Source organism: Malurus melanocephalus, unplaced genomic scaffold, assembly GCF_030028575.1.
Source record: "Malurus melanocephalus ecotype Western Australia unplaced genomic scaffold, MMel_1.1 scaffold_159, whole genome shotgun sequence".
Lineage (NCBI taxonomy): Eukaryota > Metazoa > Chordata > Aves > Passeriformes > Maluridae > Malurus > Malurus melanocephalus.
Window position 1 is genome coordinate 188151 of NW_026623391.1, and position 120043 is coordinate 308193.

The following is a 120043-nucleotide window of genomic DNA, read 5'->3' on the forward strand; positions in this document are numbered from 1 at the left end:
AAAAAAAAAAAAAAAACAACCCAAAAAAACCAAACAAACCCAGCAACAAAAAAACAAACCAAAAACCTTCTGTTCTAGCCATTGTATTGGCACCTCATAATCCAGCTCATATTATGGCAATGCTTCTGAGGGAAGTATTTACATAATTAAATATGTCACAGCACAAAAAGAAGACTTGTGCTTTTAAAAAAGACTTCAAGAGCCATGTATATTTCTTACAAAACACACTATGATTTTGTAAAATGTGAATCTCTTTTTGAGACCCGAGCAGAAACGTTTTTTAATTGCAGTGAGAAGCCATAAAGAGATCTCCAAAACAAAAGGTAGAGAATGAAACTGAATGCATAGGAGCCTGAAAAAAATTCTCAGTACTTGGAAGGTGCAGGTCTGTTCCCTACAAGTCCCTTCATTGACCTTCACAGTGGCAGGCAGCACATCTGAGCAGGAGCTCTCCCAAGGGATCCTATGGGCTCACCTGGAGCTGTGACCACACTGCCCCTTGTCAACAACTGCTCCAGGGACACTCAGCACCCAAAATCTCTCGGTAACAAAGAGCCCAGGAGAGTTAGGAGCTGCAGTGCCACAGCCCCAGCAGTGCCTGCTGATGCTGAGCCCTTGTAGAGACWCTCCCTTAAAGCAAAATCTCCCTCAGAGATCACTTCAGGTCAACACCGGGTGTTTTTCATCTCACCTTCTCTCTCCTCAGAGAGAGGTGAACCTTTCCCTGCACTTCCTTTGTGCACTCCAGCAACCAAATCCCCCTGGATGCAGCTCAAGCTTTTCAATGGCAAAACCTTCTCCAGGTGCTACTTGAGTGGAAAGGGAAGCCATGCTCATAGAATCATTTAGACTGTAAATGAGCCTTATATTCAGGCTGACCCTTTTACTGAGTCTGACCATTATCCATATTCCAAAATACACTTCTGAGGCTGAGGAATCTAAGAAATACTGCTTTGATTCAATACCACTGGCAGAACTGTTGTGGCAGATCAGGGGTAAAGATGTTTTTAAGGATGACAGGAGTTGAGGAACATTCCTGGCATGTGCACAGTCCCTTGACATCTCACTTGCACCTTCCAAATTGCTACCTGAATTATTGATTCTTCCTTCTTGAATCAAATGGATTATTTTAATTCTTTTCGAAAATGAATGTTGCCATGGTATCCCAGCACTTTAAAGCCAGGCCTGAATTTATGTGACTTTTCCTGAAGATAAGGAAGGATTTTTGTCCCCTTTTACCAAAAGCCAAACTAACAAAGCCCACGTCCAGTGCCCAGCAGCCCTGGAGTGCTAGGGCATATCCATGGGTGCAAGCACTCCACCAAACACATTTGGGAACCTGGTAAAAAAACAACCCTTGGGATGTGGGCTGGAAGGTGCTGGAAGCAGCAGAGTTCCCCTTGCATTTACATTATGTGTGGGAGCTAATACAAAGAAACTCAGAATGAAGTGTTGACTCACAATGACACTAATGCAAAACCTGCTGCTGAAAACAATCCCTGTTCATTTTTGCTGGCCTTTCTGTGACTTGACAAGTAATGAGAGAAACAGAACATTTAGTTGATTTCTGTGCAAACGAAAAGTTTTCATCCACCCCACGTCTTTAAAGACAAGATGACAATGCATTCCCTTTCTTAAAATTCAGTTTGGAGCTACCCAGCAGTGATGCCTGAAGACTTTTGCTTGTATATATTTTTCATGTACTCATAACTTCATAGAGTTAATATGTTAATATTAATTAATACATAGTTATATAGCTTCTAGTACTTTYCCTGTCCTTTCTCTCACATTTTAGAACAATAAGCTAACCCTTTCTAACACAYCCCTAAACTTCTGTTTARTCTTATTCTCAAGAAGAGGAATTCTAACAAGGACACACTGTTTTGCACTAGAACTTAGATGACATGACAAGAAATAGGGCAAATAAGCCCCTGGAACAACTCCAAGGAGAAGATCCAAGGGTGGGTTACAGGGGAAASTGGTCTTTTATTGGATGTACCTGTTTGATATGCTAATTAATTAACCTTATAAAATCCATAGTAAATCAATTGYAGGCATGTGCAGAGCCATATTTGTGCACCTGAAAGCTTTCAACAAAGATCTGTCATTTACAGTATCACTCTTAGTGTCTTTTGGGTAGCTTTTGCCTTTGACTCCAGACAGCAGCAGTGACCAGTCCACCTCAGCCAAGTGCCCCAAAGCCACAAACCTGGGGCTGCTCCTTCCTTTAGCTCTGCCTGTCCCCTCTCCAGCTGGGCCCTGCAGAGCTCAGGGCAGTGCAGAGCTCTCCCCTGCCCTTCTGGACATCAATTCCTCTCAAACTGGACATAAACACTGAAGCTGCCACATGATCTGCAGAGCTCTGACTCACTGGACCGTAGGATTTGCTTCTGCCCAGTAACAGGGTAACATTTCTACCAAAGCGAGCCCTTTAACAGAGATTTCATTAGGGAGAAAGGTCACCTCTCTAATTTCCCCTAAATGCAATAGGACCACAGACAAATCTATTTCTACATTCTTCACTTGAATGTCACAGGAGCACACACTGTGTGGTAGTACAAACACTGCAGGTGAAAGCAGAAAAATTTCCTTCCATCCAATGCTGTGATTTTCCCTCTCGGTAACAGTTAATACTGCTTTTTGTCCCCCTCTACCATTTTATCTCATGGTTTTGTTCTGCTCAGCCTTAGTCATTGAACTGTGGTGGTTTTATTTTGAAGATTCATATAGGCAGAACAATTTCAGCAAAGTTAAAATAGATACATTGATTTGTCAGGGTGGGAAGTAGTGGCTGCCTCTGAATGTTTTCCTGCCAGTGGCTTGTGCTGCCTTCTTGCCTGCCTCTTCTGCAGGACAGCAGGCCCCACAGAAGGAAAAAAAAAGTTTGTTTCCAGTCAAGAAACAAACTGAGCCCAAAACTCATGCCGATAAAATTGTGTTACTCTGTTTGGTGACAGCCTTAAATTTAGGGTGTTGCAGATTGATTGTTTTCTTTGGTAGCTCAYGCATGCATTAAAAATATCAGCTTTTATGTTTCTTTTAAAGTTGATCAAAGACAAAACAATTGTAGGAAGGTCTGTGTTCACAGCTTTGTCTGCAGCCTTGGTAACCCCTCTCTCCCTGCTCAGGACCTACCTTGGCAGTCACAGAACAGGYGTAGAGTAAATGGCTGAATTTCTTTCCTCTCAAGGCTCTCACTTCCCTTCTCAAAGTATTTAAAGCTTATTTCTATTTATGGGCTTATTTTTATTTATGCTGTTAATGTCTGAGCTGTTCAAACCATCACTGTCAGTGTTGGCTCTCCTGTTGGAGGAATGGAGGCAGCAAATCCAAACAATGCTGCCAGAGACAAATGCAATCAATCTACAGACATAGAAATGAAACTCTTCTGTCCTGAATCCTTATCCTTGCTCTCTGGGGCCTCTGTTTTGACCCAAGAAGTCAGTAAAAGAAGACAGCTTGGTCTGAAGGCATTGTGGCCTGTTAAAGCCCTCACAGACCACTCCCAGGTGAAAGGGACAGGGCTGCTGGTGCCCGCTGCTGCCATAAGCACCTTCCTTCTCCTCTCATCCCTGCTGAGTGTGGGGGATGCTCTTTAGCAGACACATCTTAGAAAGYGATGCTGCAGGCTAATTTACTGGAGAGCGAAGCGTCTTCATGCTGTTCACCCTCATTAGTTTTTATTTTAAACACATCTTGTTATGTCAGCCTGACAGGCCTCAAACTGCAGCTTAATTGAACTGGCTGAACTAAATACWGATTTTCTGTTCACTGTATTTGCTTTCTGCTCTTCTTATACATGGAGATAAACTTGGATCCCACACTCATATGCAGCTCTTCCTCCCTCACGCAGCTGCTGAGCATCCTTTCAGAAGGCCATTAGATACCAACTTAATGTAAAAAAAGAACTTACTGAGCAATTGCCCTGGATGAGGTCACAGTCTCAAAACCTCTATAAAGGCAGATAAATGTAATTTACTTGTCTGCAAGTATGGCAAACTGTTTAAGGTATTTCTGGTCCAGCCTGCTATGATCAGGCTTTCTCTGGTACAGCTGTTGAAGGGGGATGATATTATGATATTTAAAGCACTTTATCACCAAAACTATTCTATTCTATTCTATTCTATTCTATTCTATTCTATTCTATTCTATTCTATTCTATTCTATTCTATTCTATTCTATTCTATTCTATTCTATTCTATTCTATTCTATGTGAGATAGCTCATCAAGTTACAGCCAGGCTTCAAACAGGATTATAGGCAGCATGTGGGGAATCTTGTCTTAGCTCGTCCTTGCTGTCAAACTGAATCCAAAGCCTTCAGTGAGCTGCTGTTCATCATCTGCAGAGGAAACCCTCCCTAAGCATCACAGCTAGGAGAGAAAACACAAAAACCCCTCCTCCCCAGCACACACTATACACAGTGTTCAGATCTCCTGTATGTCTTCATTCTAATGTATATCAGGGCTTTTAAGTACCAACAATACAGAAGGTTGTCACAGAAATTAATTCGCCTTCTGGGAGATCTGCATAAGTGCTTTTGATGCAGTAGAAGCAAATTTACAAAGGCTTATTGTTAATATGAGAGAAGTGGTGATGTTTTCTGCTAACTTGGTTACAAGCATGGTACTGTATTAAGTTACTTTCTAGCTTAAGATGTTTGTAAACTCAGTAGTAAGGATATTTTAATGGAAGAATTACAGTAGGCCAGAGCACATTATCGTTTAACTAACAGTAACATTAATATCTASCTATCATATGGGGATATGAAAGGATAAAAGTAACTCACAGAATAAAGTATACTTTGCAGCCTCGACCGCCAGATATGAACAGCTAGATTAGTTTGATGGATTAAGCTAATGAAAGGATATGTTATGTTCTTGGGGATGGGTTACCAAAAATAAGATCCTGGGGAATCAGTATTTTTGGCTGTGTTCCCACACCAACCAGGTCCTGTGTCTGCAGCTACATTATATAGATTTTCTTTCCTGGAGCATTGGTTTTTTCTAATACAGTTTTTTTTTGTTTGTTTTTGTTTTTGTTTTTGTTTTTTTTGGTGTGCAAGCACACAATGTTTTCTGTAACTTCGGTGAGGCTGTTAGCATCCAGACTAGAGAAAACAACATACCCTGGGAACTCAATTGTAACTCAGCACTTAAAAATGCTGTTTTTCTGGAGGACATCCAGAATGTGATCCTGCAGCCAGAGGGGAGGCCCAGGTCACAAAGCTCAGGATGGATCCTGCAGACTGTGGGGCAGAGGGTCATGTTGGGAACTCTCAGACCTCTTACCTACCTGTGAGGTAGTTCTTCCAGCTCCTCCCATCCAGCCTTTCTGCCTGCTGTGGCCATGGCWTTCTCGTTTCTCTTAGAGGAAGGTCACTGCTGTGCACATTCACCAAGGTGACATTGCTGGTGGCAGGCATTTGTCTTGCCATCAGCCCGGATTTCTTTAATCAGCTTATTTGTTTTTTAGTTAGAAAACCTGCTTTTCTCTTCATGCTACACCTAATGCCACATCGGGGGGGGAGGTTCTGTGCTGTGCTTTATGCTGAGGTGCTGCCCTAGCACAGCTGAAAGGTGAGTTCCCCTACCTGAGAGGCACCATCTGGGGTGGTGATGTGCTCCTCTGCAGGATTCATTCACCAAAGTAACAGAACAACAGCTCTGAGCAGGAGAAAGCACAAACCCTGTGGCTGACAGTGGAGGAGCCAAGGTGCCATGGCAGGTGAAAGAGGAGGCATAAGAGGGGCCAGAACCTTTTCAGTGGCAGCTACTACAGATCCACTCAGCCCCAAAGATGTAACATGACCTTCATATCACTTTCTCTGCAGTGCTTGGCTGAAGTGGGGAGATACTATTCTCTTCCCCTGATAGGGAAGATAGAGATTCCCATGAGCTGAAGGATTCATCCCTTCAGTTTACTCAGTGGTAGAAATTTTTGAAGCCACGTGAACCTGTGTGTGGCTGGCCCCAGGGCTACTTAATAAACAACTAGCTATCAGCATGTGTCACTGGGTTCAAAGGCAGACAGAAATCACTACTATACATGTATACAGGCACTCAGAGAGCTGTCAGAACAGATTAATCTTCATTTTTTACTTGCCTAGGTATTACGTTTTCAGGCCTTCTTGGAAGACTGTCATGAATTAAAAGGAAAAAAAAACAACCAAAAAGCCCACAGAGTTCAATTATCATGTTTCTCTTGCTTGTGGGGAAGAAATGAATGGGTTTTGTGARTGAAGCCAGCAGAGACAGTCAAAAGCAAGGAGACCCCGCAGAGATAATGGTGTGCACCCCTCGCGTGTGTGTGGGGCACAGCCCTGGGCCAGCTCTGCTGGCTGGCATGTCCTGTGCTCAGAGGATGCTCCAGTGAGCTTCGGTGACCAGGTGACWGTGACAGCCACTGCTTCCACTGCCACTCCAGCAAACTGTGCCCAAATGAACCACCAGCCACACTTACAGCCCTTCATAGGTGAGCASAGCAGATTATTTGAATTTGAATTGTGGGTGTTTTTCAGGTGAGAAGTATTCCGCTACTTTTGTTCTATTTCTTGTTTTGCATTTAAAACACACCTTGTTTTGTGCTTTGCTTGGTATCAACCATCACAAGGTGAAGCCTGTTCTCACCTCTGTGTGACAGACTGTTCTTCCACAGTGGGCAATTCCCCGAGTTTGGAGACTCAGCTGCTGCTGGGGTGCACTGAGTCTGGGACGGAGCCTGTAGGGAGCTGTGCTTTGGTATGGGGGTTAAAGAAGTTGATAACATAACACACCACACACTGCTAAACTGCCTGCACAGGGCCAGGGTCTCCTCTCTTGCTCATTCTGTCCCCACAGTGGGCAAGAAGCTGGGAGTGGCACAGCTGGGACAGCTGACCCTACCTGGCCAAAAGGATGTCCAATGGATATTCTGTCATGGCCAGGGAAAACCCTCAGGGAAGAGGAGGAAGAGAATAACTGTGGTTACAAGTAATCATCATGTATGCTGAGGCCATGCTTTCCAGGAAGTGGAATGTCTGCCTGCCAATGGGAAATAATGAATTCATTCCTTATTTTGCTTTGTTTTCACACACAGCTTTTGCTTTCCCTATAAAATTGATTTTAGCTTGATCCACAAGTGTGTGGGCTGCAGATGATCCAGCACACTGGGTCAAGAAAAATCTGAGCTGAATTGGCTGGGACCACATGAATCAGACTCAATGGAAAATAAATCTCTTTARGAAAATATTTTGGGTGTGCCTTTAGTCAAACACTAAATTGAACATGCAACACAGACTGTAAACACTTTACCAGGGAGTCACTCAGAGAGGGCTCTGGGTTAGAGATAAGACAGATTGACTGGAAATATTTAACTCCTCTGCACTGTACCATGTGGTTGCCGGTTTCATTGGCTTTTACCTCCTTTAAATAATGAGTCTTTGAGGTGTCTTTAATTCGTCTTTATTCTTAAGTCAAACAATATCATCACTGAATTGAAGAACGAGGTTACTGGTTGAAATACAAGTGCTGTGTGAGACAAATATGGAAGATAACATTTTGCAAATAAATTAATACAGAATAATTGTCTTTGCATAGTTCAGAAGTGAAAAGTAGGAGGCAGCAGTGCGCACGTGCTGTGAACTGACACACACCACCACAAAAACCCCAGTTCCTAGACAAACTTGCAGCTGCAAAGAAAACAAACCAAACCAAAAATACCCCAAATCTTAGAGAGCACTAACTATTAAAAACCAGGCAGAAAGGGAACTAATAAGCTTTTTTTTTTTTGCTTTTTTTTTTTCCTTAACAGACCATGCTGCAGAAAGAGTGTTTTCTCCACAGACAGAGATGCTCTTAGATAATCTGCCTTGGCATCCCATAGCCTGTCATACCCGACTGTGATGCTCCTTTGTTGCTGCCCATCTGAAGGCCTATTACGTTCTGTCCCTGCCGAAGCTGCTCTTCTGAAAATCCTCGCCGATTCTGCTGTGCTTTCCTGTGCAGATACACACACAAAAAAAAGCAACGTACATACATGACATTGCTCTATGCATGACAGAGGACCACAAAAAGCAATCTGAAATCGTCTCATGTCCCTTGTGATGCAATATGTCATTTGCCCCACCCCATGTGGCTGAACAACACTGGCTGGGCTAATTGCTTTCCTGCATGCTCTAGTCAAACCTACAATACTCAGTGCTTCAGACTTTCACTGTACCTGTTAYTTCAGAACCCCAAGGGACTTCCCCAGCAGCTGTGACAGGTAAAATATTTATGTAGTGCTGTATGTAACATTCAAAATAGGGTTAATTGGTGTTGAGCTCCATAGCTCTTCCCAGCTGCAGTTCAGGGGATCTGATCAGAGACACTTACCTGTGCTGTGCTAGGAGTTGATACCATCCAGAGCAACAGGACAAATTGGTACAATTTAACTCAGTTGAGTAAATAAAGCTGAGTGCACCCAGAGCAAAGTGGATCAGAGAAGGGACTTCCTCACTTTTGCAGAGCAGACATGGGCTGTCTGCAGGACAGAACATTTGCTTTGTGCCRTTTCCAGATCTCTCACCTCCTAAGCAATAGGCTTTGCCCTTTGCACCTGTATCTTAACTGTATGACAGTTCTTTATCTTCTGTCAAAACATACTGACCACTTTTGTTCAGTGTCCCTGGTCYCAAAAGCCCTTTGGATCAATAAACCTTTGTTGAAGAATAAAAGGAGCCTTTTTCTCCCTGAAAATAGCACTGAAGGCYGAAGTGGCAGCTAAGAAGGACAAAAGTTTGCACTCTTCTGCCTTGTAAAAAACTGTTCATCTTGGATTCATCTTTGATTTGTATAAGGTGGGGAAAACAAGCGATTTACAGTGGAGAAGAAGGATCAGTCTGTTGCTCTCAGATGAGCCACATGAATCATCAGAGCCCCAGACTGAGGGAGGCTTTCCATCTAGCAGACCCTGCTCCCACACAGGTACAATCTATGGCCATGTCTGATTGTCCTGTGATCAGGTTACAGGTTATGCTGCAATGTGGCATCRAGTTACAGTTCCCCTTTTCTTCCCYACCCCACCACTAGATGAGAATACTAGATTAGGCACCTGCTGTGATTGAAAACCATCAACATGATCCTGTCTGTGAGGGACAGATCCTGTGCTGTGCTGAGAACCCTGGCCCAAGTCCAGAAAAGCACTTAAACTCTCTGCCAGGCTCAGGGTGTTCAGGACATTGCAGGAGATGCACCCATGTCCACATGAAAGCCCAGCAAAGCAGAACGGTGAGAATGATCCACAGGACACCAGGACTGACCAGTCMTTTTGCAGAAAGAGCCTTCAAGTGATGAAGCAGAGACCAGTGAGAGGGCTTACAGGGCCCATCACAGGCTCTCAGACTCCACARCTCTTGCCAGAAAGTTCGCTTTTTTGGGGGAGGCACACAAAACCGCCATGCCTCAGAAAGCAGGCCCCTCTCACCACTGCTTGATTTATTTTCCAGAACACTTACACAGGCACCAAACTAYTGCCAGGATCTCCACAAGAGGATGTTTTTTTTTTTAGAACTACTCCTATTACCTAATTGAATCTCAGGTTCATTGTGTTTGCCTCTATTTTAATTAAAAAAACAGGAAAGCATTCTGCTGTTCTTTTCTCTTTCCTCCTAGAGATTTTAGCTATGTTGATGAGTACTTCCATAGRGAGTCAAAAAGTAATTAAACAGGAAATAAACAAGGAACTGCAAAAAATAAGTAAAAGGAAAGACTAAAGGGAAGCCTGGATATGCTAATAAAAGTTGATTGCATACACAGCTTGGACCATACAGTGTTGTTTGGACCATCATAAACCCCACAGTTAGTATATGATGGTCTTACAGATAACATGTACAAGATTTGGTTTTAAGTATGTGGAAATGGCCTTAAGAGAGTAAGAAAAGAGTTGAAGRCAAGTCTACCCACCCTCTGTGCCTCACACTATGTCAAGTTCTGTTAGGCCTGTCTGGCATCACTCTTACCCAAAACTGAGCCCACCAGCTCTGCCAGCTTTACACCAGTGCTTGTGTTTGCCAAGCCCCAGGGGAACAAACAGCTAGAGATCCTTGAACTTTGCTGGGGGGAATCAGTCTGATGGGCCTGGGTATGTCAGACACTGGCAATGGAAAGTTAAATGGCTTAGCTCAAGYGTGGTATTATTCTAATCACTGCAGATCCCTGCACGGATACTCTTATGCCATTTGATATTGGTCTCTCAATTTAATTTAAGGCAATTAAGAATCAGCCTTAAAGCCCTGAATTATGAGCAGCATTGGGTGGCAGTGAGGGGGCTTTGTCTGCCTGAAAGGATAGGGAAGCTACTCAAAAAACAGCTCCTGACTGGCAACATGCAGTAACACCAGCTTTCCTTAGAGCARTGGCTCTAACGTGGTATTTTACAGAGATTACAACAGATAGGGATTGGCTGTCCCAGCAGTATGGGCAGGACAGACAGCTAGAGGAGAAGGAAGCTGATCACATCTTCATCCATGCCAATGAAAACCATTCCCACCCACAATTAAGAGTCCAGATGAAAATTAATTTTACCATGTGGGACTTTGTTTTAGTTACATAAAACAAATAAACCTGTCTGGGTCATAATGATTTCATGTCTGGTTTATGTTAAAGCATGTAACTGGATTTGAAATCAATTTTAAACCTAATTATATTCCACAAATATAAAACTATTTCTGCAGTGTATTAAGTTAATGTAACCTGATTTCATATAAACAATGCATAGGAGTTTGCATTAATTCATCTAATCAATCAAATCTCAGAATTCATCTAATGAATCAAATCTCAGATTCAGTTTAACCAGCTCAGGGTTTAAGACAAACAAAGTGAAGTTTGCTGTATTTTCACTGAGCCTCACCTAGACATCAGAAAATTCAAGGAAAGAAAAGACAGAGTCAGCAGTCCTTTTGCTAAACATGCCTTTGACATTTCTGTGTAAGAAATACTCTTGGATGGCAGAAACCCATGTCAATAATATTCCTGTGGGGCAGGAGASCTAACTGTGGGAGGATTTCCTTTTCTTCCTGTCCCTGCTTTTCAGCCTCCCTAGCCAAAACAAATAGAACTTCAGAACAAATAAACAGCTTTGCCAGGACAGAGAAAATTCTTYGCAGATAAGTGGTGCTCCCCAAGAAAAAAAGACTAAGAAATGAAATAATTTTTGGTTTGATGAAAAAAGGAGAGACACTTCATGCTTTCTCTTTGCTCAGTAAAGAGAATGGGGGTTCACAGACATCCAAACAGCTTTGTCTTCATTAGTCTTTCTGTCGATCTGCTGTGAGAGAGCCAATCTGATGACAAATGTACACTTCTGCTTCCCTTCTCTAGCCTTCAGGGAGAAAAAACTCCCCATAACATGGAAACTTGGGAAGGATTCTTCCCTTCCTTTCCCAAAGTATTTCCTGAAAGCCTAAAGGCAGATGTCATTACCAGCTTCCCAGGGAAGCCAGCTCTGAGCAGCTCTCTGGAGTTTACCTGTGGAACCAGGATGGATCTCCTTTGTAGCAGCCATCATCCTTGGTGACCGCCAAACTGCCCAAAGCCATTAAGGTTCTCTGCACTGCTGCCATGTCCTTCCCTAGAAAGCCAGACAGGGACATTAACACAGAAAATCCTTGCACAACAAACAGCTTGGAATGCTGAAAAGCAGTTTTATCCAATGTATTAACTAACTCCCTCAGGTGCCCTGAAGATGTGCATTAATAGAATTATAAAWGCTGTTTTACTGTTGCTGAAATGAAAGCACCGACATGCAAGAGCTTATTAGAAATCAACAAAGGGATAGAGTTAAGGGAGAATTTAATTTCTCAGACATTTCTAGGTTTCCAAGCCTTTGATTATTTTAATGCCTTCCCCCATACCATTTTAAGTCGATATAATCCCTTTGACAAAATTTTCTCCTAAGGAGAGATTACTTTGGTATACAAATAATGGTAATAACACTCAGTAAAATGTGGCTGAAGGAAAATAGTATGATAAATAACAGTGCTGTGTCTCAGAGTAAGTTCAGATTAAGTTTGATCCCTGTGCTAGCAGAACTCACAGCAGTCCTGGAGGTCTCCTGTGCAGATAACTTATCAGTCCTTCCCAGTTTAACCATCAAATCACTTTCTTAATCCTTCCTACTCCCTATGATGCTTTTCAGTTTCATRCTTTCASTTTCTGCCATTCAATCCACTATTTTTCCATGTGAACCCTATGTTACTTTATTTCAGTTCAAAAAGTCAGAGCTTGTCTCATCTTTAGCCAAATAAAAGTTATGTAACTTATTACCCAATCCAGACATGCTACCTTTTAGAAAACTTTCYAGCAAAAACAAGTTGCAGCAGGTATTTGCAATCATGTGAGGTGGTAAGTTATTGGAAATCTGCCTTTTGCTGCTCTCTTATGAAACCCTTCTGGAAGTATTTCTGTATTATATCTCCCCTCTTTCACTCCAGTTCTTTGTCTTTGTTAGAGTAATGTATCTAGCTAACAGATCTGGTTCTGGTTCTTCACATGGGAGAACAAACGGAGACAGCAGAGACACGATGATAACAGAGTTGAGCAATACCTCCAGTGGACCGGTATTAATGAACACACACTGAAGCCGAGAGGGAAGGGAGCAGTGCACACTCTGTGTTTATGTGCTGCCTCACCCCGATCACAGGCAGAGGCACTCCAGGGCTCGGTGACACACTGGCTGAGGTGAGGACAGCACCCCAAAGCTGAAAACATCCATCAGCTTCCAACTGTGGCTGTCATACAGGCCAACAAAGTTTATGAGAATCCTATCTGCAGGGGACCATTTGCTCAGAAAATAAATTGTCAGCCATCCAGAACTGATGTGTTTTGCTGTATTTAAGGCAAACTGTATGAGACGGGGTCCTGGCTTGTCCGCAGGAGCCCCCGGAGGAGCGGGGCAGGGACCCTCCGAGTGCCCCCAGCAGCAGATGCACCATATGCTGTGACAGATGCCACAGGCAACGTCCTTGGGATGCCTCCCATAGAACAGCAGTGCAGTGCCTGCCCGGGATGAAAAGGGCTGTGGAGAAGGATTTAAAAGTGAATCAGCTGAATAATGACGGCAAGYGAAGAAAAAAGCGAAAGGAACAAAAGGCAGGCAGTGAAACATGATGATGAGCCTGGCAGAGCCATCTGGCAGCCCCCCCACGCTCTGGGCTCAGCTCTGCTTTATTTGTCAGTGATGAGTGGGAGATGCTGCAGGGGAAAAACGGAGCGAGTGGGAGCTGAATGACACGTGCCAAAACAAAGCCACGGCCACGGCTCTGCCCTGCAGACTCTTCCTGTGGGTGAGGGAAGACCTGAATCCAAGTGGTTTTGGGTCACTTGCCCTCTTCCAGCAAGGATACAAGGGACTCCATGGTCAGCATRAGAAAAACCATGAGGAAAAATTCTAAATTTTCTACGCAGTCACCTGACAGAAGGGACCATTCACGTTCTCTGAAGCCACATTTGACTCAGGTATTGCAGCAAATTGTGGTCAGTGCTTTACCTCAGCTCCAGTTCTTGTTTATTGGCAGCCATGTGGGCTGCCCACCTGGCCCACAGCCTCAGCCTCTCTGCAGGGACCACAGCGATGACACTTCTGCTCTCAGTGTCCCCTGCAGTGTGCTTTGAATAGCAYAGCCTTGTTGAGGAACTTGGCACTGTTGTTAAAACCAGCAGGAAGGGGTCTCTGCTCACTTCTTGTGCTAAGCCTTTCTCTTCAGGAGAAAGCTGTCTGGAAGGACTTCTTCCCCTTCTCCCCTCTTCCCCAGGTCCAGAAAGGAAGGGTTCAAACGAAAACATGTAGAACTGCTCTGCACAGTATTCCTGAAATGCTTTTTTTGTAAAGGTTGGACAGATACCCAGTGGTGCAGCTGCCTCTTGCCTGCCTGGAAATACACCAAGAATGTATTTCAAAAAGGCAGTGAACATATCTTGGGCATGAATCAGGGAAAACTGCTCAGCACAGTATGCCTATGTAAGAAAGGGCCAAAARAGAGGCAATGCTTCCCCTGGATCAAGAAGCCACAGAGATGAAGAAAAATATACCAGATTGACTGAGTGAGTTTGAAACAGCCAACAGCAGATCATATCCCAAAACATTTTCATTAATCATTGCTAAGAATTTCAAAGCAAAAGCTCCTGGAAAACAATTAGTGCCAGGGAAAAGCTGTTTTTCAGTCACACTCTTTTCTTTYTCTGTAAATATACGTTGACATCTCTCTTTCTAAAGAGGTTATGGTGTGAAGTGTAGGAGTGCTGCAATTATGAAACAATGAAAAAGGGACTGTCCTTTCTGCCTAGCTAATGCATCCCAGCTCAGGCAATTCAGCCCTGAAGCAGCACAGATGCCAGAGGTCAGAGCCACACAGAGACACAAAGAGCTTGCAGTGCCTCACTGCTGGAGAGACACACTGTTTCATCCCAGCATCAAAATGAGCAGCAGGGAGGATGAAAAGGGAGTGGGAAAGTGAGGAGACATGGATTAGCTTTGGGAAGTCTTAAAATAGCAGCAAAAAAAAGTCTTGTATGTCTTCCTTCTAAGCTGCAAGTCGTGTTTTGATTTCCTGTCCTCTGGAAGTTACTGCCTTTTTACCTTACATCTGTAGAGAAAACATGATGAGTGAAAGGATGAGAATTAGGAGACCACCACCATCATTAGGAGCATTTTGTCTTCAAATCAAGTCCTTTTCCTAGTAAGGACCAATGCACTTTGATATGCATGGTGGGAAGCCATCACGAGTTGCAAAAGACTGCAAAGAAAATGCAGTCTGAAATGAGTCATTGTCATCCCTCAYAAGATAGATGGAGCTTCTCTCCCAACAGCCTGCTGGACTGAGAGGTGGGAAGGTGCTACTTCAGGGAAGTGAAAATCCCTTCATTTAAGAAATTTAAAGGTGGATTGGATGAAACACTACAGACTGAACTGTAAGAAGCAATCCTGCCCTTGTGCCCAAAGGTAAGTATTTTTCAAGCAAATCTGGCACTCTGAGGCCATTAGAGATCCCAGTAAATCCAGCTGTCAGTACATCCTTTCCCTCTAACCATTCACAAAGAGCTCCCTAGTCTTTCATTCCTCCAGCTGTCCTTCAGAGGAGTGATCTCTTCCAAAAATCCCAACTGCCTGTGAGAACAGACCCCACTTTTCATCTCGATGTGTACTCCTACACAAACTATGCTGACCAGCTTGCTCAGTGGATTGTTTTCTTCTTTCCACTGTTTGATTCTCAAAATATTGATGGAATATTTTGGATCCTTTCATGTGTGCCTTGCACTACTCTGCAGCTGTCCTTGCTCTGAGSGCTCAGCCAAAGCACTGCATTGCCTTGTCCAGGGAGATGCAGGATACAGAGTGTGTTTGGTGAGCAGCAGGAAGGGATTCACCACCACAGAAGTGGGCAAAACCAGCCCCACAAATGCACAAATGACTCAGCTCTTCAGCAACTGGAACAAGCATTTTCCATTTTGAGCATGGGATGGAGACAGACTTCACCTGTCTTACTGTGAAACCACAAGAGCACCCTGAATTTTTTTTGCTGTTGCCATAGAGACCTCTCTTAAAAGACTGTCTCCTTAGAGAGAGAAGCTCAGCTAACATGGTATTAAGCAATGAGYTGTGTTTCTCACTAGTCATAAAAGAGCCCTCAAGCTTCACAGAGGCATATATGCTCCTGGGAATGGATTTCCTAGCTCCATTTTAAGCTTTGCTTATAATTTGAAAACTGCAATAAAATTTTGTCATGAGAAAAACAGGGTTTCCCCTATTTCTTATTAGGAGCTATGTACTTTGAAATAATTAGCAGAGAGAGCAGTTGTTTTATTAGGTCTGAGGATTTCTAACAGAATGATGGGGTTTTGGGTAACATACGAGTTTGGAAAGGTTCTGTTGTGTCCTCAGGGTAATATAAATCCCTCAGAGGAGATAATGCAGCACTGGAAGAACATGGTAATGAGGTAAGGCAAACAGAAACAAAAGATAATTACATTAGAGAATATGCCTTAGACAAAATACACATCAAAGCAAAGTAAAATGAAGACTGTAAATGACTTTCAGTTTATTATTTTTACCTTCCCATAAATCCACTGTCTGGAAAATATCTGTTGTTCTTACTCCGTAGATTTCAGCAGCTTTTAAGAACTGAGATATTTGTTCCATCTGCTTGAAAGCCATTTTTGATTCAGAGATCTTTGCAATAGGCTCGTTTCCCTTYGGATGCAAACTGTTTATTAACTTGCATAACAGCTGAGAGATAAAGACAGAAACAAAATTAGAAAGCAGTCACCAAACTAGAGGGCAACTTGTGCACATGAAATGGTACTGCAAAATGCTTTTGACCTGGCCAGTTTCTGTCAGGGACATAATTTCTTTAGTTAAAAACAAAGAAGTGAATTTATAATAATCAAAGTATATTAGAAAAGCATTAAAGCTTTCATTAACTGAGGCAATAGCCTAGCCATATAAATCCTAATCTGCTAGAAAGAACAAAGCAATCACTGGTAGAGGTTATATAACAACTGACAGAGAAGAAGCCTCATGCCCAAGCCAGAAAAGAAGCAATGTCAATTGAAATGTTGTTAAAGTCACTTTGGCAGAGATTCAATGATTAGCATAGTCTTACAGCCACTGCAAACAGCAGCATCTGCCTGTTGTTCAATAAACCCAATGGAATACAATGTTTTAGCTACAGAATTATTCCCAAGAAGACAGTTATGATACAATCCTATCCTTCAAATTTGCTATATCTCTTCACCTTTCCTTGTCAACACTGATTACTTCTTAAAGAGAAAATATACCCCATTTAAAACTGATCTCATTTTACTGTATGAGAAAAGATGCTGAAGGAATGAGTCATATTTATATATAACATCCATGACTCATAAGAATCATAAATATTGTACTTATCCCAGTGCACTAGTAGAATAATTCATCTTCTGAGATTAACACTCTTGATCAAAAGGAAATAAATTAGATACTAAGATACATATTTCTGCACTGACCATGAGCTCTGACCAATTTATCTGAATGAAATCAGAAAACAAGGGCACTGTGCATATAAACACATTTAAGTGTTGTAATTGGACAAAACACTTACCGTTCCATCCATCAGCCAGGTCTGAAAATGTTGYCTTCCAGGAGGAGGGTGCTCTATCTGTTCTCCACACTGTACAATAATCCAGTTCACCAGCCTAGACTCTAATTCYGGGTCGTATTTCTGTTCAATCTTTTCCTGAACTTCTCGGCTTAAGCCATAGCTCGGTCCCCTGTTAGCCATCTCTGGAAACAAGGAAGAACTTACTTAGCGCACAGAGTCCCACTCTGCACCTTTGAAGTGTGCACAGATAAATAAAAGAATAAAAGAATGAGCAGCCTGCCCTAAATGTTAGACAGTTGAACAGATGTTCATCAACACTGAAAGTAACTGTATGGCACCGGTTATAGCTGTTCCACAGAACAGGGGAGGGATCAGCGAGGGAATATCCTTTTCCAAAAGCACAAATCAGCTACAACATCTTTTTTAAAAGGAAGGAAAAAACAACAGTCCCCCCTGCCCAACCACAAAAACAGRAGAAAAGCAAGATTTAAAACATAGTCGGTTTTAAAGAGAGGCTCCTGCTATGTTTACAGAGAATACAATAGGGTTGTCAGATCAACGTTACAGCTGCCTGCAAATCCAAAAGCACTTTAAAATTGCCTACCTAATACTTGCTAATAAGAAAAAGGCTGTGCATGGGAGCTCAAGCAATCCGATTAAAGATGCAGAGTCTTCCTCAGCAGAGATGCAAGGATGGATATCCAGAGATCAGCACACTGAAAAAGCGATGACGACTTTAAGAGACGAAGGCTGCCACAATGCCCTGCTGCTGCTGCAGCATCGTGGTTTGAAGAACAGTGTATTGATTTGATTTTCCTCACATATGAGGAGGGTCAGAGCAGGGGCGTTGCTAAGAGCCATTAAAGAGACCTGCCTCCTCAGTCACAGCCCAGGGATCCTGTTTATCTCGCCCATCTTTGGTCTGTTTTCATGCATCTTTGCTCAGCCTCACGCTGCTCACCCCACCGGCTCAGATTTACTCCACCTAGTCTGCATCAACCCAAACTGCATCCCCGTGACAGATAGGCAGAAAAACAGAGGCACTCTCTCAAACGAAGGCAACAGAAAGTACCATACATCTGGTTTATTTTTAATCATAAGCCAGAAAGAAACCCTTTTCCTCCTAAATCTTGTTCTGAATCTTGATTATAACAGGCTGAGAGGATGAAAAATAATTTCTCCTCTTCCCTGTTCAAGTGCTGATCAAAAGTTTGAACAAGGGTACAATAGAATGAAAAGTGAAGGAAGAGAAGGCAGGTAGTAGAATATTATTACCACCCTATCACCAGTATATATTAGGCTATCAAATAATGGAGCAGCATCCTGAAAAACAACTCAAACCATTAAAACAAAGGGGAAATCACTGAAAACTAGCAAACCTACTACAAARCACAAGGATTTCACTTTCTGCTGGAATGAGTCAGCTAACTTCCAGTGATAGGAAGGGAGCTATACCCATGCACAGTCATTTAAATTTTGATTATACCACTTGTACAATGTGAAAGGGGAGAGAAGAAGAGTTAAGACAAGACGTTTCCTGTGGTCTGATTTAATCTGATTTCATCTGATTTAATTAAATAAAATCCATTTGCTTCTCTCTGAGCTACACACAAGACTTTGCCAAATGTCTTACATTCATGCTATATTATCCACTCTGGTATGAAATAGTTTCCTTTTGGCAAATGATTATTATTCAGCTTGATATACAAGGAAGTTGATAAACCCAAGGTGGGGACACAATCAGTTTTGCCAACAAAAGTCCTTCTGCTGCATTCCGAAAGGAAAAAAAAAGGAGGGAAAAGGAATACAGTTCCTTGTACATCTGTTTCATAAGTCTCTTTATCCATTACTTCCTCATTTTAAGACTCTGAATTCTCAGATTTATACTGCTTCTGGTGCTGCTGGGTTTGAACAGACTCAAGARATGAAAAATTTAATAGATGACCTAATTCATTGTTGTGCTCCACAGGCATTTCATTTAGTGCTTTCTCTTCCCTGCACTGGTAGTTTTAAACCCCTATGAAACACTTGATTACATAACTCAAAGCATGCTACGTGACAGGGCCACCACTTGAGCACTTTGTGTCTCTGAGCACGCTGTTCAAGGCACAGAGGATGCGCAGGAACCAAGGCTGCAAGCCCAGCCTGGAGAGCAGGGAAGGAGCAGGCTGCAGCTGCAATGAGAAGAGGCACAACATGAATCTGACATCCTTTCCCTTCAAGCAACTCTTCACACTCTTTGGCCAGTCCCACAAAGAATAAGCTTTATTTTGCACTTTCAGATATTTCTGTGTTTTTCTGTTTAGAAGGGAGCTAYTTAGGGTGCCTGGATGTTTCTGGTCATACCAGGATGCTCTGTGCTCACCGGCAATAAGATTTCATGAAAGTCACTCACCTTGGCATCAGCCTGTTTTTCCTAACTTGGGGGCAGGGATGAGTAATTTAMCTCTCCTAAGCTGCAGAGCAGAGGTTTCCCCCGTCACAGATGCTGGCTATGCAACCTGCTCTCAAGGGACTGCTCCACTGACTGTGAAAGCTGAAAAGCTTGTCCATCAATATCAATTTTTAATAATCCTTTGAAAAACTGGAAAATTGCAGAGGATTGGAAAAATGCCAGCTCCCCACCAATATTTTCCAAAGTACCACTAACCAAATAATAAGCCTGCTTTCTGTGCCATCAATCCTGGGGAAAACAATGGAATGATATTTTTATTTTATGTGATAATGTTGATGCAATTTACTAAAAGCTCTGTAATTCATTAGAGTTGGCTACTCCATGACATGTTGATTAGGGAACTAAACCAATTCTGAAACAACATGACATATTAGAGAGATTAAAGCTGGCTAACTAGTAGGTTCTGTGATATTACTGTAAATGAAAAATCACTAATGATGGTGTATATTTTATTCAGTCTGTGCAAGAATATAYTTCCAGGCCTGAATTATTTAATGTTATTAGAAGTCACAAAAAATCACCCCCAGCTTGTAAGAAAATCCCAGCTTATGTGAGTAAGCAAAAAATATAAAGAAACCTCCTTGAAAGCAGTCTATTTGGAAGCAGACAAAAAAACTGTCAAATCCAGCCATCATAAAAAAAAATATTTTTAAGAACGCAGCACTCTGTCCTGTGGCAAAATAGATGTTAAAAAACATGCAGTGGATGATAAGATGATGTGTAAGACAGTGTGATTGAAGGGCTTGGCTGAATAAAACATGGGAGGTGCAGCAACAGCAATGGGAATGTCATATCCAGTTCTGACAATCACTCTTCATAAAAAGGGGTGGAAGAGTGAAGGAAATTCAAACAGTGATTCCAGTAACTTGGGGATAGAAAATTAGAGCTTTTACAGGAATCCCTTCAGAAGGATTATCAGCTTTACTCACACAAACCAGAAGTTAAGAAATGGCAAGCACACGTGCCTACAGGTTAAAGAAAAACGGAAGGAACTCAAGTTCCTTCTGTCAGACACAGGTAGACATCAAAGCCTGATGGTTACAAATGTGATATGGAAGAAAGGGGCAGGTTGCAGTACACAGCTACTACTATTAGAATACTTCACCTACTGCTTCTAATGGATTTTGTCATCTTATTTTTCTTGGCAACACAAGACTGGAATTTATGACTGAAAAATAGAGATGAAGCTTGCATAATTAAAGTAGCATTCCATGCCTGTAAGCACTATGGCTCACCTTATGCTCTCAGATAATCACAATATTACCCTATAAATTTAAAAAATCTTTGTAAGCTCATAAACAAATGCTGCCAAAACCAATAACAAAACTGACATTAACTAGCTCACTACTCCTGTGTAGATCCAGGGTAACTGGATAGCTTTCAGTGTCTTCCAACTGGAACACAGAAGGAAAAGTAAAACATCCTACCATCGAGGGACCTTTAACCTTTGTCAGATTCACTGCCAGGCAATTAATTCCTTAGAAAGAGYCTGGTATTTCAGCTATCCCAGGCATGATCTTACAAATTGTGGTGGGTTGATCTCCATCAGGCAAAGCTATCCAGCAACAACTGGGAAGTCCAGGCTCCATTTCTCTTGTATGCCACTGTACAATAATGGACTTTTCAAAAATGAGTTAAAAAAATCCTCAAACCCAACCAAAACAAAAAGAGGGAGTTTTCCAAAACTTTAAGTTTACACTATCTCCCTTCACAATGAAGCATCTGAAGAGCTGCTCAAAGATCCTCCCTGCATGCAGGTCTTTGTATGATGTCAGGTTTTCTAGAGTTGCAGAGAGGATGCTCAGGTCCACTACAAGCTCAGTGTAAGCACAGGGCCTTTTTCAGGGAGCTGCAGGGCAGGAAAGTGCTCTGCAGACCCCTGGTTTTATGCATGGCTTCGTTGTAAGACACCTGGAGATGTTCTGCACAAGAGAACTGGTCAGACTAGGGGAAAAACATAGTATTGGAATAYTGACCTCTTTTTAACTGTGCAAAAACAGGTGGCAGAGTTATCAGAACTGGGGATAACATTATTTTAGAAATTCTAACTTCCCAGTTACTTTGAAATCTACAAGACAGAGATCCTTGGAGACAAAAAGAGCTAACTTAGGCAAGTATCTCCCTTCCACCTGCAAAAAGGTTTCTTTGCCAGCTGTGAAGATGGTACGCCCCAAGCAAGTGCATACTTTCAACACCCCAAATTTGGGATTAAAAGAAAAGTAGTTCAGGAAAGAAGGACATTCCTAATTTGGTGACAGAAGAGACTGCACCATTACTCCAACCTGCAGAACAAGGCAGCTCCTAAGGCTGCCATGAACAGGAATGTTTCTGGAACTTGCATATCACTGACCACCTTCCAGGCAGCTTGCACTGGAAACCAATTCTCAAAATGATCTTGGAGGTAAATTGTGCATTTGAATTCTCAGGACCTCTTAAGTTTTGTGCTGGATTGACAGATTCCTTTGAAAGAAACCCAAAATGTTTCATATCAGTTGCTTACCTGTGCCCAACTAAAACAGTAGCTCCCGAGAACAACGTTGGTTTGAAAATTATACACTGCAATACACATTTACCAGTAGAATAGAAAGGAAGTAAAATCTTTATTTCACTGAAACATAGGTCAAAACAGACGGCCAAATTGACAAACAAAAGCCCCCAAAAGAACAAATCCCCTAACTACATAAATGGTGCCTCTTATGGTTAGGGATTTAGCTTTGCTGTAAGCAACTTTTTCAAGAGCTACTGTYCTAAGGACTAGTACACTCTGGGGCACACTTTCTGCCAGCAAGCCAGAAGCAATTAAACCCCAAAACTGAGGATTCTTGTAAGGACAAGATCTGATCCTAGGCAGCCTTCAGGGACTACTTTTCCCAGGCTAAAGTCTGGGCAGGCCACTCGCTTCCCTCTACCCTCTAAGAGTGCTACTGTTCAGCAGACCTTTGCCACTGACACGAGCACCTGCTCCCACCCCAGAAAGCAGCAGTGACCTTCTCGTGTTGCCACGTGGGAGGTGAGTGGACAGCATGGAGCACATCAGAAGGCCCAAAAAGAACACAGCCTTTCACGTGCTAGCCTAGAAACATTTCAAATACGTATTTTAATTTCGGAACCAAATGACTGAAAGTTTTAGGAGCTGTCATTTGCTATTCCTTCCAAATATAAATGCAGAGCTGCCTGAAGCGCCTTCAGACACAAATCAAGATACTGTAGCAGGTTGGGAATGTGTCTATCCATCATCTTTGAGCTGCAATTACTRCATCATATGCAGGATGCCCTCTTCTCTTTAATGGAAAAGAAGCACTGGACCACATAACATACATATGCAGGACTTGAAAGAGAAATACAAGGTCAAGCCTACCACCAGACTGCAGTAAGTCCTGCAATTTATATTTATGCATTACATGATCAAGGCTGTAACATTTTTCTGTTCTAGGCATATAAATATATTGAAGAGAGATGAGGTGCTATAGTCACTAAGTAAATCTGAGCTATAAAAACTGACCAAGCAGTAAATCTGTGAGCAGTGCATTTGTGTCCTTTATCTCTGCCTCTCTTTACCAACAGTAATCTCTTCCTTTAGAAAACACCTGCCAGGAGGAAAGTGCCAGGGACAGTGGCATTAAAACCTCATGCACAGCGAGTTGGCTGCTATTTAACATAAAGGCCAAGCTCCCTCTGCCTTTCCTGTCCCTGCTGGGCTTGAGAACAAACTCAGAAGGGTGAAGTGCACATTGATGTTAGGTATTTCTGTCTGCATTCCTTACACAGCTGGTGAATTTTCACCAAGCCTTGGTGAAATTTTACATTCATACACATCTTAATGAATTTGGTCATCAGCACAAAGCAGAGATTGCTGATCTCAGAGGCAGGTCATACACAGAACCCTCTTCAATTTTGGGGAAGCCTTTAGCTTTAATGTAGCTTTTCAGCACTAAAAAACTGAAAAAATGTAAAAGGGTAAGGTGGGTCTCTTCGTAGCAGCACAACAGAGTAACTTAGAAAACAAGGAAGTTGAAATCTCATTRTTCCCCAGAACATGATTTTTCCTCCCACTTGCTTGGGTTTCTTTCCGCCACAGAGGAGACAAATGACAGAAATGACAAGTACAAACCTAATGCAGAAACTCTGACCACAGCACTGGCTCAGAAGATGTTGCAACTCTGTATTGCAGCATGACTGGAGCATTGAAAACAGTGGAGCAGCTGCAGACTAATCACTGGTTGAATGTTTCTCTCTAAGCATGTTTTAATTTGATACTAAAAGTATGGTACCATAAATCTTTTAGCCCCATTGAATAACAGCATGTCCAAGAAATTAACATAAAAATGAAACAGCAGGAGGTGGTTCTTCTAAGGCCTACCCAGCTAGGGTTTTTGTGAACACTGCTTTGTTTGAATCTAGCGTTGATGCAAGAGAAAAYAGCTTAGCTAAACTGAAACTACATGGAACACTTAACACCAATTAAGATAAAAACCCCCAAAACCCAAAAAACTCAAACCAGCTCGTGTGTAATACAAAGCCAAACAACAGGAGAGACAAAACAAGTAGAATACTTAACAAGATAAAAACCATGTTTCTAAAACTGAGCTGTAAGTACAGCTTAATATAAGCAGAATAAGAGCACTTGTTTATTAGGAAACAAGTTGAATATGCTTTAGAAACTATTTCATGTGAATCAAGCTTATTGTTGAGGAAATGTACATTATATAGCCACAAAATATACTTTGCATTTGTCAACAAATCAAAGTCTGTTGAAAAAAAAATCCCAAAACAGAAATAAGAATTCATCACAAAGTATTTTAAAAATCTGTGCCATGCAGAGCTTTCCAAGTGTGTAATACCCTATTTTAATCCAGTATCTCTACASAGGAGTGAAATACTAGTTTTTAAACATGACTAATACTGAAAATAATTACTATGTAGGCATCTACTGGCAAAGAAGAAAGCAATGCCCCAGGCATTAACTCAGGGTACAAAAAAGCTCCAATATGGAATGACACCATAATATGGGAATAACACATTATTCCAGACGACAAAACTTCCTGGTAGGTCAACAGTTACTCAGAGGTGGGATGCAAAGGTCTCTAGTTATCACTATCCCTTCTTGCAGGCATCTGAACACGCCAAGTTGTCAACAGCCAAAACTCTGGCAATTTCCACCATGAACGTGGGGAAAATGCTTATGCTTGCAAAGATAAATACCAATGGAACAACCATGGCAGAGAAAAAGATCTGTCTGCATAAAGCTACTTTAGAGCCTACTTTTTCTATTTAAGCAAACCAGATTTACAAAAATCAAAAGTGAGCACAGAGAGGATACTAGTACTCACTGAATTTCAAAACACTACCTGGAATACTGTCTCTATGAAGAAGGATCACCTCTGTCTTTGCATTTAGGCCATAGATAACAAACTTTGGGTGTACCTGGAATGTAAATGCTACCACTCATCTCCATTTAGGCAGCAGAGAAGGAAAACAGAACTACAAAGCAAGGTGCAGCAAAAACCCCTCCCMTGGGATTAAATTTTCAGTAATGCTGTGGTTTGAGCAACTGATCCTGCAGTTTTTATTCTCAACAACTGTGCCAACCCTGTTATACTGAATTCTCCCACCTCATGCTACTACTGCAGAAAAAGGGGGGGGGGGGGCAACAACACAAAACACCACCAGTAAACAAGAAAAAAACCCTCCTGAGAACTATTTACACAACTGCACCATTTCACATTTGCTTTAAACTATCTTACTCTAAGGCATTGCAACAGACACCTTACCAGTAAAATATCAATTATTTAATAATGACTAAGGTGAAGCACAAATGCAACAACACTTTCAAGAGAAATACATAGCTACAGTTTATGCAGGCACACAAAGCCTCTATCTGTGTGTTTACAGGTATAACTCCCCAACTAAAAAAGGCTCAAAACTTTCCATCACCGAAGTAACTTTAATATGTGTGTAGAAAAAGTACATCTACTACAACTTGTAACTCTGGGCATTAATTAATTACTTTGGAATTACTGCAGTTCACTTTTTAAATCTTTTTCTTCCACTACGAGCCAAACCAATCTAAGAGGTGACAAAACTGGGKATTTAAAAAACTCGATCATCTCTTAGGGCAGAAAGTTTTGAAATAATTTTGACTGCATCTTTAAAACTTGGAAAATCTATTTTTTAGGTCTTATCAGACACAAGTGATACAAACACATGAGATGACAACTGTTTAACAGTACATAAACATGAACACAGCTCCAACTCCAGGAATGCAATTTTCATTAACTTTCTCAAAAAATAAAAACACATTCCAGAGGTTTTAAAGCTTAAGTGAATTGCATAGTGATACAGACAGAAGAACAGTCCATGCSAGAAATACTTGGGAACAAGATTTCATGAAATGTTCTAATTCCTCAAGCAATTACCCCAATCTAGATTATCCTGAACTGGATAGAGACTATTTCTAAGATCATGTAGTGACAGAACAAGGGGGAGAATCTGTTCAAACTGAAGAGAATGTTTAGATTAGATAGAGAGGGAAAAATTCTTTACTGTGAGGCACTGGAACWGGTTGCCCAATAGAAGATTGGGCATTCCAGGGTRGATGCCCCATCCCTGGAAGTGTTGGATGGGGCTCTGAACAACCKGGTCTAGTGGCCCATGGTAGGCGGGTTGGAACTAGATGATCTCTAAYRTCTCTTCTAAAGCAAACCATTCTATGATTCTATGATTAACTGAGTTAGGGAACTGGTAYACTTGAATTGAAAAATTTGCATCTATACAAGAGTCAACTTTTTTAACTCTTATATCAAAATTGAAATTTTTTACATCACAGCTTCTCAGTTTTTGCAGTACTGAAGCCTAAATAAAACTGTACTTCACAGAACTCTACTGAAATTTAGGTTTTGTTGTTGCTGGTTTTTTTTTTTTTTAGTTCAATTGTTTGTACTTTTTTTTACATGAAACCCACTACTTCAACAAAACCCTATTCAGCACACTTCTACTGACAAAGCTAAAACTGAAAATGATGAACTCCCTAGAAATACCTTACCCACAGCAGCTTTAGTCTTTTAAGGTAACAATAGTGTTGCCATTTACTACTTAAAATAATAAAASCAGACACAACTATATGCTTTTCACTGATGTTACACAATAAGGCCAAAATAAACTARTTAAAGCCTCTCACCTAAGTTCCTCTCTCTCAGGTGGATGAATGGTACTGTATTTCTGTAGAAAAGCCAGGTTATAGTCATATTTGCAATTAAATCAATTTCTTATTAAATTATATGGCTTTACATTGTAAGAATTATCCAACTAACAAGTTCCACTTCTCATGGCTGCACACACGCARCTCAAGAACTGTACCCAGTAAACTAAAGCTCTCAAATTATGGCAGAGGCAGCAGTGCCCTATGGCACTGCACTGCCCACTCAGAAGAAGTTACTAAGAAAGTCACCTTACTAATCCACTTTCAATACACACCAATATATTGATCCCTTAACATTAGGCCCACAAATGAACAATGACAGRCAGCCTGGAGAAGATGACACACACYCTCCTGATAAGCACAGATAAAGAGTTCTTAACRCCTTGAGGCCCTGCATTCTTAGAAGTCAAATTCTTCCCTATGTAGTACCCCAAGCACACCATCAGGGTGTGCCTTCCACTTTTTAATTTTAACAGCACTTCAGAGCAAAATAACCATTTATCTGAAATGTGTTTATTGTGCTTCACGGTACTCACTATCTCTAATAATTAACTTCAGTAAACAGTCAAGTTGTATTTTGCCTTGCACAGGTGGTTTCAGACATAAGATACAATGATACAGCACAAGGACAATAATAGGTGTCAAAGATGTGAAAATAAAACTTTACTGTACAGGCCAATAGTAACAAAAATCAACATTTCAGTATAAAATTGTAGGCAATTTTTGAAAAAAATGGTGAAAGTGGTGAAGGAGAGGTTCTGAACACAATAGCAGCACTCCTTCACACTTTGGACTGTGTGCAAATGCAGCAATAATACAATACCTGTATTTATGAAACAGAGGTAAGGAAACAGCAGATAAAGCTCAGTTCCTACTGTGACAGTCACAGGCCTGCCACCATCTGGGTAAGAACAAGGCTTCTGTTACTCAAGGAAAAGAGTCAGGTGTAAAGTTCATGCACTAATGCTACTCTGCAGCTTATGCTACTGTTGACAGCTTGTCAATTAAATCATCAACAGTATTCACAAGGAGTTTTGTATCCTCCTTGTCACTCATGCGATGCTGGCCGATTTTGCGGAGGATAACATCCACRTCCTTGCTCAAAACACGATCAGCAACTTGCATAGAGATCTGCCAAGGGACATCACCATCCTTCATGCCATGGATAAGTCGCACRGGACACGTTACAGGAATAGGACTATTCAGCACACAATGATTTTCTGCTTCTCTGATAAAGTCGTATGTCAAGGAGTAAAATCCTTCCTCATTTTGCTTTGTYTGATACTTCCATTCACCCTTTTCTTCTATTTCTTTTTGTGCCTATAAAAAAAAAGAGTAAAAAATAGACAAAACAGATATTAGGAGTATGTAAGAGTGCCTCAACTTATTTCTGTTCTAAAGGCAGTAGAACTCCCCCATGTATAAAATTTTACCATCTTCATTTTTACTAGCAGAAGTGTATTCCTGTTCTCCTCACAGATCTGAGAAGAAAACCCCCTACTATGTCATAAAATCTGCTCTCCAAACCTCTCCTGAAAATTATTCTAGTTAAAATTCACCAATGAAATTAAGTTACTCAGCCAGAATCTATCAGAAAAAAAAAAAAGATGCATAGATGCCATGAACTGCAAGTCTCCTTGGCTTCAATCAGTTCAAGGAGAAATCCTGGGGGAAAGACATTTTCCAGTGATCAGTTTTTGCCACAATAGCTGTCTCTAAATGCTTTATTTCCAGATCCTTACCTTAGTCCTAAATAGTAATTCTGACACTAAAGTGTCTTAGAAAAAACCCAAACAAATCAAGAAAACACTTTTTATTCTAAAGCATACATTATTTATTGCAATGTAACACCTCATTTATTTTTCTGAAGACCAGACATTATGATCATCAAGGAATAACCTCAGAAGGGCAGTTCCCACTACCTAAACCTTATAATCTTTACAAACATATTTATTTGAATAATTTCCTTTCTATCTACACAACCTATGTCATATCATCCAGTGCCACCTCAACTACTTTAGCAGCTATTTCTCCATCCCTGAAAGCACAACCAATTCCAATGCAAATAGAAGATACTCAAAACTGAGATCTAATGGACTGCTAACAGCAGGGATCTGACTTCACATCCTCTGTACCACAGCAATATAAGCACACTCTGGCTAGTGYTCACACTAACCTCATACTGTAAGCTTACATTATTCAAACACAGAAAGCTTACCTGAAAATTTGCAAGGAAAGTACAGTTTAAATAACATAATTTCTCAAATTCTTTGTAAGATTCTTTTAGAGTGCCCAAAAGCCAACCACCAACATTTACCTCAATGGGTAGCCTCTTAAAAGCTGTTACAACATGATCTGCTGCTACAGCTACTCCAACCAGAGCAGCTACTTTATCTGGGCGTGCTATTGCAGCATGAAGCATTAGCCATCCACCCATACTGGAGCCCACCAGAATCTGGAAAAGAAAGTAAAAAAGAGAAAAAAAWATAGTGTTTTACAGAAAGTGGCTAATAGGTTTTTTTCTTCTTGCACAAAGTATCAATTTTCACTTGGTTTAACTATTTAAACCTTGGGCATAATCCTGCTGTCCTTACCCAGGCAGAACTGCTATYACTTCCAGTGGAAATTTTGCCTGAGTAAGCACCACAAGATCTGGTATTTATTATTCTGTTTGGCATGGCTGGTTATTGCTGTCTGAGACTGAAACACTGTAAACAAAATGAGAGTTGAAACAATTCAGTATCATATGCACACTTTTATGTTTCCTTCTTAAGGTAAATGCACAYAGTAAAGGCTCAGTGCAGCAAAAGAAGCAAACAAAAGCAATTCGTAATACAAAATTGTTTTGAACACAATACTAGGTATTTCTAGATTGTAAGAAATTCCAAGTTTCCCACAGTAATTTCTAAATTAACTGAAGAARACAAATCCTGTGTCTCCTGACTTTTTTTTAAAAAGCTATTTAACCACATGGAGTATCTTGTAATCTTCCTGCAAATCCTTCAATTAATTCCAGCATGGGATGATGACACACTTCTTCATTAAGAGGGCCACACTGCACTGGAACAATTCCCCGTCCTTTGTCAGGTGGCATCGCCATCATGAGGCTTTCTCAGTCTCTCTGGGACAACAGCCCTGCTCTGAGGCAGGAAATTCTAATAAACACTCCAGGAGCTCCTGCCAACTCATGTTTCCATGATTTTGTGACCYACCTGTTTGCAAAAGGGCTCCTATGAATATGACCTCTCAAAATGATTCATCTCGAGAGTGAGCAGGTGTCAACTATTCAGCAGAAACTATAGTTGACCAGAGCTATTATGGCATATTTTTGATCAATGTTCTACCCCGAGGGAACAATAGCATTCTGTATTTAAAAACAAAATATAACCTGTGGTCCTTCTGTAAGTTCATCCAGTATAGATAGAACATCTTTTCTCCACTTCCCAATTGTACACTCTTCAAATTTACCATCTGAACTTCCACATCCTGTATAATCAAATCTGAAAAAGTAACCATCAACATGAAAGTCGTGGTACTGTCTACAGCAACACAGACACAAACTAAATRCTACTGCAAAATCAGCAGGGGACAAGATACCACACTGAGAATTTTCTTACTTGGCCCTGTTTATCACTAAGACCACAAATCACATAAAAGGGGTTTAATTTTAAATACAACATACACAACTAAGTTACACCGTGTTCTCTTATCATTTGATATAACATCATAACTTACAACAACAGATAAAAAAATTTCCCTTGCAGACAAAAATACCCCTCAGAGACTTCAGTTTTAAAGATATTTTTAAAATGTACTCTTTGAAACACTGAACCCAAATAGGAAGGCTTATGACACTCCTCATTCAATCTAGTGTATCAAAGGACAGTATCACCAAGCAGAGGCATGCTCTTCTAAACCCACAGAAGACGTGGGGCAACTTAATCACACTTGGCAGGTAAGGACAGTGCTTATACTGGTAACTTAAAAAACAAGATTTCCAGGTCCTTCCTTCTTAATTTTTCTGCCTACAGCCTGACTGCAACATGTAGAACTGGCTAGCCTATAGAAAGTGAGAATTTTCTGAATTACACTTAGAATACTTTTTCCTGATTTACCTCAGTCTCTCTACTGRCAGAAATGCTACATTTGGAATGGAAGAAAGACTTCCCAGCTTGTACACAAGCTCCCTTAGCACAGGGAGCATCCCAATCCAAATGCCAAAGTGTACATGTTTGAGTTAAAACCCCTTCCCCCAACCCATGAGATCACTTTCACTTTCTCAAGAAAATGCAATGTACCTGATGTAGGCATGACCTAACGATTTGCAGAAATCTTCAAGGGCAGTTGCTTTTTGACCATTCATATTTGAGTTGAAGCCTGGAAGGAAAATAACCCCTGGATTCCTGCCTTTTAGTTTCTGATAAGCAATATTTGGTCGATCTGGTCGAGTAAGAAAGCTGACTGATGACTTCAGCCTGCAAACTAATGAAAGGACGTATTTAGTACAATCATCATGACAACCTTGGCAGAAGTATTTTATTCCTAATATTTGATAAACCCAAGGTTCAGCAAATATGGACATATTACGTGAAAATAAGGTATTTTGGCTCAAGAGCAGAAAAAAACATCTCCTATATTCTTTAAAGACTGACAAGTACTGATAAACCTGAAATTTTATTGTGATTCAGTCTCAAATCATTAAATGCCAACCAGATAGGGAGTTCACTCAGCAATCAGCAAAGTGGTTGACTGAAAATAAACACGAAGGACTGTCATCAGCCCTCCTGTTTTATACCATCTTGAATACATTTACTCATTTCACAAAAACATCTTCCCATTTAATATCTGTTTAGTTCAACTTTTTATTTTCAAAAAGCACAATTTTGAGACTAGAGTACTCTGTGCAATGGAAGTTTACAAGTACATGAAGTGACAAATTTTTCATTACAACTGAAGGATAAATGGCACCTTTATCAAAACCCTGGATCCACATAATATATGAAGATATAGGACGAAGCTCACAATCAAGAACTGGGAAGTAATCTTGTGACTTTTTCATCATGATGAGCATAAAACAACATGAGCAGTGTTTAAAACCAAATGACACAAGTAACATCAAAYGAGGAAATAAGATTAACAGAGAAAATGCTAACTAATTAATAGCTATGCTGAATCTCAACAGCTGCTACAGGATTTAATCTAACTTTAGCAGTCAGTTGTACCTCTACTACAGGTGAGGGCAAGTAATTCACAGAGAGCTGTTAAGGAGGCTTAATCCACCCTATAATCCAACCCAGCAAGGTGATATATTAAACTGRAAGCTTGGTCAAATCTTCTAAGACTTTGACACTCTCAATTTGTAGATTAGAAGATGACTGGTTCTTCAACAGTGTGGCAGGATGTAATCCCCCTCTCCCTTTCTCAAATCCGGCTGGCATATGCAAGAGATAACCCAGGCTGGACCAAAGGGCCCAGMAGGGAGTTATCTGTGMWSSMMRRWWKKWKMASCWMMYMASSARKMAWCAWWWTSYTRYKAWGGRKRGTWRTKRWRRRARKWGWWRRAARAWRATRAYAAYRAYSAMMAAWMWYMKYWKTKYTSYWYWRWARAWGMWSMAMAWWWYTWMWARRMRGMAGMMKCYYMTMMWMMMYRSWRGMRKSKKRWGRSSKCYYCTCMWMRWMKKSWSKWYKYWGSMKKYKTWGYWACTWCTTCTTTGCWGGCTTTGTAGCTACTTCTTCGTAGCTACACACACACACACTTGTAAACTGTTCAGTGTAAGTTTACATTGAGGGAAAGAACTTCAATGTATGCTCCCACCACTGACTGGATTGKTAAGATATACACAGAATCCTAAGTTGTACTATTTCTTTGCTAGCTGAACTCATAGGTACCTTTATTGCAYGCTGCAYTTTAAGATTTATTTTAAGSTACATTTTAAACTGCTGTACTTAGTCTACTAGTGGTTTATTTCTGTAYAGTATRTAAYTTGCCMCAAACCCCTTAYTCTGTTATTTTCYTGTGTCTAATWAACAAAAATTCATTTTGTATTAGASYTAATCAGCTATTATWAAAGAACTAGCGAACAAGACTGARTCCTGGGGTGCTGRTTGCCAAAGGCCTAGACAAGAGGCAGAAATCTATCGAAGCTCCCATCTCCATTYRTAACCAAGAGTAGGGCACAGAAACTATATAACCCAAAATAAAGCATCAGAGCTTCCTAGGGGTTCCTAGAGCTTCCTAATAATTAGATAAATAGTGAAAAAAAAAAAAAAAAAAAGCCCCAACAGTACCACACCCCTTAAATGTCCGGCAGCCTAAAAATTCTGTTTTGTCACCATCAGTGAGATTACATTCAGTGGGGTTTTGGGGAGTTGGATTGTTGTTAAACTTGCATGTCCATGAGTAAGTGTGGATACATAACAGACCCAGGATGCAGYTAGCATTCAGCACTTTCCTACAGTCTGACAGAAATTGTATYATTTGAACTACAGATTAAAMCCATTAAATTCCTCCTCAAATAATSAGRTAGTTCTTTWTCCTGCTGATGCCTGAGTTGTTTATAGAGGTGARTGAATGCCACAGCAAAGGTATTCAGAYACATCYACACTGTGGCTTTGRACTTTGTGTGTCTCTCACTAAGCCACTCACTTCTTCACGTGCCAATAAGAGGAGATACATGAAGAAGTGCTAAATTTAATGGAAAAATAATTAGGAGTATTTCTCTCCCCMTTAAGCCCTAATAACCATCTCTGAAGCCACTGGTCTTCCATGCTGGAACACCCTGGAAGCATCCTCAAATTACTTGGACACTGGGCAGGGTTCCAACTGCAGCTACAAGACACAACCACTGTCTAAGCTATTTCACGAACCACTCTTCCATTTAACAAATTAATGGAAGTGTGCCAGCAGCAATCACAACCTGAATAACGCAAACCCCTAAAGCAACCACCCCAGCAACCCAAAAGCAAAATTCTCTGCAGTCACCCTCTCAAATTTCCCTTCAGACAAATCCATCAGCAGCTACCCAGTAATCTCTCCTCATGATCTTATGAATGACCTTGGTAAGACGTGGGAATAMTTTCTGAAGGGTGCAAGGGGAGTTTAAATATTCATAAAATCAAGTTACAGACAGCGGGTGATTGCTACAGGAGGACTGGAGGACCCTTGCCTGATGGTATTCTATGGAATTCTCTCCATATTGGAATCACTKTGTACTTTTATGAACACCAGAAACTGTGACTGAGACCCTTGTTACATGTTTAAGCCAAAGTCTTCCAAACAGCTTTGGGAATGTTCCTGCACTGTGATCTCCAGGATCTGTCCTCTCCAGGACYCAGGCAGGACCAGTCCTGCCAGCAGGAAACGCTGCTTGATCCGGTCCCAGAGCACCTAAAGACACGCTCAAATGAACGGATACTCTGATCATGTTATTAACACGATCAGGAGAAAGGGAGAAAACCACGAAGGGAGAAAACCACGGCAACAAAATCCCACTGTATTCGAGCTTTTATGCAGATACAACATGTACAACCTTAGTGGCAAGTTAAGTTTTCCTCACTGAGCAGCCTTAGATGAGATTAATCTGTCCAATTTAAAGCAACGAATAAACTCAACAAGTCAGACAAACACAGGGTCTGGCGCAGCCCAAAAGGGCACTGCGTATTTGGACAGAGGCCGATCTCAGACGTGGATTCCAGCAAATCTTTTCAGTGCCTGGCGAAGCTTTACGGGCAGGCACGCTTCACAGCCCATCAAGCGAACTGGGGCACCGATTCCCGACACCTCAAAAAGCAGCGGGGCAAGAGCTTAGAGCCAGCAAAACACACGTGAGAAAGCAGCTGCCCTGCTCTCTGCACGGACACCRAGAGCAAACCCTAACCGCGGAGGTGGCAGGGAAGAGAAGCCTGTCAGGAGCCCCATCGGAAGCAAAGCGAGTTTAACATCCCCATCCCCACCAGGAGGGACGCGCCCCGGCCGCTCCCCATGGAGACGGCGCTGAAGGGTAGGAAAGGGTGTCRCCCGCAAAGCCGCCCGGCGGCGTCACAGCCAGCACCGCCACAACATTCTCTCCTGTCCGACGGGCACCCCTTGTGCTCCGAGCTCCCCGGGGCCCTTCCCTTACCCGGGAGCGCCCGGGCTGCCCTCAGCGGTGACAGCGATCCCCGCACGGCCGCGGTACGAGCGGCCCGCAGCAGCACTCCCGCCATGGCCGCCATGGCCGCCGCCCGCGCACGCGCCGCGCACCCCCCGCCCCCCCAGGCTGTGGGCGGGCCGTGTGTGCGGTGAGTGCCCAGAGCCCGCCCGGGAAACGGGAAACAAAGTTTTGTCAATTAAAAATCCCACAAAGAACACTGAGCGTGCATTTTCCAGTGTGGCTGTTTCCCCTGAGCCAGCAGTGCCTCGCAGCCAAGAAGGCCAAAGGTATCTTGGTGTGTCCTGGGAAGAGCATTGAGCAGGCCGAGGGAGGCGATCCCGCCCCGCTGCTTAGCCCTGTGAGGCTCCTCTGGTGTGCTGTGTCCAGTTCTGGGCTCCTCAGGACAAGACAGACATGGAGCTCCTGGAGCAGGTCCAGTGGAAGGCAGCGAGGGTGACTGGAGCATCTCTCCTAGGAGGAAAGGCCGAGGGAACTGGAYCTGTTCAGCATCATGAAGAGATGGCTGAGAAGGRACCTCATTAACAGGCTCACACCTCCKTGCCTTCTCTCCTCTGCCTTAGGCATGAGCACAGAAGCCAAAACTATGTCTTTATGCACTGTACCTTTTATATACAGGCCATGGCAGCCAGAAAGAAAAGGATCATAGACTCACTAAATTATTTTGATTGGAAAAGATCTCTAATAGAGTCCAAGCTTTGACCAAATGCCACCATTGTCAATYATACCATAGCACTAAATGCCATRYCCAGTCATTTCTGGAACACCWCCAGRGATTCCCCTCCACCCTCTCCSTGGGCAGCCCATTCCAATGCTTGACAACCCTTYCTGTGAAGAAATTCYTCCTGATGTCCAACCTCTCCTGACAYACAACAATGAATGCTGAGAAAGGTCAGTTCCTGCCCAGATAAGGGTGTTCTCCCATCCAAGCACCAGGCCAGCACCTGAAGGTCATGGGACAGAGCAGATGAAGTTTTTAAGATKCAGCCTATGTGGTTTACAATTGCCCAAGATCTTTCAGGGTAAGCAGGGTAAGACCACCCTGCTCTATTTATGTTGTCTTGATGTCCACGAGCACAGTACCCACCCCACTTCATGACAATGGTAGCAAACTTAGTGAAATCAATCATAAAACCACACTAGTTTTCATTTCCACAGTGAGTTAATACTTCCATCCAAGACATCTCTGAGTAAAGTATTGGGAGAACTGTGAAATCTGACATTCAAGCAATTTCTGGTTTGCAATTAAACAAAAAAATTGTCAGTCTCCAAGGCTGGCAATAAATTTTTCAAACAGGTTCATAAAAAATAAAAATGGTATTATATTATGTACATTATGTATTATATTATGTATATTATAATGGTATTATATATGCACTACACAGGTGATACTCCTACTTTCACTGCCCTCCAAAAGATGATTTTCCATAGCTCTTTAGTGGAAGAACACATGGAATAATTCAATGAAGTGTTACTGAGAAATACAATATTACTTGCATGACTGTATACAACTATTTAGAAGACAAGCAGAAATATCTCAAAATATTGCAGGAARAAAATATTTGAAACGAGCATATTTTTAAAAATGTTTATTGAAATGCCTTCATTGCATCATGCAGGATACAAAAATCATGATTAGAAAACCTTTATAACTATACTTAGGAGTAAAATCAAGATACATCAGGGAAAAATAATAACTGTATAAACAAAAGCAATTTATTTGATAGTGTTATAAATTATAGATTACAGACTGTGATCTGCACAGATGATAACAATTATCTTGCAACAACAGTCTCTTCTTCTRTGATTCAAGTTGAAACTGATGTTTGTCATGCTAGAACAACCACATCACCTGTGTGTACCACAAACCTGTTCATTACAGTTACAGGTTTCAAAAGGCATAACAAAAATATTCTCCCAGCATACTTCTATTCTGTTTTCAGTTTATTTGTTCCATCAAAAGTGATTAACTTTTCATCAAGAAAAAAAAAAAGGCTAATGTGCTTTTTTCTAGTACACAAACCACAGAGTGTGTAAGTTTTGATTACTGAAATAGAACCTCTTTAAAGTCATAATACAAGAGACTTTCTTGAAGTTCATTTCAATTAAATAATTTATATTTTTGCAATATTACTCAAGGACTTGGAAGCAATTTTAAAATGGGAGACCACTGCACCCTCAGTATTTTTGCTGTTTTAGGTGTCTCAATCCCTACTACTTCAAACTTTCAGGGGTTTTTATTCATACACTGCTTAGTGTAAACTCTTAAAACTCACCTCTCTTTTTATTGTATTGGACAGCATTATTCTGTGCAGGTATACATTAAACAACAAAATAACTCTCTGGGGCTGAAAACTTGGCTCCAAAGAATTCAGACAGGTAGAGATTTTGGTGCTGGCTTCAAGGCAGGCAATGTTTGAGAGATTTCAGTAGAGCGTTCACTTGGCACAGATTAAGATTAGAACCACGCTGGGACCTTACTACATRAAATTGCTGTAGGGTCCAGAATCAGCTTATGCTATTCAACAGGGAAGAATAAAAAAAATCCCTCTTCATGAGGAAGTTAATACATGTGTTTCCATTTCTCATCCTTCTGGAGAAAGATTGCATCTTTATAAAGCTATCCTTCTCTTTTTCTTTTTTGTTGAGCTCCATAGATGCAAATTTTAAACATACAGTTGTTGCCACAAAGTGTTTGAACACAGCACATCACAACAATTCATTACATTAAAAGTCATTAAGAGTTTTGGCACTGTCCCCTTACATAAAGTTAGGTACAACTAACAATATGAAAACATAAGGGAATCGTGTAACTCTTTGGCTCTGTTGTTAACACTTAACTACTAAGGCAAGAACTGTGTGTWCCTTAGGGCTGCTTTTTTGTTTGTATTTTTATAAAACACTTGACTAAAAGTTTTGAAAAGTCACCTAATCATCTATAAATGTCAAATGCTGCATATTAAAATATATGCTTATTACACCCTTTTGTTTCACTACTAGAATTTTTGCATACCAATGAGAATACACACACACTTGTAAACTGTTCAGTAAGTTTATGAAGACATTCTCTGTATAAGAGAATTTGTAGAAACATGTAATTCAATAAAGATGCTGTAATTTAAATTGCCTGATTATCCGTTTTGGAGCACTACGATTTCCTCAACACCTTTAGCTCGTTCATTCCTATAAAGATCAACTAAAACAGGTAACAATCCCCCTTTTCAATGCATTTGTAACCCCCTGAGTCTGAGGTTTTGGGTGCACATCATAAGGAGGACATTTCAGGGTATTCACTGGCTTTTCAKCTGTCTCTAAGTATGGCTAACTTCATGAGTTACATTATTGCAGGATGCCCTATTGCTGCCCTTTTATTACAACATGAAGTGGGTGTAGCCTTCTGCACCTGTAACAATGACATCCATCCATATCCTCATGGCTTCTGGAGAAGGAGCAACCATATAGTAGATGCGGTCATGAGTCTTRACACTGAAAGTCAGCAAGGGGTTGGGACTCTGGAATAAAACACAAAGTATYGAAAGAGTGAAATCAAAGCCATTTATTGGTAGCAGAAGTGGAATTGCTTACYGGGATATTTATGGATAGGGTTAAGAAGAAAGATAAAGTGCTGTACCACTGCATCTTATAATTGCAGCAGAGATGCATTTAAAGTGTTTGTAGCCACCATAAACACCTTTTACAGCATTTTTCCTATAGACTATTATACAGTACTACAGGCTCCAAGCTGTTACTTCATGCCCAAATAACTAASTCCCCCACTCTGTCCAGTGGCTTTCACAAGTTGTTCACAGCTTATTTAAATTACAGATGAGAGGCAGGGGGTGCCATGAGCTGCTGGCACAGTTCACTCCCTCCCTGGGACAGAGGCACACAGCCAGCCCTCRATTTGTCCAAGCCCCTGATTTCAGTGGTCTCGCCACTGCACTAATGAACTCTTTGCAGCAAATCCCACTTGGCAGGTAGACATAATTATCTCTGCTTCCATCAGTATTAAAAAAAAACCAACCCAAACCAGTTCTAATCACTGATTAGCTTCCTTTTCCTTTTCCTCCAGTCCAGGTGTTTTTCTAGTATTTGTTTTGTTCCTTTCTCCCCTCCAATATTTTTGCTCTCCCTTTAATTTTACAGCAGTGACCATGCTTTGGGTACTCCTCTATGGGATATGTAGTTAAAACAGCAATAACAAAGTTTACCTTATATGCATTCTTTAGATGATCATAATAGACTTCTTCAATAGCTTGAAAATATATTACACCTTTTAATTTAGTTTCGTGTTTGTCTAGAATGGAAAAGAGAGAAAGACTTCAGAATGGAAATGAACAGTAAGAAGCAAAAGCTTAATTTGCATTTCCTYATATGTTCAGCTGATAAGTGACTCAATAGTTCTGTTTCTGAAATCCCACCGAAACCTTCAAACTTTCTTACTGGTTTGTTGGTTTTGAGAGATGCATTTGTTATTGTATTTCTCTTTCACATGGTTTCCAAAGATGAAAGCTTTGGTAATTTCCTCATCTATCTGCAGGTTGCTCCCTTCACTGAAGTTTCTAAATGTTATAGTGTTAGCCCACAAAAGGACAGATGTCTCTCAAATATATCCACTCTTCAAATTCCATGAAAACCAGCCAGAACTGTGGYTCAGAAACTCACACAGTTCACAGGCTAAGACCTCTAGTTTCCCTTCAATGGGAATGATATTTCYCTTCAAACTATAATGATAATCACATTTTCAACACAATCTGATAGCAAAACCTTTATATTAGAACATAATTTGTGCTTGTACTTTTTTAAAAAAATGCTTCACGTGTGAACTTAACAATCACCACTATAATGTTTCACAAGAAAAAGGAGCTGGGCAGGCAGCATCACCCCGTTTTCCTGCAGTGGGAAGAAAAATTGTTAAGAAGCCTCACAGCTTGCACATGGACACTGAAGGGCAAACTTCCTTTTACTCTCAGCACTTTTGTATTAGGAAAATATATTGCTTTCTGACCCCAAGYTATAGTATGATCTCAACACTGCACAGTCATGCAGAACATCCTAATCAGTTCCATGGGCGATTCTGCTGTCATTTTAAACACTTGGGGAACTCAGCTTATATCCTATGATTAGCTGCAGGCAGTTCCAAAAGCTTCATATGATAGCAAAATGAAATCCCAGAGAGCAAACAAGACAGCTTTGGGAATCTTCCTGCCAGCCCTCGGAGGAGCAGTACTGAAGCACTGAGGTGTAGGATTACAGGATCACAGCACACATGATATGAGATCAATGCAGCCCTACACAAAGCATACTGTCTGTGCAGTACAGGTAGGCAGGGCATCCACTCTCCTTTCAASAGAGGGCCCTTGCTTACAAGAGTATTTCAGGCACCCACAGGCTCCCATCGCAGGAGTCTTTGCAGAGTTCCCTGAATGCTTCACTTCASAAAGTACAGATGCTTCAGTCACCACACTGAGCCATCAGACTTTAGGATAAGTTCTTTGTTCAGTGCACTGGCCAAACCAAACCAATATATCAGTACATTCACTTGGAGTTTAATTACTCTGAATTTAGAATAACCAATATTTATTTTGGAAGTCTACTATATATTTAAAGATCTAGATGGATCCTCATACAAGCAGTGGCATTTTAGTGCAGCTGGTACAGACTGCTCATAAAACTATGACTGTTGGCTGGAGTCCTTGTGACATTAGGGAAATTTTTCTTTGGTAATTGAAATTTCTTTATGGCAACTGTACTGCACTCAAAACTGAAACTGTTAAATGTTAACATAACTGCTACTAAAAAAAAAAAAATGATCAGTACCAGATGGGAACACCACTATGTGCTAAAGGCCTTCCTCACCAATAAACCAGATGTTAAGAACAAAATTAAAAATGTTTGACACATTTTTCATCGTAKTACTGCAAACTAGTAAGAAATATTCAGTGGGCATGTAACGAATGAATGTAATGAATTCAAGTACATGTTTTAAAAAAGACAGAGAGCAAYGCATAACTCTACCATCAGTTTCAAGTTCCTTATAAGTTGTTGGAAAGCAATAATGTCATTAAAGTAAATGAAACTGTTCAGGTGGTTATATACTCAAGTACTCAAAAAGTGTTTTCTTCTGCTTCTTAGCAATGACCATCCTACATATGCCTCTTTCTGGACTCTCCTAACAAATATTCAGAGCACAATGTTACTTTTCTGGCTTCCTCTGAAACTTCAAAATGAGACCACATGTATATTTGCACAGCATTTGGAGAAATATGTATGTTCCTAAATTCTACATTTCTGCCTTTACCCCAAGATAATGAAGTAGTGTAATGTTTTTAATGGCTCTAGATACGGTATAACACAACTTAGTGTACAGAAACCTCTTTGGAGTATTGCATATTCTTCATCTGAAATTCCTTAGACTTTCAAATAAGGCAAACTCAAAAAATCTATCCCTGTATGTTTAATTTCCTGAAAGCCTGTTCTGCACATCAAGCAACAGGACTGCAGAAGCATTCAACTGAATTTTCCTGGCAAGTATAATAAATGATACTTTTGTATGGAAGGATACAAGAAATCATTTGGCCATTGGGGGAAGTGTATAATATTTAAAAAATAAAATATGCGGACCCATTATTCTGTGTGCTTGTAACCTGATCAYCTTCCATTTTTGATCTTGCCTTTCCCCATCTCTTCTTTGTTTTGTTTTGTATGCTTGACTCTGCCTCACTGGACATGAGGATTGAACTCTACTGGGAAGGGTTTGCATGACCTCTAAGTGAATATGTAAAACACCGAATGAAATGGAAACCTCAGTTTTATCTGGACTCCCTACTTGTTCATAACTCAGCCGAGTTTGATTAAAAAAAGAGGGACAGACGCACCCTAGTAGCAATCCTGCAACCTACCTGCATAATAAGTAAAAGTTCTCTTGTTTCTGTCAAAAACAAACCACCGTTTTTTCCAYGTTTTAATTTTTCCTCCCATTTTAATCAGAAAGCCTCGGCAGGTCTTCTCTGTGAGGGAGATGTGGTAACAGGTCTCTATGTTGTGTCCAGCTGTTTCAATGTGACTCCGTAGGTCAAAGTCTTCCTTTCTAACAGGCAAATAGCGAGTCAAGGGACGGGCCTACAGGAAAGAAAAGAAAATCATATTATTTTTARGAGAAGCCTTAACATCTCCTACTCTTTCTGCTGCAAGGACACAACTGAAAACTGCTCACAGATTGTAAGAATGAATGTAAGAAAAATTAGGAGCTCTTACTGCGGCTCTACTTTTGTTGAAAAGAAAAATCCTTTAAACTTCTAACTTTACGGTGTTGGATAACTTGATAAAAGCAAGATAGAAGCTTCTTGAAATCAACAGCTGATAAACTGGTAAATCAGGGGCTACAGCACAGCAAGGTTGTCTTAGAATTAAGACATTGATTAAATGAAAGGGTTTGTTTTTGCTGTAAATGAAATCCAAGAACTTCATATGTAGGATGTTAAGAAAAAGCTTTTTTTTCTCTGGGCTAAATACTCACTGCACACAGGTCACTCTTTAATTCTACTGCTACAGCTATTTTCATGCAGTGTAATATATATATATTATTATATAAATTATATATTATTATTATTATATATAAATAATAAGAACATGCTATTGCAGAAAACATTAATAATGGGAGTGAACTGTAATCACCAGTTAGTTTCACAGAGATTGCAATGACAAAACAGAATGATTTTCTGCTGAACTGTGATATCTAGTTCACAATATGGTGCAGAGAGCTGAAYTGCATCCCTCTGCAAGAAACAGCAAAGCAGTGCAGGACACAGTGCCTCATTCTTGATTGCAGCTCAAGACTCTACAGCAAGCCTGGATAGTGTCAACTGGGAGAAAAAGCAGGAGGAGATAGTGATTTGGGACCTCTGCCAACTGAGGGAATATTCTTGTTTTCTGTGTCTGGAGAGTGTATGCACAAGCACCACCCCCTCATTTTAAACACAGAAGACAGGTCTCCCAAGGCTCCTGCTGCAGCTGAGGCAGAGAGAGGCTATTTTGATTTTGGGTGCTTTGAAAGATGTGTGAAAGGAGCATCTCCCTCTCTCTCTCCTGCACTCCAGAGAAGTCRGTGACCTGGAAAAGCTAATCTGCCTCTGCTCCATTCCTAAAGTTAGCCTTTSAAATCCCACTGTGAGTCTCAAATCAAAGGGAGTTTCCCACAYTGCCTTCTTAAGGGCCTCGGTGCAACAGGAGCTGTTGCTCACAAGAACTGTTAGCACCCTTCTAAAATTATGCAGTCCTGATTGATACAAGCTGGCACCAGCTCTGCCAAGTGCAAAGGTGGAGCTCCATCCTCTCCTTTACATTTCTGAAGTGTCAAAAAGTGCTGGGGGRAAAAAATGGGCTCACTGTACAAAGGAAAGAAAAAAATTACCAAAAAAAATCATAGTAATTTTTGACAGATATGTTTTTGTCTTCCTGTCAAAACTCAGTCTTCAGCCTCCCTGCCAAGTCTGCCAATTAGCAGTAACTGATAGGACATTCTATTACAACACATACATAATCTAATCTAGGATAAAGTTATCAGTGCTGCATTGTTGTTTATGCCATACTTGAGTTGTTAAMAAAATTTCATAGAAAAGAAGAAGGCAATCAAGCAAGTAAAAATTTGCATTCATAATCACATTTTATATAAAAACAAAGGAGTGGATATATTTATTTTAGCTGAGAAATAGCTGGTTAAATACCAGCAAAGGTAGCACAGATAAAACCAGAAAGATTTTCCAATATAACACAGAATCTTCTGCATTTAAATACCTCTTAAGATGGAGACAAGGTCTTGCTCTGGTATACTGGCAGTGACTGCCTAGTCTATTTGCTGTACCTTATAGATATTACTGGTTTTGGAGGAATAAACAAATGGCTAAGACCCTAAGCCTAAAGAAAAAGAAAGCTCAAGGTACCTCTAAGCTCTATGGAGAAGCAAAAATGTAGGAGGTGACACTTTTTGTACAGTCCCACTATAGAAAAAAAAATTTACTCTCTACTGTAGATGTGGAGCTGAAAAAACTTCCTTATCTGTCTTTTTCTTCAGCCAAATATTTGGCAGTAATAATTCACAATCCAAGGCATTTTATGTATTAAAATAAAAAGAAAAACAAAACAAAAAGCCCCATAAACTCCAAACCAATGGTTTGTAAAATCAACACACTCACAAATTTCTGGTGTTGGGCCAAAAAATTCTGCTCTGCCTATATTCAGAAACAAACTTTATAGGATTAATATTGATACTTTATATATAAAATGCTAAATAGATACCTATGCTGTAATCTAACTTTAAACAAATACTTGGCTCCAATAGCCCAAATATACTTTTATCAGAACAACTGCACCTCAGAAATATTAAATYCATCTGTTCAGCTGAAAGCAGTTCTGTTTACCATTGGCAGAAATACACTTAGTGCTTTCTGTATAGGAAGGGGAAGTCTTGCACTTAAAAACAGTTTCACATCAACATATCTGACCTGTGCTCTTTGTTTCTCACGTATTTTGACTTCCTTTTCAATTAATTTTTGCCTCTGGCTTGTTTCTTCCTCCAATCTTTTCTCCAGTTGCTCTCTGCGGCGTTTTTCTTCTTCCAGAGCTCGTTTCTTTGCTTCCATCTCCCGTTCCTAAATACCACAGCAAACACAGAATTTCARTTATATGTGAAACTATAGTTGGTAATGTCATTTCTAAGCTAGGGCTAAATACCTTATGCCCCTTAAATTGGCAGAAACAAATATCCAGCTGAACTGAAATTTGTAACAAGAATTGCAAAKAGAAATGAAGGTTCTTCTTAAGCAGCTCCCCTAGCAGGTGTCAAACCAATGCTGGCCAAGCTTCTGATGGGATTTTGCCATCAACTCGCCCTTTGAGATAGCAGATATTGCATATGGGCTCTGGGCTGTAGTGTGAAGTGAAATCAAGGAGAAGAAGTAATTTTGAAGTGTCTTAGGTATAAACTGGATAGGGTTCTATGTTACATTTAGAAGAATATTATCCAAGGTAACATGCTTACTCCTAGTTATTCAAAATTACACTTACCCTGGTTTCAAGCAGCCGAGTCTTTTCAGCATGTGCTTGTTTGAGAAGTCTCTCCATCTCTTCTATTCTTGCAACATTTGAAGTGCTAGCACTGCAAAAAAACCCACCCAGGATTATTTCAAAGAATAGTTGGTATTTAAAGAAATATTTTGCAGTCCAATGTAAGTTTAGGAATGGAGCTGACGGAGTTCTGATCCAGTTCAGTGCAGTAGCCACTAATAAAAAGGAGGTACTACATGTGGTGAGTTGATGAATGAAAATAACGGTTCTGTTTCTTCACAAATTTTATGCATTTCTTGAAAAGAAGTGTTTCTTTCACGTTAAAGATGACAAAATATAACTTACACATTTTAAATAGGTCAGAACAAAGCATCATAAATTGTTTTTCTTTAAAGTCTGATAGGGCTAGAAAATATTCTCAAACACCATCTGAAAWAGTCTGAATTTTCCTTTAGGGGAATTTTTTAAGGAAAATTAACTGCCTATTTTCTGGATTTTATTAACAAAATCAGCTCACGCTCTTTTCTTCTTTCACAAAGTTTGCCTTGAGAGAAACTGAAAGATCTGTTGTAAAGGATCCTTTTCTGGTTTTGGTATTGATTTGGGCTATTTGTTTGTGTAGCTTTCTTTTGTTTTCCTTCTGGCATTGGCTGCAAGAGTCAGAGGRAAGCAGAAGAGCAAACAGCACCAGTGAAACTCAACGGGTATTGGGCTGTTCCTCAGTCCTGGGCTGGAGACTGGACATATGAGATGGCCCCGAGGCAGCTCAGGCACACACCATCCTCATTCAAAATGGTCAGAGCAGCAACTTAGAGAGAGAAAGGTTCCCTGTCATTGCCACATCAGATCAGTGCACAGACAGCATTAATTGCCAGTCTGTCTCCAGCTATCAGAAACTTGGAGACTGTCCATTTAAAACAGAAATCCTCAAAAACCTGAGTCCTAATGTTTTTACTTAAAAAAACCCCAAACCAACACCAACCAACGCAAAAAATCCCAAACAAACCAGCCAGCAGAATGACTGCCACTGATATTTTCTGAAATCCTTTACACTGCAGTGATAACAACTAAAAGGGAAAATCAGGGGGCTTCCCTGTCTCAGCAAACAGATGCTAAGTAAAACACAAAGTGCTAGCCAAAAAAGCAGTCCTTGTGTTCACTRGGATTCAGAATGCTGTGACAAAGCTGTACTTAATTATCAGCCTCAGTTTATGCTTGTGAAACTGCTGGGGCAGAACTGTGAGCAGGAGTGAAAGCACCACCATAATGTCAGAAATAAAAAGCATACTGTCAGGAGAAAATTCTTTGCGCACAATTTTGAGACTCATCTGGACTTTTAACACAGRTCRTGGAAATTCCTTTCATCTGAGGAACGGCGTCTGAGCTGACAGCCTCCGAGGATGTAAAGAGCAAGCCTTTCAGTGTCATCTCTTCATTTTTACTGACCCAGAMAGGGAGAGGAAAAAGACTGTTGGAGGAAGCCTAAGTATTTCAGTTTAAGAATCTCGTTGGTTAACATGCTGGACTTGTAGAACAAGTGTTTGTCACCAATGGCAGAATGTCCTTGACAAATTTTTCATCAGAGAAAATTTCTTCCCTGTTGTGTCCAGGGGAGGAAGCACTGACTGCTCTCTAGACTTCAGCATTATCACTTGAATTTTCCATATTTTTATTTTCCATCTTTCAGCAAACAGGTGAGATGCAGTTAAACCTGATTATGAGGAGAGCTGCACAAATATGATGCCTGTCTAATGATCTTGTATTTTCTTCCCAATCAGCAACATTTGTGCTATCATAGTGTCAACATGTACTTAGTCTCTTTTTTCATTATGACCCCATGACCACTGCAGGATGAGAAGTAAGGAAGATTTACCTGGAGATGTTATCTGGTGAGCATGCTGATATGCTCGTCTCCATGCTGTCAGAACTGTCTAAGCTTAACGTGTCAAAGGCATGGTCCTTGTAGCTACGATCTGGGTAATGGAAACTGTTCAAATACACATTGGATTCTGATGCTGTTCTGCTGTAGAATTCCGGAGATTTCTGCCTTTGGTTTTCACAGATGCGCTGATGGTTATACCCTATAAAAAACAGAGGAAACACTTATTTTACACAAAAATTATGTGACAGGAATGTAACTTGTTAGCAGCACAGGCACTCTGAACTTCACCTCAGTCTTTATGGCACTGTGACCTAGGTACTACTATATTACAGTTAATTTTAGAAGTTAATCACACTGAAATAAAAGCTTTAAATACCTGTTTTGTCTATGATGGATTCAAATATACATACATTAGTATAGCTGACTTTTCAATATATGTTCTTACATGCATATTATGAAAATCTAATTCGAACAAGTGAAAATTACATTTTAAAATGAAAATTAGGCCTACTCTGGAAAGTAATGCAGTTAAATCCAGAGATTTATAAGAAATGACACTGACTAAATTAAGAAGGAAAAAAAAAGTCCTGATATTCAATATTCTTGAGTACTTTTCTGGTTGATTTTTCTGAATATGGATTATTTTTTCTCTGCTTGGAAACTTTGCCTTCTGGTAACTCTAATTGGATTCCTAGTTTCAGCTGAAATAGTACAAACTGCTTGTTACAGGATTATAGTTACTAGTGTAGAGGTACTTCACTGGAGTTTTGAAACTGCAGTTCACCCTATAGGATTGAAGCAGATCCTTATAGGTCAATGATTTTGAAGAAAAATAAGGTTCATGCAAAGGTTGTGTYCTGTTGTAATTATTCCACAAAAACATTTTTTCTGAAAAGTCATCCTTCTTGAACACAGGGAGCTTTKTCTGGCTGTAGGTCCTTTGTAAATGTCTCTTTGCAGTTATTTTTATCACATGTCTCCACTGCTCTTTGAAAGTAATGCAAACCAGCCTAGGGAGAGGCTGTTGAGCTTGCCTGATGAAGAGGAGAGTATAATGACAGTTGTCATTTTAACTGCTGAAGTATTTTACAGTGCCCTTTCAAGGGCTGTTCAATCTATGTGATTACAAATGCAACTGCATGGCTCATCGTTTCCTTCAGTGAGTGTGAGACTTTCTCATAATTCTGATACTCAGTCAGGTTTATAATATTCTCTGCACATTCCTGACCCAAATTCCGAGCTGCTGACAGAGCTGGAGATTAGGAAGGACTGACAGACTACATGAAAACCCCACATTCTTACAAAAAGGCAGCCACCGACATTCCACATATTTAAGATAAACAGACACAGGAAAAATGCAGACAAACGTACAAATGCAGCAAGGTCCAGATAAAAATTTTTCCTAGACACCATAAAGGYACTGATGTTAGGAAAACATACTTAAAGTGCAAATATTTTTCTGCCTTGTTCTCATTCCTTATCTGCACATACAAGATTACACTCTGGTATTTTTTGCCATGCCAGAACTGGGGAGAGCCAACAACTGCAGCTATCTGAAAAGTATGYCTGCAGCTGAATAATTAAAGCATGTTATTAAAGAAACTGTGCCCTACAAGCACTTCCAAGGCAGTTTTCTCCTCATTTCCCTCCAACCATACAAAGGCTTTTTGAAAACAGCTAAAGCTGGTTTCTAAGGAACTAATGGAACTCACTTGCCATTTAAAAGAACATCAAATTTCAATAAAAGTTCAATTGCATTGATTAATAAAAGAGACAAAAGGGACACGGATACACCTCAGCAGTCATTAATAATGGCATCACACAATACAGGTGTTACTGATTCACATGTGTTGTTTGCTTTTTTCCCYCTTAGTTTGGCAAATGCTTGTTATTGCAGATAAGCAATTACCTTTCATACCCGAACCTTTGGAATGACTAATTGCTCCTGTGAAATGGTTATCAATGATTCATTAGGGAAAGAGAGAAAAAAAAATACATTACTGAAAGAACTTTATTCAAAATCTTGYTTTTCTATTGAGCCCTCTACAAATCCTTGCCTACTCAGAAATCTTAATTCTGTATTTTATATTTCACTGAAAAATAAACCCATCTAAAMGGCATAGAGCAGCACATCTACAAATGCTCCATCCCTTAAGATAAAGAACCCATTTTAAGGAAAACATTTATCAGTTAAATTTATGCAATCATGCAAATGTAACTAAACACTGCAAGAAATAAACATTTGTTAGGTTCCAAAATGAGATGCATTCACAGAAACAAAGCATAATTCAGTAGTCTCCTTTTATATTCATGCAGGCAGCTCAAAGCTCAGGATCAGCTGTGTACCAACACCATGAGGCTTCACAACCAACCTGTCCCCATTACAGCCACACTGGGCAAGCACAATTCGTTKTTTAAGGAATTTTTAACTGCTCAAGTGCCTATTTACAGAACATGCAATTAAAAATATTAGACTCCTTGTAAGATTTAGCACTTGACTAAAATTTTCTCACAAGCCAAGATTTGTATCAGTCAAGTCTAAACTGATACAAGAGCTAAAATGTTTGATTGTTGTTGCATTGCCTTTAGTACAGAGTTCCATTGCGCTCTGCAGTAAAACAGTAAACTTAACAATGTTAACAGCCATACTACCTAGAAAATATTGCAAATATCCATAAAGCCACATCATCAAAGAAAAATAATTCCAAAGGAGTTACTGCAGAATCACAAAAACAGGTATACCACCACAAAATTATGGTGAGGGTAGAAGTAAAAGTGAAAGCTGTTATTAAAAGTGGCACTGTCAAGTATGTAAAAAATCCACTAGTATTTTATGAAAATGATCCCATTACATTTTTCTTTTATCCCTATTCTTTCTTCTTTCTCTTTTTTTTTTTTTCTTTTTAAAGATTGACATTAACATGTCAAGATACATTTGTTGTGTGGAAACATGCCAAAGTAGGAAGCCCAAGTCTGTCTACCTTGTCATTGTCACCCAYAGAACTGCAAAGATTTCTAAATTTTCTGCTCTACTTGTGTGGCTATGAGCAAAGAAGCAAAAAACTAGGCCTGTGCAAAGCCAYAGCTCTGCAGATATTAGCATAAGTCAGAAGTTTTGTTGTGACAGGTTATTTGACAGCAGGAAAAAAAGAATTTTTGAAGTGCTATCATTATTTAACTATTACTCAAAAGTTTTCCAAGAGTTTGGGAACTACTTGATAGTGCTGATGCAACTGGTACTTTTACAAAAACATCACATGAGAGACAGAGSCAGGGAAAGAGATGTTTTCATACCTTTTCTGTTTTTTCCTGAGTTTGACAAGAAAAAGAGTGAAAAACAAAAAAGAAAGACTGCTTTGAAAAGTTTCTAAATGATTTGTACAAATATCATTTGCTTGCAATAAACTGGTTTTTTTTAGAGCTTAGAAAGGACACAAATAATCATCTTGCTGGTAGTAACTTCTCTGTCCTWACAGCTTTGTTCCCAGTGCTGTGTCTGGTCTTACACCTTAATTCCCTAACTATTCCTTCCCTTCTGGAGTCTGTCCTGCAGTCCATGGGACTGCATTGGCAAACCCTCCCTCCTTGCCCCTGCCTGTCCTTGTGCAAGCTTCTGGTACCCAGCACAATCCATGGGAGCTCCAAGCCTCCACCTGTGCAGGGGGAGGTCTCAAGACTGGACTAAACAGCAGCTTCTTCATTCTTTATTTGCATCTGGTTTGGTTACAAAGGCATATTCACAGCAGGTGAATTTATAAATACAGTCTTTCAAAAATACCTCATSAATGGCTAAGGAATACCTTTTTTCACTAATGATTTATAACAAATATGTGTCCTCTAAAACATTTAAGTTGCTCTTAACTCAGGTTATGATTACTGACAGTGACTGTTTCTTTCAACAGCAGTTCCTGAACTCAGGTGACTGACTTACTGTTTGGGAATCCTGCAATAAAGACTATTTAGTACTTTAAAATCTATGAAAATATTTACTATTGCATGCAGTCAAAATTTATTCATGGATATTACTTGTTCCTGCATAAAGAAAATGAGATTTTTTGAAATCCATGTTCAAACCCAAGTAGCTGTTCTTAATTTCCTGATTTCACTTCTAACTTTGCTTTTTTTAGACTTYAACGCTTACCTTCTTGGACTGAAATAAAAAAAAAAAAAACCTGGAGAAAACTCAGTCTATGACTAGTTTAGTGATAACACTCCGATAATATCTTCAAACTAGCTGAGCTGCAGCTGCCTCCAGCCAGCACTGAATATACTTGTTTTCAGATCCACATGCACACACCAAAGCATCTGGTCTACAAATTTGCTCAATGCTATCAAGCCTAAGGAACACACGAAGCTACTAATACCACATCTGGAGCACATCATCCTCTCTGGATAGCAGTTTTTGGGTCACTGCTTGATAGCCAGGGCTCCAACCTGAGTGGATGATCATTTATCACATGAAAGTCTGGCTCTGCACTAAACCCAGTTCCCAGGCACTGATTGCAGCTCTGTGCCCAAGGTATCAGAAAACCACAACTCCCATGTCGTTTGCAATGGATCACCCTGAACACAGGAAACTGATGGAGTGAAAAACCTGTCAAGTGCAAAAAGAAAGCGAGGAACGCAACCACTGACTYAGTACACATGACAGGTAGAGAACACTTTTAATTTATTCATCACCTTTTTCTGGTGAACAGCTAATTTTTAGAGCAGAAGGATTAGAGAGCTCATATTTATTGGTATAATCAGTCTATGTACATTTACAGAATTTCACTGATTTGTTAGTAAATCTGAAAAATATTCACTTAGTCTGAAAAGGTAAACCTGATCTACCTCAAGAATGTTTTTACAACAAATAAAACATGTCCAAAAAAAAAAAAAACCCAAAAAAACACACCACCATCTCAAAGGATGTCCACTGACATGACATTTGGCTTGGTTTTCATACATGTATTTAAAGATGTCTGTGAAATTAATCTCAGTTACTCAGACTCAAGTCCTGCTGATTTTAGTAGAAGACAAATAAGATTTCAGAATTTTAATGGACAATGATATTACATTTCAGTAGTACTGTGTGGTGCATTGAGGCAAGTACATCATGTTCAGAACATTACCCAAATCTCACTGTTCCACAGAAATGCACTTTCTTTACTTTTGACTTTGATAAAAGTTTTTTTTTTCCCTCCATGTGCTGAGCACGTGCATGATGTGTGAGGGGAAACCAGAAATCCCACCAAGTTAAACTCAGTCCCATCCCTGCTCACACCACAAAATTTATTATGGCATTACCTCTAAGGTTGAATGAAAGGTGAACTGAAGGCTATTTCTCTGACCCTACTGTGTAGCTGGACAGAAATACTATGGGATCTGACTCCAGCCACCTAGCTTGGATATTACTGTCCTTGCTGAGCTCTGCACTGCAGTGCAGAAAGTGCCCTGCAAACCCTTTGAGGTGTGTAACCCAGACAAAGGAGCCTTCCCCAACCAAGAAACATGGTACTTCAGTGCAAAAGCAGTTACACTCTTCAAGTTCCTTCAATAKCAGCAAATTCAAGGAGCTTAAGGTTGAACAGAAAGGAAATAAACCCTTTAGTMACTACTAAGAGAGGCTACAAACCATCCTTGTGTTCCTATATACTTCCTGTTACGACTCTGAAAATCCCGTGACAGTTCAAATAAAGCACCTGTCAGCAGCATTATTTCCTTTGGCAAAGCTGATGTTTCAGAAAAGGACACCTAGAACTGTGCTCTTTCCCAGTACAAAATAATCCCTTAAGGCTCTCTCCATAATTTTTAATTTCCATTCAAACTGTTGGATCTTTTGAAAAATAGCAGCCAACTAGTATGATAAGCAGTATAGCACACATGTGATCCCTCAATGGCACACCAAAAGTGCTATGCCAAATGCCTTAATGAATACATCTCTCTCATTCTCTCCACCCTCTTCTTTGTCAGGCCTTAATTCAATTTTGATTTGTCAGTTTTGAGGTTTCTCACTTTCTCACTCTTAARACAAAATAATCTGATCCTACTCTTAGATTGTCTTAAATGCACAGTGACAAAAATTTAAACATTAAAACTGATWTATTTTTAAAACTCCTTTCCTATGTCAGGTTTGGTAGCACTTTATGTTTTAAGTCATACACTAACACTCTTTGCAACCATCTTACAGAAATATTTCCAGTTTTAAACACTTGATCTCTTGTCAAAGTTTAGTTAAAACATCCCTATCGATTTTCAACTGAAACAACAGCACAGTGATGAGTCTGAACATAATTACAAGCTATTCCACCTTTGCACACACATTACATCGAAGATGATTTCTAAGCTGAGTGTGAAGCTCCATTTATATTGTACCTGAGATGCGTCAAGATAAGTCAGCCACAGCACTGCAGGTTTGTGTAAAGCCTGCTGCACAACTAAAGCTCAAAACCAACAAATCCCATCTGGATCAGCTCTAAAGAGGCTGTAATAAGCCATGATCCTTTCTCAGCTTGCTTGTTCCCTCCCAGTGTTGARTCATCTTGATGCATTTGACTGACTTCAGTCATGGCTTTGACCTTTAACAGCTGCAAGCTCTGACAGCCCTGTGCCAAGGGGATGGATCTGAGCTCAGGCTGTCAGGGCAGGACCTCGTGCACTGATATCCATAATGGTGATGCAGATGTTGCAAAAAGAATAAACTGACAGATGGCATTGAGGAGTGCCTCCTTTTGGAGATGGGACACTTACGAATAATGCATCTTATTAAAGCAGAAAATAAGTGTATCGACTCAAGTCAACAAACAACAGACACCGAATCCCATGGCCTCCAAGATCATGTTTCAGAGGTGGAACTTGCTTTTGGATCCAGAATTGCTGTGTCCCTATTAAAAACCACAGCTTTCTGTCTACAACAGAACAGATCTCTCCCTATTTTGTAGCCCAAATATTTAAGACCACTTATAATACCACAGCCACAGCTTCTCAAAATTATCTCTGTCTGCGAAGTTCATCCAGGCAAAAACATATGCTGTGAAAAACGATTTTTAAGATCACAACGTTAAAAAAAGGGAACAGAAGAAAAGAAGCAACATGTAATATATTGCTTCAAAACCACTCACAGAATTTTCCCAGTTAACACAATGTTTATTTTCAATACACTTTTCTTGTTTACTTGATTAAATTTCATGACCATGTACTTCAAAACTACACATGCACCTACATCATATTATTAACATCTGACTTTGCTGATATCAAAAAAACAATTACATTTAGAGCTTGCTTTTGTCACCAAGTAAAGTAAATATTCTGCAGACCTGCTGATTATAGCAACACCAGTTTCAGGCTTATTTCTGAAAMACTGATTTTAAACAGAAATGAAACAATGAAAAGGTCTTACCTTTGTGCATCCTTCTTGACTCTGACTCTTTGGTCATGGTTGCCAGGCAGTGAGGAAGTACGCTGCCACAGCTGTTGCTCTGGCCTAATGGCAAATGTCCCTGCAGGAAATTTTGTAAATACATAATTAAAACTATATTTCAAGACTTTTTTGTATCAGCAACTAATGGCAAAATAATGTGCTTTGTCACAGGTATTAATGTCATGTCATATCAATCAGCCACGGATATTTCAATTGTGCATTGTCTCTATTAGGCCAAAATGTGTTCAAAGTTGTACCTCCACCTTCCTGCTGTTCGTTGATTTATGACATCACAGAGTATTTTCACTTTATACATAACTTTACCTTTACCATTTAGAGGCCTTTGGGCCGCAAGAAAGCAACCATTTGTGCCTCTAGAATCAATTTAAACCAGCCTGAAAGCACAATCCTTGAGATAGGAACTGTGCATTTACGATTGATGCACTACAGCACGGCATTTCCAGAGGTCAGAATAATGGCTGAAGTACAGAGGGGCTCACCTATACTGCAATTTATTAACAAACTTGAAGGCCCTTCAAAGTCAACTTGATGTGTGAATTTTGGGGGGTTACATAACGCTTAGGGTGCTTCCCTGTGGCACAACAGAGGATTSATGCAGGGGCTGGGAGGCTGTGACAGCAGCAGCCACGTACTTTGTTTGCGATGCTGCGTCCCAGCGTGGCGCTGTTGAAGTGGGGAGACACGGACGGTGCGSTTTTCTTGCGGGGTAAGGTATCGCTCAGGTACGTGCACTCCCTGTGCTGCTTCTTGCGCTCCTCCAGGTTCCTGAAATGCTTCACAGGGAGTTGGTTAAGTTTTGACAAAATGAATTGATGCACTTGCTCAGTCATACTCTATATGAGAAACACTGAAGGTGATAGTCTGGAAAGAGCAAAATCTAACATACAGAGTACCTCCTGCTTCACAGTAAAGTCACAATAAAGTCATACCAATTATAAAAATGCATTAAATTCATRTGCACATTTTATGTACATGTCCCTTTTATTATGCTCATGTACCTTTCCTTTTGTGTTAAAAATTCAAGTCTAGTGTACAAGTGGAACCCAATTACAAAGGGAAACTTTTCCTTGCAAGTTATTCTAATGAATTGGTGGCTTAAAACCAATACAGCTTTTGAAAGGCATTGTTCGAATGTATATGAAAAATTAATTTAGGATTTCACACATATATTATTGCTGCAAGTCCTCTGACAGTTACAATGGCTCCTGAATATTAATATTTGCCTCTGCATTATTAAATATAAGGTGAATTTTCCTTCAGTAACATTCTGTAATACAGATTTTTAAATGAGCAGTGCCTTTAAGTGCAACTGCAAACACCATCAGCTTACAGACTAAGTCCTCACACATAAATCAWCTTTGTAGTCATCATAACAAAAGCAAACAAACCAAAATAATCCCAAGTTATCAGCTTTGAATCTGTTACCTGTTGTTGCCTGCGGTGTTTCTTAGCTGGCAGAGGTGGAGGTGTGTCAGATAAAGGAATAGGATCTACATGAGTACCCATGACCTCAGGCCAATGGACTGATGGAAGTTGAGCAATAGAGCGAGGAGAAAGAGAGTGAGGAAACACAAATCCAGAACAGAGAGGTGATCTTAGCTTTATAGAAAAAAGAGAGATTACACACAGAGTTTTCTTTTTGGAATTTCTCAAAAGATACGGCACATACAAGCTGCAGTTTTAGCACTGTGTTTATTGGAGTGTTCAGCAGGACAGGAGGTGTGCTGTATTGAAACTCCCAAGGTATGCTGAGCTACCAGAAGCAGCACAGAAACTCCAAATTCTAAACCAGCTTCTGCCTTGTTGCAGTGCAAAGGTATGTAGCATTATAATTGTAAGGTTATTCTGTTCCTTTAGAAGGGGATTTATTAAAAAATTGCTCTGGTCATTTTAAAGGCAGTAATACCACAAACAATGAGGAAAAGAAAGTAAGCTAGAAGACAGRACAGACTCTGTGGGATAGCTAAAATAGGTAGAAGCTACCCATTTCCCATAACTATTCAAGATATACTTTTACCAATTTAGAGAGGGGGAAAAGAAAAGCTACAAAACATACAAAATGAACACCTGAACATGACACTAATCCAGTTGTCTACAGACTACTTCCCAAAGTGCATTACAYTATACTGTTTGGCAGGCAGATTGTCACCTAGTGCTGCTTGGGTCATAAGAATTCAGGAATTCAGTTATTTTGGCCTTCCGAGTCCCATCTACTTCATCAAAGACACTTTRCAACTGGAGCGATCCTTCAGCTTTATTATTAAATTGGTTATCTGACTCAGTAACTGGCAGAGGGCAGTTTGTTTTAGGGTCAGTTTGTTACATGTCAAGTTACCAAAAAATAAAAAATAAAGAAAATAAAAAGGCAGCCATGAAAGAACAATGCAAACAAAGGGAAATGTCTCTCAAACAAACCTCTTTATTTTGTGGCTGGCTCGTCAGCACAGCCGTGGAAGGCTCAGTGGCAACTGCTTCAACATCTGAGGGGGTCTGAGTGGAAGGGGATATATTCGTGGAATTGCCATACAGCTCACTAATTTCACTTACACTGATATAGCCCTAAAAGGAGGAATTCAGAAGTTAAAAGGAGCAAAAGCCAAAAGACGTGCAAGAGTATTAATGTATCCAGTACAATGAGAGTTAGTTTAGAGTGATTCAGCCAAATATTTGTTATCATTGAAATGCACGCTGAAATATATCAATATTTGTAATCATTGATTTATTAATCATAAATAAAATAAAATTAGCATCAAGATTTTCAAATGTTAAAATACATGGATTCTGAAAATTCTTAATTCTTAATTTAATTTGAAAACCATTTGTGTAATCAAAATGCAAATATACATTAAGTGTCAAAAAGATTTTACTAAAATGCAAATATCCTTTAGAAATTATGTAGCTCTTTCTCAGGAAAGCTGATTGGGTGAAAAGGAAGAACAAATATTATTTTTATATCTTAATTTTTTTCGTGCATGATTACATAAAATAATCTGATTTGTTTCTTGGCTAACTATTAAGCTAATTTGAGTAAATCAAATGACTAACAGAAGTGGGAAGAACTTCTATAAGGACTTCTGTAAGGAAGAACTTCTATAAGCCATTCCTATAAATTACACTAACTCAACATCTTCCATTTGCATTGTCTGAAAGACACTTCTAACTTTTACATGTTAYCTGAAGACTCAGGTAAGATGCTGTTAGTGTTAGCCCTGTGGCCATTACAGTTTGTTTCTTTTTTTTTTTTCAAATTAAGCAGTCATACAGGAGGTGATGGACTGAAGGATGGCAGCAACATCAGTGTGCTTCTGCCTGCAGAGAGGATTCATGCAAGCAGCTTTAAGATATAATGGCAAAATATAGTTACTGCATGTATTTTGATGTTAACTGCACAAATGTTATTTAAAAAGTAAAATACGGATTTTAATCCATTGTACAAAGTCAAATGTCCTAATTTCTTATCCACAGAAAACAAKGCTGTGCAAAAGGAAGAATAAATCACATAAAGATGAGCTAGAAAGGTGCTTATTTTAAAATCAAGAGTAAAGCTGCTTTCACATTGACAGCGTGTGGTGAGGGCTATGTTTCTATTACTGCACCAACATACTGACATACCAGTGTGTACACTTCAGCAGTGCCATAAGAGAAGCCACAGACTGCTAGAGTATTTCTTCTTTTTAGAAATGCCTAAATTTAGCAACGATCACAGAAGACAATTTGAGAAGAAATACCAACATTACTATCTATTAGCATAMTTTTCAAGGTATGTTATCAGTTATTTCAAGCAGATAAGACAATTCTGGAAAAYRATGTATCRGACGGTGAACAAAGCACTCYACAAATGGGAGRCAAATTTTAACTCTCATATYATTTGATACAAGACSTCATATTATCTTAACTCTCATTAAYTGAGGAAACTGGCTAAGATACTAAAGTTTATCTCTCAAAATGTGTGACCACACTACAGTAAAGAGTCCAGTATKAATTAATATAAAACTTGCTTAACAATCTTTTAGTGGCAGTTTATCAGTAACCAAAACTCAGCCATTCTATAATGCAATATTGTGTTCATTTTAAAGATAAAAGCACTTTCACCATTACATGAGAAACATCCACTTCTGACTCACATTGCCAATGAGGATTCAYAATGGGGATAAAAAACCAAGTAAGGAACAAATGACTGTGCTGTGCACTAGCTCAGGCCCCTATTACACTAAATAAAATAAATGATTTCAAGTCAGATTAGTCATCCAAGTAATTTTGTCAATGCTGAACTTTTAAACAGCATTGATTTTGCTTAAACTGTGTGAGCARCCCCACGGTGAAATGAACCCCTGTGCCAGCAGTCTCTGTAAGCCTCTCTGCCATTTGGTGCTCGATTTTAAAGGTGCCAGGACAGTCAGAGAAGAATTAAACTGGACTGAGACAAACGACAAATGACATTGGCAAAGAAAGGCATTTCTTTTGTAGGACAAAGCCTACAGAAACATTGAGAATRAAACAGATAACCCTTGCTGTTCCTTCTCTTACTTGCTTTGGGGCAAGTCCTAACTGATTTCAGTGCAGTGATCAGAATGACACCACTGAATAACCCATTAAAAAGCGTGTAGCTTCAACTAATGTAGCTGCATTCTAAAGTATGGGATTAAACAAGCCATTGTGTGGATGTGAAAAAAAAAAACAAAACAAGATACCATCCACTCTCTAGTGAGAGAAGATCCATTCAAAAGAAACAAAAAATGAAGCTTAAACTTGCCATATGTCCTGGTGGGAGGTCAGATGTCCAAGTCAGAACATAACCTAGGACACTGAAAGTCTAAGCAAGTGARGAAGGGTGCTCAACCTCACTGGCATGTGAAACTGCACACCAGGAACTTGGAGATCAGCTAAGCAAGATYCCAATTCCTGGGTGCTGAAAGGACAAGTGGTTGCTTTAGACTTCGAGAGCCCAACTTCCCAGAGTGACACCTACATCATTAGATGTGGCACATCTTGTTCAGGGTTTCAACACCAGCAGATCCAGCAAATCCAGGCACAACTCTAAAGCAGATGCTAATGACGCAGCCATGGATGCCTGTCAGTGTATTTTAAATGCTRAATCTTCTGCTAACTCTAACTATTCAAAGAAGATAAATAGCTTGATATGTATCTTAGAACCACAATAGCTTGAATTCTTCAAATCAATTCTTTTTATAAAGAACAAAATGTACATTTGTCATACTTCAGCAAAGAGACTTATAATAAGGGAGGCGATGCAATGATAAAATCTACAGTGCAAAAATAAGACCAAATTGTATTTGTACTTGAACAGAGTTATTCCCAGATCTCATTCTTCACTTCAATGAGGTTTAATTGTCTATTTTGAGAAAATTGGACATACATACACACTCCAACACATAAAACCAATCATTTCTCCATAGCAAGAGATTAAAGSCATACAAGTTAAATTTGGAAGAATGTCAGAAGAAGCTATTTTTGCTCACTAATGAATTTGGACTTCTATGAATAAGGTAAAATGTTGTATGAAATTATTTTGTAAAGATTTGACAACTAGGACTTCACTAAACATGAGAGTACTGTTGTATGAAGCATTATTAAAAGTTAGTTATGGTAAAGTTAAAAGCAGAGAAACACTTTACCTCTTTCAGACTATTGGGACTGACAGGAAATCCCTTTCCTCCGGAAAGTGTGGAATATTTCTTTTCCAGATTACAGAGATTTTCTTTTTCCTGTTAAAACCRGACATTTTATATTAAATACCAACAGCCATGTAATGAAAATAAATGTMATTTCTTAGACTGTGTGAAGAAAAACAGTGGGATAGAAGGCTGAAATGGCACAGCAAAGCTTCAGCTTCATCAATTTAGAATAGAACTGAACAGAAAAGGGAGGTATGGAACAAAAGGCAAACGAAAACCTTTATTTAACAATCACAGCCAAACCAAGTAAGTCCTCCTTCGGCATTTTGAAAATGATGATTCTGCTTAGTGAACTAAACATGATTTCTCTCATGACTTAGAGCAGAACACAAAATGGGTCACACCAGCTTCTTATTAACCAGATGTTAGCTGATGTGCAGTAGCTTATCTCGTGGCCTTATGGGGCTATTAGAAGCCCAAAACCTGAGTGCTGTGTGCCCATTTCCAGCAGCCACACAGRGAGCACGGCTTCCAGTTCAGCACCTGGGTGGGTGCCCCTGCTGGGGCCCTCGGGAAAGRGGACACCTCTAAAACACTCTCAATTATCAAGTGCCACCAGTGTTTTCTCATACGAAATCTGCTGATTAACTGCAAAAGATTTCCTTTTTTTTTTAAAGGTGAATGTCTATCATATTATTACCAACTTGYTCGTTTATGCACAACTGATACTTTTCTTGTGCTCTACATTCTTTTGTTCTATGAAATGCTCTTTTATTACATGCTAGAAATGTTTGAAAGACAAAAATACTTACCCTTTGCAGCATCATTATTAAGTTGTTTTTCTCTTTTACAAAATGATCTTGTTCTCTTTGTGCTTGTTGGACAATATGATTGGCTTGTTTTTTGAGAGCAGAAATCTTTTCCTAATTTAAGCAGAAAATAATCACAATTTACATGATTTATTTTCAAAGCTCAAGACAACCTGTAGCAAGGATCCTGTTCATGAGAGTTCACTTTTTCATATGTATGACTAAGCAGCAGGAAAATAAGTTTTTACAAGACAGCTCACTGCTCTGAAGGAGATAAGTAGGAATTAGCAAAGRGAAAACTTTAACAAGAGACAAAAGAATAAYTGYACATATTCTTTAATAATATAGTGAYAACATCCATACATCCATATACTGAACAGAACCAGTTTAGAGATCCAGCCTCTGGTTTCTGAAAAAAAGTGGCATTTAATTCATTGAGATAGRACTAATATATTATAACTAATTTTCAAAGTGACTGTATTTTCTTAATTTGGTATTCTACTATTATTTTAATAAAACCATTTAACAGCACAATTAATAACAAGCCTCAAATAACTGTAGTTTTGTCCACAGTATACAAATCTCCTTTCTCAAAGAGAAAAAAAAATATTTTGCAATTTTTTTTTAGCAAATCAAAAGTTTGATTTTCATATGCAAATACGCAAACAGGGCATGAAAAGTTAATTTCTTTGTTTTTGGAGAAGTGAATTATTTGATCTGTGTGGGGRTGTCACTGGGCCATTGTCCTTGCTCTTTCACAAACTCAAAGAGGAACATTTTGCATTACTTCTTGCAGATGGGCAGGCTGTAGATCCCTTTCCTTGCCCTAATGCAGTGTTGGTCTCTTACCTTTCTACTGACAATGCTGCGCTGATATTCAGCTACTTCATGCAGGAGCTGTTGTGTTAAATTTTCCTTCTCTTCATCTAACCTGCTTTCATGTTCAAGCTGCTGAAATTCTAAATCTTCAAAGTGTTTGCTTTCTATGTCCAGAATATCAGCATCCTTAAGAAAGAAAATATGTAATATAAACAAAAGTTCTCATGCTTTCATTGACACCACAGTAGAGGTACTTACAAACACAACAAACACCTAAAATTATATTTATGTATTTTCTACAACATGTCTCACCAGGATCTCAAAACTTTTAATGAGCCACTCTCATAATAAGAGAGTAAATAGGGCTAAATATTATTTTGATGTTGCTTTCTCCATCAYTCCGACTGTGCCTCCTGCTAAGAAGCACCTGCACGGTGCAGGAGCTGTTTTGCACATTCAGAGCAAGTAGAGCCTCCCAAGCTGGTTGGGCTCTGCTGTGGCCTGGCTTGGACACCACCAAAGCCTGAACCCACCTGGTGAGGCTGTCACATGCTAAACTCAGAGGGCACCTGCTTTCCAGCCAAAAAGGACAAAARTATCACACCAGTACCCCAGAGAGCTGCACACAGCAATTATGGGAACGCACACTCAGCGAGCAAGCCTGGATTACAGTCAGAATTCCTCCAGGTCCAGCACAAGTTCCAGCACTGCTTTTATCAGCAGACACAGACAGGTGAGACAAAACTGGTGTGGAGCCACGTGTGCCATCTGCACACTGCCAGCACCTCAGCAGTGATGGCCAACCGTGCAATTCCTCAGCCACAGGCTGGTTGTGGACACCACACTGGAACTGAGAATTGCTCTCTGTGCAATTAAGGACTCTAGCCATCCCCCCTAGCCAGCAGGTATTTTACTTCAGAAATGTTATCAGCCCACTTTTACACATTCCCCTGGACTGTTACCTGTTTTGTCAGAAAAAGAAGATGTYGAATGCTGCAGAAATGAACCAAGAAATAACACCTGCCTTCCACTTAGGGATGATGAGATAAAACTCATGGTGTYTTTCAGCATGAGAAATTAATGCTAATCTTCCCTCTGCAATATCTGCACATTCATAATATGAATGCCTGCTTACAAATTTCAGAGTCTGAAGAAAAGGGTGTTGTGAATAATTGCAGCATCAGTAAATGGTAAGGCTCTCTGAAGCACATAACTTGCTGCACAAGAAAACCTAYACCCTGGAAGCAATTTATCATTTTAGAGGAATGCAAACTTGTTCCTTTTCTTATTTCAACCTAAAGCAAAGGTTAACGGCCAAGACAAGGCACAGCTAAGGTAGGTCTCTATGCAAGGAACTCAAAACCAGGTTCCAGTGTGTCAGGGAAAGACACAGGATGCAGAAACTGAAGAATCCAAGTTATTACATGGAATACAAACATCTTCCCCTTACTCTCCAAAGATCTGTTCTTCACTTGCAGGACACAGTGAAGAGATCAAAAGCRAAGGTGTGGGCTAAAATTTATAGGAAAGCAGGTACAGATATGTGTCATTCAAACTGGCCAGACATCTTCAGCATCCCCAAAAAATCCAGAAGGGCTTTGCCTGGGCCATGAAAGTCAATAAATTCAGCCTATCATAGACCGCAATGATTGCTATTGAGGCAGTAGAACAGACTTCAGAAGAAGCAACCAATAACCAAAAAGCCAAATGGGGGCATTTAAAATACACTTCCTGCCCAACAGGGAGAGTGTATATTTTTTTCAGATACAGGGAAGCCCAGAATGTGCCAGATGCCCACCCCAACCCGAACTCCAGACCCACCCTGCAGCCAGTGGCTAACAGTGAAATTGTGCCCATGGGCACAAACGAGCAAGTTCCTGAAGCTCTAGAAAACAAGGAATTTGTCTCCTTCTCACCTTCCTCATTGTCAGTAAAGTGGCACAACACAACTGCTGTAGACTCAGGTATTTCACAGAATGGTTTGGGTTGGGAGGGACCTTGTTCCAAACCCCTGCCATGGACAGGGAGCCTTACACCAGACCAAGCTGCTCCARCTCCCAYCCAACCTGGCTTTCAACACTTCCAGGCATGAGAAGTGTACGAGTTCCCTGGGCCACCTGTTCCTTACCAACCTCTGAGTAACGAATTTCTTCCAAACATATAAAATAAACCACCCCTTCCAGTTTAAAGCCATTACCTCTTGTACCCCTTAGCCACAGTTAACTCCCATTACAACTGCCTGGAATAATAAGCAAAAGAACTAACTGGACACCGAGCTGCACCCCTACATTTCAAGGTTTGTCCCAATTTCAAATCCAAAATCATTATTAAGACAACTTGTAAGGAACAAAAAAGATTTTCAATTGAAAAATGAAAAAAAAAATTAAATAAATGACCAGAAAGATTTCTAGAAGCCTCTTGGAGGTCAATATGAAAAGAGATTTACTACCATCCCACAAGACTGCAGCATCTCATGAATTAATACATTCAAGCATGTGATTGCAGAGGAAAGGCTTCCTTTCCTTTTAATATGTATGAGACATTACATAATACTGCCTTTTTTTTTAAGGTAACATACAAAAATCATTAAGTTTCTCAAAACCAGCACACTTTTTCTGTAGTAACTGAGAATTTAACATTGTTGTTGCCAAAGCTGAGCTTTTTTACTTTTTGCTCTTTGRAAAAAGCTAAATAGAATTCTGCAAATAAAGCAACATCTAAAGAATATCTCCTGGAAAGCAGAAAAACCTTTTTTTTTTTAATCACTGCTATTACAGTCTTTCCTCCTGATACAAATACCCTAGGCAGAAAAATAGAATTAACTTTTAGATGGTCTCCTGAGCTTGCCATACTGATGCTTTCAGAATTATTTCCCCTGCTCACTAAGGACATCTATATGTGCTGTATGACTCACTTAAGGTTAATGAATACTAAGATTTTTCCACAAAAAATAAGGGTACCTTCACTGACAATATTGGCCTTTTTGTTTACAAATAACGCAAATTAAAATGAAATTGCAATTAGACTTCATGCAAAGTTCATTTATACCAGTGTGACACTGTTAAGAATATAGAACAAAATAAAGCTATTTTAATAATTGGTAAAACCTTTAAAATGAATTTTTAAAAGTACAGTTCAGKCTAACAGCTAAGTCATATACTGAAAAAAGTTATCCATGGCTTCACTGAGATGGCCTTTTACTGGCTGATTCCTGTCTTTGCTCACACAGGTGAAGAATGATGCTCCACCATCACTCTAAACATCACAACAGCTTCCATGTCACCCAGCAGGCCTAAAGGCCAACTACAGGCAAGTGACCCAAAGCTTTAAAAACATTCAACACCAAATGATTTGTAATCCACACATTTGCACTCTACTTGTTTGCCATCATGCACATAATCTCACACAGGCATTCCACACAAAACCTTTGTGACTATTAACAATGCTAAGCTGCAAATATGTTCAGACACTGGATACTKAAAAGAGAATATGGTACACTTAACTAAAAAAAAAAAGAAAGTTAAAAATCAACAAAATTAAAAAAAAAAATAGTTCAATCTTGAAACTTGCTACTGACCCTCTTCAGCTGCTGCTGTAACTGTTCCCTCATGGACTCAGGGCAATTATCAAGCTGTGTCTTCTGCTCGGAGTAAAGCTCCTGAAGCCTCTCTAGTTTTTCCCTCTCAGCATCAAGTTTTAATTTTTCCTGAAGCATGAACCAGAAAATAAAGAAAATTACCTTCAAACCCAAGCAGTTGTTAGTGATTATGACAGTGTCTGGCAAAACCTTAATGAACAGTCGAAGCACTTAGGTCAGAGACAGAAACCWTGTTAGTGGAAATGCAATGGTGGGATGCAAAATGATCAAAACAAAACATTCATCATTTTAGTGGAGTGATTAATTCTCTCCCTCATCACTGTGTTTTTGACCTGTGCCTGGATGATGCTRTTAAAGCCCCCTGCCCAAATACTTCTCTCACCTAATGAAAAAAAAAAAAGGGGGGGAACTGTAGCCACATTAGTGAGGTAACTGATGAAGCTGAGAGAGAAAGAGTAGCTTTTAGAAGGCAAAGTGGATAGAAAATTACTCCAGTGTGGCAGTGAGGGAGAAATGGACCTTCCCAGGAGAATGAATTTCATGCCTGTGTGGCTCTGTACATTTAGCAAGCAGTGAAAAGCCAGAATGAGACAGAGCATCATAAAGAAATAACTCTGGGCCRGGAAATCCTGTTGCAGCAGAAGCACCAAGTGATCCAGCAAATTTGCTTCAGGATACRGGAACTGCAACCTGCTCATGGGGATCAAAGGGGACAGCTTCCCTGGTCTCCTCCAACTTGTTCAGCTTCCCTCTTGTTCCACTCAAGCAGCAGAACTCAGCACACTGCTTCTCACCCTCCAAAACCTTTGGCCTTTTAATCTTTGTAATCAAATACTACGTGATTTACCAAAGACTGGCTGCACATCACTGAAAGCTTGCCTGTAGACTGTAATTTATCTGTGGACCAAAGTTTRGGAACCAATAAATCAGAGCACAGAGCATTTTTTCAACGCCTTTCACTTGCATCTACTCTGGCCAACACAGCAGATGCATTTTTCTCCAATTCAGCAATTAAAAACCGGAAAAAAACCTAATACCCCCGATATGCCAGGCATAAACAATCAAGTAAGTTCCTGAAGCAAGGCTCTCTGCTGTCTTCTAGCACCACAACTGAAGAGCACTCTTTTTCTACTTTTTGTTCTGTAGTACTGCATCTCCTCTCACATGGTCTCTAGCTCTCCTCAATACTTAAAAATCATCAGTATTCTGGCTACYCCAAGAACAGCTGAATTCTGTCACAGCATCTACTCATTTCCACTTTTTCCAGTCCCAACTATTATTTAACTTTAAAATCAAATATGTGGCRCAGACACTGCATCACCCTTTGCCACAGAGAAGGAATGCCTTTAGTATCCCACACTTGCCATTTCAAACTGTGCGAGAACTTCCTTCTTGTTATGCCTCACACACAGCAGAGGCACAGTAATATACATGTATTTGATGCCTTCCTTCCTTATGATTTTATCTCTAAATCTGAGTGAGATCAGGGTTGGGATTTAGTTTCCCCAGTATTTAAAAAAAAAAAAAAAAGATGAATTTTTATTCAAGTCCAACGTCAACCAGATTCCCAGCTCCATTATGTTCATTTACACRTGAAGCTTCTCAGTTCAAACAATCAGATGAACAATATGCCCAACAGAAATACATTTTATTATTWAGCTTGTGAAAATGAACAACTGAGCCAGCATATTCTATGTCCTGAGATTCATGTACCAGCTTCCATCTTGCACCAGCAGCAGCAGGGATCAGAAATACAGAGGATGTAGCACGTGTGAGCYGCACAATGAGGGAGCAAGTAACTCCTGCGAGGTCACCTCCAGAYCACTGTCCCCAAGAAGCCCTGTTTGCTGAGTCAGCATTACTTCCACCACAGAAGGAAAGCTGGGAATGAACTGGTAGCTCCCCTCCTCACAAACTCTGCTGTCCATTTAACATGCAGCCCAAGGTCTGCCGCCTTGTTTCACACTTGCCTTTTTTGCCCACCCAGCCATCCAAAGCAGCAAGGACTTCTCTGACCTTAGCTGCAGTGCCTCAGGAGCTATGAATAGCTCTCTAAATGTCTGTGCACTGCTACAAGCATGCTCATTCATCAACGAGCACACCAAACCTCGAGTGAGAGGAGACATCATCAACAAGGATAAAACTCCCTGAGAATCCTGACGGAGATACTGTTACGTGCCTCGAGAAATTAGAAATGTATTCCTTTGAGATTGAAAGCGATACTCATCTGGTCTATTTATAGCATAGGAAGTGCTAACATCCCACCAAACTGGCTCCCTTCAAAATGTGCAGTCTTAACAGGAAATATCACTTTCAGCAGTGAGAGGCATTATATGTTTTGCAGCTGTGGAGTTAAGTTTGCTGACATCTCACGCTGTGCACTGGTAAAGTCCATTTAATGCACAAAAAGTAATTTGAATGAGAAAAGAGTGAGGAATTTTTCATACAGTCTTTTCTGTAAGTGAATCAACGTGAGCTCTTCTAGAAGGGGAAGGATTGGTAATTCTGCACACCAAGTGCAAGATGCAGCCGAGGCAGCAAACACCACAAGCTGTTTGCTCCAGAGCAGCACAGAGTGAGCAGAGCCCACGCTCCTGCTGCTCAGCCTCATTTAACACAGGAGCTGGGACTGGGTTAACAYTTCTGAGCAGGCAGCCCCTTCCCAGCCTCAGTGCTGGCGTCAGAGGAACAACAACTGTGGTCTGGCTGAAGTTTTTAACATGCTATTTCCAGAGAAAACAGGTACAGCATTCAGTCTTGAATTGCCCAACTTGGCTGATGGTCTGCCTCTAGATGCAGGTTAAACAAGTTTGGGGTCAGCCAGAATACAGAGCAGGACTGACGTGGGGTTTGATGATGCTGGGGCAATGCTTGGATCAGTTTTGGAGGATTTTTGGAAACTGTGAAGGATAGCAGCAGAAAGAATGGATGTTTGACACTGTTCCCAAAGGCACAGAAATGGGATGTCAGCAGAGAAAACACATGTATGAACACTGACCACAAGTGATCAACTAAGGACAGAAAGGGAAATCAATCTTTAGATCTGGTAGAATTGATTTTAGGGCAAAGAGAGAGGAAAAAAAGACTTTCTATACAACACATCTCATAGATCACGACTGAGGGGAGAGAAAAGGATGGAATTAAAGGCAATCACAAACCCTAGATGAATGGGAGCAACAGAAAGAAGGAGAAACAAATTGCTTCAGTGCTGTCTCCAGTGGTTAAAGATGCCCTGTGCCTGATGAGTACTCCCACTTTAAGCCYTATTGGCTTCCCACACCCCTTCTGMAGACAGCTGCTGCTTTGCAGCTTTTCATCCCAGTCTGCTACTGCAGGCAGGCAGGCTGGCTAGAATTGTACAGCAACATGTGACTGTGTGTACATGTGCCCTCTGAACCAACCCTTCTGCACAAACTCATAGACACTCTGAAGGAATGAAAGTAAATTGGATGAAACAGAGAATGCTTCTCAAAAAAAAACCAGCTAAAAACTGGACCAAAAAAAAACCCAAACAAATTAAGAGCCCTATCATTTTTACCAGGTCACTGTGAAATAGATTCTATGACTAGGTGAATTGGACTCACTCATGAACCCAAATCATCCTGCCCTCCAAAAAATTACAAAACCAAACMAAAAAAASCCCAAAGAACAAAAAAATTCCCCTCTAAAAGCTAAGGTATGTGTTATTTTCAGAGAGAAACTGTAAATACGCCCACAAGGCAAATGAAAGACAAAAAAAAAGCCAAACAAGCTGAATGATTCACATYTAATATCCTCTTATACTTCCCATGTTCCAGTCTGAAGTACTCCAGGATCTTCCTCAGTCCAACTCACCTATAAATCCTCAYGTTTTGAGGCAGCAACATCTCATAACCCACTCTTAACTTCAGACATTCCACATTCTGTATGGAATCAGCTAGTATCTAACTCTCACATGTTTCTGAGGAATGCAACTGCATATAACTGCCTAGGAAACCCCACTGAAATAAAATCGAGTCTCCTGTGCAAATTCTACAAGCTCCTCTTCTGTATTTTTAGACTCCTCTTTCTTGCATTCCTTGATCTCTTTCAGGACAGAAGCATAAACTTGCCACAATTGAATTCTTTGTCACTAAATCCCTGTGKGTTTCACCAAAAAAGCTATTAAGAGGAGAAAATAGAAAGTTTGCCAGGCATATGCAAAGGATCATAGTAAGAGAACAGATTGTTCATAATAGTTCTTTTTTCTGTATCATTGGTAACTATATTATACACAGTCTGTATTCAGTAGTGGCATCTATACAAGAGATCTCAATAGTTTTCTTTCAAATGCATGTGTTAATCTACTGTTAAAAAGCATTTCAAATCAGAGTAAGCAAGTAAAAAAATCACAACAGGTGCACACATCAACYGTCTCCTAAGACAACTCAAGTTTTTTTGAATTTCTAAGCTCTTTCTCTGACCTTTGCAATGTGTTGTCCTAGTGAACAAATGGGGAGACAAAAGAAAACCCATGATTCTAGAGCACTGYTCCTTCATGAGTGTAAATGAAGAAATAATCTTCCAAATCAGAACAAAAAACCAATTTCAAGTTACAGAATTAAAACTCTTAAATCTTCAACATCTAGATGACAGCAAGAGGATGCCCCTCAGGGTATAACCCATTCTGATACCTCTCTCATGATCGTTTCAAAAGAAAGCTTGTGAATTCAGGTTTTTCTCCTTGAGTCTTTGTAATCATCTTTGTAATCATCTTTKTAATCATCTTTGTCTTTGTCAGTGTTCTCTCTACAGGATAACCTGTTGTGATATATCCAGCAGATACAAATATTCCTCAAAACACCTAATCTTCACCTAAGACTGTGTCTTCAGGAGGTAGATAATGTTATGGACATTTGAAAATACTYATTTACATTTTGCTGAACTRGAATCTGACCAGAGGSTATGCTATAAGAAATAAATWTGTGAGATTCATCAGGATAAAAAAACCAGCAGCAGGAATTTTGCATCCAGAAGAGACAGGAYTGAGGAGAGAGGAGACAAGCATATTTAACTTTGATTGCTGGTGGCTCCTCAGACAGCTGCTCTTTCYTTGACTCTATTCTTGCAAGTCTTTGCAGTACTAATTCAGCAAACAGRCTGAGCTTCAAATGTTTTGGCATGTCTGGGATATTCGGTTAATGACTGAAAAAAATACTTCCACAAAAGCATGTGGACAAAATTAAATGTATTCCAAAAAAGATGAGTTATGCCCTGCCAGCTGCTCCTGATTTCTGCTCTTGAAGAGGGACAGGAAACCTGGGTTGATAAAGGAGYTCCAGAGTACATATTTTTACTATRACATAGGCAAAGGTCCYCTAGAAGAAAAGGAATAATCTAYCTCTCTTTTYTAAGAGTCTCAACTTTTGCATAAATAGTTGTTTTGAAAGGGTCTGCCAAATCTCCTGTTTAGCTGTGATTACCTCCCACAGCACATCTGCTGAATTCATTACTAATTTTCACTTATTCCTGTTTATTCATGCTTACTGGTTTATTCTTTCTTTCCCTGGCTATGCTGTTACTTTCAGCCTCATGCTCCACTTGGGGATGTGGGTGTGGGGGATMATTAACCATCCTTCTCCACATATGCTGAGCTGCACTTTAAAATTGAGGAAGTACTGTGCAAAAACAGAGCACAGTGCAAAGCTGGATGATATCCAATCAGGCAAATACAATTTTCTCCAATTTCCTTCTAGACAAACGTCAATCCTGATCTAAGCCTTACAAGTGAAGGTTCATAGGAAGGAAGTCGTAAATGTGAGCAGCACCATGGACCTGTGGTGCTGTTCCAGTGGAAAAAACAGCATCATTATTGTGCCATGACAGCACAGAATGACTGCCATGGGAATCACAGGGAGMTGGGCCCTGGTGGCAGAGGGAAAAGGGGACCTTGCTTCACCTGCTCGCTCTGTTCTGCCCAGCTCAGATCTCTCTAGAGCAGGCTGTGCTCAAAGTAAGTTTGTCAAGATCCGTAGCTAAAAGCTCTTTCCCTGAGAGCTTGAGGCTGTATCTGTCAAATTGTGTTAGTAAGGACTTATCAGGGCTCTCCCTGTACAAATGGAACTTGTGATTAATAGCTTAAATGATGATATTCACATATGTAGGTCATCATCTTTTTCTGTAGATAAAACCAAACATACAGCACCGTGGTAATGTAAAAAAAATAAAAATAAGAAAGAAAGAACAGGGTGACGGTAAGCTGTTCTCAAGGACAGTCAAGGAGGCAAAGCTGGACCTTTCTCCATATCCTAGCATGGTTTCCAGCACAGCTGAAAGCACAGGCCATRTGAATCACCTCTGGAGGCAGCCACCCCAGCCAGGACAAGTGAGTCCTGACAGCACYTGTACCTGGCATACAGGCACCATACCAGACTGTGTTGAGTCCTGCAGGGATGCTGGAAGGTTCTGTCATCTCTTTGAAATGGCAGCTCTGATTTCCAAAACCTAAGTAAATCAACACAATTTGCTTCTTTCCTTACAATGTGTGAGKTGGGAAATGCTGTAACTCACCCCAGGGTGTGCCCTGCACCATCTCCCCCACCATCAGTCCTGCCTCGTGCTCCGGGAGGGTTGAGCACAGGACTTGGATTAGACCAGCATGAAATACTGTACAAATATTGTACAAACCCACTTGTAAAACACATCCCTGGTTTACAAGGAAGGGGCTGAGACACAGAGACATTGCACCAGAGCAAAGAGCACAYGGACACAGCCCCCAACTGAACTCACTCCTGCTTTCTGACTTCCTTTTATGTTTTCCARTCAATTCTTTTGCCTTGCAAGGACTAAAAATCGTGGCTTTAATACTGTGAAAAAGTTGGCAAAACATTGTGTCCTCACCTAAATGAAATGCACACAGGGCAGTAAAAAAAATTGGAAACAAAAAATAAAATAATCAGGTAGAAGGTAATACAAGAGCTTCTACCTACAGCCCATTTSAAGTATATACCATGGGCCAATATTCAGGTTGTAATTTATTATCTTTCTTTTAAAGAATTTCACAAGTTTTTCAAACAGGTGCATGGTTCAGGATGAGACTCAAGCTGGCAKGAGTTTCCTGTCAAACAGGTGCCAAGAGCAGTGGCAAATTCCACAAGATGCTCAAGTTGCTCCAGAGACAAGCGCCATCATATGCATCACGAATGCCCACCATCRCTTCAAAAGTGAAATGAACTCTCCCTCTCACCTCCAGACAACAACACCCTGGGGTGTATCCAGGTATCACCCCCTCACCCTGACAGAAATGTCACCACTGTTAAGATATGGGACCCCAACAACTTCTTGCTTTGAAGCCCCACCAAAACCAAGATCCCAGCTACCGGTAGGAGTGAAATATTCAGGCAACAAATAGAAACTGTGACCAACCTGTGGATGCTGAGACACTCGTTCTTGCAAGAAGCGACAAAAAAAGTACCATAAGCAGAGTGGAAACTCCTGGCCAAAAYCCAAGCCTTAATTCTGTCCTGAATTTCAAATTATTTYGGCAAAAGGAACCACCCACCACCTCCACCTGAGCTTCCTTTCTGTAGGTGGGGGTTGATCCTGCACTACTACAGAGCCAACTTGTTGACTATCCTGCATCAGATCTGCATGRCTGAGCCTTAACACAGACACTCAAACCCAGCTTTTAAAAATGCTACCATTTCAAGCCAACCAGAACTTCTATTTGTTGACAGGAACAGTGCCATCTGTTTTGCTGGCTGACACTACTTTCCCCAGAACACTTCAGCTGTCACTTTATATTTTACTACTTTCATAGAAGCTCATCTCCCATTTCTATTTTCACCTTTTGCTTTCATGCAATGCTTTCAGACACATTCAAAAAAAAAAAAAAAAAAGAACTGGGAGTTTATTCCTACAAAGATAATTTCAGTATTTACTGAGCCATGGCTTGAAGTTTAAAGCACATACTCACAGCTGGCTTTGTTTGTTTGGTTGTTAGTTTAAAACAAAGAGGAACMCAAAGGAAAAGAYAACTGAAAATTTTGYAACTGATCTGACTAGTGCYATGCTTCATACTGAAAAAAACATTYTGAGCACTTGTTTAAAAGGCAATGTTTCGCCTTTTAAATAAGTGTTTTTTCTAGGCTGCTTTCYATGTTGCATTTTAACTGAAAAGTTAAAATAGACCTGTCCTTTGAATTTTTCTGACTGCTACATACACAGTAACATTCCATCAGATGACTGCAAGGTAATTTAAATCTCCTCCAGATTTTACAATAACTTCCATTAGTTTAATTGAACTTTGAGGCTCTTAGTGAACCAATACAAAAGGCAACAGATCTCTTGAATTTCTGAAATGGTTATATATTACCATTTACCAACCAAAACTTGTAGCAGCATCCTTCTGAAGGGTATCTGATTGCACACCCTATCTRCTGATACCCCCTTTAAATTCCTCTTTTTGCCAAAAAGCAAGTACAAAACATGTCCCGAAGGCAACTTAAAATGTGACCACAGGGAACACTGAAAGCTGAGGGGTCAGTGAGGGGTACACAAGAACAAGGAAAAGTGCAGACAGGAAAGTCCAGGGAAGTTCAAACCCAAAGTGGATGTGTGTGGTGTCCCCACAGAGTGGAGATGTGGGAGCACCATTCTCCTTTTCAGGCACAGAYTTGATGAGCACAGCCCCAAAACAGCAGCCAGGCTCTGGACAGGGCAGGCAGAAATCAAAGACAGAAAGCTCAGAATAAAACAATGCAAGCTGTAAGGTATGAATTAAATGGGAACTGTGAAACTGCTAAAAATGTGCAGCTTGTCTAAACAAAAGCAAATAATGAAGAAGACTTTCAGATATTTCTGGAAAGTTTAAAAAAAAGAAGAGAGACTAGCTAGAGCAGTTCCACCAGTGACAGGTCTAAATTATGAGGCAGAGGATAAAATTTAAAAAGGAAACAACACTGGCTGAAATCCCTGGAAAAACTTCCTGACCTTGAGGTGTATTTGGCCGTGGCACATCCCCTGTGGAGAAGRGAACTGCATAGCTGGAGAGGCCAGCAGAGCCTGCTGGAGGGAACTGGCACTCCCTGCTTGAGGGGAACAACTTCAGCTTGCAGGCCCTTTCCATCTCTGCATTTTATACTGCTATCCCATTTTGGAAATATAAGCCTATCTATTTTTTGTGTAGTTAAGAGCAATTATGAATGTGACTGTACTGATTAATTCCTGAGACTTAATTACAGAGACAATATTCTACAGTACTAAAATTGTCAGTCAGCAAACAAAATAAAACAACATAATTGCTTTAAAATTACATACTTGGTGTATGTCTTACATATCATTGTGTAAAATATTGGATAAAAACTACACCCTTTTTCATTAATTTTTCTTTTCTTTTCCCCCAAATTATATAACTTACAATGGAAGGTACTAGAACAGTTTAAGTAATACTGTTCTTTTAAACAACAGATAACCCAAATACAAGCTCTATRTGGAGCTTATTGAATAAAATTATCTTCACAGTAGGTCAGGTCTTTTTACTTAAGCTTACTRTATTTTGGTTGTCAATCATACCTTGGAAAACAATAGCGTTAAAGGGAAATTACAGTGAAACAATGATTTTTAATTCCATATTTATCAAATAAACTTACTTACAGGCAGTAGTTCATCAAATAAGCTCCATCAATATTAACCATATAAACACAGTTAGAAGATAAAGAGCACACAGCAGGCTACAGTAACTCAATTACCTTTGTCTTTTCACCAATAACATTTCTTTCCAGTTCAGCTATTTTTCTGTTTAGGTGATCCAATATTTCCTTCTCTTTCAGCAGCTCTGTTGTTTCAGATTTCTGTTCCCCATCCAAAAGGGCACATTCCATATCCAACTAGGAACACAAAACATCTTTCAGAAGCAGTCCAGATTCAGAAGAAATCTCGATACGCATTCAGGGGGGAGAGGAATGAGTTGGTGATTATTCACAAGAGGGAAATATTTTTTTTAAAGGGGAGGGGAAAAAAAATCCCATAAGTTTTTCTGCTGCAAAAGTTAAAAAAAGGTCACAAATTGGAGAAAAAGTAAATGGCAACATAAAATTGCAAAATAAAGTCCAAACCAACTTTAGATTGAAGATTTTTTTTTTCCAGAACTTTTTGTTTTCTATCTCTTCTCTGTGCTTCCTCCTGTTATGATTCTGTCTCTGTGCCCAGGCTCCATAGGAAACCCGCCTCGAACAGCTGTTTCTTTCCTGTTGCTGATAACTGGAGCAGGCACAACCCAAATGCCTGGCCAGCTTAGCTTGCAACTGTGAGATTCCAGAAGTCAAGGGGRTGCCAGCATACCCTTGCCACTGTAAAGCCAAGAAGGTTTGAAAGGAAGTTGTCTCACTTCCTTTCTCTCTRAACAGTCACAGGAGACGCCACCATAAAACTCCCAAGTGACACAAGGTATTTGGATCAGAGTGACCACTAAACCAGCAAGATTGTTCCAATTCCACTTTGGAGTGTAATAATTAAGAGCTGGGAAAGGCTAACCTAAGCATCATATCCATCCCCCAGCTRGGGAAAAATATCCTTCATCATAGGAGACTGCCAAGTTTGTGATTCTGAAAACACAGAATATGAAGGCTCCACACATCCATGGCTCCTTGAGAACCCGTCAGACTTACACTATGAAGACACAAGTAACACACATGCAAGGCATTTAAACCCAAAACGTATTWCATACCTCTCTGGAGGATTCATCCATCTGGTCATTTAAATCCTTGATCTTCTGCTCAAGTTCTTCCAAGTTATTCAGTATCACYAAGCGCTCCTCCTCCAGCCGACCAAGCTCTTGCCTTCGCTGCTCTTCACTGGTGCATTCTGGTATCTGCTGTTGCACACCACAAGAGTCTCATGAGAAAAAGAGGTAAACACTGTCTTTTCTGTCCCCTTTCATCTAGTTTTCATTTTAGACAAGTAAGGCACTGYTGGTTTTGAACCCATTACCTATTTCCTATCTACTATATTGCTATTTCTATATTTAGGAGGTGCACAAGAGAAACAAACATGATACTTTACTTCCAGGCATTGGAAGTAAATACTATACTTWACAGTAAGTACTATTCATTCTAAAGGAATTACTTAAACTTAACCTTTGAGAATACTTCACATGCTGTGCTATTTAGGTTGTAAAAATCTAATTTTTCCCTTATAAAAATAACACAGATGAAGATGCYTTTTATGTAAATTTCAGCTGTTCATTTAATAGAGGACAGGAGGTAGGATASGACATTTTTGTAACCAGACATTAAGACGGGCAGTTTCTGTAAAATAAGGACAAAAGCTGGCTCCATCTCCCCAGGCAGCACTGAGGAAGTAGTGCCCTTAACGTTACTCTTCATTACCATTTCCTTACTAGATACCTGYGTCAATAATTAAACAATATTATGAAGCAAATACCTGTGGTCTTACACCAGCAAACACTAGATCAAACAGTGCTGAGTTGGAAATGCATTCTTCACATTCACCTGACCCCAGGGGTTTGCAATCCACTTCCTCTGGGAAGGCTGCTGGCTCATTGTCCCCAAACAGGATTGGAGGGGGGCTGCGTGCAGGGCTTTGCAGTCCCCTCTGGGCCACACAGCCTTGCTCTAAAGAGCCCAGCTCAGCCACTGAATGGCTGTTCTGAGAGCAGGCATTTTATCCTGAACAAATCCGAGCTCAATATTTTATAACAATGAACTGCATTTCATTAACACAGTCACTTGTGGCTGCTTTTCTCAGGGCTTAACAGAACTCCCTTCACAATGAATGAATGAATGGCATTTCTTGATTTAGCACGAGTAATCCTACCAGGAAAGCCTCTTTTTGTCCAGTGTCCTGTTCAGATAATGCTCACATAACACCTTTGATTTCAACTTCCTAGTAAGGATTTAAAATAGGATCTCTGACTTGCATGAGGAAAGCAACAAATAGGAAAGAAATCAAGACCACAGCAACTTGAGAGTGAAATGTCCTACTACCTTTTCAACATGGAAAGACCAAGTCAGGCTGTAATAACATGTTTCTGTTCAACACAATCTCACACTCCAAGACTCAGCAGACAGATTTCCAGAGGGATAACACTTTGAAAGAGAAAATGTTTTTCTATCACACTTCCCTCTTCTACACACAAACTTCCATTGAGTATTAAGTTGTAAGTGTAGCAAGGGTTAAATACAATTCACCTTAGACACATAACCATGCTGAAGACCACACACTGTGTAAATAACAGTAAATGAAAGAGACAAAGTACTGTAAAGGTGTGAAATTGTTAAACAGAAACCTGCTTTTAAGGCTTTGCTTGGTCTCATTATGCTCCTGATTCCAACTCCCGAGTGCAGTTATTTAACACAGTGCCTGCCACTGAGATTTGCTGCTCTGGCACAGCCTGGAGGAGGCTGCTGCTGCACTGACAAGGAAATGGTTAGGAATGCTGTTAGCTCCTTTTTTGAAGGACAATTTCCTTTCAGTAATGAAACAGCAGTGAGAAGCACACAGGAAGGGGGTGCAGCTTATTAAAGGAGGAGCTGTGCTGGAGGGCAGGAGCCTTGCTGCCACCGCAGTCATCCCCAAGAGACAACAGCTGATCCTGCAAGTGGCTCAAGACCAACCTTGGGCAAGGAGACAGGAGAGAATTCAGCTCAGGCAACTTCTCTTCACCTCCCATGTGAGTGTGAGAAAACATACGCCTCTTACAAGAGCCTCAGGTTGGGAGAAAAGAGCAGAGCTTCCCTTCCCTCCTACATCTCAGCATGATGCTACACAGGGTTCCAGAAATCTTCTTTATTTACACAGCTATAATTGCTCAAGCAAATCTTTCTCCCTTGGAAAATCTTAAAACTCTTGCTGAACTGTACATCCCACTCAAAAAAAAAACCAAACCCAACTTCCAATACCATTAGCTTCCACAAGATAGGAAATAATCATTTGCTGGCTGGCACATTTTGCTGTCTCTATTCTCTATGTTTGATAGCTTATAAAATTGTGTGAGTTCTGAGGTCAATTCTCCTAGCTAAGCCAGTCTAACCACTCCCAGAGGAGAATTTCAAGCAGCAAAGCCTGGATTACAGTCTCCTCATGCAGAGCATTACCTTTGGTGTGATGCTTAGGTAGGATGACTCGGTGGCATCCTTCAGGAAGGTGGGAGCAGCAAAAGGTGGAGGTTTGGTGCTGTCACTGAAGTGCTCCTCAGCCCTCAGCCCTCGGGAGGGCAGGAAAGCAGCGGGGCCACGGCTGCGGCTGCTCAGCTCTGAGAAATCCGACTCGCTCGCCGATGATTTCAAGTGGCCTCTGAACCTCATTTCCAGGCTCATCTGGGAGTCTTCGAACACTGAGTCCTCATCGGAGAGCTGAAGTTTTTCGAGTTCCTTGTTAATTTTTTGAACATCAGCAACTGTAGTAGCTGTAGCAGGGTCACCGTCAGATTTGGAGTATTCTGCACACAGATTGAGGATGGTCTCGAGCCGCTGTTGTTCCTAGTTTAGAAAAAGATAATAGCACTGAGTGTCACATGTGAGCTAAAGCAAAGATGAAGTTAAAAAAGTTTGCTGGGTTTTTGTTTTGTTTGGGTTGGGGGTTTGGTTGGTTGTTTGCCTTGGGTTTGGGTTTTTTTTTCGTGTGAAGAATTGAAGTCTATGTAAAGTCAATCTAGCACTTAGAGCTAATAAAGAGATACACATAAATAAGTTACAGTGAAAGATGAAGAATCAAAGCTAATGTGGAAGAAGAATTTAAGAATATTAAAACTTTCCACATTGGAAAGATAAATAAACGTCAGGACATCTTATTTAACTAGCTATTAATTTCTGTGAAATGTACTTTTAAATTTTATATTGAGGCTTTTCTCTCCACACCCCATTTGTATGTACACACATCCAGTGATCTCACTACATAAATCACTAATTGTTCCACTTCACACTTACGCTATATTCCTACCAAGCTGCGAAATACTGCACAGATTTTCCATGAACTCACCCATTCCTGACTTTTTTTGGTTTTCCATTTTGTTAACTGTGATTCCTCCTTTTGAGAGAATTAGTCCACATTTAAAAAAACATAGTTTTAGGAGTACTAACAGAAAAAAAGGCATCACATCTAAAATACAACTTCTGTCAAATACACAGAAGTGGAATGTATTCTGTCAAACACAAAGATCTTTACCATTTTACTCAAATTCCCTATGGATTCATACGAACATTTCAAACTTGAGACTCTAAGCAGCTGTGCCGTTTTGACTCGATGTGCTTCAAGTTGCTATAAACATTTAATTCCTGAAGGATTTCTAGATCCCTACAACACTTTTTATCAACTGTTAGCAAGCTGTATTTGTTTTATTTTACTGTATGCATAACTTCTCTATACAAATTCTATTTCAGATTTTTTTTACCTTCTCATTTTTAAGAGGTAAAACATCTATGTAATATCATATTCCTTTTGTTAAAGAAAAGAAAAAGAGAAAATTGCTTACCATAAGCCTACTGAAAATTTTGCTGGAAAGAAGACCACTGTGAGAGTTCCATGCTTGGCATTAACACCTGCACTAATGTTCTGATTTCTGATTTTCACAAAATCCTTTTACTTTCAGTAGTATTTAAAAAGAAAGCAAAACCTCCAACATCCTCAGCCCCCTTCCCCAGGAACCACTACAGACATACTCGCTTCCCAAGCTCTACCTGGCATGACATTTACAAAGAGGATTTGCACAGCAGCTCCTTCTAACAGCCCAAACACCTCCCGTGCCCAACAGCAAGTGAAAACCAGGATCGAGCAGAACAGGGCATGCAGGGCACTGCCTCTCGTGTCCCTGCAGCGAGCCACTGAACTGTATGAAAATTTAACCCTGCTTACGAGCACCCAGCTTTGTACGGAGCTGCAGAGAGATCACCTGGCTGTGCTCCCCATGTGCACATCACCCGCAATTCTTTCTGAGCTGGAGAACCCATCCGAACCCACCCCTTTCCAAACACTATCCAAACCAGAGAATGCTGTGAGAAAGCAGTTTTGCCTTTGGGTAGCATATTCCCAGGTTCCCACTGCAGATTTCCTCAGAATCCTCCTGGAACAAGATGAGCCACCAAAATAACAGAGCCCGGGGCAGTAAATGCAAACTTCTACCTTCCACRAAATAGATCCAGCAGATTCTGCAGACATTATTCAACCCCAAAAGGCTGACATAATTATAACTCTCCAAAGCCTTGTTCCCTCCAGGCAACCACTGCCCGACCCTAAGCCTCTTTCCTTACCCTTCCAACGCCGCTATCCTCCCTCTCACTAAATCTTTTGGCCAGGCAACCCAATTCCTGAAGCCCTGAGCAAGMGCTGGCTGGGACAGCTGGCAATTCTGCAGCTCTGCCTGTTGTGACGGCATGGGGCCTGTCCTAATGGTCACAGATGGGAATTGTGGACATCAGGACAYGAAGTCCCATCCCTCCCTGCAACAACAGGCTGGATCAGGTTACCCCTGCCAACTTCCATCCCCTGGGTAATAATAGGAAATGGCAAATCTCAAAGCACTGCTCCTTCCAGCCTAAGGGCTCAGGTGAGGGGCTCAGGCTGCAAACCTGCCCTTTGCYAAACAGGCAGGGAAAAAAGGGGGTCTTCTTCACACCCTCAAGTCTCAGATGCTGAGAAAAAGCTTAAAAATCGTGGGAAAATMAGTCTTCAAAAAATTCCTGATGAGCTTTCAGACACATTACAGAAATACTGATATCTCTCACTTCTATTTTGACATGTGCTGAGAGGCTTAYGGACAGGAAGCTCTGTGGTTATTTTATACACTCTATTCTCATCATTTCATCTCAGCCAGCTCATTCCAGCTCCAGCACACCTGCATTTAACTGTTTCCAGCACAAATTTCTCAGTGAAGCAGCAAGCTAGGAAAGCATCCTTGCAATGAAAAAAACAAAATGAACAACACGTGGAAAATCCAGTCAATAATTTTGCAAGAAACACCACACAAGTTATTTGTGACACTGAGCACAGCAAAGGGAAAAAAAAAAAAAAAGGTATGTCAAAATCAGGAAAGGGGTTTAAAATTGGCTCTGGTGGAAGGGGGGTCTGTTGAATCAAGCCTTGTGAGCCTGTCAATATGTTTCCCCATAAAATGTCCTTTCTAACAGATAAAATCCTCTCTGYATTTTCTGTATTCTGTACAAAAAGGGGTAACAGGTCTTGTGCAGTTTTACTGCACAAGCTTTACCTGAGCAGCTTTACTACTCCTGACTTTGAGAAAGCTACACATCACCTGTGATTGGCTGCAAATTCAAGTGCTGAAGCACAATGATGGGGTAAGCAGATAATAACCCTCTTCTGCTCTTAACTATCAATGACATTAAGAGACATCCCTGGTACGCTGTGARAAACTTTCCAAAATAGCAGAGATAAACATCCCACTCTTTTAACAGGAACCATGTGGCGACTCTTGGATTTGTTCATCTGCCCCATAYCACGTTTATGAATTTTACAAATGTGTAGAGGTAATGCTATATCTAGATATCAAGGCAAGCCTTGGTTAATCAGCTGTGGCAAACAAGAAACTTTTCAGGTAACTGCCATTAGGAACTGGATAGCCTCAAATTTCATTAAAAATACATGTGCAGTCTATTCCTTGTGACAAAGACTAACATGAATTATGGCTAGTTCRGGCAGCCAGGTTCCCTTTGCCTGARGAAAAGGCTGTTGCRCTTTTCAGCTGCCAAAGAAGASCACTTTTCCACTGTTGCTTAGACACACAAACCACTGCCCTCTCAGCAAAAGCTGGGAGCAGCAACCAGTCAAAAAAGATGTGGGAAAAGAGGCAGAGAGACTGGGGAAGAGGGCTGCAGAAYCCCCCAAACTTTCTTTCTTACAAGTACATTCACTACCTCATGGACGAGAGGCAGGAGAAATTTTTTCTTTCCTACTTTTCTAAGGAGTTTATTTCAAAGATAAACTTGATCAGGGACAGAGAACAGTTTGCCAACTGTTCTTTCCCTTCTCTCCAGTTTGCACCAGTTTCCCACTCCAGCCTCGTTTACTTTCTCCCTGCCAGTCCTTGTTTTGCTCTGTGTTTCGTGTCCCTCCATCAGAGGCACCTTTGGCAGCCGAGGAGCWGCACAGAGCCCAGGCCAGGTGACAGCAGAGGAGCAGATGTGCCTCATCCTGYCCTTCCCAGAGCAGGCACAGGAGAAATGCTCTGGGAAAGGCAGGATTGAGCAGCGGCAGAGCAGAGACAGCCTGCAGGGAGGAGCTGAGCAATGMCCCTCTGAGAATCAGCTCCTGCACCTGAGGGCTCCCCAGGGAACGCCCCTGGCTSCCAAAATAACAGCGCTGTTCATCTGTGCCTGCAAATGCTCCTTTCTGAACCACACTGAGGGCAGGAGCCTGAAAACCAAAGTTCCAGTACATACTTAAGTTCTCTAAATGAGAGATTTCTGCAATTAATTTCTTCCAGGACCATACTGTTAATTTKCATAACATATACAGCTGCAAAAATCAGGTGTATGTAATCCAGATTTTGGCTTATTAAAGACCCCACAGAAATGTTTTACACACAATTGAAAATGAATGCTCCTGAGAAGTGACGGAGTCATCAATATTAATTACATTCTGCAGGGAGTTTTATCCTATCATACAGCACTTGTTCAATTACAAAACTAAATGATGTTAAGTAGCTATTCTGTAACACTATAGAGATTGTCAAATACTAATGATGGGAAAAATTGCCTTGAAGCTAGCCTTTGTCTGCTTGGCTGGGGCTCCTTTAAGAGCTAATCACTTACAGTTTACGTACACCTTGAATTATTTGTGCTTAATGGGTCTACAAAAAGACACAGTGCCAATATAAATTTATAAAACATGTATATGAGGTTTTCCACAAGTTGTATGAAGAGTTACATAAGCTCTATTAACCCTGATTTTAAAGCAGTAGCATCTTAAAAAACCCAAAATATTTTCATTTCATTTTCCCCTCACATAAGCACGTTACTAAATTGCAAGGCATCAATACAAACCAGGCACGGGGATATTCTGTATTGTTCCCTACTTCTGAATAAACCAATGAAACTCAGTGCTCTTCTGACTGTGACAAAAGTGTACTATGAAATAAGCCCCTTGAATTTTATTAGTGCTCATTCGGGCCTTGATAAATTGAAATCTCTCCCAGTACAAATCCTGGATCTAGTAAAACAACATTAACAAGGGTGTATTTACCGATCCCCCCAGACAGCTGGGCTATGGAAGGCACCAATAACCTACTGCACATGGGATTTTTAGGTACCTACCACCATCTAGAGGAAACACACTGTACTGCTTAAAAACCAGCACGAAAARCTTCAGTGCTATTTAAACAAGCAGCTATCAAAGAAAGCAGATGGCCCTTAATATCTACCCAACTATGCTGCCTGTGCTGTTCCACTCTCAACCAACCCTTGGGCTGAAGAGAAAGGCCCTCTTTTAGTTCCAGCAGCTACCACAGTTGGGCTTTTATCTCAGGAAAAAAAGAGTGACATTTCCTCTAAGTATCCTAAAAAAAAATCAATAGCTAACTGAATTGCATTGAACATAATTAGCTCACAGTGATACCTTTTGTCCTTGTTTATAAGGAATAAGGGCCAGTGTCAGCAATAGCTACTCTGATCTCTCCTCGTCTCCAGCCTGTGTAAACATCCCTGTGCCAGGAGGCAATGTCCGGTCAGCTGGGCTGGAGAGGAAGCAGCAGCAGTTCRTGACCCTGCTGCCTGTGCCAGGAGCAGCCCTGCGCTGCCCCACCTGCTCTCACAGCCCCTGAGACCCCAGCAAGAACACCAGAGGGATGGCAGGATCGAGAATGCCAGCTCCTGCTGCTCTTCAGGGCTTTGCTGGCTGGCAAAGCACAAGTGGCACCAGTCTGCAGCTGGTTTGTGTGAGCCCAGGCACAGACAGCAGAGCTAAACAAACAGATTGGGAGAAACACCAAATCCTACACAAGTTCATATGTGTCCTTTCCATTTGGTGACAGGCACAAATCACAACTTGGACTTTAAATCATTTTAAAAGAAGAACAAAACTGGRTGTTTTCATTATTTGTACTTTAAAAAAATCTCTGGTCATTTCTTGGGGCAATGAGAGCAGATCATTTGTTTTTATATGCAGGCTGCAGCAGCAGCTCTGAAGGCRAACTTCCAGAGGAGCCTCTGACACTTGAAAGCAAACTAAGCACAAGTAAAACTCATGGAATAATTCATATGGAAAAGAAAAAAATAAACAAGTGAAAGTAAACAGAAGAGTTCAAGAGCAGACACCAGATCAGACTGCAGTGAGTGCRTAGATTTTACTACTGAAAAAAATCCAGAGGTGAGTATCAGCCCTAAAACAGAATGCACTCAAACCACCCTATGCCCAAACAGCTACAGGGGCAGCGCTGTTGCAAAGAAAGATACTCTCCACTTCTTCTCTGGGCCACAGAGCACTCTAGTCCTCTAAAAAGGGTGTTACTTTTCCGAAGGAGTTATTTGAGTGGTCCTACTCTGTGCTTCTACCTACTGTGCTTCAACAACCCAGTATGGAAAAGGCTGACACATGTGCAGAGAGACTTCATTTCCGCTGCCACTCACCTACCAGCCCCTCACTCTGAGCTTTCACACAGCCCCAAAAGCTCAGAGCACACAGCTTTGATATCCATGAGTGCTTGTTTAGTTGGAGTTTTTTTATTCACACCTTCCCCCACCTCGTAGAAGAGAGAGACCTGAGCAAACATGGATCCTTTGCCCATGTCAGTRCAAGGGAAAACAAAATTGTTCTTTGGAATCTCTGGCTGGATGTGTCAAGACCCTGTTTGGACAGATCCTTGACTATCCTTTGGACAGGACAAAGAAAGACAAAACAAAACCAGAACAAGGCAGACCCTAATGCACAAAGAACTGATGTGCGGCTTTTTTAAAATATATTTTTTGACTTCTCAGAGATCTAGAAACCTGTTCRTGGCATTTTTCAGACTCTAACCATTGGAAGGAGGCACTGTCCTGATACTTCACCACACAGCTGACACCAGACAGCTCTAGCAAACAGGGAATGAAGACATGAAGAAGTATCTTGAGTATAAGATGAACTCAAGCAGGAGGATTCATGTTCAAATTATATGCAACATATAAAACTTTTTTTTTTCCAAAACCTGGAAGAACAGTAAGCAACTTCTCTTTTCAAAGAATTGGGACTTRAAGGAAGTATTCAGCAAGAGGAACTATTGAGGGATGGGAGGGGAGAATGTAACCATTTCATCCAAATATAAAACCAGAACAATTATTAGCATTACTGAATACTGAAACAGCCCAATATCTTTCATCCCTCACTACAAATAGTATTTTTTTTTCAAAAAAGGCTATTCTCTTTGAAATACAAATACATTGCTTTTATGACTGATTATCTCAGGTTTTACAGCTTGACTGCCTGGAAAACCTTGTGATAAGAAGCAAAGAAGCAATCACCACCCTGCACACACAACACACCAGGAATAGGGAGAAGATTGCTGACAGGAGCACAAGAATGGCAGAACAAATGTGGGGAGAAACAGCATTGCTGCTGGTGTTTCCCACCACCTTTTTTCCTCAGCCACACAGCCATTTTCACTCAMAGCTGGTTCTTCTCGCCCTGGAGAGCCCAGCCCCTGACCCCCAGAAGCTGAAGTTCAAGGGGAGCCAGCAGAGGCTTTGGGGAGCACATGCCCTGACACTGATGGAGTGGGGAGGGGGCAGTGCCTRCCCCTCTCCCTGAGCCTCACATTGCAGCCCTGGCTTCCAGCTGGCAAAGAGTAACATTTCCACATCTTGCAAACAGCAGTGTGCATCTTATAAACTACACTGACCAGTGGCCTGGGGGGAAGGCAGGCTCCTGTCTGCATAAAGGCTCCTCACCAGCCTGGATCAAGGACACAGGTCAGGTGGGCTGGGGAGGACATCTGGTTGTGTAACATTTCTTTAACCTGAACCTGCTCACTCGTGATTCCACATGAGAATAGTGGCCCTGCACAGACATTGCTAGTGATCATTGACAGGGACCCCCTTTTCCCCCATTCCCACTGCCTCTGTATCCACCCTCCCCACAGCTTTTCACCCTCAGCCTGCCTGGGAAGTCAATTCTCCAGCAGGTTTGCTGTCTAAATGCAAACTGGACAGGTTTAAGTTTGTCTCCTATTGTCATTTTGCTCAAATTCATAAGAGTGAATTAAGGCACACAAATGTAAAGTTAATGTCTCAAATGTAAGGCTCAGGAATACCAAATGGCCCATCTAATGACCTCTATTTCTGTGTGGATGATAAAATGTGAATGCATGTTCAATTCATGAATAGGGTCAGAGATTCCCAAAGCCACTTTGAAAACCTTTTTCAAGAACTGTACTTCCAGATAGAGTTTCTATACCAAACTATTTCAAACATCTCTGTGGGTTCTGAAGACCTTTTTACTTTTCCTACTCTCGAGTTGTCTCAAAAACAYATAAATTACATTTTAGTACTCAGATAATCCCAAGATGAGGCAGTATGCATTGCTCTATGCTGACCAAAACAGAGAAACCATCCCCTCTGCTGCTCTCCATCCTGGGAGGGGGAGAAGCAAGGAGGCCTGCATTTTAATAACCATGCTCAGAAGGAAAAAWGAAAACCAAGCAGAAAAAGCTCTGCTGATGCTGTTCAGCCCACACCAATGTATACCTGACCCTGCAGCACACATGGCTGAGCAGTTTATAGCAAAATCTCTTTTTCTTTGCCCACTTACCACAAAACAGTGCCATCATCTAAAACAAAATGTCCTGGATCCCTGCAGTGTAATTTGTGGTTTTTATGTACGCAGACATTTTAACAGAGCCCACAGGATAAGTGAACACAATTTACATGGGTTCCAGTGTTTTTCCAGGATGGCTGAGTGGTGCTGCCTATCCAAGCAGGACGCTGTGTAAGCATTAGCTCCATGGACTGTGATAATACACAAGGCATCTGGAGCAGGCCAYATTTGAATTTCAAAACAGAGCAGCTTATTCCTTGCTGTACTTTCCCGATGGCTAGACCTGGGATGGGTATTTTGCAAATGCTRAATGTCACAGATAGCTACAAGGAAGAGAAAAGATTACCAGCCGTTCCATCTCCTGCTCCCGGAGCCGCTCTTCCCTCTGCCTCCTGTGGTAGTCCATSAGGTCTTCTCTTCCTGAAATTGAGCTGATGCTGTTCTTCCGCTCTCGCATGGATGTTTGCAGAGAATTTGGTGTCTGTCTGTAACTCTCCAGATCCGGGTCATCGAGTTCCACGGAACTGGTGGAAAGGTTTCTTCGGACAGAGAATGACCTGTCGAAATCCACTGGGGAGAAAGAACTACTGGGACTTGTTCCTGAGAGTCCAAGTCTATCAAAATCATCRGGGAGATATGGGGAAGAAGGTGCTAAAAGCATTTTTTTAGCAATTCGAGGGCTTGCAGGAACGCTAAGAGTTGAACTGACATAGGGRTTACTCCCAGAGACAGAGTTTACATGTGGTGAGACTCCTGAGCTGCAAGAAGAAAAATTCAGRTAATTATCAGCATCAAAAGCATTCTGAGGTAGATCTTTTTCTCCAAGATTTTTCCTTCTACTATTACCCAGAGAGCTTCTGGGGGGCAAACTTAATGGCACCAGCTGGTTTTCTGTGGCTTTATAAAGTCTGGGTAGGGAACGGCTGTACATTCCCATATGACTTAGAGATCCCCCAGAGTATTTCCTAGGCCGTGAACTCAGAGTTTCCATCATCACATCCTTGTATTTAACTGGCTTTGTGTGAAGGGCCAGGCTGTTGTCAGCATTCATCCTCCTGCCTTGCTTTGGGCTCGAAGGCATGCTGGCTGCCCCAGAATTGCTGCCAGGTGAAAGCACCAGCTCATTCCCTGAGCTTCCATTCCACATAGTCAGGAGAGAGCCTGAGATCTTCTTTGACTCCAGCATTCCTGGGAAGTAGATGTTGTCATAAGATTTATTTCTCTGACTGTACTTTGAGTAGTGAAACTTATCCATGTGTCCAAGGGATTTTTCATTTTCTCTGCTGGCATGAATATCAAAATCTGTCCTTCCTGAAATATACCCACTGAGGGATGGAGACATGCCTGATATGGAACCCAAATGCTTTACAGAGATGCTTTTATCTGGAAGATATGGGCTTTCACAGGGGAACTGCTTGCCACCTTGAATTTTGTTAATAGAGTGTATATTTTTAACACTGGAGGAAGGATTAGGTTTAATTGGCATAGGTTGTGAAAGGGTTAAATAAGAGCCAGCATAGTCCCCATTTGTTTTAAATTTAAGGGTTGATGAATATTTCTTCGTGCTGAGGTTTTCCATAATATCCTGGAGACCATTTTCAAGGGAATTTGCCACAGAACCCTTTCCCAAACCAGCATTTTGTAACTCCATCTGTTTTTGTGAGTGGCTATAGTCTGCCATAATCTTACTGGAATCTGTAAAGACAAAACAAGAAAAAAAATTTTTAGCAAGTAAGTAGTCTCTTGCATGTGCATGCCTGCAAAAAAAACTTAAACACTTTTTGCAATAATTATTGTGCTTGTAATAAATGTGTCTCAGATCACTAAGCAAAGGAGGAGATGCACAATTTCCCCATCTGTTTCTGCAAAAGAGGGGAGACTGAAAAAGATGGGGTTGAGGCACAAAACCAAATTCATACCAAAATCAGCAACACAGCTGGAAAGAGGCTAGACTCTTTCTTTGCTGTCCTGTGCACTGCAGGAGCCTGTGGCTCAGACTTTAAAATCCTGAGCCTCTTAAGATGTCCATAAAGTCAGGAAGARTTACTAACCTGATGTTTCACAGCTGAGGAACTGAGGTATGAGGACAATATGCAAAGCAGACAGCAGAGTAAAGAGCCCAGCTCAGGTCTGCCAGGGCCAAAGACACAAGATACTGCTCTGGATCAGTTCCTCCTTTGATCTGTGCAGCTYGTGCAGCCGAGCCCCAACACACCAGTGAGCTCAATTTAGAGCTCAGTAGGAGTTTGTCACCTCTCTGCTACTTCATGCACAGTCCTGCCAAGCTTAATAGGAAAGCACAAAACCAAGACACACTTTCTAAGGTGTTTCAGCTTATTGCTCTTAAAATAAAAAGCTGTAACTACATCTGCAAAGAGCACTTTGGTTAAAAGTTAACCTTAAGGAAGCAGAATGCTAGGCTGCATGACTTCATTCTAAACAAAAAAACACATGACTATTAAAAATACTGATGGRGGTCAAGGTTACAGATTCTAATGATTCTTCAGAAATCTAATTCATACTCAGGAAGARAGCACAGACCAAAAAAGCCTTTGCTGTGGTGGGTGTTACTGCTGAGCAATGTGTCAAGCTCTAGCCTATAGTTCTGACCTCCACTTTGCCAAAAGCAAAGAAAGGAATTCAGCTCCTGGCAGTGCCAAGTTACTGCAGGAGATAAGCAGCACCCCCAGCAGGCTTACACTTAGACTTCAGCTGATGTAGAAATGACACCATTAACATTTACAGCAGCTCCTGAGATTTGCTAGTCTATGCTTTGAACAAATAAAGCACTCCTGAGTGTCAGCTCCTGCAGTGCCAGCAAGTKTTGCTTCTGAAAATAAGGGTTAAATCTGGGATTTACTCTTGGYTCAGTGACATTTCACCTTTGCCTTCAGCCTCCTCATGAGAAACTGAATTTCAGCTTGTCACTCGGTGGGAAAACCTGATGTGTAAAGAGCCCTTAAAATCCTTCAGTCCTTTCCCAAGCATCGCTTCAGGCAATTACACAAACCAAGAGACAGAATTTGGGATTCCTGTCCCCCAGCAGAGCTCATATGACCTGGTTTCATTGAGGATCACCAGGTTCAGATCTTGTGGAAGGTGGCAGTGCACCAGCAGACCTCTGAAGGTTTCCTGTGTGTGATACAAGCTGAAACAACAGGCTCTCCTCCATTATTAAGGGAAAAAAGATAAGCTTAAGAAGAAAGGTAACCATCATTACTAATGCAGTTGAATAGGCAGAAATGCAAGGAGTCAGCATTAGGGGACACAGACACAAAAATCAAATAGAACACCTTCATGACCACAGTGGACCTGGCTAAGCAGTTGTTAAATCACAAGCTCTGGTAGTGACTAAAACATTAACTTGCACCTTCAAAACTAAACCTCAAGTCTACCACTACACAGAATTTAGTATTTTTGTGCTGGCTGTATTTATGAGATTTATATTATATATCTCAATCAGAYRACTTTGAGCAGCRAAACTGCAGTTTCTTACAYTGTGATGTTTTACTTGACATTTTTMGCTGTTTTCATAAATTTTGATAACAGGAATGGTGAAGTTCAAATAAATAAAAGGATGAATATGACCCAAAGTCAAAAGAACCCTTGTCAGGACAAGACAATATCATCTGGAAAAATCAAGCATTCATGATATTAGTGGTGTTTTAAGGAAGAGGAATGAGATGTAGAAGCCATTTAAGAGCCCAGACAGAAAGCACAATGTATATGCCTTCTATATTTGGCCTTTCATTGCAGAACACACCCTAATTTCCATCTCAGTTTCTCTTTCTCCTTCCCTCTTCCAGTTCTCTCTTCCAATTGAAATCTAATCTCATTTGAAAATTGTGCTGTCCAAACCTTAACTTGAACACAGCTAAGCTCAAATATTTTTGCATAAATTTCCCTGGCTCCTCTACAAATAGCTTGGCAGACACATTAATGGGACATTAATAATTGTTCATTACTCCCTTGCAACAGCAGTAGGGCACATTTAATCGTACAAAGACTGGATGCCTTTGCCAAAAAAACAAGTTAGCTCTTGGAAACTTTCATGCCTGTTCACCACAGCAGTGAAGGGTTCATTGTACTTGAAATCCAAACAAGTACAGTAGGAAAAGGTCACGATACCTTCATGCAGCCACTCRAGTTCATCTTTTCTCTACCACCCTTTATGACAATTCTTCTGCATTTTCATTTCCAGCACCACAGTGTCCCCAATCACAGTTAAACCCCAACTGGACAACAGCACACGTTTAAATAAACCAGAGCTGCTCCCCACCAACCAGATCTTGTTTGTTTTGTTTATTTTTAGGGTAATGTTTGAGCAGAAAYTTTGTGAATATGCCAGGATGTGTTACACATTAGGATTACACATCCTGGCTGATGCTGTCTCTGCATGCAGCCACAAACACAGAGGATGGGCACTTCAGCTCGTGACATGCCCTGAACCCATCCTGCATCCAGCTTTCATGCTCAGCACAAGGGTCCTCTGTTCAACAAAGTATTTGCTGCCTGGAGCTACAGAAGRAAATCCTTCCTTTTTTATGTATTTTATTCCCCCCCGTCTCCATTCCTTTTCTTCCTTTCCTGAGCTGTTTAGCTGGGGGTCACTGATATCCATTCCAGACAGGCATTAAACTGATGGGGGAGGGTTGGCTGTCTGCAGCATATCCAGCTGTGGCCTTGTTCTGCCCAGAAAATGGAGTTAGACATGGAATAAGAACAGAGCACTGATCTTATCCACGTGTCAGGAGAATTAAAGGGACAAAATCAATTAGAAATTTGGAAATATCTCAGTACATTACAAACAAACTTCATTTTAATTGATTACCTGATCCAATATTCTGGAAGGAGGAGAGGTTACTTCTGTTTGGCATCATATTTGTCTTCTACAGGATGGGCAAAATGACACTAATTTCAGTGAACCACATAAATTCTGACCTGCAAATGAAGTAAAAAAAGAGATAAAAAATGCATTGTGTTAAGAAGTGTATTCTGGGAACATTTTTCAAGTGCATACTATAGAACACAATTGGCTTTTCCTAYGGTAAAATTTCCAGAGACAACTCAAAAGATATATGTTAAAAYATATTTGCAGAGAACCTTCCATGTTTAATGTGGAGACTGTGGAAAAAAAAATGCCAAACCTGTCTGCAGTTGGTTTATCAGTTTAAAAGTACACTTAATTTGTTTTGACAATCCACYATTATCTATGATCCTGAGTCTCTACAAGCAGTTACTCGTCACAGCTCCCGAGTTTGGTCTGTGATCCTGTGGCTTCCTTAAGAAATCACTAATGAGGTTGCACTTTGCTGCTGAAAACTTTATTTTGAAAGCCCATAGCCCAATCTCAGCCCACGCATCACAAGCATCCTGCAATCATGAATAAACCTATGCAAAACCAGGTGTGTGACCGAAAAAACAGAAAATGTTTTGGCATGCAATGATTCCTGAGTTTCCAAAAAAGCCTGACTAGGAATGCAAAGGGATTCTTGAAAGTTTATTTAAGAACAAATTAAAAATTGATATGGCTACAAGAGAGACTTGGCTTAAAAGAAATGCCAAAATTAAATCCCACTAAAAACTAAAATTAAATCTAAATCCAAATAGAGARAAGACCTCTCGTGAGTTGTTCTATTAAAAGATTTTTTTAATACATATCTGTTTTTTAAAAGGTTGACAAAACAATTYAAAAATTGCACCAAGTGACAAAATTAATGGCAGCCATCTGTATATCCTGTGGCTTTGCTCTGGACAAGCAAACAGGAACGTGTCAGGAAAACGAGTGAAGAACAGAGACAGATATCTGGGGCTGTCTAGAGACGAGCCACCTATTTAAACATTTAAACAACTGCAGCCATCCCAGCCCCAAGGTTTCAGCTCTCTGGGGCACAGATGTTCTGTGCTGTGCTTTTCATGGTGTTCTCCTGGGAGCACAGCCCTGGGAGAAGGGAGCAGGCTGCTGATCCTTGCAGAGGGAGGCTCCTTCACTCCTGCCTCACCTGCTCCCCTCAAGCTGCTCTCCCAAGGGRGCCAGACCATGTCCTTTTGCTCCATTCCCCCAGGAATCTCCTGTGCTAGCCTCACTTTTGCAGTGCTTTTTCCTTCTCTGTAGAGGTCATTTCTCAGTTCTGAGAAACCCCTCTAGGCACATTCTGCCCCTCACAGCAAGATGGGGCTTCCTCCAAGGTCCCGTGATCCCCYGTTCTCCAAAACCGGCACCTCACCCAAAACCACATTCCTCTCCAAGGAGCTGGGGTAGGGAAGGAGACCCCCAGGAGCACTACAGCTCCTGAAGGGATTCACCCACGTGTCCAGCACAACAGCACTGAAATTCTCCAAAGCAGATGACAGGAAGGAACCTGGGCAGCAGAGAGTTTTTCAACCCAATTTTTATGCTCAACASGTTATTTCATTGACATGAAACACCATCCTTTTTACCTCATTTGGTCTTCCTGTCTATGGAAAGACTCTTTTCCTAATTCCTACCAGTTTGCCTCAGGTCCTTCAAACTCCAAACCTGCATGGCATCCCAGGCACCCAGCTGTGCTGGAGCAGGGCTGGGCACTGCCCARGGAGCCCAGCAGWGCTGCGGGCAGCTGACCCCAGCAAGAGTGACYGTGGTGCTCCCACCTGTCTGTGACCAAAGGCTGAAGGACCAGGACACAAATCCAGCTGATACTGCCACTGTGTTGACAYTTTGGTATATTGCTTGTGTCACCTCTATTAACAATACTGCCCTTTGCGCCCAGAGGTCYTCAGAAAAGAACCAAAACTTTTCAGGCCATGTTCAACTTGGCATAGCAAACCAGTGACACACAACATTTCAAACTGGTCTGCAAAAAAGATGTCACTGTACCACTGAACAGAACAACCAAACCTGGACAACTTGGAACTRGAAGACAGAACAAGGGTTGGTGTCTTGGGTTGATTTTATGATAACAYTCTATTCCTATATTCCGTCTGCTTGTATGCCCAAAATGTCCTTGTGCCTTTAAATGCGACCTGGAAAAAGGGGCAGGAGCAGCTGGGAAGGCAGCATGGGCAATTAAAAGCCAGGGCTGCTGCATGTGTGCTGGGCTGTGGGGAAGGTCGACTGGGCACTGAGAGAACTCACCTCGCTGGGTGCAGGAGTTATATTGTTGCTGCTTAGCTAGCTCAGGTTTGTTAGCTTGGGCAAACAGCTCTCCCTGGACTGCCACCCCTTCTACGACTCCTGTGATTTTCTTCTGGAGCAATTCGGCAGGGCTTCAGTCTGAGAACCAGGAGGCAAGCGCCATTCAGCTGGGGGCAGACGCGGCTCCGTCTCACCCTGGACTCTGGAGAAGCCAAGCCGGCAAAAGAAAAGTACACTGAGCCCTCTGCTTCATCCACAGTGAGGAGAGGACTACCACCAGGTTCCCACTGCTGCCCAAGTGGCCACGTGGATTTTTCCTTCTTTTTTATTTTTTTTTCCTGGGACAAGAGCCATGCCATCTTTCTCCCTACCACGTGCCAAGTGGCTGTGGGGGGAGGGGGCAGCATGCGTTCCTGGACTTTTAAATATCTAATAGTTACTTTATTTTTTTATCTGTGTCCTGTGGGCACCTTGTTTTGTTAATAAACTATTTTTCTCTTCACATTTGCCCAAACATCTGTTTCATATTGGTGGAAAAAAATTAGCAAGCTTTTTCACTTCAGAGGAAACATTTATCCTGCAACATTTCTCTCTGAAARCATTATCTCAAACCCAGAATTAGTTGAAAAGAAAGGAAGATTCACTGCATTTCTTGTATTTCCAATATTGCCTCTTTATGGTTAAGATCCCCAAAAACCCCATCCTTTCTATCTTGTGAGATGACAGCTGCTTCATCAATGTGACAAACATTAAGGAGAGCACAGCTGAAAGGGAAGGATTTTTATGCAATTAAAAATTCAATTTTTGATTCAATTTGGTGAATACCTGAGTATAATATGCTAATAACTTTTTYTAAGGTTAAATATTTATGTGGTTTCAGTTCAGGTTTGAGAACTCATTACACCCCTCTCTTCCTTGATAATGAGAGATCAGAGAAGTCATCACTTAGTAATAATTGGATTTCAGAGAGGAAGAACTTTCTAAAAACTCTCCACATGACCAAAAACAAGAAACAATCAGTGAATTAATGAGCTAAGATAACAAACAGCTCAAAATCCACAGTATATCTGCTCTCRTGAAATCATACTCTTTCAGATGAGGTTATACAGGGCCTCCAGCAAGGCTGACTCTTGTTACAGAGCACATGCCACGCTTTGCCTTGCCTGGAACTAAGCAAAATGATTTCATCTGGGATTTATAAAGTCATCTGAAGTGAATGTATACAGCATTACCAATCATGCTTCATCTCTACAGTGCCCAGGCCAAATTAAGTTTTGTTTCACTAACAACCAGAAGAAACAGTGATTCACAACTCAGGCAGCGAGTCAAACAAAGGATTCCAGTTTTAAGATATTATAACACTGGGTGGCTTCACGGTAAGAACTGTGCAGTGGTTTAACCCCAGCTGGCAGCTCAGCCTCCCCCCAGCTGCTCACTCACTCCCCTCCCAGGATGGGGGACAGAATCATGAAAGAGGGAAAATTAGTGGATAAAGTTAATGACAGTTTAATAGATAAAGCAAAAGTCATGCACAAAGTAAAGCAAAGCAAGGAATTAAACCCCCAGGAAAGCAGGGTTCCATCACTCCGAATGTTCCACCCCCTTTTTTGTTCTTCTCGCAGYTTTATATGCTGATCATGATGCCATATGATGTGGGACATCCCTTGGGTCAGCTGTCCCAGTTGTGTCCCCTCCAAACTTCCCTGGTCCTCCCCCCCTCCACCTTGTCAATGGCGTGGCAAAAGAAGGTGAACAGTCCTTGATTCTACAGAAACCCCACTTAGCAACAACCAAAAACACTGGTGGTTATTCTCATTATTCTCATACTAAACCCAAAACACAATGCTGTAACAGSCAMCAGGGAGGAATTAACTGTATCCCAKYCAAAACCAGGACACTTCAGTGCAGGAGCCAAAAGCTGCAGCYCAGCCAAGCCACAGGTACCTGTGTACACTGCATTACCCAGCACTCCATCCACAGATTCAGAGTGATGTTTTCTCAGCACATAAGCTTCTCACCTCTTCCTCTAATTCTGCCCCGACTGATACCCATCTATCTCCCTTTGGCAGAGCCTGCTCTGGCACACACTTTACTCTTATGTTACCAGTCAAGAGGGTTGTAGCGCCTCAGGCATTGCTAAGGGGCTTCTCTGACTGAAAATAAACAGTCAGTCAAAACTCTCAGACTTGGCCATCTATCTTTTAAGGCTTTTYTGCTCTTCATTGTTTTTTCATTTTCAGTTTCTCACAGCACATTAAGAGTGGCTCCCTGGAGCTCCTGGCACCTCTACCTCTGACATTTCAGAAACTCCTTCAGCAGTGTATTGCCACTCTCGGAAACCAGATGAAACCCCAAGTGATGGAGGGTGAGGAAAAAAGCCCATCATTGGCAGCATCTGCACATCATTAGAGTTTCATTTGTTCTGCAACAAAATCTCCAAATGATTAGAGTCTGTTTCAACTATTCCAATAAAACACACACTGTTTTGGAAACAAGAAAACCTCTTGAATTTTCACACCCTGAACAAAATTTGGTGAATGAGTGCTGATGGCTTCAGTGCCTGGAGATTTCATTTTCCCACAGTATAGCACGCCTACGTGCAAAAACAGACTGTTCCACTACCAACTTCATTTACCTTTTTCTCGCATAATCTGAGGACAATGTACCTACTCCTGATCAAAGCTGTTTTTATTCCTGACTTACTCTGCTTATTTACAAACAAAATTCTTGATCGGCTCAATCTGATGCCAAAGTAAAACTCACTGGAATCTACTGTTTACCTCCAAAGCTTTGGRGTAAATCCATCTTTCCCCAAGCTCACTGTCAAACTTTTGGTGGATATTCACAATTTGGTGGATATTGTGTATCCATGAATGGACAACCCTTAAGAGACAGCAAARCCATCTCTGCCAAAACTTGGACAACTCAGCAAGGCTGTGATYTAAAGGTTGCCTTAAGCATCCTTCTTCATTTCCTCCTCCTCCTCCCCCACAACATAATACCCTGGACCCCAAGCTAGAGCTGATTTCCTGCCAGCACAGCCCTGAAATCTGCTCAGTGCCTGTCTTTTCGAGATATAAATCCTGCAACACATAGGTCCCTGCAAGCAAGTGAGCACAAGGTCTGGTTACAGGCAAAGGGTGTTTTAGTTCCTAAAACTCAYAGCTTGGCACCTTCAGCAATACTAAATAAATTAAAAATCTAACACCTGTGAATCAGATTTGCCTCAGTCACTCCCTTGCAATCCTGCAGGTTTCCGATGTGGAAAAGGGAGTGGCAGAGGAAGTTGCTCTTATGCCTTACCTCTTCCTCTGAGGAATTATCACACTGAATATTGGAGAAAGAAGGAGAAATAAAACAGTGCAACAGAAAACACCCTAAATAACATTATCCCCCTGTAAACCACATAGATTTTACTGTATAACCCACCTGACTAATCATMAAATTGCACTTAAATATGGCATTTTTAATTACTCTTACTGTTAAAACATKATTCTCTCCTGTTTGATAGGGACTGATGTTGTAGGCATTGTCACATCAATTGCTCTTTCCAGTAGGCAGACATAATCATTTTAATCAGGTCACGACAGCTGACAATTTAAAATGCACATGAAAAATGCAAACATTTACCATGCAAATTCTACACTTGAGTGACTACAAACGGAGGGTCGAGCCATTGATGTRAGAGACACAAATAAAAATGATGGGGGAAATGTTGAAGCTTTTTTAACTTTTGCGCTGTAACAGCTACTCTTACCTGAAACAGAAACTGTAAGTACTCATTTCAATGAACCTAAACTCATTCTGATGCATTTGGTAGGACAAGAGACTGGACCACCTACCCAAACAGCATTACATTAGCAGACATCACTGCCTCCTCCTCATCTGACAGTCACACAAACCACTRTTTCATCTGGAGTAGTTCACTGAGATAAACTGAAAGAAGGAGAGTTAATTCTCTTCTGCTCAAACAAAAGCCACTGACAGGTAGAAACACACTAGAAGAGATTTCTGTTAAAACAATGAACTCCTTTCATCATGCAGAAAACCAGTGCTGGCAGACGACAAGCCAAACTCCAGTCATATTCATCTTTTCTATTTTGGTACCTTTATGGTAGYTAAGCTCAAGAGTCAGTTATCTGACCCAATGACTGATTCATCTCATGACAGTAGTGACAGACTCCCTGGTATCATTCTGACACTATTTCATTAACTCCTTTTCTATTGAAAATTTGAATATGCTCAAAACATTTGCAAACTGAAACTTTGGAATTTCACACAGAGATGACAAATAGAAATCTGCTGGTGGGCTGTGACTGCTTACTGYGTAGACTAAGAAAACCCAAACCAAACAACAGAGCTGGTGTAGAAACAAATACACAAAAATACTCTAGACCAACACAATGCTCACTCCTGAAGTTCAAGAAATAAAATTTCAGGAAGAGAACTGAGTGTGAAACAAGTATCCAAATTCATATCACACAGGAGCAGAAATTCTCACTGTACAAGAGCAGAAAGATTTTAAAGAGAAGTTTTTCTGTTCCCATCCTACTTGACATGACAAACTTGCCCCTAGGATGCCCCTGACAAATTCAATGAGAGCAGGTAGATCAGGCCCAGAAAACTCAAGCAGACAGAAGAACTAATCAGAACAGCTTCAAAGATCATTCACTCTTTTTTTTTTTTCCCTGGATGTCCTTGCCATGTTCCCCCCATCTATTGCGTTTTCCCACTCTCAGGCAACCTTTGCCCACGATCTGTTTTCCTCTGTGCTGATTTCTTTCACTGCCACTTTCACTGCCACTTTGTGCCTGTCACTTCCTTCCRTTAATCAGTCCTCTCCAGTGCCCACTTAGTCTGACAGTTTCTGTCTCTCTTGTGTCGCTCGTCCATTTCTCCTCAATTTGTCTCCTTCCCGGGATGCTTGCCCCATATTTCCGTACATCCCCTCAGGCTCTTTGACGCTTCTCATTTCCCGGCACTCTCAGGGCAGCCAGCATGCCCCCAGACTAAATGCTTCTCATCACACTTGCCTGGCAAACCACACCACGRCAGTGACAGCTCAAGTGGCACCCGCTGCCATGGCTGCTGTGCTACCAAGCCATGGCTCTGCATGCCCCAACACAGGGCAGCGCTTATGAACAGTCCCAGGATTGCACTTCCTCAATGGACAGAGGTGCTATAGCTGCAGTTACACCATTTACTTAAGATATTTACTGTCATAAAGTTTGCTTAAAAAAGGACTCCAACCTGCACGAGATTTGAGTAAGAAAAAAACAAACTTGGTCTTATTCACGCAGTTCATTCTACACTGCATTCTCTGGAGGACCTTCTTCTACAGAGAAAAATTCTCCTTGGATTTCTGTGGCATCTTGGATGTGCTCCACCAGTCTAAAACAAATCCTAAATGAACAGCACCTGCTCAAAACATCCAGAACATCATTTTATAGCTGCTCATTTAATTCAATGGGAAACACTGTTTGMCATGCTGGCAGTTACCATACACCAGAATTAACCATTCATTTTAACAAATTAAAACAGAAAGAATACACYACATGTGCAGTAAACACAGCACTAATTCCTTTGTTTGCCTGCACCCACTTTGCTTATTTCAGCTTTTCTCTGAATCTTCAAGTGGAAAAGACAAAAAAAAAAAAATCTTCCCATTTCAACATGTTCAGTCCTTCTGATCCAACTCCAGCCTCAAGGTGGATCTGCAATCTTTAGCTCACCCCTCACTTCCTATCGAAACCCAAAACACTTCAAATTTTTCATGATGGACTTTGCTCCTTCTCAACAATAGTCTGCTGATGGCTTTGACTACTTCCAAGGAGCTGGTTGATAATTGTATCTGATAAGCACAGACAGCAACTGATATGGAAAAAATATTACCACTCTTCCTATCCTGGCTGATGGCAAAGATTTCCACTTCCTCAGTAAAAACAGGGACCTACTAATGAATCCATTTAGCATTTGTCAGAATGGAAGCAAAATGAATTGCTGGTGTAGAAAAGGAACTGTGTAAAATCAAACAGAGAGAAATGGCAGGGTGTTCCTACTTGACAGCCCTAAAGGTACCTCCTTTTCTGTAACCCTCTCAGCTCAAACTGCCCCTCCCCATGACAGCAAATGTAGGCATTCTCACATCTTCACTTGATCTTTCTTTCCTACATTGCTGCCTTCTGCTGTGGGAAAGCAAGCCCATCCTCATCCTTTGCAATTTCATTCAATCATGCTTTACTTCCTCCCATCTCTCATCATTTCCCATGTTAATAACTTGTTTGAGGACATTATCCACGAGAATACAGAGAAAGCAAAAACTAAAAAGTTCACTAAACATGAAAACTTGCAAAAAAAGGCTGTTCTTGTGTCTCTTTTCCCTCAACAGAGGGAAGGTGTGGCACAAAAATGAAATATTCMCCATGTTCTGACTGGCAACATGTTCACCCAGATGCCCTGGAGATGCAGACAGAGCACGTGCAGAGTCAAGGCACAGAGACAAGATGACAGGTTGACAAGATGAGCATTTGGGGGAAAAGGAACTGGTGACAAAAGCCATGTGTGTGAGATCAAGCAAGCTCTCAGCGGTAGGAGCAGAAAGCCCATCTCCCGAGTCTTTATGCAGGCTCAGACAGTGTATTTACACTTCTGCACAYGGGTAAATTCCTCAGGCAGCTTTGGGGCAGGAGGAGTAGGAGCGGGGACTATTTTCCAGCCCGTTCCTCCCTTTGCCCGTGGGCAGCAGGTATCTTCCCGAGACAGCTCTGGTCTCCCAGCTGAACTCCRCACCGAGCGCGGGGCTCCGGGCGCCCCGAATGCCACCCGGCTGGTGACAGGGCTACACGAGGGGGGACTYAGGAGCTCAGAATGTGTCAGGGCACACCGAGCCCCAAGTTCTGTTTTCCGTCCGCAAGCYGCTCCGCCGTAATGCCGGGTTCCTGTTGCTAAACTCCAGCGATGCCGAGACGGCATCCATCGTCGGCTCAGCCCCGGGAACCCATCCCCACCGGGCACGGCAGCCCTCGCACAGCCGCAGGAGCCTTCACAARCCACCAGCCGAACAAAGGAACGCGGACAAAGAGCCTCGTCCCACGTCTTCCCCTCCACCAGGTAGATTATTGACGATGCAAAACCAAACCAAGCAAAGGCAAGCCCCGCCGTTCCTCCCTCGCCTCCTCGGACCTCGGATGCCCCCGCCGCACCCCGGGGTAGAGGCTTTGTTCGCCGACGGGGACGCGGCAGAACCGGGGGGAACACCCGGACAAAGAGGGAGAAGCGTCTGGCACGAAAGAGATACGGAGGGAGCCCGGTCCCTCACGGCTGCGGGGTCTCTGCCGAGCGGGCGGCAAAGGGGGGACCCCGCCGCCCCCACCCGTCAGACGTGGGAGGGGACCGGAGGCGGGGGAGGGGATGGGGGGGGGGTTGGTGGTGGCACAAACTCCCTTAAAAGTAGCCCAAAAAACGGGGACGACTGCGAGCAGCTAAGCCGGGCTCTGCGTGCCCGGGAAGGACCCTCTCCCCACACCCGCGGGGCTCCGCCGCCTCTGCCCMTCCCCAGGGCCCGGGAGGGCTTCCCCCACCCCGCGGGACAGCGCTGCCCCCGCACTCACCGCCGCTCCCGCCGCCGCTCCCCGCGCATCCCGGTCCCCGCCGCCCGCCCGGCTCCGGAGCGCCGCCGCCCCCGGGAGCCGCCCCCCGCCGCAGCGCCCGCCCCCCGGCGGGGCCGGGGCACCCCCGCGGGCAGAATGGTTCGCTCCCCTCAGGCCGGGGTCGCGGGAGCGGGGCGGGCAAAGGGCAGCCGGGATGGGGGGGGAAGGGAGGGAGCAGGGGGGTGGACGGGCGAAAAAGGGGAAACGGGTTCAGGGATATCCCCGGAGGGGCCGCCGTGGAGCTCCTCACGATCCATGAATATGAGTCGCCAGGCAATTTCCTGCCCGCGAGATTAGCTGAGCAAACAGGGCGGCGCTGGCAGGGCGCGGGCCCCGTTTTCCGTGCCTGGGGCTGGGGCTGCTCTTTACCTGCGCCCGCCCTTCACCTCATCTCCCTCCTCCTCATCCCCGGGGCAGCCGTGGTGCAGAGGGGGCTGCCCTCCGCCCTCCTGACCCCGGAGCGGAGCCGGATTGCTTCTGTGCCCTGAGAAAAATACACCCATGAAAGTCTGTGTGTACACATAGACACCCCCGTGCGTGCACACACASGGGGCTCCCAAAAGACTCCCGTCTATCCACATACATCGCCGAAGGATGCAGCTGCCACCACCAGCATGCTGCCGTTCCCAGCGCAGGGAAGGGGCCGGTGAGCCTGGCCGGCCCCTGCTGGAGGGGTTTTCACACCAAAGCAATCGTACCAGCCAGCAGCGGCTCGGCACAGCGTGTTTGCCAGGGCAGCGCGTCTCGCCCGTCGCGTGTTTGGCGAGCGGCTGGAGGTGCCAGCCCGGAGCCTTCAGGGGTCCCGGCTCAGGAGCCTGCTCAGTGACACAGGCAGTGAGGCCACCTGCGGGGTACGAGCTGTTACAAGGAAAAGAAAAAGGGGATAAAGCCTCCGGGGAGGGGTGATCCACGGCGGGGATCACTGGGTGCTGGGAGCCCAGGGCGCAAAACCAACCTTGGTTTTCCGAGAGCCTGTGTAGAGTCAGCCTGGCGAGGCAAAGCCCGGCGGTGAGAGCTGCGAGCCAGCCTGGAGGACTGTGCTCAGGGCAGTGAGCCAGAGTATCCTGCACAGCGATCTTGTTTCGTGCTGTGTGGCCCCGCCACTCTACCTTTCCCCGTTTGTTTCCCGAAGAGGAATTTCGGGAATCGCAGCACTTACCTGCAGAGCAGGGGTCCTGGGGGATGGGTCACCCACACCCGGCCAGGTGAACCACCACCGCGACTGCTGACTGTTCCCATGTGCCACGAGGAAATGGAGTTTGTTCTGATCCAGTTCCTGCCTTCCGGGGGATATTTTACTTGGCTAGAACCGTTACTTCASTATAATATAAACTTTGTAATAACACATTAATATCTGGAGTCTGTATACTGACACCCACAATMCTAGAGAATATTAAAACAAAACCTTTGGCTGTTCTGGTGTCTACTGTAATTTACGTTAAAAAAGACAAGCTTTGAGACTAATTACTCTAAAAGGGCAGAACCTAGATGGTCTCCTCTGTGATGCCTCCACAAACATCCCAGTACATCATTTTCCACTAGCATTGACCCTGGCTCTTCTCTTTTGTTCACTGAACAAGCAAGAAGTAGATACACTTTAAAAAAATGCATATGTGTGTAATAAATGCAGAGTTAAAGACATGCTCACAGCGGTAAATTACTTTTAATCCTGCCACAGCCAGAACCAAAAGCAGSCAGCCTTCCCTTCATCTCACACGATCTTCCTTTTCCTTTTAAGTGGGAAAAACTSTAAGTAATAGTCTGCAAAAATGTCTCTAGGGAAAGTGAAGCCTAGGAGTACGGAAAGCTGCAACTTGCGGTTAAACTATTACTCCAAAGGACTTCTGATATGCCAGCTGAAATGTTCTTCACTTAGTCCCTACCCCATAGGTGAGGAGGCAGCAAAGCTGGGTAAGGCAGACCATATGTTTCCCCTGATACCTGTATGCTGGAAAAACTTTGTCTGAATCAGTGTCATCTGTTTCTTTTCAGAAAAAGGAATAAAAGTAAAGAATAGGATTTATTTCTAAAATAATAATAAGTACTCAAAGTCAGCCATAGGTGAGGTTCTAAAATAATTTGTTAAGTTGTAATGTTTAACAGGCAAGAGTCTGGCAATTTAAAACAACAACCAAAAACCCATCTTGGATGTTTTATGAGTAGGAAATACTTAAAAATTAGGAAACAAGTGAAACTCCATAAACTAAAGAGCTGAAAACTCTTGTTGGAGCAAAAGCAGCAATGTTGCTGCTAAGGAAAGTCAGGGAAAAGTGTATGGAAACTTGCACGAGAGCTACAGTCATAGATGGGTTCAGCAGTCCTCCTAGCCAGCATTAACTCTTTTCATGGCAATTGCACAGCTACATCAACTCTACTGCATATCACAGAGGCTTTTAAAATTCTCCACCCCTCAGTAGGCAAGCATGCCCGATAAAAGTTTAGTTTCCATGGTAATTCATATAAGTAGAAATCAAATGTTGGAATGTTTGCAAAAAGCATGCTTTAATCAGGARCATTGAAAATGGTAATAAAATGCCATTTTATTACCATACTTCAATGCCATGCTTCTATAAGATGGAAAGAGAGATCATTTCTGCTGCTTCAGAACGGAAGTAATCTCTGTGCAGGCACCCACAATCACAACCTCTGTGTTACCTGGTCCCTTACTTTTACAGATTTTATCCTCATCATCAGTGTGGACATGACTGCATTTCTGTCAAATGAGCCAGGCCCCACAGCTGGGAGCTGATTCAGGCTTTATATTATCTGCAGGAGGAGAGGCGATTCCCAGCCTGACAAAATYGGTTGAGATAAGGCTTCCTGTTGATGACTGGGTGCTGTTACACCCAGTCTTTTCTTTGGTGGCAAAACTGGTCTGGTTTCTTCCGTTTTGTGCCTTAACTACTCATTCCTATTCACTATSTATAATTTGTGACATTCTTTGGTGAGGTGATGCAATTATTTATGAAAACCACATCAAGGAAATGATCCAGGTGAATCCTCTTCCTTCCCAACACCTCCACCTCTTCTGAAAAAGGTCCAAAAAGAACTTGCATTACAGTGGTTRATGAGAAGAGAAACAAATAGATCTGAGCAGTTGTGCTTGGGATTGAACCCCTGTTTCTTGAATCCGCATCACCAACACCAATGGATTATTAAGCTGCACCTTTTTGAACAAATCTGTCCCAGCGAATGAAGTCATAAGGATTCAGTGCTTCCCAGCATATAACCAGAGCATTTTGAACCATTGTGAAGCTGTAGCTTGACATTACAGAATAAAACTGCACAATTGTTTATAGCTTGAAAATAATGACACAGATAATGACAATAATGACAATGATGACACAAAATAATGGTCACAACCAGAACGTTGGGTRAAACTTCAAAGCAAGCAGTGATTTTCCGCTGTAACTTCCTCAAAGACATTTTGAGACAGTGTAGCAGGCTGGATTCTAGCTTATGAAAGAATTTTGATTTTTAAAGCTCATTGGGAATCTCTGCAAAGTCAAAAGGCAACATGGAGCATGACTGCATGCATCAGTATCATTCTGGTGAAAAAAAATCACACCCTGTAGTTACACTGGTCATCCTAATTAAAAATCTAAAAATCTATTGATGCAGCACACAGTAGAAATGCKTATCAATAATAAAATAATAGAAATTGGGATTTGACCACTGGAGTGTTCGTGTGACTCGGCCTGAAACTTTCTTAAATTGTTACACAAGAGCTATCAAGAAGAAACTGCCTGGGGAAAATAAGTTGCATGAGTAATCAAATCTCATGCTCCAGGGCACAAGTCAATTGCTGGAATGGTCAAGAAAGGAATTTCCTTACTCTCTTCCTTTGCAYGGTTGTACACAATTAACTAGGTTGTAATTGCAAGGCAAAACACGCTTATATTTCGCATTTTTCTGAGTCATCTGCCACTAGCTGCTTTTGTAGCTGGGTTCAGAGCTTAAGGGACAGGTCTGGCAGGTGGGGGTTCGTTTGCTCTTCTGTGAGTTTTTGCCTAGATTTGCAACACAGTTGGTGAGGTTTGCTCTTCCATTATGCTGACTGTCTAGCCCATAGTATGACTGTGTTGCAGAAGTACCATTAGAGTGCGACTAATTTAGGCAGTTAATTTTCTGTTAATAATAAGTAGTTACCTTAAAAAAAATCCCTCTGTCTTTAATTGCACAACTCATAATGACTCATTTAAGCAGTAGCAGCGTTGTATCCATAATGGCCCAAAGATATAAACATGACAGGATTTTTTGGAAAGGTAACCATTTTTATTAAGCAACTGGACCATTTAATGCAGTGAAAGATCGTGCAATTTCTTCATTAAATAGAGTGGTTCAGTAATAAAAAGAATTTTTGCTACCACGGGATGGTCATGGCTTCAAATCACAAGAGCACTCCCCCATTAGCTTGTGTATGGCTCTCTGTCTTCACTGCTGATTAATTGCTTCCCTTCCCTAGAACCAGCGTGTGCTCTGCTGAGTGGGGGTGGCTTAGGGCTTCATTAGCCAGCTCTGCTACTGCTGCTGAGCTCTCCACAGCAGTAGTAAAGTGTTTTTTCCTGTACACAAGTACATTTTTGATGTATGATCTGTGAGAAAACATGTTGAAAACTACAAGTGCTAGCAAAGCCTTGGTCAGGGCTCCTCACGGATGCCAGTACAGTAGGAAAGCTGTTGGCACAAGATGTGGTGCAACTTCTGTGGCTACACTGGTTTACAATTATAGTCACAGATTAGGACATCTGATGGTTTTGTACCTCGTGGTTGCATACATGGGTACCTTCATTCCATATCTGCCCCTCCTAGACTTGTCATYTACCCAGCAAGCAATAAGCTGATTCATAAATCCTTATGTGCACCGAAGTTTGGGGTCTTACTATTTTCTTCTGATGCCAAGCCAGGGAAGTTTTTATTCTCTTTTGGTCTCTASTGATCAAATCTGGATGCATATATAACAATACTGTGGGTCATGTCAGTAAGACAGTACTTTCTTTAGTGAGAAGTAAGAGGAAATCTAAAGCAATTTAAGCTTCTTGCCCAAGGTTACACAGGAAATCTCAGTGGGGGCAAGGTATGGAACACCAGAACCAAAGTTACTACTTTAATTACACAGTTAATCTGTGTAAGATAGATCTCTCTCTGTTGAAATAAATTCTCATTTTTTTTCTTCCTCCTGCAAAAGGTATTCTTYCCCTTCATGTGAAACTCAGTTAATTTACCTCTTCTGACTCAGTWCAGAGTCAAAAGAGGTAAAACAATRTATTTGTACCAAAAWGAAAGATRGTTGCCAAAACTGACTTCATTCTGTTCAGTCATTTGGGCTTTTGTAAAGGCAAAAGCTTTGTCTAATGAAGCTTAGATAAAATATATTCTCACAACTGATTCATGAAGCTGTTTYTGCTGACAAGTTTTTGTATGTGTGTTCAGAAGGGTTATAGAGGTTTTCTTCTCAGCAGATGGCCCCCAAATGTGGCATTATGTCCCATTAGCAGCACAAAGGATGACACAATATTATTACTACTTTCTCCCAGTAAGAGGGGCAGCATAAGATGCAGAGATATATTTTAGCCTCAGATTTCTGGGGTTTTTTTTTCTCCTAACACAGGCAGGATTAAAAGCATCTGAAAAATGTAAATTCTCTCCCTATGCAGCCCTTACTCAAAATTGCCTCAAACACTTAGATAAAATATACTAAACCCAAAGACAGATGTCCTGAAGATGCACTAATACCAGAGGTAAAATCAACCTCAACSAAAATAGAAGTCAAGAGACAACCCACCATCTAGCTTTGCCAYGGCACTTGCACTCCCTTAAACAAAATCCGAAAGGTATGAGAGGATAGAGGAGAATGTCACAGAGTACAATACGTTCATCTCCCAACAGAAGAGGGCAGGGAAAAGATAGTCCTGCATTTCCCCACAGGTTTTTAAGGATGATGCTATAGAAATCTGGCTCCTGAGGCCAGGACAGCTTCTGTACCAGACAGCTTGTTGGCTTGCAAGGCATGATAAGATAGGATATGGCACATACCCTGGATATTTGCCCTGTGCCAGATTAACCCATACTCTGTTCTTCCCTTTCCTCCTTCTGTCAGCCCATTTTGGGTTCCCCTGGGGAATAATGGGGGGCTGTCCCCAGTCATCCTGCAGGTACCACTGTTTCCTGTGCCACCTTCCTTCCAGGGTCTGTCACCCTGCCAGCGACAGGACTGGGTTCTGGCAGRCTAGGCAGAGGATCAAACTGTGGGAGGGTTCCAGATGACCTCGCCCTTCGTGCAGGCTGCACGCTGCTGGAAGAGCCTTTGGCACCTGATCTTAGTGTAGAGAAAGTAAAATATTGAGGTGCTTCAGATTCCAAGCTCTGCATCTCTGCACCTGCCAGCCTGCAGTGGGTGGGAACTCTGCCCTTTAACCAGAAGCTGAAGCTTTCTAGGACAATGCCCCAACTAACAGTACAAGGTAAACTGAAAAGCAAAYAAACACAGGTATTTGGGGAATATGAGTAGTTTGTACCAGTGCCCCAGTTAACAGTACAAGGTAAACTGAAAAGCAAAKAAACACAGGTATTTGGGGAATATGASTAGTTTGGAAATGCTGTTTTGCAGGAGCTAAGCCATACGAAGTTTGCTGAGTTAGGCACRTGTCATTGTCTCTGCTGCTCCCCAGAAAGCACCTCTCCCTGTTCCACCATGCTGCTCCTGGAGCTTGGGCACCCCTTTACCCCTGAACCCCATATCTGTTCTTTGCTCTGAGTGCTCTTCTGTGGCCACGACACCACACACTTCCCAAGAAATCCCCGCTGACTGATGTAGGATTAGGCCCACAGGAAGCAATAAAATATGCTTGCTGATCCCACAGTATCACAGGAAATTTACATATGACAATCTTTAACACATTGTTTTAATAAATTGTGATTTTGTTCTATAGTTTAAAGACCACTGTAAAATCTGGGATAGGAAGCTGGGGGTAGTCTGGCTGCTTTGTCATGATGCCTTGTTTACATGTTCCAATTTTTTTCTTCTTCTTTGTACTACTGAAACCTTAAACCTCCACTCAAGGGGAGGCATCTCAGCATTGGTAAGCAACAACCTTCTTTTTAATTGCAAGCTCCTCAGACCATCCTGTAAACTAGAAATCCATTGTTCAAGCCAAAAAGAGGAATATGCTGTTTCAGTGATACATTTTGCTAACAGGACATAAATTACTGAGCAATATGAAATGGGGACACAAAAGTAGCCCATAGGAGCAGGCGATTAATGCATAAAGAGAGAGGAGGAACGACAGCAGATCCTCATTAGACTTAGGAACAKTTTGYCATTAGTGTGTTTTTTTAAAYCTCARAATTTAAAAGGGAGAAAACKGTTTCTTTATGCCTCCAATCTCCTCTTTAGTTAGTGGAGGTTTCAGGTTCCCCCTCCCCCTTYATTTCTGGAGAGGCTGCCAAGTTTTCTCAGAGCTAAAAGCAACAACTTTCTGTTAAACGTTACTTCATGCTTCTGGTATTAATCTAATAGGAGGCTGGATGGGAGGAGGGGGAAGCAGCAATGAAAGCTGATTTCCTGCCATGCAGTGGGAAATCCATAGAAAATTCAGATCTAACAYTAATTTTAACAGCTGGATGACTGCTTTGGCTTTTACTTGCTATAGGAACATATAACTGCATCATTTTTTGTTATAAAAAGAAAAAAAAATCTACCAAAAGGCAAAATAAAAGGAGGCTTGCATTTGTAAATACTCTGATTAAACCATCCTTTTCAACTACCCTAGAAATATCAGCAAATTTTTCAAATTGCCTSTCATTTCTGTTAACATTTCTAATAAGAATGTTCATGGAAAGAGAAAATATCCAAGGAAATTGTCTTGCTAATAAGTACTTCAACAAATATTTACTTGGGAAGTGCTCCAGTGACCACTTAGAAAAGGGCATTAGTGGGTCTGAGAATCACACAATRGGGACATTAAGATAAATCTCATTGATGGAGGTGAAAAAATCATAACAAAACCAGTAGATTGTGAACAGTCAAAATATAAATCAGAGAAAACTGTCCTGTACCAGCTCCTGGCCGTAGACAAGATACAGCACACAACTGTTAGAAGCACATCTCTCAGGCTTGACTATTCTGATAATAATTGCTTGGAGGGTGATGGCCACCAATGTAATCCTTTATCTTGACTATTCAAAATAATGRCTGTTTTCTTCTTTCAGTGCTTGCTGCTCAGCCTTGGCTCCACCTGTTCCTTATGCACCATATGGYTCAAATCACGACATATTGCAGGAGATCTTTTTTACACTGATGCAAGGAAAGCTCACTACAGTCCACATGCTGAAATGGAGTGCTGYTCTGCAGATGAAGCAGGGCTGTAACTCTTGTGTGTATACAAGGAGGGACCCTCACCACAGATTATCTTGATTATAAAGCTTTATCTGCCCGTTGATGTGATCCACAGAACATGGCAGCTGGTTTTTCTGTCCCTAGCTGGAGCCAGCTGTTGGGCTGGAAGTGTTAATCACCCTTTTAATCGGTCCCAGGCTTGCAGAGAGCAAACTGGAGGACTCTCACGAGCAGTGATGCCTGAGAAATCCCAGAAGCTAACACCCAAAACATGAAGTAGAAGTTATGCTGTGTGAGCAGGGAGGCTTCTCGAGGGGCAGATAAGCACAGGGCTGGAACATTTGATAGTTTGAAGTACTGATGGGCAGGAGAGACGAGGAATGAAAGCCTTGAAAACAAGTGAGAAAATGAGAAAGGTTCCTGGGGATATTGCATTAGAAAGAAGTTTTAACAGATGAAGCTGCTTAGAGTGTTGAAARGGCAGAGACCTCTAAAAAGAAAATTGTTTCCAGTTTCTTTATTCTGTATTCCCAAACCCCAGGACATTATGCATAGTTTTTAAGTCAACAGAACCACTGCCATCGCTCTCTCTGTAYTCCAAAAATTCCAGCTGGTATCAGGTTTTCCTTGTAATGGAAACAAGCTGGCAGAACTTCAAAGTCTTGATAACAGTTTAAACAGAGAACGGACAGCAACAGTTAGTTATACTTCCCTATTAAAAAAGTTGTTTTCACCTCTCTATTTTTTTATAGAAGCTGGATAGAATTTGGCAATGAAATGGTGCCGCTTGTATCTGGTCAAAGCTCAGGAAGAGAATGTCAAAATGTAGCTGTGCTGGAATTTGTTTGGGAAATGTTATCTGAGAGCTCAACTTTTGTTAAATAYGCCGTGAGCAGGGGCTATGAGCACCATGAAATCATTGATCTCAGTTGGGCAGCTTTTAAATGGCTAAAACCTGAAATGGAAGTTTGAAAATTAGGGYTATATGAGTATCCTATTTCTTTATTGGAAGGCACAGAAGTCCTGSAACCCTGATAAATATTAAGACAGCATGAACCCTCCAAAGAACATAGGAAACTGAGTGAAAAAGATATTGAGCAAGTGAAAATAACACTTTAAAATAAGTTTGCCTTTGATTAACAAATCCAGTTCAAACAATTCCATCTGAGTCTTAATGTTTTCTAAGTTTTGACCACAGTAGGATTGTAGCTTCARTTTCAAAGCTATCCTAACTTTCCATTTGCACTTCCCTACAGAAAACGTTTCCCTTTTAAAAGTACTACTAAAAGTCTAACTGAGAGTCTCTCGTTTATTTTCTTCCTCCTTTCCTTCTTCCCTGATCATATGCAACAGCAGAAACGGCCTTTGTTAGCTTTCTCTGTGCTGGCAAGAAGCCCAAAGATCCAGCTGACAAAAACCTCAAGTCAGCAATTCCARTGTGAAGAATGTCCTTTTCAGAGCCCCCGTCTCACAGCCTCCCTGTCACGGAGCATCTCAGCAGCCCCACACAGAAGAGCCCTGTGCTGCCCTTCCTCTCGAGGTGAATTATCCTCGCTCCATTCCTTGTGTTCCAGGGATTAGCTGTCCTTACCCACCCGGTGTTTGAGTGCTGGGTTCTGGGGGAGGCTGATGCCACAGCCTCTGTCCAAAACAAAGCTCCCACCAGTGGGTTCAAGGAGTGACTGTGAGGCTCAATGAGGTGGCTCCTGCCCCTCCCAGCCCTCATTACATCTGAAACTGAGCATCCTGCTCTCAGAGGRAAGCGGCCTGAGAGGCTGTGGGAGCCTAAACACAGTTGGCARAAGGTCCCCGAGTTTAATACACGTGTGCTGCTGTAATCCTCACCCACCACTGCATCACCGAGTTTGCACCAAAATTTCTGACACGAAAGAGTCAAGAGCTTCACAGAAGCTGCTGATTCACAGTGGGCAGCACTCAGAAAAACAAGTGCTGTGAATGAACTTAAGGGTCTTTCTCATGCTTTAGTTGAATAAGGTGAATTTTGATTTATTTTCTTTCCCCAAAGGAATTCAATTATATTTAAGGAAACAAAGAGCACAATAAATAAAGACTTCACTGGGCTGCACAGTGATCTGCACTACAGCTTCRCAGCACGGAAGTGGTTCATCCTGCAATCACAGTACTTCATATAATTTCAAAATAAGCACTTATTTCTCATGCAGTTTTCTTTCCTGAGCCTTTCCTTAGTGGACACAACAAGTGAACACTGTGCTCTTTTGTTCTTTCTCCTCCCCTTTCCTCAGTGGTTCTTTGGTATTTACCTCCTCTCATTTTGGATTTCCTGTCTGTACCCTAGGGAAAGGATTTTCCTGTGAGAAACAAATGTCACATTGCTGATCTGTTTGGATGCCAATAGTCCAAGTTTATCCTCCATTTGAGGCAAAGCTCTTGTCTACCTGCTACCAGAATAGTACTGCTCTTAGWTTATTTTTTTTTCCTGAACCATTTCATTTGGAACTAGTTTAAGAGAATCAATTTTCTGATTGCTAGTGGAGCTGCTATTTCCATTTTTTTAAATTAAGGTAGATGCAACTGTTTTGGGTAAGTGAAGACCTAAACTGGATTAAATCTCAAAATTCAAACYAAACATCATTTTGAAAATATACCTACTTTCTGTAGGGTCCTGCATAACGCATGTGCTTTGATTGCTGTACTTTATGTTTTGCCCTGGAAGAGGGAGAAAAGCAAGTGAGAACACTCTGTGTTTGTCTGCACATATACAGAGAGCAGGGCACAGTCACTCTGGCAGAAGCATCCAGATATGGTGATATTRAACACTCACAGCTGTTTCTGAAATTACAGAAGATGGTTTTACATGAGAGAAGAAATATTCCTGGCAATTCACACCTAATTATTCATGGAAATAAAAAGTCACCAGTAGGACATGAGAAGGAAAAAAAGCTCTGCATCTGAGCAGCAAAAGTCCCAGATGTGTCTACTCAGATGATTGAGACCCAAAGCTTTCCTCCCCTCAAACACATATCAGAGCTTTTGTTTCTTTCCAGTGATCAGAAAGACCGAAAAACCTTTAGCTTCTGGGCTGGATCATGTCCAAGGCTGTTGAGCCTTGGGTGATTTGCTGACAGGTATTGGAAGGGCTTGGGAAGAGAGATGCTACCTCTTTTCTCTGGCTCCAGGGAGGCCAGAAGACACACYACAATTGTGCTGTGAGGACAGAAGTAGATTTTGGAAGCTTCCCAGGGATCCTTTTTATGTACACACATGCTCAAGCGCAAGGTGTGTGCCCTATGCCRAGCATRTGCCATACCAGAAGTGTGCAAAAGYAGAGCTGAGGAGTGGGGTGGAAAATATTGCTTAGTGCATTTTCATTTAGAGGTCTTCAGGGTGTTTGGTGCTCAGGATGTGGAAAATGCMTAAGATTTCTTTGCTATCCTCTTGTGGTATGTGATAAGGGATTGCCATGATTGCAGCGGCCCGGCTGTGGCAAACAACACTCTGTGTCTTTGAATGGGTTGTGCTGCACAGCTTCAAGCYGTTATAGAGCATTGGGGAGTGTTTTGTGGCTTGTGGTATACGCAGAGTGGGTGATTTGTAGACCTTTGGGGTCTAACCAGTTATCCCTGTGCTTGTGAGGCACTGGATTGGATGACCCTGGTGGCTTATTCCATGTACGCTGTGTAGTATCTCACGCTGCTCACAATCTTAAGAKAAATAAATGATTGCCTTTGTTGTATTCCCAGTATGAAAATTTACTAAAAACTTCTCTAATACACATGGMAGAATGTCTAGAGGCTGAACTCTGGATAATGCATTCTGGAAAGCTCAGAAAAGCCAGTTCTTTGGCCACTGCATCACCAGAGAGCTCGCTGGGCTTCAGAAGAATGCAGCAGGATTATGTATAGCCTTGCTTCAGTCTTACCTTGAATCCATTTGCTTTTCATCTTCTGCAATGTAAGTGTAAGAAGAATCTAAATCTCCACTTAGTGATCATTCATGGGAMTAATGAAAGTCAGATGCAGACAGTGTTTTAATAAAAGCCAGACTCGGTTGCAYGGGAAATTGCGTGGAGCCTGCTGACACTTCAGACCAGAGGAAATATCTGAGAAGGGTGAGAGTCCTTCTGAATCTGGAGAATCCTGAACTTTGTCTCATAAACCCATAATGCTAGAAATCTCTTAAGGTCAGTTTATAAATAGACTGCCAAAAGCCTTTTTTGGTCAAAGACACAAGGGACAACCTTTCTGTCACAGCCAACGACCCATTCACTTGCTAAATCTAGTCAACAAAACAAACATGGTGCAAAAATACAGATGTTTTCTAGGCAGTGAGGTAGGTGAATAGCCAAGGAAAGCTCATTCAAGGCTTTGACTGTAGTAATCGAAGAGTAAAACTGAACTGTGATCATGCTGACTTTACATTAAAGAAAAAAGCAAATCTCCATAGCCAAGTGCAACTCTCCCTTTGCCAAATTCAATTCTGTAGTGAGTACATATTCCTATGTGGAAATCTTCAGTAGAATTGACTTAGGCTAGGTGGGTCTGGTTTGTGTTTTATTCTGACCTGGCCTTTTCCTTCCAACTGATCTTCATTTATATTTTCCACACTGGAATCTCAAGTTGCATTCCATATAAAAGGTTTTTTTTTCTCTAACTACAGTTAAAAGCAGAGATACCTGCTTCTTTGCTGCTGCAGTAATGAGGAGTGCCATCAGAGCATTGCCATGTCCTAACTGGCCAATACTTTTGCATCACTGATCTCTTGCAGTCAGACAAATGTTGGAATCTGGTACTGCATTTTTCTGATACAAAGCCTTCTGATTTCAGGGCAACTCCTTAAACACAAGTTCTCACATATCTGCGAGAACTTTAGAGCAGATAACATAACACCTTGTTTGCTTGAAACTCCAGGTGCCTGACTTCTGAAATCTCAGCTTTTACTCGGTCAGAGAGAAAGTATTTATTTGGCTGTGACTTTCTTGATGCCTTCTCTGCATGCTGCCCTGATGTTATTCTGGTTTCTCTTCCCCATGAACAATATTCAGCCACCTGTATGTAAATTTAGCCTGTTGTCAAACCCTCCACCTACACAACACATTCTTAAACAGCTTTGTACATACCCTCATTTTTGGGGTGGTGGCTCCCATTGTTTCAGCTGTCTATCCCCTAAAGCCTAATTGCACTTTGCAGTTGATTTAAATGAAGGGTGGTTGCTACACCCACTACCTCCTGCAGCTGCAGCTAAAGTTGTGCATTTTTAGTACCCAGGCAAGCCACTGTGTTTATGTCCCTCAGAACTACTCAGCAGGACGCTAACCACAGACAGCAAGTTTTCTCAGACACACAGATCTCTTCCTAAGGAACTCCTAGAGCTGCAGACCACCTTCCTCTACATTCCTAGAGTAATGAAACCCTCTATTTAAATGCACCAGTTCCCTTTTCCTTGACAGAAGTAGAATCTGAGTACTACAGGAAAATGGCCTGTTCCACTCTTTCTCCTGCTCTTRAAATMATTCTCCTCTCCCCAGATAAATCTRTTTTCCAGTTAAATATGCCAACAGGCTGTTCTCTTTGCTGAAAGATCTGGATTTTGCCTTAACTGTAGAATTRTAACTTTGTGAGACACAACTCTACAYATTTCAAAATTAACCTGTATTGTCAGCTAGCCTTAATGTGGTAAGATACGGCATAACCAGAATAAAGAAATTGTTACCTCTCAGTCAAAACTGGCATTKTGACAATGAATGGAAGCTAGCTTCAATCTCTGGAAAGCTTTTGACAGTGGGACACATTCAAGTTCCTGCTGTGTTTATCTGAGTGGTCTGGAGTAAAAAMCTCTGCTTCAACTTAGGCTGAACCTTCAAGTGGGATCCTGTGTCAGGTCAGTGCCTGATACCACAAAACAAACATTCATGAATTAAAACATCCCATTAGCATCCAAAAGCAAACATGAACACAACTGAGTAAGCAAGAAAAATATATATGTATAAAAGGGAAACATTTCAAACAGCTCTCCTTTCACTCCAGCACAGAATAAACAAATTTCAAACTTCCAGTGCTGCTGAAGAACAAGCATTATAGTCCAGCACTAACAGAACTGCAGCACTGGTAGCAATGGGGTTTGGGCAGAAACTTTTTAAGTTCTGCCCAAAGTTTCATCGAGTATTTTCAGACTTTTGGATGGTTCTTCAGGTAAGAGTCTCCTAGAAGCCAACTKGGGCCAGCTTGGTTCTCCCCAGCCTGTTCAGGGTTTGTGCTGCCTTTGCATCCTGGGCACAAAGTGACACCTGATGGAACCAGGACTGCTGCCTGCTCCTTTCAGAGCTTCACAAAGCTCAGCCTGGTGCTCTGAGTGCAGCAGCGAGTCCTGCCCCACCCTGATCCTGCCCTTTGTGCTCATCCCGTTTAGCACAGCTCTGAATGCTCAGCTCCAGCTTGGGCCAGTTCCAAGGCTGAGGAACAGCCCTCATTTACCTAATGACACCAGCCTGGCCTRGAGCAGGGATGTCCTTTCTCTGACCCATCTGACAGAGGAAATTTATCAGCTTTGGAGCTTTTCCACTTTAAACAGAGAGACTCGCTTCAATGCTGCTTGCCAAGACCAGCACCACAGAGCACACAAAGGAGCAGTGTCATGGAAATAAATGAGCCTCTTCCTTGGAATTCTTCRGCCTGGCAGTCATGCCCTGGCAGGATCCTCACCTGGCACCTATTTTTGTCAACCAACAGGTCATAACCTGGAGGTAACACGCTATTGTGAACAGGCACAAGCTGTTCACAGGAACAGAAAGTGAATGCACRGGCAGGCTTTGGAAATCCCATGGAAGTTTTACCTGATGAATGACAAGCAGATTGAAAAAAATGCTTAGATACTTCGGGGAAGTACCTGATGCATAACTGTTCCATCCCAGGAAATTGCCTCATCACTGGGCAAAGCAGTCATGCTACCTCTTGCTTTTTGCTCTGTTGCTTGATGAGTCTTCCTTMCTTTTCTGACAAAATCATGATTTCACATCCACAGGTGAGGTGMAGAGCCTCTGTGTTAATTGTTTAACTGCATAAGCCAATTATCCTGAACCCAAGGTGTAAATCTGAGCTGTCTCAGGAACGGGAGGAAGCTCATGCTGAACTGATACTCCTGCTTCCTGGACCACAGGTAGGCACTGACACAACTCTGAAAAGAACAGCAAATTCACCAATATATAACATGAAAATGCARGTCCCTGAGCCCAAGCCATGAACACTGATTTCAAATAATCCCTTATTTCAAACCTGTACACCTCCAGTCAGCTTGGGAGAGCACAGGGGCTTTTGGCACATTTTTGTTCTTTGCYTGGCTGTTTGCTCTCCCCCGTAGGCTGTGGCTAGTAGCCCCATTTTGGACACTTGGACCAGGACTCAGAAATGCAGKACAAGCCCTCAGTATTTAAAAGTTAAGCATTTTGCAACTCCACATTCCCATTCTGCTGTTTCCAGAACAGYATGTGCTGCAGAGTAGACTCACAAGGGAACCACGCAGGTGACTGACAGCTGCAAATTTTCCAACTTTCAAGCACTCAGTTCTCTTTTAACAAGATTCTAAAAACACACCTTGATATGTTTCTAAAGGAAAGTGTAAAAACAGGTAGAAATTATACCACACCAAAATTTCAGAATTTAGTGTGAACCCCTGATCTCTGGGGTTAATGCTAAACTACAGTRTCACATCTCTGCACTAAAGCATGAGGTACTAATACTGCTCTCTGAAAAGGTAAGTACATTTCCAAACCTAAGATCTGAGGCYTTCASTGAAATGTCCTGTTATATTCAGCATGAGTGTGAATATGTCCACTTAGTGAATAGTCCATCCTTGACTTTTGGAATTCATAACATCCTAAACAGTCAAAAGGAACTCTTAATGTGTATATTTTTTAAGTAGCCTTGAACGCACATCTTTGTATCTTCTCTTTCTCTAACAATACCKCTCTCCTCAAGGAATGGCTGACCAAGATGGATCCTTACTGCGCTCCTGAAGTGGGCAGTCAGGAGAAACTGAGCTTTTGCCATGCATGAGCTGGCAGAGGAGAGRAGGTAACAAAACCGGCTGTTCAGCTTAGCTGCCTTCTCAACACGTTGTCCCCGTAATTAGCTGTGCCCTCTGCAACCCCTCATTAAGCCAGCTGACCTAAGGAACATCAACATCTCCTCAGACCCGAAAAGTGCAGAGTCCCCAGGAAATGGCATGAGCTCACCTCTGCAGAGCTGTGGTAATCCTCAGTGGGAATGACTCTTGGAGTTTAGCTGGCACTCTCCAACAGCCAGGGTSAGGAGCCAGGAGTTCATTGATGAAGACACGTTAGACCCTGTCCAGCACAGAGCACACCCACCAGGGCTGCTGCGGGCAGGAWAACCCYACGGCTGCAGCCAAACCACTCTGATATTCYATGGGGCCTGCKYGGAGGCTTGGCCTCAATTAGCATATAAATCAAGTGGTACATGCAGTCACAGCTTGCCAGAAAATGAGACAAAATAATCTCCCCAATTTGGCAGCTCTCTAGAGCATTTAGTTTGTGAATGAGGAGCCAGGCACACTCTGAAGCCAAGCTGGGTCCGCAGCTTACAGCCAAGTGACTTTACATGGCAAAAAGAGGTCTTGAGAAGTCATGAAGCAGACCAATGCCTTTTCTGCTCTTAAACCAAGTTTCTATTACAGGAAAGTGACTTTAAAGATACTTATCGCCGTTCCAAAAGACTGACAGCATTTCACCTATTGCATCCACAGGCCCAGATGAGCCGTGGCATGGCCCTCCTGCTGCGGGCTTCTGGCCATTAGCAGAGTGCTTGATTTTATTCCAAGTAAAGGAGAAGGAATGGAAAGTTCACAGGAAAAATGATATAGAGGGATGTGACCACGTAGCTGCTGAGCTGAGACACAGTCAGAAATTTTACTTAGGGATCTTTATGAGGGTAAATAATAAGGACACAAAAACAGTAACAAAGACCTAGAAAACTGGTACACACCAGCAAAGAGAGAATGAGTAGCTGTGCTTACTTTTACAACCAATATAAGCCTTTTAATGTATTTCAGTTGAGACAGAAGGAAGAAGGCTTGTGTTTTTGTGCAGATGCCTTTCACATTCATTAGGGTTTTGCTTTTCTTCTTTRAATATTTCCAATTGTCAGGGGCTCGGCTCAGACACAAAAGCAAGGAAATGTAAGCACAAAGGTATGTAGATTTTTCCAGGAGTAGTGCAGTCTTATTCCTGTAACTACATAGTTCGCTTTATGGAGAATTGAATTTCTAGGAGAGAAAGCAAAATAGATTTAAACATAGGTAAAATGCAAAGAGAAAATCAGTGCTGGGCAGGAATGGTATTTTTTTTCTTCATACTTTAAACTCTGATTTAAATATAGTGCCTTGAAAAAAAAAAACATTCTCCATTTGCATTAGCAGCTATGGTCAAGCCTAGTTTGACGATACACATAGCTGCATTTTGTTCCCTATTCTGGCAAAAGGGTAGAATTCCAAGAAAACCTTAAGAGGGCTCTATTAAAATCCTCTCGGCACCCTTCAACTAACTTCTAGTTTCTGTCTACACTGAGTTTGTCCCTTCCCCTCATTTCTAAGCTTCAGTTTGGTGCTTTCCTGTGATGCTGCAGCAGCTGCACAGATGACCACACTTTGCAAACGCCCTGGGCCTCCTCCTCACTGGGGTGAGGTGGATGCTGTGAGGTGGATACAGCCCCATCTGCTCCTCACAGCCAGGAAAGCTGTGACRTGAATAACCTCTTTTGCCATGGCATGCAATAGTCAAACAATCTTAATGAGAAGCAGAAAGGACAGCGTGCTTGAGCAAGACTTGGGAATTTTAACAAATTGGATTAAAGAAATACGGGACATCCAGCTTGAGTCAGTGCAAAAAAAAAGTTAGATTAATATCACAAGAAACATGGAAATAGAAATACCCCTTGGAAAGCCCCACCCTGTCCCTCATTGCTGTTACCCACCCCTCGGCAATCTGCTTTCGGGGGAAGCCATTTCTGGCACAGCTATTGCATGAAGGGTGGTTTCTGATCTTGCACTCTGCAATATCACATTCAAGTTTCAACAGGGGAGAAATATTTCACTGGGGAATTAGCATT

At 41.5% G+C, this 120043-nt stretch overlaps 3 protein-coding genes across 7 annotated transcripts; all 3 read right to left on the bottom strand.

Moving 5' to 3' along the window:
• Window positions 1-7429: 7429 nt before the first annotated feature.
• Window positions 7430-18078, bottom strand: TAGLN3 (transgelin 3). The gene is made up of 5 exons (XM_057371829.1): window positions 17695-18078; window positions 17091-17272; window positions 16066-16240; window positions 11485-11587; window positions 7430-7975 (listed from the first exon to the last, which is right to left on the bottom strand). Exons 2-5 carry the CDS (start codon window positions 17268-17270, stop codon window positions 7834-7836), a joined length of 600 nt encoding a protein of 199 aa, XP_057227812.1. The 5' UTR covers window positions 17271-17272; window positions 17695-18078; the 3' UTR covers window positions 7430-7833.
• Window positions 18079-23664: 5586 nt separating this feature from the next.
• On the bottom strand, window positions 23665-34963 carry ABHD10 (abhydrolase domain containing 10, depalmitoylase). The gene is made up of 5 exons (XM_057371830.1): window positions 34864-34963; window positions 31042-31225; window positions 30132-30243; window positions 29061-29198; window positions 23665-28063 (listed from the first exon to the last, which is right to left on the bottom strand). The coding sequence occupies exons 1-5, from the start codon at window positions 34955-34957 to the stop codon at window positions 27722-27724; spliced, it is 870 nt and encodes a 289-aa protein (XP_057227813.1). The 5' UTR covers window positions 34958-34963; the 3' UTR covers window positions 23665-27721.
• A 1523-nt stretch (window positions 34964-36486) lies between these two features.
• On the bottom strand, window positions 36487-101623 carry PHLDB2 (pleckstrin homology like domain family B member 2). Of its 5 annotated transcripts, none has more exons than XM_057371833.1 (19): window positions 101567-101623; window positions 91671-91780; window positions 87186-88534; window positions 78199-78582; window positions 75810-75953; window positions 74833-74970; window positions 65105-65233; window positions 61558-61713; window positions 60712-60822; window positions 59900-59989; window positions 56679-56822; window positions 54896-55036; window positions 54222-54321; window positions 46832-47039; window positions 44959-45049; window positions 44397-44543; window positions 41796-42015; window positions 39105-39190; window positions 36487-38405 (listed from the first exon to the last, which is right to left on the bottom strand). In XM_057371833.1, the coding sequence occupies exons 2-19, from the start codon at window positions 91717-91719 to the stop codon at window positions 38265-38267; spliced, it is 3828 nt and encodes a 1275-aa protein (XP_057227816.1). In that variant the 5' UTR covers window positions 91720-91780; window positions 101567-101623; the 3' UTR covers window positions 36487-38264. The 5 variants fall into 5 exon arrangements, with proteins under 5 accessions (XP_057227816.1, XP_057227815.1, XP_057227818.1 ...); XM_057371832.1 differs by having other exon boundaries at window positions 75810-75956; XM_057371835.1 differs by lacking the exon at window positions 65105-65233.
• Between the last annotated feature and the right edge of the window lie 18420 nt (window positions 101624-120043).